Here is a 123,562-nt window from a genome sequence, read left to right on the forward strand (position 1 = left end):
CCAAACTCATGATAACATCACATGACATCACCACCACACAACCATTCAAAAGCAAATCCGAACCCACAACGATAAAGACACACAACCACAAAACAGAAACCTAACTACAGCTGCAACATCAGCCACTTTAAACCCCTCCAAACCACACAATAAGCAAACTGACACCCACTATAAAAACATGGCACCACCACAAACACGAAGCCGAACAAAAGCAGCACAACTCACCAGCTCAGGTCTGGAGCTGACAGCTGAGACCAGCCCATCCACTCAGAACACACCCCCACCCAATCAGAACACCCCACCATTCAAAACACACTCCCACCCAATCAGAACACACTTGGTCCCCTACCCAATCAGAGCACACCTCCACAGAACACACCCCCTCTGGCAGTTTAAAAAGAGGAACAAACAGCCACATGCTTCTCCAGAAGAAGGAACAGAAGCCTGATGATGATGGATGGGATTCCATCGAAACGTTGCGCCTACACCTTTAATTCTACGCGGGGAAAAACCCGAAAAACCAAGGATCCACATACAGGCACCCGCGAAAACCTCAGAAAACATATATATATATATATATATATATGAATATATATGAATATATATATATATATATATATATATATATATATATATATATATATATATGAATATATATATATATATATATATATATATATATATATATATATATACATATATATATATATATGAATATATATATATATATATATATATATATATATATATATATATGAATATATATATATATATATAATATATATATATATATATATGAATATATATATATATATATATATATATATATATATATATATATATATGTATATATATGTATGTATGTATGTGTATATGTATATGTATATGTATATGTACATATATATATATATGGCTTTTTTTCTCATATAACGCTCAGAACAGCGTTCCGGAACCTTTTTTTGCAAAAAAACAAAAAACAAAAAACCAACAACAACCCAGCTCCCTTATTGGTTTTCCTGAGCCTATTGCAGGGCTAGCAATCCTGGCTCTTTTTTATGACTCGTGGACTTCAACTCCCAGAAATCCTGAGCCAGCCATGCTGAGGGGAAAGGGAGAGGTTTCCAAACTGAGCCATGCTGGCTCAGGAATTCTGGGAGTTGAAGTCCTTGAGTCATAAAAGATCCTGCACTAGAGGAGGACATTAAAATTATTTACAGGATTACTTCTTTAGGAATTAAACTTTTAGAATTTAAAACAGCTAATTCAGAAAAGCCAACAGGAAAGAACCTCACATTTTTCATCTGCTTCTGTCTTTTGGAAGGTAAAATTAGGTAACAAAATAATCTATTTCTTATGTTAACATCTCTGCAATGAAATCAAAGGTAACAGAAAAGAAATGAGAAACATTTTTCTCAATGTAATATGTCTAATTTAGCTGATTCTAGAAAAAATAGTATCTTTTGTACACTCTTGAAAACTATTTTGAATCTAAACAATTCTTAAGAATGAAATATTCTTAATTTGGACTTTACTTTTACTGTTTGGACTGTTGTGTGTTTTGAAAAATAGATTATTTAGAATCTAGTTATGTTGCACTTCAGTCTTTAAATAATTAACCTAGTATATACATAACAATATATGATGTTTTCCCTGGTGAGCTTAACATCAATAAAAACATTTATTAAAAAGGCTAAAATAATTTCTAGGGGTATTATCTGTATAGTAAAATTTTGGACAAGCAGTGATCATGTTACATATGTGCATAAGCGTAGTCAGTAGCATATGCCTTTTTAAAAATATCAAACATGCAAAGAAACAAAAATAAGTCCAAAATATTTGTATTACATCCAGAAATGCCAACTTTGCAACCAATATTTCTCATCCATAACTATGGCACCCTAAGGATACCTGCATATATGCAAATGTTTCTCTGGGATCAGTAATGCAACAGGGATTGCTTTTTCATTCCAGTAACATATACCTAAAAGCAGTTTACTGCATTTGGCAATTGTACTAAAAAAATCTCATTCATTTAATTTGAAATCAAGTAAAAATTGATTTAATATTATTTTATTAAAACAAATTAATGGCAATTCTTTTATAAAAAGTTGTCTCAAACAAAATGAGTTTGACATGCCTGCTCTAGCTAGTTGAATGCTCCAAAATAAATTCTAGACCAGGCCTGTACATGCAGCCTCCCAAGCACCCTTAGACAGAGCACAGACTTTTTTTTTAAAGTAATAAAATCACCGCCACTGCCCTGAAAGTCATGTTGCCTAGTGTCTCCATGGCTTACCATGACCACAAGCTCCAACACTGTAGAGGCCCTCTAGTCACCAAATCATTCATTAGCCCACCAGCATTCCTTTGCAGACCACAAAGATTTTTAATTTATCAGTGTGGGCCTTTCCTTTCTACAAGTTAATAATAATAATTAATAATAATAAGTTGGAAGGGAACTTGGAGGTCATCTAGTCCAACCCCCTGCTCAGGCAGGAAACCCTATACCATTTCAGACAAATGGCTGGCCGGTCTCTTCTTCAAAACCTCCAGTGTTGGAGCTTTCACCACTTCTGGAGGCAGGTTGTTCCACTGGTTAGTTGTTCTAACTGTCAGGAAGTTTCTCCTTAGTTCTAGGTTGCTTCTCTCCTTGACTAGTTTCCATCCGTTGCTTCTTGTCCTGCCTCCTGGTGCTTTGGAGAAGAGCTTGACTCCCTCTTCTTTGGGGCAGCCCCTAAGATATTGGAACACTGCTATCATGTCACCCCTCACCTTCTCTTCATTAAAGATTTGGATGAGGGGATAGATGGGGAACTCATCAAATTTGCAGACGACACCAAGCTGGCAGGAATAGCCAATACTCCAGAAGATAGGCTTCAAATACAGGAGGATCTGGACAGACTCGAACACTGGGCGTTATCTAACAAAATGAAATTCAATGGTGAAAAAAGTAAGGTTCTACATTTAGGCAGGAAAAATCAAATGCACACGTATAGTATAGGTGGTACCTTGCTCAATAGTAGTAAATGTGAGAGGGATTTCGGAGTCCTAGTAGACAGTCACTTCAATATGAGCCAGCAGTGTGCTGCAGCTGCCAAAAAAGCCAACACAGTGCTAGGCTGCATTAATAGAGGGATAGAATCAAGATCAAGTGAAGTACTAATACCACTTTACAATGCTTTGGTAAGGCCACGCCTGGAATACTGCATCCAGTTTTGGTCACCACGATGTAAAAAAGATGTCGAGACTCTACAAAGGGTACAGAGAAGAGCAACAAAGATGACTGCGGGACTGGAGGCTAAAACATATCGGGAACGGTTGCTGGAATTGGGTATGTGTAGTTTAATGAAGAGAAGGGTGAGGGGTGACATGATAGCAGTGTTCCAATATCTCAGGGGCTGCCAAAAAGAAGAGGGAGTCAAGCTATTCTCCAAAGCACCTGAAAGCAGGACAAGAAGCAATGGATGGAAACTAGTCAAGGGGAGAAGCAACCTAGAACTAAGGAGAAACTTCCTGACAGTTAGAACAATTAAGCAGTGGAACAACCTGCCTCCAGAGGTGGTGAATGCACCAATACTGGAGGTTTTTAAGAAGAGACAGGACAGCCATTTGCCTGAAATGGTATAGGGTTTCCTGCCTGAACAGGGGGTTGGACTAGATGACCTCCAAGGTCCCTTCCAACTTCTTCTTCTTCTTCTTCTTCTTCTTCTTCTTCTTCTTCTTCTTCTTCTTCTTCTTCTTCTTCTTCTTCTTCTTCTTCTTCTTCTTCTTCTTCTTCTTCTTCTTATTATTATTATTATTATTATTATTATTATTATTATTATTATTAAACTAAAGGTAAAGGTTCCCCTGCACATGCGTGCTAGTCGTTTCCGACTCTAGGGGCTGGTGCTCATCTCCGTTTCAAAGCTGAAGAGCCAGGGCTTGTCCGAGGATGTCTCCGTGGTCATGTGGCCGGCATGACTAGATGCCAAAGGTGCATGGAACGCTGTTACCTTCCCACCGTAGTGGTCCCTATTTTTCTACTTGCATTTTTACGTGCTTTCGAACTGTTAGGTTGGCAGAAGCTGGGACGAGTAACAGGCGCTCACTCTGCTACGCGGCACTTGGGATTCGACCCACCAAACTGCTGACCTTCTAATCGAGAAGCTCAGCGTCCTAACCCACTGAGCCACCGTGACCCTATTATTAAACTACACATAACCAATTCCAGCAACCGTTCCCTATATGTTTTAGCCTCCAGTCCCCCAATCATCTTTGTTGCTCTTCTCTGTACCCTTCTAGAGTCTCGACATCTTTTTTACAATGTGGTGACCAAAACTGGATGCAGTATTCCAGGTGTGGCCTTACCAAGGCATTGTAAAGTGGTATTAGTACTTCACGTGATATTGATTCTATTCCTCTGTTAATGCAGCCTAGCACTGTGTTGGCTTTTTTGGCAGCTGCAGCACACTGCTGCTCATATTGAAATGATTGTCCACTAGGACTCTGAGATCTCTCTCACAGTTACTACTGTTGAACAAGGTACCACCTATACTATACCTGTGCATTTGATTTTTCCTGCCTAAATGTAGAACCTTACTTTTTTCACCATTGAATTTCATTTTGTTAGATAGTGCCCAGTGTTTGAGTCTGTCCAGATCCTCCTGTATTTGAAGCCTATCTTCTGGAGTATTGGCTATTCCTGCCAGCTTGGTGTCGTCTGCAAATATGATGAGTTCCCCATCTATCCTTGGTGGAGCAGTGGGCTAATGCCTCCTTAAGTAACACCAGCTGCCTGCAATTAGTGCAGGTTCGCGTCCCACCAGGCTCAAGGTTGACTCAGCCTTCCATCCTTCTGAGGTAGGTAAAATGAGGACCCAGATTGTTGGGGGCAATTAAGCTGACTTTGTAATAATGCCGCTTAGGGGGTGTGTGAAAGCCCTAATAAGCAGGCATATACATAGAATGAAGGCTACTGCTAAGCTTGTAAGCTGCCCTGAGTCTTCGGAGAAGGGCGGGATATAAATGGAATAAAAATAAAATAAATAAAATAAATAAATATCCCCTCATCCAAATCGTTGATGAAGATGTTGAAGAGCTGCACAGACCTCTTCTAGATTTTCCTCTTGCCTTTCTGAGTTAACTCCTTGGTCTGTCATTGAGTAAGAATTGACTTTGTAGGGAAGCATATTATCATTTGATGTATATTTAACATATGTTCTACCTTTATTTACCAATTATATAATATTTATATGCAATCCACATGGTGAGCTTTGGGGAAACTTACAATAGAAAAAAATATATTTTTAAAATCGTAAGATTAAAACATCGCCTGGCCCGCACCGCCTCCGCTGCCCGCATTGCTCAGCCCCGCCATATAGAGTGGGCTCTCGTGCTCCCACAGCACCAGCCGCGCCGGCTCCAGCCCCAGGGAGGGGAGCCCGTCACCAACACCCTTCGCACCTGTGACTGCAGCAGCGCCGCCCCCCCCCCGCTTCCTGCGCCCGCCAAGATGAGAGTTCCGGCACCTTTTTTTTTTTAGAAAAAAAGATATCTATCTATCTATCTATCTATCTATCTATCTATCTATCTATCTATATACATATATATATATACATACATACATACACATACATACACACACACACACACATATATACATATATATAAGTTCTAGTTGCATTCACATAAATATTGTTAGTTCTAAACATTAATAGTGGCATGGATTAATGGAATTCAAGTACTACATTTACCAAAAGCCATAATTCAAAAATCTTTTAAGCTGAAGAAGGACAAAGGAAATGCACACATTAAATATGCATAGCAACATTGACATGCCTGTTAGAAAATATATCATACAGTATTAATAAAAAAATTTAGATAGCTGCAGAAACGTTGGGATCATTTGCTGTTCTCCTGTGCAAGAGATGAATCAGTACTTTAGTCCAGAACAATATTATTCAAACTTGGCTAAATTTAATGTGTAGACTTAAACTCCCAGAATTCCCCAAAATGCTGGCTGGGAAATTCTGGGAGTTGGAAGTCCACAATCTTAAAACTACCAAGTTTGAAAAACAGTGGTCTAGTAATTTTGTTTAGATAAGGGTGGAATGCTGTAGCTCTGAACAGGCATTTCCTACTTCTCAGCTAACATTACTTAACGTTTAAAGATGAAGAAATTCCAGTTGAAACAAATCTAAAGAAAAGCTATAACTAGGACAGTACCTCCACCAGCAATTTGTTTCTGGAACAATCTGGTCTCCTATTTCTAATGTGCTGACCTCACAATAGGGCACATTAACATTGTGTTGTGGGTTATCCAAAGGTTAGTTTTGATGTAATGTTTGGTTTCATTATGAATTATGGGTGTGTGCCATTTTAGGACAAGATGCAAATTGCTCTAGAGAACAATGCTCAGGTTGATCTGTGTGGACTAAGAAGTTAAACTAAGAACAAAATGTAACAATAATATTTGCTGATTTCCATTACTTTACAGTAGCACATTCAGTAATGCTACTGTACAATACTGTACAGTACTGTACATATTTCATGTTTTGAATAGGGTAGATTAAGGGAATGGGATTGCTCCATAGCCATCTACTAAAAGTTTCTTCTAATTATAGTTGGTATATGTTTAGAATAAATAAATTCTCCTATTTATCTCTCTCACCTATGACTTCTGTGAGAATGGATCTGTACCTATATTATAGCATATATAGCATTTCAGTCTTAGATGTTGACGCATTCAGTTGGAAAGTTTTTGCGCAGTAAAGATGAAAATTTAGTCAAGCTTTAATCACTCTGTCCCCAGAAATAAACAGCAGTAAATTCACACACAGCCTTTTGTTCTTCCTACATATACAGATACTATGAACAGATGTGAAGCACAGAAAGGCATGTCATTACATAACACTCTGCAAGTCAGTACAGCAAAATAGACTATTTAAAAAAACCCAACAGGAACTTGGCATTTAATTGTACATTCCTATATAAAATACTAATAAAGGAGGAAGCAAATTCCATTGGAAGTCTTCATCTTGTAATCTCACTTGATTTTATTCTTTCCCATCCTTTAAATAGCAACTGCTTGAACTTTTAAGAATTGCTTGCATGTGCATGTCACATTAGACACCCACATATACATTGTTTAAAGCTTTTATCACAACTTCTAAAGGTATGCTTATATCCGTTAATGATCAGAAAGATCATAAGTGTTGGAATAAACAGAACAGGTTTTTTTTTTAAAAAAAAACCCAGTGTGACTCATACCTAGCCAATTTTAGTAAAATACACAAAGGAAATATGAAAGTGATGGATTAGGAAGAGCAGGATGAAGTTAGCTTCCTGTATTTTATATCTTCAACAGCCAAATGCATTGCAATTGAATGATTCACCTGTTGAACCCCTTGTTTTGTTGATAAAGTAAAAGAAAAATAGAAGCAGCAAGAAATATAAAAATTCAGGTATTTAACATATTTCTGATATAACAAAGAAAATAGATAAGAATTTGATATAGATTAATGATGGGGTAGAGGCTAGAAAAATGTAATAAATAGATGCAATATGAAACTATGTTTTATATGTATCTCACATAAATATATTGAAATATTTCATCCCTATTTAAACTGTCCTTTTTCATTTCAGTTTTATAATAACATTTATAATGATTTATTGGCAAGATCACCGCAGATGAGGACTGCAGCCAAGAAATTAAAAGACGCTTGCTCTTTGGGAGGAATGCTATGGCAAATTTAGACTACACACTAAAAAACAGAAACATCACCCTGCCAACAAAAGTGCGTATAGTCAATGCCATGGTTTTACCAGTTGCAATGTATGGCAGTGAAAGTTGGACCATAAGAAAAGCTGAGCGCCAAAGAATTGAGGCCTTTGAACTCTGGTGCTGGAGAAGACTCCTGCGAGTTCCTTGGACTGCAAGGCAATCAAACCGGTCAGTCCTAGAGATCATCAACCCTGACTGCTCTTTAGAAAGCCAGATCCTGAAGTTGAAACTCAAATACTTTGGCCACCTAATGAGAAGAAAGGACTCACTGGAGTGGAGCCTAATGCTGGGAAAGATTGAGGGCAAGAGAAGAACGGGATGACAGAGAATGAGATAGCTGGATGGAGTCACTGAAGCAGTAGGCGTAAGCTTAAATGGACTCCAGAAGATGGTAGAGCACAGGAAGGCCTGGAGAAACGTCGTCCATGGGGTCGCGATGGGTCGGACACGACTTCACAACTAACAACAACAACAATTAGCAATCTCCCAGCTGAAAGTTCAGATGATTTCCTTCATGTAGAAATTAAAAATCATGTTGCTATTGGGTTTCCCAACTTTGTGATACAATTCTCTAAAATGATCAATAAATTTAGATGACTTCCCCATAATTAATAGTTAATTGTGATGAAGATTGAGGAATAAATAAATATGCCACTTACTAAAAAAATACATAACTTCCATCACACTTTCTTGATTTAGGTGTACTTTTATTAGCAATATCAGTAGACTAGTCTTCTTTAGCTTCTTTCTTACCATCTAACAAAAATTTCAATTTTGCAAGTTAAAAATGTAAAAAGGATAAAATATATTGAACTTCACTAAAATGTACACTTCTATAAACACTTCAGAGACCATGGATATACTATGAGATATCATAGTATAGATAGGAGTCACCAGCCCTCAGGAAACCAACTGCCAATCAAAAATCTTTTCAGGCTTGCTCAACTGTTTTGTCTGTGTACGCCCAAGCTCAGGCTTTTCCAGGCAAAGGGGAAGTGAGTTTTGACAGCACTCAAGCTTTATCTGTGCAAGTCTAATCAGCTGAAAAAAAGTTTACAATCTCTATTTTGTCCATGATCTCCTGGTAGACTATGAGTCACAATTTGAGAAACCTCAAATTACAGGATAGAACTTTGTGATGTACCTCATAATCCCAGGGCACCATACTTGGAAATCATGTCTTCTAGCTCCTGATAGATAGAAGGATGCAGGTAGCCTTCAACTTATGACCACAGTTCTGCCCAAAATTTCTGTTGCGAAGCAAGGCAGTTGTTATTTAGTTTTGGCCCATTTGCAACCTTTTTTTACCACAATTGTTAAGTGAATCATGCAGTTGTTAAGCAAATCTGGCTTTGCCCATTGACTTTGCTTGTTGGAAGCAGGCTGGGAAGGTTACAAATAAGTGATCACAAGTGGGACATGGCAATTGTCATAAATACACAAATACAATTGCCAAGCGCCCAAATTTTGATATGATCATAGGGATGTTGTAGTGGTCATTAAGTGTGAAAACAAGTCATAAGTCACTTTTTTCAATACCGTTGTAACTCCGAACAGTCATTAAATGAATGGTTATAAGATGAGGACTACCTGTATTTTAGCCATATACCAAATGTTACTGAGAATGAGTTGTAACTTTGAACCATTTTCCCAAGCTCAAAGGCTTTAAAGAAGTTGTTAGTGAATCTGAGTTTGTTACTGATGGTATGCAACATACTATCTATTTGTTGTTGTTGTTAACTGTGAAGTCGTGTCCGACCCATTGTGACCCATGGACAATGTTCCTCCAGACCTTCCTGTCCTCTACATACTATCTATACATACATGCATATATACGCATAAACACATTCTCAAGGCATCACATATCTCTACATAATCAGTGTGTTGGTTATGGCTTCATAAATCATCTTCTAGTTAGCTATTTTCTGTTTGTACTTCAAGTACTAGTTGAAATTCTAAACTAAGTTATCAGGAGAGAGGTGCTTCATATATTTCAGTGGTGTCAAACTCGCAACGTCACGCGACGTGTTGTGATGTATCGCGACTTTCCCATTGCTGGCAATGGGGGGGGGTGCCATTTCGGCATGATGCATCTGGCCCATGGGCCAGCAGTTTGATACCCCTCGTATATTTCATTCTCATGTTGATATTTTTAAAGCATATATCTAAAGATAATTTGATACATAAACAAAACACACAGTCATTAGAATGATAGCCTCAGGGACAAATGTTTGCTGCATGGTTGATTCAAATCCAGAGATAACTTTTTTCAGTATTAAAAAAAAGAAGCAACTGACCTGTATAAATATGAGCTCAATTGTTTCTGTATTATCCATAATAGCCCTATGAGCCCATCTGCTAAAATTCTACATAGAATTTATAAAATTCAATGGGATTTAGATAAACGTATAAAGCACCTAATAGGATCAAGAAGAACTATAATAGAGGTCTAACTTTAATAATTAATATAATAAATTATAGGTACTGAAAATGATACATGTGATCACCTATGAGGAGTTGTGTATGGAGACATAACAATCCACTGGAACTATTTAATTATATAGTGACAACAAGAACAATGTGTAGTAGCAGTATTTGTTATGAATACAAGAGTCATTATAATGTAGTGGCTGAGTTAACAGAATTGAATCAAGGTGTTCCTGACTATAGGAGCTACTGTCACTTCAAATGGATCATACCGTGTCTGAAAATAATGAAGTTTCAGCAAACAAACGAACAAGGATACAGTAGATGAAAATGTGTTACACATTACATTAGAGGTATGGAGTATCTTGATGTGGGAATGGACCAAATCCAACCTCCTCAGGACTATGCGTCTTGGGCAGCAGTTTGGCAATTTATGAAAGTAAATTCTTTGAACTGAAGCAATGAGCCAAACACTGCCCAAGAATGATGTCGTCCGAAGGAATTTTGGCATGTTTCCGAGGGAATAGAATGGTACACAATGCACTGGAACAATACGTTCCTAGACTGATGAACTTTGAAAATCTTTACATCACATCTATTTTTCTGACAAACAAAGCAAATTACATTTTGCAATTTGCAATACTTTCTGTTTTGAATAATAGAACTGATTTTCTGGCTCTGGAATAAGATATGCTGGAATCTGCTGGATCTCAAGAGGAAGGGGGTATTTCAGAGGGTAGGGGCTGCCACGGAAAAGCTTTGGTTTAAGGTGTTTTCAGGCACTTCTAGTATTTAAGGTCTGAAACAGAATGTAAATCAACAACATTGGTTTTAGTGGTAACATTTAAAATGGAGATAGCACACTAACAAAACTTCTCTTTATGGAGTGCTTATTATAATCTACAATATTTTAAGAATTGAAATCTCTTTAATTTCTTCAAATTAGTACAGCAACTAATTTTTCCCCAGCTTTGTTGTTATAAAATCTATTTAATTCCTTTCTAATTATGTTTTCCATCTATCAGGAAAATTGTGTGTTTCACATAGGGGGTCAGAAGAGTTTATGTAATTTCTGGATATCATGTTCTTCTTATTGGGACAACCACTCTTTGCTTATTTATTCCAGCTGTCCTAAGGGCAGACAAAGTACACCTCTCCAATAGGTAACTGGAATATTTCTCCTTTAGCGTTTCATCCCAACACTGTGACTAGTTGAAGATTACATGCAGTGCTTTTTTTGTAAAAGAAAAAGGTGCCGGAACTCACACATGTCATATAACCCACCTTGCCCTCCCTACAAGGTTCCATCCAAAAAAGGTGCCGGAACTCCGTTCTGAGCGTTCTATGAGAAAAAAAGCCCTGATTACATGAATTCAGGATTAACTTCCTTCTTCAAATGCCTCCTAATGAGTTCTGAACTTGTACCTTGCATTCTCTTATTATTTTATACATTGATCTAGCAAAGTACTACCCTAATATAGAACTGAAGAGGATGGAGGTGGGGGAAATTAAAGGGAAGTTTATTGTAAAGAAGCACCAGACTCTAACAAAGAACAGCTGCATACAACACCTTCTTAGAAGACTATTTCGCTCAGTGTTCCAGCAACAACAAAGCATTCAGTGTACTGAAATATGGTAATTTTAGCTCTCTATCTTGGGAGAGAATATGTTGTGATGAGTTTTGCTATCATGAGACAGCAGCTCACAAGATCAGATGCTGGGTTCCCAAATCACATGACTGCCAGGACAACAGTGTAACAGGCATCCTATAGGCCTTTTCATCATTTAGTGATCACAAGCGATAATACATCTTTGTTTTAAACAGGAAAGCTGTTCCTTTACTAGTGGAATACTTATCTTCTGCAAAATGCTGGCCATGCAAGGTAGTAAGAATTGTGATGGGAGAAATATGTTTTCTGTGATATTTTCCTGTGGTCTGGATCTAAGAAATTTTAGTCCCTGGATTTCATACACCTATAGAACTCCCTTTCTGAATTGTGAGCTACTTCTGTTACGAAGCATGCAATCAGCATGTGATCCACTATTCCATATTTTATGGTTTATAATTGGTCCTCCTAACTGGAGTGAGGCAATTTGTTTGCCAGAAAGAGAGGGGAAAAAACACATTGGGCTTTTCTAAAATATCCTAAATTCACTTAAATCAAATTGCATAATGGCTACTTTTATTGAGTTTTATAAGCAGATTATTATAGTAGAAGACTATGGTAAGCTTTTAAATAAAACAATATAATAAACTTGCACATGCTACTGTAGTTGCTCCAACTATAAAGAGACAAAACAACAGAATAGCAGAGTTGGAAGGGACTTGGGTAGTTTTCTAGTCCAAACCCCTGCTCAAATAGGAGACCTTGTATTTTTCCAAATGGTTGTCTAATCTCTTCTAAAAAACTTCCAGTGATGGAGCACCCACAATTTCTGCAGGCAAGTTGTTCCACTGATTGTTTTCACTGTCAGAAATTTCTCCTTGGTTCTAGACTGGATCTCTCCTTCCATCCATTCCTTCTTGTCCTGCCTTCTGGAGCTCTGGAAAATAGGTTGATCCTCTCTTCCTTGTGATAGCACCTCAAATGTTGGAAGGCTGTTATCATGTCATCCCAAGTCCTTTTCTTTATTAAGACTAGACATCCCCTGTTCCTGCAACTGTTCTTCATATTTTAGCCTCTAGATCCCATCATCTTTGGTACTCTTCTCTGCACTTTTTTCCCCCTAAAAGTGTTTCCAAACATAATAAGGAATGAATTCTGCAATAAGTAGCCTCAGCCCTAAGTGCTATTGGCACATCCATACCTGCCAAAGTGCTGTTTCTGAGTCTGGTTTCTATCACTGCCATAATTGGATGCTTCCTAGGCAGTCATGATCATTTGATGTTTCTCTCATGATTAAATCCGAGTGACGACATAACCTCTAAATTGGGGTGGGTGGGTGGGTGGAGTAAACTAACAACAGATACCTCTATTGTGGATTATTTCATTTATCCTTCTCTTATATAATCCAAATTGTATGGATTAAACTGTTGTGCTATGAAACTAAATACATATTGCACCAAAGAGATCTAATGAATCAGTGTCCAAAATGGTTTTGGACTCATTTTGTATGCAAGCATTTTGACTAATTATTGCAATGACAAACATTCCTCTTTACTTTTATTTTTACCAAATGAGAACCAGATGAAATGGATATGACATACTTAAATAGCCAACCACATTTTAACCTACTGTGATCTATAAACCAAGCCCATTTTGCCAGTTTATTCCTTAATGTGTCATATGAACCCAGAAAAAGTGGTGAATCAAATAAAGCCATGGTTTAACTAAGTACAAATAAATTTGAATTGAGAACACAACCAATAAAATAGATTTTATTAAAGGCTTGAGAAAAAGGAAGCAGAAGTAGCAAGAATTAAAATTAATCACCATCTAGATTCTGGAAACACTGCAAAAAAATATTAAGTTATCACACCTCTTTGAATAGTGTGGAGCCAGGCATACAAACATTTTCCCTAAGACGTATTTTCTATGGTATTACTTCTGAGCTGTATTTACTCAGAATATATGATTACAAATATGTAAATTCACTTCAATTAATAGTCCTATTTCCTTTTCCTCACAACCGATATCACAAGAAATCATTAGCACTCAAAGACTGTAGCAATCCACGTTTTCTGACTTGTATTATGAGTCCCTTCATATAGCCAATCTATGTGTTCCCTAGGAGTTGGAAATAACTTAATAGCTCTTAATCATTCATGAGCCCTTATCTGTTACTACTGATCTACAGCAAAATCTTGCTTTGACTACACCAATTGTTCTCCTTGTCTGCATGATGGTGCCCTCTTAGTTCAACCCATGAGTGAAATAGCCTTGCAAATTATCATTAGCTCTATTGGTATAAAAATAACATTTCTCCATTTATCTTTGCACTGCCCAATTCATATCTAAGATGAATAAAACCGGATATACTTTGTGACCAATTATCTTGCAGGCAAAGTCAGCTGAGCTGTTGTGGGTATAACTGGAGAGGAGTTGGGAGTGTTGATGAGTGTTGGGAATCTTAAGAATGCCCTTTTCTATCTGGTCACTTGCTAGCTTCCCCAGTTGGCCTTCCCCTCTCACCATCTGCTGTCTCCATTTACATGTCATCAAAATAACAAAGGAGAGCAGAGCAGATTTCAGTTGCAGTAATTCATTCAGGGAAGAAGAGACTATGTTTTGCATTTTCATAACAGTTAATATAATAACAATTTATTAAATCTACATGGTCCCCCACTCTGTGAATCTAGGTAATTACAATTGTTAAAACATTAAAAAAGAATAATTCAACATAATGCAATCAGCACAAGATGAAGGAATACCAATGGCAAATAAGCCCAGAGGGGAACACAAAGAAGGCACATCTGTCAATTAAAAATTAATCTTTTACCTTAAACCCTGCTTTTCCAGAAATTGAGGGATGTTGACCTGTCCTAGGCCTTTCTTGAACACATGCTGCTCTCCCTATGTGATCAGTTCCAATTACTCCTTGTTCCCATGAAGAATAGTCTGAGTTCTTTTCCCTATAAGCCTACCTAGTTACACAGTCATAATGGGGTCTATCTTTCTTCTCTCTGAGGCAATTTCTTTCTTGGTTCCATATATTATTTCAACTTTAAGGATGCTGCAATGGAGTGCAAGAGGATGAACAGGCAGATTAGCTTAATTAAGACAATGAAATGAGATCCACCCCATTTCTGCCACTGTGCCTGATTGATGGATATTTTATTACTGGCTAGTGAGAGCTGAAAAATAATAGCAAAGCTAGAGATGAAAATCATTAATTTTGCCTAAAAATAGAAGTATACTTTCAAATATTCTAATAGAAAAACCAGTACTTTAGAACAGATACAATAAGAGTAAGGTAGGGTCTAACAATGGAGACAAAAACATGGTAGCATTGTTTTGTCAGTCCAAGGATGATTAATTAATGAAAAGTGTGGATTCTTCTTTAACTTATTTACTTCTGCTTATGTCCAAATAACATTTTCCTTGCAGAAGAATCTATTTATTCATATATATGACCTTATCAAAGCAAGGTAATTTCTCTGAACAAGCTATCAAAATTATGTCCAAACATGTTACCCATCATTTACCACCTCCTGGACGAATCACAATTTTGTATCCAATAATCACACTGGCCAAAGTGAACCAAGTCGATAGGAGTAATTAAATTTAAAATCTCCCGAAGTCATGAAGCTCATGAAATAAACTGGGCCAAACACAAAGGAAATTTGTGCATTACAGTATGACACAATGTGGTTTGGTTTATGTACTAAGAGTGGTGCATGAATTCAGTCACTGTAGTTTTTAACCCTTTGTTAACATGGTTTAACTCATATCACTACCTCACAGAGAAGAGTGGAGAATCATGTAAGCTATCTTTAGTATGTACTAGACAATTTGTGACCCACAGGGTCATTGTTTCAGAGAAGCAGAATGATTGCATGTGGGCAAATAGCAGGAGTGGGAGGAACTTGACTTCCTGCTGGCTTCACCACTTCCTCGTGGAAAGCTAGAGGGAACATGAGAAATCTTCCTTCCCCTTCCCTTTCCTAGTAAGCAGCTAGGTGGTTGCTGCATTTGGGGGGAGGAAACATGTGAATGGCTGACAGTGTGAGTTCAGAGCGACTATCAGACAATGCACCATTTTTCTATTTACTTTCTCCCTATGGGATTCCCACAACCAAACACTTTGCTAGTGTGAAGGTGGCAAGGAGCATCAACAATCATATCAGTACCTTCTGGTTACCCATGGACTTGTGGAAAGCTGTCAAGGAATATTGAAAATGAGGATAACGTAACCATGGCTGGTGGGTGGCACCATACAGCAAGTACTGAAGCAGCGAAGTGGCAAAAAAAAAACAGCCCAAAATCCCCAGACTTCATTCCCTTGGGAATAGTGGATCCCAGGGTTTTGTAATCCATTCATTCTCAATTTAGTAGCCATTTGAGGTACTTTTCTTAACAAAATTTTGCCCTTTAATGCATTTCTCCCAACAGGTTACAAAGTATCAAACAGTCACAAGAGATTTAGTTATATATAGCTTATTACTGGACAAAAATAAATCCTAAACAGAAATAGTTATTGAAATTGTTATATAGATTAATGCCAAACCTCTTTACATTAGAATAGATTGCACACTGATGTTAGGAGAGGCAAACATCAGAACTGTGTTTGAAAATGGCATGATAAAGATGGTAGTTAACAGATAATTGAAGTTCTTGTGTATTAAGAGGCACAGAATGAAGAAGAGTCTGAGGAGTAACTCAAAAAAGTGAAGACAAACATGGAACCCATTAGAAAAATTCCATAGTCTGTTTAGGAGAATCCAAGGATACAAAATAATATTCAAGCCTTTAAGTCTCCCACCCATCCCACAAAAGTTTATTGTGCAAGATGATAAACAAAACAAAACAAATGAAAAATTGGCACTTCATCATAGTCTTGAAATGAGAGAGGAGGTAGCAAATATGCAGACCTTCCAATCAACAGAATCTGAAATTTATATGCTCCACTGGCTTAAAAAGGCATCACCTAGTAATTAGAAGGGATGTGGTCACAAAGAATAAAACCTCATCTTCAATACTGATCTTTTAATGTAGGACTGGTTATAGTATGGTAATTAAAAAAACAAACCAAAGTTTTATTTTAAAAAAGTTCTCAGAATGGTATTCAATATTATAAACAACTTTTTTTCATGAAGAGTTTTGGAGAATTAAGAACGTTGCATCTTATACCTTGGTTGGTTTACTGGCTGAGCCATCATTGTTTTTAATAAATAACAATTTAGTGGGTTCAATAAATTGTCATGATTCCTGGTTTGCAGACCAGTGGCTGATTATGTATTAACAATAACAAATAAAATGTTTTGTTATGTGAGAACCTAAGTTCTGAGTTAATTATACTAATGGTTTGGGTGTTAACAGGGATTTTGGAATTTCAGAGGTTTAAGTAGAATTAGAGGAAAATATTATATATGTGGTCCCCAGTTTTTTGACAAATGTAGTATCTTAAGATATAAACATCACCACTTATATAAGTCTACTGGAAAGGGAAGCCACAGAAGTAAAGACTGTGACCCCAAATTAACAGGTATAGATATCAAATTTCAAAGATGACACTACAGAGGATAGGCCTTAACATCTATATTTCATATAAACTTTAATCAATTATATAGAAATTTGACTAAATATGAAAGCAGCAAGTACAACAGTGTAAAGCAAGATTAAAATAATAAAAACAAAAAGGAGCCCAAGTTTTAATAAGTCAACTTAACACCAATTTTTATCTAAATAAAAGGCTTGTTATTTTAAAAGTAACAACGATGTTAAATCTGGTAAAATTTAGTAGGCATTTCTCCAAACTGGGAGCTATTTCTCATAAGGATCACTGCCAAGCTCAGTCTTTTACCAGCTACAAATTTAAGGCATGCTTTGTAATTATACTCCATTGAGTACACAGGTATATCATTTTGTATGGGATCGAATTCAATGTCTACGTTAATTCAGTGGCTTTGTTCGTAGAACACTCTGAGTCATGAAGTTGCCAGTTACATCTCAACGTAGGGGTTAGTTGCGCAACCTCAAAAATGACTAAGTAAACAATAAACATGGTTTTAGCTGGTCGTGGGAACACAGCCAATGCAACCTACTCCCTCCTTTCCGTCCCTCCCTCCCTCCCTCCCTCCACCCACCACAACCCCAAAAGCTACGCGATTTCTTCTCGGCGGAATCGGTTCAGTCCTTCCTCCGCTACAGCTCGAAGCGAAGGACCCAGAACCCCGCTTTCCCCTCCGCAGCCCCTGCGGCGCGGAGGCATCTGGCTTGCGGCGGATCGAACCTACCAAGAGGAACTCTCACTCCTCGCGGGTAACAGATCTTGAGAATGCCAGAAGAAAACGAAAGTAGGGGTTGCGGAGCCTGACTTCTTTCACGAGCTCCCCCGAGATTGGCTGAGACAAATGAGAAGGCGGAGAGAGCGAGAGCGAGAAGGGGCTGGTGGGAAGCTGTTTCCTAGGTAATGTTCGCCAGCGGCGCCACCATTGCTTACCCCCCCACCACCACCCTCCGCGTGTGCCTGCATCAGAGGAGTAAAAGGCTTCGCTTCCTTAGCTGGACAGCCTCTGTCGCAGCCTGAAGGCTACTTGCAGCCCAGCAGGTAGTACGTGTTACTGGCGACGGGGCTGAACAGGAAAAGCCGCCGCCGCCGCGGATTCAAGGAACAGGAAGCGAGTTCGACTGCCGCCTCCATCCGCGCTTGAGCAGGTAAGTGTCTGAAACCAGATGCGGTTGACCGGAAAGTGAAATCACCCGAGCTGTTGGACGAGAAGGCAGCCCCGGCGCCTTTTCCTGCCGTAGTGCCCATTGCCGTCCAACTGGGTTCGTAAGTGGGGAGGGAGCACCACGGGGAAGGCAACTCGGGGCGGAGAAGCTGTGCGGAACACATTCGCGGTTGAAAAAAAAGTCTGCCTCCTGAACTGCCCTTGGGAATCTCTATCCAGACCACTGACGTATATTTTACTACTCGGCTGTAGGTCCAGCAAAACCGTCTAGACTAGAGAGATGCGATGTAAGCAAAACAAAGAAAGGAAATCCCCCGCCACAAGGCTGGTTTTATTTAATTGAAGATTCTGTTCTTTCGTAGATTGCATTCAGCTTAAAAAGATTGTGGCGCCATCGGAGGTGTGTTAACGTACGTGGGTGTATGCATTCCTGCTCTCCTCCTTTCTCTCCTCCCCAAATAATATTTAACTCCCTCGTAAGCATAGTAAGAAGGCAAAAATGTGTGTCTTGACATCTTCATTAAAAAATTGCAAGAGTAGTTTGCTTAATAAGCACAGAGGCAGACGCCTGCTGCCTTCTTTTTCAAATGGTCATGTGAAGTTTAGTCACCTCACAATCAGTTGGGATGAACAAGAAGGCTAGAAAGAGCTGTGCTATGCTTAGCAGAACTGCTAATGTTAAAAACCTTGGGCTTTGTAGAAAAGATGTTATCAGTTTTTGGGCATGCCATGTTCTGTAGAGTGCTAATCTTCTTTGATTGCACCATAGCCCTGGAAGGTGAGAGTCAACTACTTCCATTTTAATGATTACAATGAGTTAAAGATTAGTAGCATTTATTGTTTTTATTTAGATAATATTTGAGAGGATATAGCTTTCGTGTTGTGATGTTTGGAACTCTTCTTACAAAAAGCTATTCTCCAGCTGTTTCCACTTTTTCGCTTTCCAGGAAGAGGCAACAATAGTATGTAATAAAAATACACGGAAATATAGTCCAAAAATCTGGGTGTTGGGTAAAAATGGCTGAATTCTCACTATTTTCTGAAATTAGATGAGGATTTATAGTGTTATTTAATTAAGATAAAGATTATTGCTGTGTCAACCGTATAACAGACCCAAACCCGGCCCTTCCTGTTGACAGTTGGTATCTTTCTGGGTAATCCTTTGAAATTCGTAAATGAGGAAGGGGAAGTTGCTTGGGTCAATTATGTTCTCTCTTTCCAAATCCTAAGAGCTCATTGTGATACTTCTTATTACAGTCTCAGAGCCTTGAGTAAATTAGTCATTTTTCTCAGTTTGCACATGCTCACTGAATTTGAGATTTCATTGAAATACAAGCCTTGCAGTTATGTGTATTGCTTCATTAAAATAGTTTTTGATAGTTGTTGGCAACTTTCTTATAGTATATTTATGCATTTGTATACTTTTTGGGTGGCATTTTAATTAATAGAAAATAGGTGACCTATGTAAATCCAGATGTGGATTCGTTGAGGGTAATTTTTCGAAAAGATGTTTTTTGGTAGTGGTAGAACCAGAGTCCATATTGAGAGTTCTTGTGTTTCTCCTCCTGCCAGCCAATTTATTTTCCTTTCTTCCTCTGCTAAGATGGCTATCTGATGATTACTGTAGATCACTGTTATAGGCAGTCTAGGCTGATGGTTTACAGGGGCATTTTTTTCATTTTGGTTGTGGGTTTCAGGTTGAGAAAAACCACTCATTAAACATGATTATATTGCAAGTACTTAAGTGCTGTGAAGAATATTAATTTTATCTTGAATACACTAGAAGAAATGCATTTTGTGGCTTGATGAGCTTTTCATGGAGATAATTAGAGAATAGTTTTAATAATACCAGCTATGGTGCCTGCAAAATAGGGAGATGATTGTCATAAAGAATAATGTTAGGTTTTCAGATACGCATTCCAGTCTTGCTAGAAAATTCAGGGATGTTTGTGCAGATTCAGAAAACCTTGCTTTTATTAACTTGATTTTGTAAGCCTATTCAAGCATTATGTAAATTGGGAATTTTCATGTTTGACTATTTAAATAGTCTTTCCTGACCAATATATTTAAATGTTGTTTGCTTCTATGGTTGGTTTTTGTGGGAAGTTAATGTAATTTGTGAAAACCAGGCCCCTCTCTTGGTAATTAATTCTCCCTTTGAACTGCTCTGTTAAGAGGAAAATAAAATTATTTCTGTGATTTAGAATTGTGTTTCTGTTGGTGTAACTTAGAAATTACATTTGCCTTTTTTGTAGACATAACACACAGTGCCTTATAGTGAATAGGCAATGAGATGCTATTCCGATACTTTTTTTCTCATCTAGTAATTATGCATTTGGTCTGTTTCTAGAAAAAATAAATTATAGTTAAACGTTTACGCATTTTAGTCACCATATTACTTTCAGCTTATTTCTGTAACTGCTCAAAATCCTTTTGAATTTTACGGCTTCTAGAATATTTGTGTCATCAGCAAAATTGACACACCTAGTTATTCAAGTAAAAAAATAACTTTAAAATGGAAAACTGATTTTTGTAGCATTTCACTTGATGCCCCTGCTCAATTTTATGATGTACCACTAGTGAGCACTTTGAGTATTAATTTTCATACGATGAGGCCCTCAAGCTTGCTAATCAATGTCCCATCTGCTGTAATGTACTTTGATACAGTTAAAATGTATTTATTTGAAGCATTTATACGCCTGCCCAATTAAGACACCCTGATTCTAAGTGGTATAGAAGCAAGGAAAGAAAAAAAAAAGAACAAAATACAACAGTTACCATTAAAATGTCCTAAATAATAAAATAGTGGCTGGAACTGAAATATACTGTAAATCTTCAAATTGAGAACTCCTGGCCCAAATGTCTAGGAAAGAACTAGCTTTAACTGTATTGATAAATGCATGCTAACTTCTGATTATTGTATTGTGCATTGATCTCTATGATCCATTATAGAGTCTTCCTAAATACAAGTGTCATTCCGAAATGTAGTTTGCTGGATCTTCAAATTTCCATTTGTTCAAAATAGGAACATCTGGTACTTCACCAGTAATTGAGGGTTTCTGAAGATAACGTACAAGGATTCTGTGATACCATCAATATCGTACAGTGCAATTCTTCTGGTCTTAAGCATTTAAGCTTAAAATAATTTTTCCCACCAATCTGGGGCTTTATTCCTGTCCTTCCCCATTTCCTGGTAGAAGATACACTTTTTTTGTTGGACGACACTGAACTAAACCAAAAGTTTGTGGCAGTGCCTTTTCTTTATTACCTGTTAGGTAACTCATTATGTAACCTTTGTTACTTATTCTTTAGAATCTGTTCATTATTCTAAACAGTCCCAAACTGTGGTTGAATTAATTGAAAATATTATAATAATTCCAGTTAAAATAATAAATAATATACAATATAAAATGTTAAAATGATAAATCCCTTAGGCAACTATAGTAGGGTTTCTGAGTCCCAAGAAAAGAAGCCTGTAGGGACTTTCCAGGAAATGTTAGAAGCACTGGGACTACAAAGTGGAAAACATGCAGGATTCTACATGAAGGTACACACATTCACCTACCTTCTCTCTCAGTTGTATTATATCATACTAAAATATTTCCTGAGCTTTTCAATCTTGCAGTCCAATAATTTTGGAGAAAACTGTAGGCCTGCCACATTTTCACATGCATGTTTTGTTCCTCCACTCTACAATTTGTCAGTAGCAACAAAAAGATGAGGAACCTGAGCATGGCATCAATTACTTAGTGTGAGAATAGTAAGAAAACTATGCTCAGATGATATTGTTTGTCTCCATATGTATGAGTGAGATGGGCTGTTAAGTTTGATAAGTAAATAAATAATCATAGTACAGAACTATCCTGGAGAAGTATAAAAGAGCTTATTTGAATTTGCATTCTGCGCTTCTCTTTTCTTCCTGAACATTGAGTTATATTTTGCATTAAGTAATTTTTTGTTTGATATATGCTAATGGTGTATATTTTATATTAAATTTAGTCAATTGCTAAGCAAGTAAACCGAATAATTCATACAACCTATCTTATTTAACTATTTATGGGGTTTATTTTAAGCTACAAATAAATAGTTGCCTTTATTTATTTAGCTATAGAAATCAAATCAAATCAAATTATAAATAAAGAAATAAACAATAGAACATCAGTAGCATAACCATAACAGCCACAAGGCCATAATGTGTCACCCCTTGGAAAGCAAAATATTCAGGCATTCCAAATACTTCTCTGAAAAGGTATAAATATCATGAATCTTTGAAGAATATAATAGGGTTTGAGTATCTGAGTTAAAAGGCAGAGTGTCATCACTAAGAAAGTTCAAGCACAGAGTTCTGTAGACATCTCTCTAGGTTTGGGATTTTCCACAAATCCTTTCTACTACATCTCACTGTGTGGGCAAGATCATTTCTGAGAAGATTGTCATGAAGATATCCAAGACTAAGCCACAGAGGTTTTAAAGATAATAACTGTCAACTAAACTAACGAGTTTCTAAATAGTTTTCAAGAGCAGCTCCGTGTAGCATAAATTACAATCATCTGATGCAAGGTGATGAGGCCATTTGTACAGAAAGCAAAGCTTCCTGTTCCAAAAATGGCTACAATAGGTCAATTTGCTCCTCCAGTCCACAGGCTCTGCTTGCTGTTCAAGAATAAGCCGTGATGCAGGAGAACTCCAAGATTACAAAGCCAGAGCCATTTGTGAGAAGTGCAGCCAAACCAAGTTGAGGAGTCTCTTTGCCAGCACTATTCTAACCACTATCTTTCTGGTATTCAGTCTAAGCTTCAATCAGGAATTCAGCAAAAGGAACTAAGTCTTCATTTATACCCTTAAACAATTTAGTATAATAATGGTTAAAGGTGAGCAAAAAGTGTGTCAGTTTTTCACTTGTTTTTTCTTTCTTTCAAGTTTTTAATAACAGAACAACATCAGAGAAATCTTAAGGCAGAAAATATAAAGAAATGGACTGGAGTCTTGTAAATTTTCTGTGTTTTAATTTGGATTGTCGTAAGCAGGTAACAATTAGGAGTATTTGATTCAACAGAACCATGGATCAGGTGGAGACGGATAATTTGGAGCAAATTCTCATTTATCTGTAACATGGCCAGGCTTGAGTTTTCTCTGGTCTGATCCAGATTTTTTTAGCAAGCCTTGATTCGGTCTGTCTCTCTGCAGCCAAAGCATGCTGCAAAAGGCAGTACTTGCAGCAGCCAATTAATTACCCATTCTAGCAAAAAAAGAAAATACTTTTGAAATTGACATAATATTCTATTGTAGGGAAGGAGTGGGATGTAGAATATTCATTGACTAATGGGCAGTCCTGTTCCCCAATTCAGTGATGGCGAATCTTTTGGGCCTGGCATATCAAAAATTTGGAAAATGTCAAACCTGATTCTGCTGACATGTCATCCCCATCCCCCAACAAAAGAGAAACAATTCTCTATCTCCCCACCATCTAGGCCACTCTGAACAGTGGCCCTTGACTTCAGCTGTAGCACCATTGTTGCCACTCTAAAAGGCCACCTCACACTGTTCCCCAAGGCACACAAGCCTTCTCACCTGACTTCTCGAGTCTATGGGGGGGAGGGGAGGCACACCCCATTCTTTCATGGCTTCTGCAGCTTCCCAACATCATGAAAGAATGGATGTGTTTCCAAAAATAGTTGTTGGGTGCCTGGTGAGTACTGGTGTCTCATCTTTGACATGCTAATCATAGGTTTGCCATCACCATCCCAGTTAGTTTCATTATAGAGTACAGACCACTATTGGTTGCTTCTTGGTTGCTCCTGCTTCTTTGTCTATCAACAGGTCCCCATTTATAAATGATCAAATTTAGCAAATTCCCATCATAAAAGGGGACCCTAAAGAACTGATAGTTGTACAGGACTTTGGCTTCTGGGGGTTATTTTTATAGGTCCATTGTTTTTTGTTTTATTAGAGATACTAAGAATTACCTACAAGACATGTAATATGTGTTTAAGTGGAAGACAGTGAAAGATGTTTTGATATTACAGAAATATTGCTTGGGCAGGTTGTTATTTCTAACATTTAAAATTTGTAACAATAAAATAGATATTCTTTGCTTGAATCATCCTAAACTGCCTTGTAATTAAGCTACTTCTTGGAGTTCACTTCTATTCCATTGTGCTATCTGAAGCAAGAACGGGAGAAATCAGACAGGATTTTTGAAGGTAACAGTTATCCTTATTATGCTTTTAAATAATGTTTTTAATAGGTTTAAGCTAAAGATGGTGACTTTGAAAGTTGGACAACTAGTTGGCTGGTTGTTTTACATTTCTCCTACCTTGTCTATTTAAAAAATATTTTTATTATTGTATTTTAATTATAAACTCCTTCACTATTGATTGCAAGTAATGGATATATAAATACTGAATGTCTATGACTTCTAGAAGGTAGAAGAAGACAATGAATAAGAGTCTTGCAAAACTATGAGTTGACCTTGGTTTGGCTTTTGTTTTATATGAGTTTTTTTCCTGCTTGAATGAACTTCTGCTACTGCAGGTGTGCATGTAATTATTGAATGGACTTGTACTAAATATTGTAAGTTTATAAGAGAGCAGGATGTGTTTAGATCAGGCAGATAATGTTATTTTACATACTGTCATGGAAACAGACATGACAATCACAATGGGTAGAAGTGACAAACTGAAAAGCTAATGATCATAGACTAATTTGAAAAGGTGCTTCATGAATCTTATGGGAAAATAGAGTGCAATTTTTATAACTTATTTAAGTGATATTTACAAGGTTTCATAGACATTACATATATTTTACATCTACAGTAAATATACAAATTGTCATATAACCCAGTTATATTTGAGTGTTTGTATTAAATGTTATTAATTACCAGTGATGAAAAATGCCCACAGCAAAAAAAAAGTTTCTAATGAGCTGAGAGCATCGGTAGATTAAAAGGGGAAAAATAAAATATTTCAGATAATCGGTCCAAATATGTTTATAGCATTAAAATGTTTAGGACCATCTTGAATATGACTTGTTCTTTTCCCCCTCCCTAATTTGTTATTTTTGCAAGTACAATATAGAACAAAAACATTAAAAAATGAGATTTGTGAATATTATAAAATTAGTTTAAAATATAGAAACATTATAAATCTGCATATTGGAAGTATCTTATATGAATTTTAAGTTTTTTGTCAGTACTAAATAAGTTAATATCTGGGATTATGCAATAATTCATAACTATAACTGGTAATTCAAATTATGAATTCTAGACCAAGATTAAAAAAATGCAATTAAAAAGTTAGATGTTGAAATTCAGGCCACCAGTCCATGAGCTTGTTCTGTACCAGCCTGCTACCGGCCCTGCAGAAAAGGCAACCCCTTTACAAACAGCAAGAGGCTGGAATAACGTCTGCCAAATTTATTACAACAAAAGCAAACAAGACACGAACCAAGATACAGGAGCTTTGAAACACTATCTGAGCAGTTGCTTTCAGCAAACCAGCCCTCCCCACACATTCCCTTTATAAAGAGTTCAGGGCGTGGCTTCTCTATGCCTCCTTCCGAGAAGCCCCATTGCCTTCCTCTGTTTACTCCTACTTGACTGCCTCCTGCGTCGGGCGTCCTTGAACAGGGCCAGCTGTGGGTCATCTTCATCCACACTGTCAGGCTCACACAGCTGGGTCTCCATGGTGACCAAGTGGGAGGGGCCTGCCTGAGGGCTATCATCAGCAAGATCTTCAACCCCCTCAGCAAGGTCTTCAACACCCCCCTCCTCCTCTGAGTCGTCCAACCCAACTGCCGAACCCACAGGCTGACCCTGAATCACAACAGAGCTAGCAGAAAAATGCCAACATAAAGTTTATTATAATAGCTGTTAAGGTTTAGTCTGCCACAGTAACATGACCTGTTTCAGGTGTTGTCCCTGCAGTTTTAATTCATGGCAAGTTAAAGCAGTTGCTGGATTCTGTTGACTTCATTTGTTCTTTAAATGAGTATGATCTCCTAGAGCAAGGGGTGTCAAACTGCTGGCCCATGGGCCGGATGCGTCACATGGAAGCCATGCCCACCCCAGCTCTGGCAATGGAAAAAAAGTCACGATACATGTCACATGACACAGCAAGTTTGACACCCCTGTCCTAGAGCAAAAAACAAAAAAAATCACTCTCTTAGAACTAGATTGGGATGGGAGGTGAGTTTTCACAAATCTGTTGATTGATGGTTTTATCCATCTGTTGTTGTTGTTGTTGTTGTTATTATTATTATTATTATTATTATTATTATTATTATTATTATTAATTTATTCAATTTGTATACCGCCCTTCTCCCGAAAGACTCAGGGCGGTTAACAGGGCATATATAAATAACAGTACAAAAATTAAAAAGAAATTAAACAATGCCCAATTAAAATACAATAACAATAAAAACAGTAAAAAACCCATTAAAAAACCCTAATATTCCCCATCAGGCCAGACCAGCTAGTTCAAATAGGTGGGTCTTCAGCCCGCGCCGGAAGGAGCGAAGGTCCGATGCCATCCGGAGCTCAACCGGCAGTTGATTCCATAACGCCGGAGTAAAAGTACTTGATGATTAGATGGTCCTTGAAATGGAATAAAATAATAAATGAGAGAGCCTTCTGCTTTATTCATACAATGCTGTGTTATTGTACATATGTTGGGGGGAAATGCTGCACACATGGAAGAGAAATAATGTGTATTTTATATAATGTCGATTGGCGGCCCCCAGGGGGAGGGCGTTCTCTGTGGGCGTGCCAGACCTGTGGAACCGCTTGCCGGTTGAGCTCCGGATGGCCCCTGACCTTCACTCCTTCCAGTGCGATCTAAAAACGTATTTATTTGAGCAATCTGACCTGGTTTGATGGGTTAGGGTTGGGGTTTTAATATGTTTTTAATTACTGTTTTAAACTTGGGCATTATATTTAATCGTTTTTTAACTTTTGTATTCTGTTTTTATATTTATTGCCCTGTACACCGCCCTGAGTCCTTCGGGAGAAGGGCGGTATAAAAATATAATAAATAAATAATAAAAATAATAATCTGACATAAACTGGTACATAAGCAAAGAAATTATAGCTTATTTGGTAGTTTCTGATTCCCCCCCTCCTAGTTTTTATCTGCTGTTGCATAATTCCTCCGTAGATCAGTAAGAAGCTTAGGGAGGCATAAAAACAAACAATATGTAAGCCAGAAAATTGAAAAGAAACAATGATGCCTTGTTCATGCTGAACTGCAACCAGTAAGCTACAACAAATCCATATCCCATAGTCTCCTGCCCTAAAAACATGTTTTATTAATTGACTTTCATTAATATACTGCCCTCAGACCAAACCAAATATACTATGGCTTAGTACAAATTTGTGAATTGAGATACTTCTTTTTTATATAGTTGTTACGCATTATAACTAAAAGAATTCAAATGTAGAGAACTACAGTCCTCTTAATTCTGTCTTTCCATTTTCAGTGTGACATAAAAAAGCCAGTGTACATGTGGTACTTACTATAGCCTTCAGCATCCTTACACAAAAAATCATATCCCTGGTTTATGGTTATGATGTCCAATTTATAATATTTCAGCCAGAAGTAATCTGCATTATACAGGATAATGCACTTGGTTTGCCTCAAGTCTTTATGAGTAAGCATGTTTTGCTTAACTGGGCTTTATGCCAATACCATGTAATAGAAAACTCTTTTTTGTAAAACTTTTTTTTAAGAAAATGGATGAGGAAGGATATAAGTACAGTGTGCTTTGTTGGCTGGGTAAATCATTATTGTCTGAACCAGACTACTATGAAAATGATGACATATAAACATTTGTAAATTTGGAATTACTGCTTCACCATTGGGATTATATTTGCATTTACTATTTTTACATTGTTCTTTTTTGAGATTAACTATTAACTATGTTTATCAAAAAAAATGTTCAAAATACTTTGATTAAACATGGCAATGGAATACTTCAGGTTTTCTGTAAGTGCAATTTTATTTTAAAAAAACGTTTGGAAGTGATTGTACTGTACTGTTCAAACAGGAATCTACTGCTACTGAACTTTGGCGGGGACAGCAGCAATAACAGCAAAAATACTTAGTTGCTATGGTCCACTAGGCAGTAGCAGTTGCACTCATCTCTGATAAATCAAGGAAATTAAGGACAGGAATTCCTTCAGTTTAATTTCAGGCTAGTTTCATAATTTGTATAATAGCTAGTTTCTTAAATCCTTAATTCATTGTAAAGCAAGAGTAAATTCATATATTTTTTTATTAAATCACTTTTCCTTTTCCAGCTCACATGATGCAGTGGTTTGATCAGGTGAAAAAGAAAATTGGACTTTGGCCCACTGATTGCTTGACCAAGGGCCATAGCACTTTTATTCCCATTGTGTATTCAGGCTGACATGTGCAAATTCACTATGCTTGCACATATCTCAGTCTTTACCTTATACAGTTAACAACTCTTCAAAATTACAGTGGCTTTGGAAAGAGTTCTTTACGACCCATAAAGTACTTCTGCTATTGTAAAATGACCCCTCCTCACCATGTAACTGCATTTTGAGCACTTGGCAAACCAGCACACATTTACAACTGATTGTATCATCCCATTGTCATGTGACCACAATTTCCAACACTGTTTGTCATTTTCTGGAAACAGAAAAAATGGCCATTGAGTGTGCTGGATTGACTTAACTACGTGGTTTGCTTAATAACCACAAGGAAAATAGTATTAAATGTCAGCTAATCATTCCAATATAGATAAGATACTTTGTATTCAACTTCCCAAATGTAGGACTACTCTACATCTCCTTAAAGTAGCTGTGCCTTTAAGGAGTTTTAGACAGTTATTAACATTTACACTCTGAATCATCTTTGGAGATTAAATCTGAAGTGTTGCAGAACCATAATACCATATTCTTGATAATAACATATTTTCAGTTAATGATGGTTATCTGAGTAAACATCAGTGCTATTCTGTTTTTATATTGCTATCCCTGTATTTGAAGCTGTTGAAATAATTAAAAATTCTGAAATTGCATCAATAAAAACAAATTGAAACAATGCAAAAGATATTAGTATACTTGTATGACCGTATGATTCTCAACATAAAAAAGAAGTTAAAGCTATTCCAAATCTGTTAGTATCTTACTTAAAGGCATGTTTTAACTAGTGCAGGAAAGGAATGGGGAACTAAAGAAATTAGGTTACCCACAGACTATTTCAAAATGTTAACAGAAACAAAGAATCAGGAAATTAAGGCTGTATGAAATTTCTTGCAAATAATCGAAACTTGTTACATTTTGAAAATGTGGTTAACAGTAAATTTTGCTAAGCTGTGGGTTAAGATCATCAAGTAGTACCAAGCTCATTTAAATAGGTTAGATTTTTATCCTGCCTGCAACACCTGTGGCATACAGTATGGAGCCACACGTTCCTAAACTTCATCATGTTGTAGTGCACTCTCTTCAGAAAGATCCTACATCCTGAATACCTGTGACTCTGTGTTGAATATGTTGTCCTGTGTGACTATGTTGTCCTGTGTCTGCATTCCTGCATAAAATCAGTCAGTTTGCCCCTGGTATTACTATTGTTCTGTAAAGCTGTTCCAGAGTGCTCTCTGATCTCTGCATCATTTACAAGGCTGCTTGTTCACATTTATCAATCTTGGTTTTTTATATTACTTTTGTATGTTTGTCCTCTGTAATGCTTAATATTTCCATCAGTGGTGATCAGAACCGATCACCAGTAACAGCAGATAAACCAAATATTCCATCCATGTATTTTTTGCTAATTATTTTGTAATTTAGCCTTTAGTTTTTATTGCTATATATTTACATACATTAACATATATACCATTTTAAATGATTTTTTATATAATACAAAACATCAAAAACATTTCCTGTGCTGATATTTGACTGCTACATAATTCAGCATGGGCTATTTTCAAGACAGATATATCTTTGAATGTAGCCAACTTCTTCAGTGAAGACATACATTAGAAGCTCTGTGACTGTTGACAGCATTGAGGAATCTGGTGTGGAAATATCTCTGAAAGGATGACCCAAAGGGTTGTAGGGTATCTAATTGTGTTATAAAATGCTTTATGATAATTTTATGTCATAAAATATTTCATAAAATTTGCCAGATTTCAGTTTTTCAGCAGCATGGGTCCTGGATTTTGTACACATTCTGTAAGTTAGCCCATTTGAAGAGCCTAGAGTCTAAAATTGTTGTCCTATGATGCACCATTTTGCCCAGTTAGAGGTTATGGAAGGTAGAATTTTAGAATATTTAGATTACATTTATGTCCTTATTAAATGTATCTCTTAAGATATTTTAATTACATAGTTTTAAGATTCTTGGAGTTTTCAATTTTAATTAGACATCAGATTGTTTCATAAGCTGCATTAAACATTGCTATAGCATGTGGTGAAAACCAGTGATGCAACTTTGAGTATTTAGTTGTCTATTTCCCATTTGTCTATTAGATTTATTTTCATAACATTGTTTTGTAAGGGAGAATAGAGACTGCATTGCTTATACTTTGGCAGAGCTGTTGCCTGTGAATTTATCTATTCTGTTGGATTATAGCAAAAACTATTTGTAAAAGTTTCACTCTACTAATCTGAAGGGAATTTTATCGGCTTTTTGGCCCCATGAATGGTGTTGGAAATACACTGTTAAGTTATAGCAAACTTTGTATGTTATCCTTCAGAGCAATTGTCACAATAACATCATAGTTGATTAAGGCTTTACCTACACTTCTGTTTTGCCTTTGAGAAGGTATATGGTAATAAAACAAAAAACATTTATAAATGTAGAGGTGATTCTTTTGTACTTGAAATATGTTTGCTTATGTTTAATTAGCTTATACAGAGAAAAATATTTCAATACTAAACCAAGCATAATTATGCAAATACAAACATACAAGTACATAGTAATAGATAATACAATAGCAACAAAAATTTCCAAATTAACATAAAGAATAAAATATTTGCAAGGCATTTATTGACGGTTCTCACTCATAGCTCCTGTGTTGAACATATGATTCAGAAGAGTTAAAATATTACTTATTTTAATAGTTGCAATTAAAAGTATAATTTAAGTGTTCCAGACTGTTTTCTGCAGCCTTTAGTTAATCAGTAAACGTCTGTTGTTAGGTTGCATCCATGAGGTTTCTTTTGAATAAACAACCTATTTGATCTATACAATAATCTAGATGTTAGCGAAACTGATTAATTATTATTGGCAAATAGCTTCAAGTAATACAAAATAGGCTTTGTAATAAGTTATCTGCTGTTTACCATTGTTAATATTAGGCTTGCTGATAATGCAGTAAACCCAGAGCATGACAGAATTACAGCATAACTAGCAATGAATGTACAAATTCTTGTATACTGCCCCTAATAGAGTAGAGACATAGCGGTTCTTCCTCAATAAGTTTGTTCTATGATTGGCAGCCAGTAAAAGTGCTAGCCTCTGTTATTTTGTATATGATCCATATTGACCTAGTAAAATGTTAGTTGGACTGGTCGCAGTTGCCTTTAATCCAAAGCAAATGCATTAAGGCAAATTACAGTTCCCTCCTAAGATTGTGAAGGCTTTGCCAAGATACAATAATTGTATTAATACCTTCTAAGAGAAGGAACAACATCTTCATCTTTTGGTATATTCTATGTTCTATGTATATTCTACATTCTATGTTCTTGCAGGCAATGGTAGGTGAATGAAAGAATTAAAGAAGTACCACTGGAGAAGCACAGCACCTGAATCTTGCATTGGTGCCTCAGAGCTTTTAACGCTATAGACACAATTTTTGGATTGGTGATTGACACCCATTCATTTTCAGATGCATAGCCTGCCAGATCCATAATTCAGGGGTTTTGATAAAACAAAATATAGGTAGTCCTTGACTTATAGCAGTTCATTTAGTAACCAAAGTTACAGCGGCACTGCAAAAAGTGACATGACCGTTTTCCACACTTATGACCATTGCAGCATCCCCATGGTCACATGATCATACTTCGGATGCTTGGAGACTGATTCATATTTATGACAGTTGCAATGTCTTGGGATAATGTGATCAGCTTTTGTGACCTTCTGACAAGCAGAGTCAATGGGAAAGCCAGTTTCACTTAACTATCATGGCACTTAACTGCAGTGGATTCACTTAAGAACCATGGCATAACTCAAGGACTACCTGTAACTTTAAAAAAAAATTTAGAACACTGTTTACCAGTTTAGACATTCTTGAGATATTTGCATGTGGAGATATAGAATTTCCAGCAAAATGGGTATTGCTTAGAATTCTGGAAGTTGAAATATCAAATATCTGGAAAACAGTTTAATTTGGGAAGGTTTATTCCAAAGCAAACCCAGTTTTGTTATTGTTTATTTAGCACAATATTTATTTTGTGACAAGTTGAGTGTTTCAGAATTCACGTTGTTAGCATTTTTAAACCTAACAAGAAGATTCAATATGGCTTCAGTCCTCTATCTGTCACAACAAATTATCTTCCAGGATGGTGCTCAAAGTGCTAAATTTACCAGTGCTGGAGATTTTGCTGGCTTTACTGCAACATATTAGAAGATAACGAAGTAGGGACATTTATTTATTTATTAGATTTATGTTCTGCTTGACCTTCAGGGGCTTGAGGTAGTGTCGCTAGCCTTCCATCCTCCCATCTTTCCCAAACAAAACCTTGTGGATTGGTTGGACTGAATGAATTGTGTTACTTACCAGAAGTCAACTTCTTTGGCTGAGGGTAAACTAGAACATGGATGTCATGACCTACTTGATGATTCAGATTTTGAAGTGGAGGAGCAGGGCCTTCACAAGTTCTGAACTTGAACTCTCAGGTACCAGTTGGCTCTCTAGAATCTAGCAGAGTACCTGACCTGCCACCTTAGCCCTCATATACAAGGAATGATCAAGTGAATAGACCAGAGGCATTTAGTGAAGCTCCTCAAAATGACTCACTAAAAATGGGCCTCCCCTGTGTCATTCCTGTGTTACTGTGAGATTTATAGCTGCTATAAAGAATACTGATTTAAGTTCTTGCCTTCTATTGCTGGTACAGGACTGCAAGTTTCCCTTAGCCATTATACTATATTGGCTGTCATTTCTGGATGGATGTCAGATTGGGGAACACAGCAGTACAGCTGTTTTGGCATAGTAGTAATGACCTGGCATTTCATGTCTTTCACGGTGGATAGTTGGCAAATACAAGTGTTGCTTTCCTTCTCTTGTCCTTTTCAGTTTTTTTAAGTTATCTCTTATGCTTCCAAGGAAATAAAGAAACCAAATAGAAAGCTGAAAAAAATAGAGATGAAGATGATTCCTTTTAATTCCATGTTTATGTTTGTGTTTCTTTAAAAGGAAGAAACATAAATCTCACAATTCTTTCCTATATTGTTTCAAGGAGTTAAAAAGTTGGATAGAAAAATCACCAACATCCATTTAAAACAGATTAAGTTCAGGGCTTTCAATTGCAAAGTGGTCTAATATTGATTTTTTTTCAGGGAATATTTTTGGAATATTGGAATTATTATGTACTAGAGATGTGAGCTCATATGGTATCATGATATGAAGTATACATTGTGTACATTTCAATTTGCAATTAATTGGAAATGAGCATAGAGCTAATATATTTGAGATTCAAATACCGTACCTTCTCTTCAAATATGCCATTTTATTTTATTTTTTATTTTTTGGAACAGCTCTGGCATCCAGTGCATCTTTCCAAGAAAACCAAGAGAAAAGATGGTTTGCACAAATAAGCTTACATGGCCAGAATTACTTTGAATGAATTCTGAACAGAAAAGCAACAATGTAAGTTATTTCTGTTAAAATTACAATTTCATAAGCATATGTCCAAAGGAGAGAATTTTGATTGGTTTTTTCAGCATTTTTAAGATATTTTTTATTTCACCTTTATTATTTTTATAAGTAATTCAAGGTGGCAAACATACTTAAATACTCTTTCCTCCACCTATTTTCCACACAACAACAATCCTGGGACTTGAATTACGCTAAGTGTGAATGACTGGCCCAAAGTCACCCAGCTGGCTTGCATGCCTAAGGCAGAACTAGAACTCCCAATTTCCTGGTTTCTAGCCTAGTTCCTTAAACACAAGACTAAACTACATTGCAATACATAATGAGGTGAAAATGAGAATGATTCCCCTCATATCATATTTTCAATCAACTGGGCATCTATGTAACTGAAGTGAAAAGGTGGAAAAGACTGTCCAAACTTGTTTTAAGAAGTAAAGTGTGGAGTTCTTTCATGATGGCTTTACTAGTCAAAGTGAGTAGTAAATGATTGTAATTATGTGGAGAAATAAATACCAGTTAATAAAAGAGCTCATTCCAAGGATTATTTTCCTAATTTATATATATAAAACACTTCTATTTAAATTAAAGTTAAGGAACTGGAGGCATTAGGATTCATCCAAACCTTCTACTTATTATATGAGATACATTAATATATCAAATACATTAAAATATAATTAGGTATATATTAGAACACATATAAACAGTTTTTAATTGCTTTCAAAAGCTAGATGTTGCATTAATCAGTACTGAAATGTTTGTATGATAATTCTTTTATTTTTCAATTATTTGAAAGGGCAGGAAAGCTTGTATAAGAATATAAGACATACCTACTAAATAGGCTATTATTGTCTCTAATGAAGATTAGATTACTGCAAGTTTAGACCTGGGAAAGAGCTGAAATTTTCTTTGTTAATGTAACTATAACAATTAAGCAATATCTTATCTTATATGGGCCCACAAAATTCACTAATATCCTTGTTCACAAATCTACTTCCAACTCTACAAACTGGAGATGCTACGTTCATATGTGCCAGACCAATACATAATTTGTTTTGGCTCAGTGAGTATATGAATCCAGTAGCATTAGATACAAATTATGCAGGAATTAGTAATTCAGCTATATCTAAAAATTATGGATTTTCCAAATTTAATATAAATGATAACAAAAGTAGCTTATATTTTTCAGCATGATTCTGTTTCAAAATTTATCTCACCTGTTTACTACAAGGATGAAATGTGAATGCACACTGACATCTTTGCAAGGCAGAAGTACAATGTAAATATGAGGTAAACATAAGTCACTTTCAATCATCTGGACAACCACTGTCACTGATTTTAAAATCAGCTGAATGCTGATTTTAAAAATATATTCCAGTGTGTTGGCAAAGAAAGGTGAGATGCCAGTTTGCCTTCTAGGTCTGTATGTGACAGTGGCAAATCTCATATAATATATTTTTCAAACCAATATAAATCTTTTTTTTATATTTTTGAAATCTCATCTTGAGGAATATCATTTAAAACAGCATTTGTCAAGAAATCCACAGGCCTATGTAAAAAATTAAAAATGTTACTCATGTCTACTGCAGAACTTTGCTTAAAATTACTTATAAAAATCACTGTAGCATAGATTGGAAAACTGTTTTGCTAGTCTTATAGGAACAAAGCTATTCAGAGGGTGAAAGCCAACGTCATATAGTAACTAATACACAAGACTTGGATATTAATAATGAATGAAATATTTGTGGCTCTTTCTATCACATGGAAATCAAGAGTTCTTGGCTGATAATAATTGGTTTATTGTTGAAGTGCTGCATTTTTGCACACTGCACCTAATTTTTATGTAAATAAAATTGGCAAACAAATTCAAATAAGGGTTTAAATCCACCTACTGAATGTAACTAGATGGTGGCCACATACAGTTTAACAATGATCCTTTATTTGATGAAAACTTCCGTGAGTAGGGAGACAGTTTTGATAGAATTATATTGTCACTAACGTTGAAACTATCCACTCAAAAAAAAAGGATTAAGCACTCCCCGCACTTCTGTTTTCAGTCAAAACATCTTCATACAGCGACATTTCTTTCTAATTCAATGGGAGGCCTTACCATGGAAAAATCAGTTTATCCCTTTGCTTTTACTAGATTTGGGGAAAGCTCTGATATATTAATGCTTATTAAGTGTGATTAATAGTAAGTATGTATTCCCCAATTATTCTACCCCTCTCATTGTGGTGGGGATGGTCTTTCTGGGAGGAATGAGCAAAGAATACTAATAGTGTATGCATAATACATAATCAATAGCTAAGGCATCACACTTGCTCACCTAAACCAAACAGGCACATACAGTATAATGGACAACAGCAATACAATACAAGAAGATGCTTCAAGTAACTGATCTCGTAGACAACAGAAAAGGCATAATTTCCATACAATAAGGGAGAAGCAATGGTAATCCACTACTGTATTTTAACCAAAAAAACCCTCTCCTTGGATAGATGTGGCTAGATTAAAACTTTCATGGCATCTGGTTGCTGACCTTATCATACAGGAAAAGAAAATCTGAAGCCCCAAAGAGAATTACAATTGACACATGGAACATAAGAAGCATGTACATGAAAAAGCTCAACACAATGAAAGATGAAACAAATTGGTTAAACTTTGGCATCTCAGGCATTAGTGGACTGAAATGGACTGGAACTGTGCACTTTCAGAAGATCATACTGTTTACTATTAGGACATGAAAAGTTAGGAAAAAGTGGCGTTGCTTCCATAGGTAGGAAAAATATAGCAGATAGTACTTGCTGGAATGCAGTCACTGCATACACTCATTGTAACTGCAAGAGAAGGAAGGCCAACTTAAAAGCAGTGCCAACCCTACCATCAATAGGTTCGCCTGGTGCGCCAGTTGCGACCCTATCTGGACCGAGATGCCCTACGCACAGTCACTCATGCGCTTGTGACCTCCCGTTTAGACTACTGCAACGCTCTCTACATGGGGCTGCCCTTGAGGACCACTCGGAGGCTTCAGCTGGTGCAGAATGCGGCCGCGCGAGTTGTGATGGGGGTTTCCCGATACTCCCATGTAACACCTCTACTCCGCGAGCTGCATTGGCTCCCGGTTGCCCTCCGGGTGAGATTCAAGGTGCTGGTGATGACCTATAAAGCCCTAAATGGCTTGGGTCCGGGATATCTGAGGGAACACCTGCTGCCGGCATCAAGCTCCCTTCGTCCAGTGCGCTCCCACAGGGAGGGTCTTCTCAGGGTGCCACCGGTAAGAGATTGCCAGCGGACGACACCCAGGGATAGGGCCTTCTCAATGGGTGCACCTGCCCTTTGGAACCAGCTACCAGTGGAGCTGAGGACTGCCCCCGACCTCCGTTCATTCCGCCGGGACCTGAAGACCTGGCTCTTCGAGCTCTCTGGCCCAGGCTGAGAATTCTAATTTTAGCTTTAATCTTAATTTTAACTGGGGTTTTACTTATGCAGGGACGAATATAATTTTTTTTAATCTGTTTTTAACTTTTGTATCTTTGTTTTTTAATCACCCTGTAAACCGCCCTGAGTCCTTCGGGAAAGGGCGGTATATAAATGTAATTAATTAAATAAATAAATAAATAAATAAATAAATAAATAAATAAATAAATAAATAAAGGAAAAATAGTGAAGACTGAAGGAATCAAGATGCCCTATGGAAGTAACTTCAGGAACCTGGATGAGGAAGATCATTATAAATATCTGGCGATCCTTCAGACTTAAAGCATCAAGCACACTGAAGTCAAGGTTAGTGAATACATTATGAAAATGAAGATTTTAAAATACAAACTCAGTGCAGCAAAGACCATCAAGGTAATTCCAGACATTAGACACAGCTGGAATAGCAGACTGGACTCAAGCAGAACTAGAAACCTTGGATAGGCAGACAAGAAAAATAATGAGAATGAATCATAGCTTTCATCTATGAGCAAAATTGAAAGACACTTACCATGGAAAATAGGTGGCTGTCGAATGTTGCAAGTACACCAGAGTGCTGAAGACAAAGGAAACTGGAAGAATATATATCTGATGAACAGTAAAGAAGAATCATTGAAGTTAGTATACCATGAAGGCATAGTAAATCCCATAAAGTCCCATAAATTAATAAATAAATAAATACGGACAAGGCCTACCAAAAAAGAACAAATGAAAAATAGAAAAAAGACATGGCAATGGCTATTACATTGCCAATATACACACACCAAACAACTAGCAGGCAAAGCAGATAACAATGAGATCTGGCAAAGACCAAGAGCAGGAAAGTTAAAGAAACAGAGAGAGAGAGATTAATTCTGGCTGCACAACACTAAGCCTAAAGAGCAGATGTATACAAAGCCAGAACTGAGAAGACAGCAACAGCAAAAAAAACATCACCTCTGCAAAGAAGCTGAAGAAACAGGGACCACCTAGTTAGTTGCTGCAAAATGTTTGCACACATTAACTACAAACAAACGTGGTATGACAAGTAATAAAAAGGGTGCGTTAGAATGTCTGCAAAAAATATCATTTACTTGCAAGCAAGAATGGTTGGATCACCACATACTATAGATAAAAGTAATACAAAATGAAGAAGCTAAAGTGCTCTGGGACTTTGTAATTCAATCAGATCAGCACCTGCTCCAAAACCCCAGACTTAACCATTATTGATCAAGAAGACAAAAAAAGTTTGGATAGAGGACATAGTAGTGCCTGGAAATAGCAGAAGAAAAAGAACTGGATAAAAAAAAAACGCAAAATGCAAACACCTGCGAAAAGAAGTAGAATGACTGCGGCGAAAGAAGGCAAAAATAGTACCAATAGGAATCGGCACCTTGGATGAAATCTCAAAACATACGTGGTACCACTTGAACTTGGCATTAACAAAATCCCCACCAGCCAATTGCAAAAGGCAGCTTTATGTCAGTTTGCATCCTGCACCATTCAAAATGTGCCTATTCCAGATTTTTTATCCACCTCAGCAGGTGGATAAAAATGCAATCTACATTCTTTCAGGTTTTGAAAAATGTAGGAGTTGCACAATGTGGTCTGGATTATAGATAGTCCTCGACTTACAACAGTTTGTTTAGTGACCAAAGTTAAACAGTACTGAAAAAAGTGACATGACCTTTTTTCATACTTAACCAACTTTGCAGGATCCCCATGATCATTTGGATGCTCGACAACTGATTCATGGTGGTCATAGTGTCCCCAGGGCCATGTCATGTCCTTTTGCAACCTTCTGACAAGTGAAGTCAACGTGGAAGCCAGATTCACTTAACAACCATGACGCTACTTTAACAACTGCAGTGATTCACTTAAGAACTGTGGCAAGAAAGGTCATAAAATAGGGCAAATTTCACCTAACAAATGTCTTGCTTAACAACTGCAATTGTGATTGTAAGTCGAGGACTACCTGTATATGATAGATGGAATAAGATAGTGAAATCCAACTTTGTAATATTTACATATAATATGATCATCTGCTTCATCCCTGATCATACAGATCAGCTCTTTGAGGTTCATCTTTTTTTTCCTTTTTTTGTGCCCAGGGATATGCAAAACTCACATCAATACGGTCATCCTCATAAATAACCTGCATTTGGTGGTGAATTTCAGTTGGGGAGTCTTCTTTGGCTGTGACAATTCAGTGGCAGCATCTTTCTTAAATCACACCAAGTTATCACAGGCTTCTATTTTACAAAGAATAGCAACACAAACAAAGAACAGATGCTAAAGAACATGTCACAGCTTCTGGAATATCAGTAGTGACATCTGTTGATGGGATGTAGCATTGGAGACACTAATGTTCATTCAACCCTCATGTCTGTGGAGATTCTCAGTCATCCAGGTCATGGTTGCTCCAAAGGTGCTTTTTCAGGAGGCAGATGGACTTTCTTTAGCTATGCCTTTTGGGATTAACACCCTTTGAATGGTGAGGGAGTATGAAACAGATTTCCAGAAAACATTGCAGAGTATAGGAACCATTTGTGTTTCAGTTTGAGATATAGACAACACAAACTCATCCCCAACAGTTTGTGCCTGTCCTCAGCAGTGAAGGGACAGAAAACATCCTGCAGCCAAGAAGGCACCACACACATCTGCACCACTTGGGTGACCCTGAGGACATAGGTAAATGTCCAAATGGTCTCAGTGACTCTAAAATAATGCAAATGACCAGCTATCTGCAAGGAACATAAATCCTTCCATTCCCCACCATCCAGTCAGAGCTGAAGAAGCTTCTTGGATGAGAAATGAAACATCTTCAAAGAAAAACAAGAAGTCCAGTTGCCTCCTGAAAAGCACCTTTGGGACATTCAACCCTCATATTGTGATAGCAGCCTGCATTGTGAACTACAGTTCATTGGCGACTTGAGCATAATAATAAATAATGCTTTCCTGTTCCTCTAACCCAGACATGTCAAACACAAGGCCCGGGGGCCAGATCTGGCCTGCGAAGTGGTTTCATGTGGCCCGTGAAGCCATCCTGGAAACAGTGAGGGAACAGACCCCACTGCCTTGGCCCTGGTCCAGAGACCCTCCTTCTGCCAGAGACCCTCAGATCTGTCCCACTCCTGCCCAGGCCCCCATAGGCCCCCTTGATGCAAATGATGTAGAGCTGGCCACGCCCACCCAGTAGGCCATATGCACTCTAGCCACGCCCACCCAGTAGGCCATGCCCACCCTGGCCATATCCACCCGGCCCCCTGAGGGCAACCGCAATGCTGATGCGGCCCTCAATGAAATTGAGTTTGACACCCCTGCTCTAACCAGTGCTCATGTTAGCTATTCTAAAGGCCTTATATCATTGTTTTTTTACAGCTAGTGAGCTATATTTAATGCTTACTGTTAATAGGATGATTGAAAAGCTAATCAAGGACTGTTTAAAGGGGAAAAGAGAACAATGGCAAAAGCTTCCAATTTTTATTTATTTATTAATCAAATTTATATGGCTGCCTACTGCACTGAAGGCAACCCTCAGTGGCACATTAAAATGGATTACAATCATTGACAAAAATAGCTTCGTAAAATGGAATGCTAATGTTATATATAATATTAAAATTTGATAAGATTTTTCTGGTATATTTATATCTATATTTACACTAAATACTTAATTTGTCTTGGTAGCTGGATTCCTTGGACACAGTGGCTGCATATGGACATAATATTAAGCTAGTGGTAATGCCTGGCTGACTTTATCAAGATTTAAAGGTAAGCAGAGGCAGGCTTGGTTGGTGTTTGAATGGAAAACCTCCAAGGAATACCAAGGAATAGGCTAAACTGGAAAGTCAAAAAGCTTCTCATAGTAGTAGAAGATAGTAGTAGACCACTTCTGTACCTGTACATTTCTGTGAAGTCGCCAGCAGCTGACCTTGGCTTAAAAGGAGACATTAGTGCAGCCTCTTCTAGCATATCTAAAGGGTACCAGACTGGGAAAAGTGCTTCTGTGTGAATAAGTCTTGAATCCTTTCTCCTGTTTCTTCTTTTAATTAAGCCATGAGGAAGAGAGTAAAAGAATGGTTTTCCTTTTGAACTAAGTAGAGTTTGCCATATAATTCTATCTGTGACAAATGGTGATTTAACTAAGTTGAGTTTAAGGAGCTCATTTCAGTTACTTGCTTGAATAATTTCATCTAGGTAGCTTGTTTGAGCCACTGTAAAGCTACCTATAGTTTGGATAGTTAAAAATGGAAGTCAGTGGTTGCAGACAACTATCTACATTGGAAGAGAGTGAGTGAGTATTTGAAAAATTAGAATTGGAGGATAATTCTCAAGCAGCAGTAATGTTTGTATTTCCGAATTGTAGGCATTCATTTTATTTTATTTTAAAAGATATCTAGAATTTCTTGTAAAATAAATACTTAAATGTAAATATTACAAATAATGTTCAGGTGAACATGAGTCCCAAACAGCTTTACTTAAATAGTAAGGCTAGTTCCTTTATGATCCTGAATTTGTTCTTCATTTACAAATTCTAGATTACTTGAAATTACAGGGACAAAGTACTAAGTAAAGCATGTTAGATTCTTCAGCAGCTTACCTTATCAAGAGAAGACAAGTATATCAACTGTCTTTTGCACACCTGGCCAAACAGGACCAGGCGTTGTAAGTTGTTAAATGGAAAACCATCAAGGAGTAGTAGACTAAAAGCTAAACGGCAAAGTTGAAAAATATCCAAGACAATGACAAGCAATTTCTGTGTTACTGCCAAGAAAGGTTTGTGGTTGTGTACTCAATAGTAGTTGAGAACATCTTAAGGGTACCCTTACATGTTCATAGAATTCATTCATTATGAGGCTGCTTCTACTAGGATTTGATTTATAATTCTGTAAATTTTTGTTCCATTTTTTTCAAGCTGATCATCCCGGGATATTCAGAACATCCCATCTCTTTCCATGGGGGGTGAACTATTACCCCCCGTAGATAGGGCTCGCAACTTGGGAGTCCTTCTAGATTCACGGCTCACTCTGGAAGACCATATAGTAGCTGTGACTAGGGGGGCCTTCTCCCAGGTTCGCCTGGTGCGCCAGTTGCGGCCCTATCTAGACTGGGATGCTTTATGTACGGTCACTCACGCGCTCGTGACCTCTCGTCTGGACTACTGCAATGCTCTCTACATGGGGCTGCCCTTGAGGGCCACTCGGAGGCTCCAACTGGTACAGAATGCAGCCGCGAGAGTTGTGTTGGGAGTCTCCCGATACTCCCATGTTACACCTCTGCTCCGTGAGCTACATTGGTTACCAGTTGTCTTCCGGGTGAGATTCAAGGTACTGGTAATGGTGTTTAAGGCCCTACATGGCATGGGTCCGGAGTACCTTAGGGAGCACCTGCTGCCGGCATCAACTTCCCTCCGCCCTGTGCGCTCCCATAGAGAGGGCCTCCTCAGGGTGCCACCAATCAGAGAATGTCGATTGGTGGCCCCCAGGGGGAGGTCCTTCTCTGTGGGCGCCCCGGAGCTATGGAATCGGTTGCCGGTTGAGCTCCGGATGGTGCCCGACCTTCGCTCCTTCCGTCGCGATCTGAAGACATTCTTATTTGAACAAGCCGGCCTGGCCTGAAGGGGGATGGGTTGGGTTTTTATCTCATTTTAATATTTGTATTTATTGTTTTTAGCTGGGCATATGTTTAATTTTCTTCTAACTTTTGTATTTTTGTATTTTTTATATATCTGCCCTGTTCACCACCCTGAGTCCTTTGGGAGAAGGGCGGTATATAAATAAAATTATTATTATTATTGTTATTATTATTATTATTATTATTATTATTATTATTATTATTATTATTATTATTATTATCTGAGGGATGAAAAAAATTCAGCTTGCTCCATCTTTGTTTTTCTTTTTAGGTCCATGTGGTTATGATATTTAAAATCTATAATGCCTCCTGCCATGGCAGATATCCTGGACATCTGGGCAGTAGATTCACACATAGCAGCTGATAGCTCAATCTCTGTGGATTGCCTGCTTCCCACTGGAATTTACATCAGTCTAGATGTTCCTCGTGATGCCACTATTTGTCATATCAAACAGGTAAAATGCTGCTTAGTTATTTATATAATTTTAATTGAAACATATTTTCTGAATATTTTTACTTAGTATTTTTACTAGGTAACATTCTTAATATGAGTTATTAAGACATTTTTAAGAGCAGATACCTTTTTTCCCCCTGTTAGGGCATAATTCAATTATTTTCATGTAAGTATTGAATATAATAAATGAATATTTTGAACAGAAAACAATCCCAATGTACTCCTTAGAAAAGAATCAAGAGTTGCTGTGCTGAACCCCCTGTATCTTTAGGACCATGCCTGCTTAGCCAACTCTGTCTTCCATTACCTAAATGATAAATGTACATCTCTGTTTGGTACTGAAAATGGCTGGGCACATTTATTCTATTTGTATGGAAATAAGTCTAATGATTGATTAATAGAGATTATACATTTGGCTTGGAATTGATTTTTGCTTTAATAGTTAGCCAACCCAGCTTAATAGTTTGAAAAACTTATCATAGAGATCACAAAAGAACCAACTTGGAGAAAAAAGGTCTTCCTTAGAACTTTCTGGATGAATATAAATGATATATCTTTTTTGTTCCTGAAAGGCTGTTCTAGAATACTTATTGTAGTAGAATGAACTAGTTTTCTCTTAAGCTCAATATACCAACACACTGAAATTTAATGCATTTGTTGTTCTTTGAGGGCTTGAATCAGCTGGATTTGATTTAAGGATGTTTGTTTATGATAGAGTTTGTGCTTGCAAGAATAGGAAATGAACTGATGCTGAATTTAAATTGAAAAAAAATACTTTTCAATGAATCAATTGGAGCATTCTGTTACCACAATTTGGTCTTATTTGCAGCTACTATGGAAACAAGCACACAGCTATCCTCTATTTCATCTTCTTCTGGAGATTGATTCATATATGTTCTCCTGTGTGAACCAAACAGCAGTACGTGAGGAACTGGAGGATGAAACCCGAAGACTCTGTGATATTAGACCATTTCTTCCTGTTCTCCAGTTAATTACAAGAAGCTGTGATCCAGGAGAAAAGTTAGACTCTAAAATAGGTGTTCTCATAGGAAAAGGTAAATGTCCATGTTCTTGTTTTAGGGATAAGGCACTAGAGGCACATTAACATGAGGTGAATTGAAGAAAGATAATGATATTTTTATTTTACACTAGATAATCCATGACCTTTTGGGTCATCCTTTCAGGGATATTTTCTTACCTAAACAGAGAAATAGAATGACCACTGGTGGGCATAAAAACAGTGGGAGCAAGAGTGCCTTCCAACTTCCTGTGGGCTTCCCCACTGCTTTTGCTGGAAAGCTGGCAAAGACTATAGAAAACAACTTCTACTTCTCCTTGGCTGGATTGCAGAACTGCATGTCACTTTGCTGAGGGGATAAATGGAGTCATGGACCATGAGAAAAATGGTACTCCGCTCCCTGTCCCAGTGTGTTCCAAGAGTTCCCTCCCTCCAAGGAGGAAGAGGGCTTAGCCATAGATCACCAGGACTCTTCAGACAGCCCTACCCCACTGGCAGGCATCCGAGTTGCTCCCTCACCATCCATCACCATTAAGAGATTTCAGATTTCAACTTCAGTTTCAAAGCAACCAATTGGTTTCTCAGTCTTTGCCATTAGCTATTGGGTATAGGGAGGCAGAGGGAGGGCGAAGATATGACTCACCCATCTTTCCTTGCATAATGCAATCTATCGATTTCTGGAAAGTATACATTGTGGCACTGAAGTGGCCACAACTTTCCAAAATTCCATTCCCACAGGAGTCATGGTTCCACCATTCTGTAAGTAAATAAATTGTAACTTCAAAAATTTACATAATGTCTCTAAATAAATATTAAATTGTAGTCTTAAATAAATATACAAATAGCTTTGTCAGTATTTTCCAGAATGATCAACATAGGAATTTGTAGATCAGCATGTATGAAATCCATTTCAATTTTGCATATATGCAGCCATAAATTTGTTGTCAGATTTTGAAATCATACTATTATTTGTTTGGGTTTTTAAAGATATATCTTATTTATTTATTGCTAAGAGCTGCATTAAGCCTAGAAAATTTGGAGAGCAGACATGTTCTAACTTGCATAAGAGTTTGAAAATTCTGAACTGGGTCAGTTTAAACAATATTGTTCAACTTCTTTAGCTCTCTTTTTCCTCCATCCTGTTGCACTTTATACACAAATATAAGAGCCAAGAGCCTTGGTGGAGCAGTGGGCTAATGCCTCCTTAAGTAACACCAGCTGCCTGCAATTAGTGCAGGTTCGCATCCCACCAGGCTCAAGGTTGAGTCAGCCTTCCATCCTTCCGAGGTAGGTTAAATGAGGACCCAGATTGTTGGGGGCAATTAAGCTGACTTTGTAATAATGCCGCTTGGGTGTGTGTGTGAAAGCCCTAATAAGCAGGCATATACATAGAATGAAGGCTACTGCTAAGCTTGTAAGCCGCCCTGAGTCTTCGGAGAAGGGCGGGATATAAATGGAATTTAAAAAATATATATCCTCTTCTCATTTAGCGACTGCAATTCATTTCCTAAATTGGATGTAAAATGGTCACCAGGCGAACAGAGGAAGATGCGTGAAGATCTCTGGTTTCTGCTGTCCCATTTCAATAAACTTCTCTTGTACAGCTGTGCCAGCATTACTCTCACTCTACATGCATTGTAGTCAGGTCCATGAAATTAGTTATTAGTGCATGCGTTAGTATTACCAAATACAATTACCATTGTATTTGCAAACTGTAATTAACCAAGGTAGCTGCTAAGCGAGTTGTTATAGACAGAACTGTAAAATGTACATATTGTATATTAAAAAAATTACCGTATATACTTGAGTATAAGCCGAATTTTTCAGCCCACTTTTTGGGCTGAAAAAATCCACTTCGGCTTATACTCCAGTCAACAAAAAAAAAGAACTTACCGAGGACTTGCGCGCGGCCGAGCTACTTTGCCTGACGCTGCTGGGGTCGCCCGGGCACCTCTGCTCGCCCTCAGCAGCAACTGGCCCGGAATCACATGGGAAACAAGCCCGGCAGAGGAGCCGGAGCGGCGAGCAGAGGCGCCCGGCCCAGATCCTGCAAGGCCCGGCCGAGACACGCCCCCAGCAGCGGAGCTGCTCCGGCTCCTCTGCTGGGCTTGTTTTGCATGTGAGCTACTTTGCCTGACGCTGAGAAGACCCGCTTGGGCACTCGGGTTGGTGTCAGTCTCCGCAGGCCCTTCTCGTTTCCAGGAACGTCAAACGCGCTTGGCTCCCCACCCCCACGGCAGGGCAGGGCAGGGCAGAGACTTGCTCGCCCTTCTGACGGCCCTGAAGAGAAACGAAGGGCTTGCAAACTCCCCGCGAGAAGCTGGGCGAAGCGCGCGGCTGGGCGAGTGTGTGCCTGCGCACGTATTTACGAAAGAAACGCTCCGAGAGTTCTTCTTTCTCCGCCCCCTTGGGGGGAACTCTAGCGACTGCTGTAGCCGCGCTTCTCTTCTCGGCTCCGAAAATAGGGATTTCTACTCTCTCTCTCTCTCTCTCTCCCCTCCCCACCCCGCATTCTCCTGCCTCTTCGATTGCGACAATAAAAGGGCGAAGGGTGCGCTGGTTTCTTCCTCCTTCCTCCCCCCCTCCCCTCCCCTCCCTGATTGTCAGGTGAGGCAGCTGGAGGTCTGGCCGGGAGATTGTAGCCATTTTGAAACGCCGCGTCTTGAAACGCCCGATCAGCTGATTTTCGGGTGCAAGAGCCGCGGCTTGAATCTGTTTGCATCTGCCTGAATTTGACCAAAACGGCCTGAATTTGACCAGAGTTGCTTTGTAATGGCTGGAGGAACTGCAGAGGAGGTCTTGCTGGGAGATTGTGGCCGTTTTGAAACGCCACGGCTTGAAACGCCCGATCAGCTGATTTTCGGGGCGGAAAGAGCCACGGCTTGAATCTGCTTGTATTTGTTTGAACTTAACCAGAAACGGCTCGTAATGGCTGGAGGAACTGCGGAGGGAGTGAATGCTCTTCTTTCTCCGCCCCCTTGGGGGGAACTCTAGCGACTGCTGTAGCCGCGCTTCTCTTCTCGGCTCCGAAAATAGGGATTTCTACTCTCTCTCTCTCTCCCCTCTCCACCCCGCATTCTCCTGCCTCTTCGATTGCGACAATAAAAGGGCGAAGGGTGCGCTGGTTTCTTCCTCCTTCCTCCCCCCCTCCCCTCCCCTCCCCGATTGTCAGGTGAGGCAGCTGGAGGTCTGGCCGGGAGATTGTAGCCGTTTTGAAACGCCGCGGCTTGAAACGCCCGATCAGCTGATTTTCGGGGCGGAAAGAGCCACGGCTTGAATCTGCTTGTATTTGTTTGAACTTAACCAGAAACGGCTTGTAATGGCTGGAGGAACTGCGGAGGGAGTGAATGCTCCAGCCTGGAATATTTGGAAAGGCTGGGGGAACCGGATGAACTGCAGCTTAAGCGACTGTTGCCGGAGGAGCCATGGCTTGAAACGCCCCAGTTTTGGGGCAGCGTTTGCTTGTTCCGGGTAGAAAAAAGCTGTCGACCCCGGCATCTTTTGCGGGGATTTCCCATTTCCCGTTGCGAAACCAGCCGAGCCCAAGTCCACCCTTTCTTTTTTTTCCACGGCACGCTCGGTGCCTTTCCCACGATCGTGTCTCCTTCAGATCTTATGCAAGCTCCCTCAATTTCCTGGTGTGTGTGTGTGTGTGTGTGTGTGTGTGTGTGTGTGTGTTTCTTTCTTATTCCTCCCTTCTCTGGTGGTTGGAAAGGTGTGTGACGTGCTTCGACAACAACTCTGCTGGCTCTCTCGGTGGGAACCTCCCATCCTCTATATATCCCCATTTCGGCTGCTTCGCAAACTGCTTCCTCCACCCCACCCCACCCCACCTCACCCCTCCCCGCAAAAGATGCCGGGGTCGACAGCGTTTTTTCTACCCGGAACAAGCAAACACACAGACAACCCTGCACTATTCAGCTCAGTGAAGTCACGCTTGGTTAAAAAACAGATTTAATAATAATAATAAGAAGAAGAAGAAGTTGGGCTGATCAAATGTTTCAATAATGACTGAAGGAGAGCTGCTTGTACCTTGGTCTTTGTGCTGGTGTCTTGACATGCCAGTGTTTTTATTTATTCCATTTATTCCATTTGATCAGCCCAAAGTAAAAAAAAACAAAAACCCAAAGACAAGGTCTAGTTTCACGGCGATGAGCGACCGGAGTGCCAATCAATTAGTTAACAGACTTCATCAGTTCCAAAATCAAGATCACACCGGCAAGCTTTGTCAGTTGTCACTCGCGGCAGTACAAATACACTAGTACGGAAAGCTGCCGTTCACTTTCGGGTGGAGGAAAAAAAAACAACAACACCGCATGCTTTCCGCCCCGAAAATCAGCTGATCGGGCATTTCAAGCCGTTTCAAGCGTGACTTCACTGAGCTGAATAGTGCAGGGTTGCCTGCGTGTTTGCTTGTTCCGGGTAGAAAAAACGCTGTCGACCCTGGCATCTTTTGCGGGGAGGGGTGAGGTGGGGTGGGGTGGGGTGGGGTGGAGGAAGCAGTTTGCGAAGCAGCCGAAATGGGGGTGTCAAGCCCTACGGGGACCAGGGGAGCACTTCCAACAATGCCTGCGCAGCACCGAAGGCCCATTGGCACCCGCACCCCCCAACTGTTCGGCGGGCGAACGCCAGACCCGCTGCCGCACTTACAGCTGATCGGCGGCCGGAGGAGATTGCGAGCGGCTGCGGAGGTTCCGCGGCCGCATCAACAGCTGATCGGCGGCCGGAGGAGATTGTGGACGGGCGCAGAGGGTCCGCTTCAGCACAGACAGCTGATCGGCATAACCGCCAGGTTATAACCGCCAGGTCTGCGAAGCAGCCACCCACACTCTCCAAGCCGCCATCGGACCCGAAAAGGCCCGTGAGGCCCGTGCGACCGTCGGCGGCTGTTTCTAGCTGCCGCTCAGTTGATCGCGCTGCGTGACCACCGGTAGACGTCCCCGGCTGCCCCTTAGCTGTTTGTGCCAGCGCGGAACCTCCGCAGCCGCTCGCAGTCTCCTTCAGCCGCCGATCAGCTGTCTGTGCTGACGCGGACCCTCTGCGCCCATCCACAATCTCCTCCGGCCGCCGATCAGCTGTTGATGCGGCCGCGGAACCTCTGCAGCCGCTCGCAGTCTCCTTCAGCCGCCGATCAGCTGTCTGTGCTGACACGGTCCCTCTGCGCCCGTCCACAATCTCCTCCGGCCGCCGATCAGCTGTTGATGCGGCCGCGGAACCTCCGCAGCCGCTCGCAATCTCCTCCGGCCGCCGATCAGCTGTAAGTGCGGCAGCGGGTCTGGCGTTCGCCCGCCGAACAGTTGGGGGGTGCAGGCGCCAATGGGCCTTCGGTGCTGTGTGGGCATTGTTGGAAGTGCTGCCCTGGTCCCCGTAGGGCTTGACACGCCCATTTCGGCTGCTTCGCAAACTGCTTCCTCCACCCCACCCCACCCCACCTCACCCCTCCCCGCAAAAGATGCCGGGTCGACAGCGTTTTTTCTACCCGGAACAAGCAAACGCTGCCCCAAAACTGGGGCGTTTCAAGCCATGGCTCCTCCGGCAACAGTCGCTTAAGCTGCAGTTCATCCGGTTCCCCCAGCCTTTCCAAATATTCCAGGCTGGAGCATTCACTCCCTCCGCAGTTCCTCCAGCCATTACGAGCCGTTTCTGGTTAAGTTCAAACAAATACAAGCAGATTCAAGCCGTGGCTCTTTCCGCCCCGAAAATCAGCTGATCGGGCGTTTCAAGCCGCGGCGTTTCAAAACGGCCACAATCTCCCAGCAAGACCTCCTCTGCAGTTCCTCCAGCCATTACAAAGCAACTCTGGTCAAATTCAGGCCGTTTTGGTCTAATTCAGGCAGATGCAAACAGATTCAAGCCGCGGCTCTTCCACCCAAAAATCAGCTGATCGGGCGTTTCAAGACGCGGCGTTTCAAAACGGCTACAATCTCCCGGCCAGACCTCCAGCTGCCTCACCTGACAATCGGGGAGGGGAGGGGAGGGGGGGAGGAAGGAGGAAGAAACCAGCGCACCCTTCGCCCTTTTATTGTCGCAATCGAAGAGGCAGGAGAATGCGGGGTGGGGAGGGGAGAGAGAGAGAGAGTAGAAATCCCTATTTTCGGAGCTGAGAAGAGAAGCGCGGCTACAGCAGTCGCTAGAGTTCCCCCCAAGGGGGCGGAGAAAGAAGAACTCTCAGAGCGTTTATTTCGTAAATACGTGCGCAGGCACACACTCGCCCAGCCGCGCGCTTCGCCCAGTTTCTCGCGGGGAGTTTGCAAGCCCTTCGTTTCTCTTCAGGGCCGTCAGAAGGGCGAGCAAGTCTCTGCCCTGCCCTGCCCTGCCGTGGGGGTGGGGAGCCAAGCGCTCTTGACGTTCCTGGAAACGAGAAGGGCCTGCGGAGACTGACACCAACCCGAGTGCCCAAGCGGGTCTTCTCAGCGTCAGGCAAAGTAGCTCACATGCAAAACAAGCCCGGCAGAGGAGCCAGAGCAGCTTCGCTGCTGGGGGCGTGTCTCGGCCGGGCCTTGCAGGATCTGGGCCGGGCGCCTCTGCTCGCCGCTCTGGCTCCTCTGCCGGGCTTGTTTCGCGTGCGAGCTACTTTGCCGGCCGCTGCTGAGGGAAGATCTCTGGAGAGGAGCATAAGGTGAGCTGCTGCATTTCCCAGCCTCGGCTTATACTCGAGTCACCAACTTTTCCCATTTTTGGGGGGTAAAATTAGGGGTCTCGGCTTATATTCGAGTTGGCTTATACTCAAGTATATACACCCTACAAATGATTAAATATGCATTATAATCAACCTTTGAGTAGGTATAAAGAAAATAATGTAATTTTATAGTGATGAAAAGCTTTAATCTTCAAGCTTCATGGATTGTAAAAGGTCCTTAGTATGTGATTTCATAAATGTTCATATATTAAATGGCCTTTAATGATTATAATAATCAGTAAGTATGTACAGTAAAATACATCTAGCTTTAATGCTGCTGGTTTTTTTTAACAAAAAAAAAATTCCAGGCCTCCATGAATTTGATGCCCTACAGGACCCAGAAATCAAAGAATTCCGGATTAAGATGCGACAAATTAGTGAAGAGAAAATGCAATCACTGATGGGATTATCTTTGATGAATTGGTTAAAGCACACATATCCACCAGAATTAGAACCAGCAATCCAGGACAACTTCCAGGATAAACTTTATGGTGGCAATATTGTTGTGGCTGTTCATTATGAGAACTCTCAGGTAGGGTTCTAAATCTAATTTGCAGTTTTTTCTATCCTTTAAATAATTTTCACTAAATGTGAACGATTTAATGAGCATACTTTGTGTTTCTGAAAGAGTGGTCCCTTTATTGTATTATTCTTTAGAGGCAGCTATTATTTTAGAACCAAAAACAGTTTTAAGATCTAATATGATACGGCATTGCAGTTGATTGAGAACAAACATGATAATTCTATGAGTGAATTTGTGTATTTTACATTTTGTTAAGTCCAGAATCTTTGTTAAGTTGGATGACATCAATACCCAATAAATTAAATTACATGGATGATTTTGTATCCTACTCCTTTCATCTCCTTTTTTAAAAAAAATAAATACCATTGTCTGGTACCATCTGAATTAACTGTTCTCCAGCATGATAGATGGAGAATCCATGAATGGGTTAACTCTGTCTTCTTGCCCAATTAGACTAAGTCAGTCAAACTTGCCATGCCTCTCCTGGGCCAGGATACCTCCCAGTCATGACTTAGTCTGTGCCCAGAATAGACGTGGTGATTTTGGCTCCCAGAAATCTTGCTGAATCATCTCTTCTGAGTAATTGAGCAGGTCATATATGTATAAAGGTAAAGGTTCCCCCGTACATGCATGCTAGTCGTTTCTAACTCTAGGGGCCGGTGCTCATCTCCGTTTCAAAGCCAAAGAGCCAGCGCGTGTCCGAGGACGTCTCCGTGGTCATGTGGCCAGCATGACTAGACGCCAAAGGCGCACAGAACGCTGTTACCTTCCCATCGTAGTGGTCCCTATTTTTCTACTTGCATTTTTACGTGCTTTCGAACTGCTAGGTTGGCAGAAGCTGGGACGAGTAACAGGCGCTCACTCTGTTATGTGGCACTCGGGATTCGACCTGCCAAACTGCCGAACTTCTGATTGACAAGTTCAGCGTCTTAACCCACTGAGCCACCGCATCCCGTGTATGTATATTTGCTAGTTGCAGCCGCCATTTTGAATTCTGGCTTACGAGCAGCCTCTTCATCAGAAAGCCTCTGCTGCCTTTTTCAGCGTGCATCAGCGTGCATCAGAGGCATGCGAAGACTCTCAGAACTGCCTGCCTTCTCTCCTGAATTAAGGGGAAAGGACAGGTTGCTTCTCTTTTTTCACTACCAGCAGTAGCGGTCACTATTTTGGGTGCCACGGTCACATTGTTTTTACTCTGAAAAGACTTGTGCAGCCTTCTTTGCTAGCTTCTGAGAAGGGGGGTAGATTTCAGCCCCCCCAAAATAACCACTACAGAGTTCAAAGGTGTTGGTCCCTGAGCCTCTAGTCAGTTCACAGGGGTCCTTTTTCAGGCTCCTCCTCTCACAATCATTGCAGAGGGTTCTGAGTTCAGATCCCTTCTGACTGTAGCACAATCATTGTTTGCCTTGCCCAAAACCTTTCAAAGTGGATGATCAAGTACAGGAGGCTTCAGCTGTAGCTCTAGGCCTCAACCTAGCTGTCTCATTGTCAATTCAAACAGAAGACGTGTGCTGGCCGTGCCATTCTTGGCCTTGCCGCCACCAACTAGGACCAGTGAGCTGGCTGTTTATCACTGAGGTGATCTGTCACCACTAGGTTTCTACATGTGAGCTGGCTGTTATCACTGAGGTGAGCCGTCGCCACAGTAGACTTGGCCTGTGCTCCAAAGGTGATTCAACTAGTCTTAAGGCCATCAGGAGCTTTGCAGGTGTGCCAGTTATCCATTAAGTTGGGCCTGCAGCCACCATTGCCAAAGAGTACTTATTGATCCCTGGGATGCCATTCCCAGGTCCCTTATGGCCGAGGCACAACGGTTGGGCTCTTGGGCAGAGACCAACCTCTCATCACTCAGGGCCAAGCACATCTCAGGGGAGGCAAATCAGCAGGCGGGCTTTTTCAGCAGGTTGACAGTGGATCATTCCGAATGGTGCCTGCATCCCGGTCTCTTCGAGGAAATATCGGAGATGTTTGGTCGGCCGGTACTGGATCTGTTCGCTTCTCCAGCGAATTCCCAGCTTCTGAGGTTTTTCTCCTGGTTCCCCTCTCCGGGGGCAGAGGGAACAGATGCCCTCCACAGCCCTTGGCCTGGGGGCTTGCTGTATGCCTTTCCACCTCTCCCTCTGATCCCGGCAGTCATCCGCAAGTTACTGCAAGAGCAGGCAAAGGTGATACTTGTTGCACCACACTGGCCAAGACGGCCGTGCTTTGCTGACCTCATGAGTCTGTCAATCTCTCCCCTGTGGAGGATTCCTCCAGATCGCATTTCACTCAGCCAGGGAGCTCTGCATCATCCAGAACCCCAGTGGCTCCAGTTGACCGCCTGGCACTTGAGCAGCAGCTCCTGGCTCATGAGTCTTATTCATCGGAGGTAATTATGGTGACTCAGGCATCCAGACGGCCTACAACAAACAGGATCTATGACTCCACTTGGAAGAGTTTCTGTAGTTGGTGTGCAAATAACCAATTAGATCTTTCGGCTGTTACTATCCTGACGATCTTGGACTATTTATTGTAGGGGGTCAACAAGGGCTTGGCACCCAATACCATCCACCAACAAGTAGCAGTTCTCTCCACCGTATTTATATGGGACAATTCAGAGGCATTGGCTCAACATCCTATGGTACGCTCATTTCTCAAGGGAGCGACCAACACCAAGCCTCCAGTGGTTCACCGATATCCCACTTGGGATTAGTCACGGGTCTTGCAGGCCCTTACCTCTCCTTCATTAGAACCTATCAGGACCTGTACTCTGCGGTTCTTGACAATTAAGGTGGCCTTGATAGCCGTCACGTCAGCTAGATGCATTTCTGAATTGGCAGCTCGCTCTGTCAGACAGAACATGCGTTTTTCATGCTGACAGGGTGGTCCTTTGATTGGATCTCTCCTTTATTCCTAAGGTCAATACCTTGTTTCATAGAGTGCAGGAAGTCATTTTGCCAAATTTTTGTCCTCATCCATCTCATGCCTTGGAACAGCAATGGCACACTCTGGACGTCCGCAGGACTTTATGCCACTATATTAAGTGGACAGCGTCTTTTTGCAAGTCGGAAGCCCTCTTTGTTTCCTTTCAACCCTCTACTATGGGGCGGAAGGTCTCTGCCTCCACTATAGACATGTGGATCAGGGCTTGTATTGCAGGGGCATACCAATCTCATTCCCTGTCAATTCCCAGGCATATCACTGCTCATTCCACTCGTAGTGCTGCAAGTTCTGTGGCTTAGGCGACACAGGCGTCCATTGAGGACATTTGTAGGGTGACGACATGGTCCTCGCCTTCCCCTTTCGTGAGGCATTATAACCTGGATAAGTTTGCCTCCACAGACGCCTTCAACAGGTAGTGCCACAGAGTGGGACACAGGCCCAGACTGATTCCCTCCCATAGGGACAGGCAGCTTTGGTATGTTCCATTTGTGGATTCTCCATCTATCATGCTGGAGAAGGGACGTTGTCTTACCTGAACACCTTTTCTCAGCATGATGATGGAGAATCCACACCCACTCCTTAGTGTCCATCAGGTCCTGTGTCAGGGGTATGGGAGCCAACACGTGAGACTGTCGTCATTTGCTTCACCTTCGTCATGACTGGGAGGTATCCTGGCTCAGGAGAGGTGTGGCAAGTTTGATTGACTTAGTCTAATTGGGCAGGAAGACAGTTAACCCGTTCGTGGATTCTCCATCATCATGCTGAGAAAAGGTGTTCAGGTAAGACAGCGCCCTTTAAATTTTACATATTAAGGTTGGATGTGCTTTAAGCATTGCAACTTGAATTGTGAAATTACAATATAAATCTATTTTTTTCTGAATTTCTGTGAATCAAGTATGGCATTTTAAAAAGTAACTAAAGTAGGTGGCATAGGAGGATCTAATTTCATTCTCAAAAAATCAATGTACTTATATCTGATTGTTGATCTTCTGTTGAAGATTGTTTCTTTCAATTCCAGACTTGCCCATTCATATTAAGATAGCTGCAGTTGATGTCCTTTCCAGTTAAAACAGCAATTTCAAAATGAAAGATAGTATAGATGTATGAGTTAAATAATTACTAACAAAAATTGTTTTGTTTCTATATGCATAAAAATAAAAACATACTATAGTGATCTGAAAGTAAAATTGTATTATTTAATTCTTAAGATTAATCAATATGTTGTTTATAAACCTGCTTGACTCAATTCCTATTGTCATTTTCTTTACAAACAAAAAGCTGGCACATAAAGAAACTAAGGGCATATTTTTCTTACCATGTTTTCTGGCTCAAAATTTCCATTTCAGCTGATATTTTTAGGAATTGTAATTTAAGAGGAATTTATCAACTGGAAAAATAGCTTTTTTAGAAAGGTTAATTTCAGTCTCATCTCTCCTAGCAAACAGGTGACTCCTCTGAAATATTCACTATAAAAAATTGCTATTTGAGTTTGAGTCCTGGGCTGTGGCAGAAACTTCAGAAAACACAACAGTTTTGAGACAAATACACTTTGAAACTAAGAAAACATTAAATTGATTTTGACAGCCTACTTCATTATAGCTATGATACTCCATCATGAGGTTTGGCTGATTACCAAAAAGCTGATACATAAATAAGTTGCCAGGCAAAAAAAAATATTAAAACCAAATGAAATGAAAACTGAGCTATGATTTACATTTGTCAATAATTGCTTTTGAATCCTTACATTTTTCTGAAATGAAAGTTCCATATGTCTTTATAAAAGCATTTTGTGGATGTAGAATAGACACTGGTAGGAGGTTTCTTAAGAGGGAAAACATTTTTCATGCTTTTTTTCAGATGTATGATGTTGGTATATATCTGGCTAATTTTGAAATGTCTAGAAGAATCAGCATTTGAACTCTGAAATACCTTTCAGAAAATTTAAAAATTACTTTTCATAGAATGTTTTAAAATACTAAAACATAAAGCTTTTGTTTAATTTCATTTTTTTCTGTAAAATCAGTCTTTTATTCTTATTTGCCATGTAATAACCCTATATTAATTATTGTATAAGGTTTAAATATAATAATGCTATGGTATGCATAGAGACTAGAATATAATATTTTCACACATTGCTGTGTTTAATTAGTAACTTTTTCCCCGTTTTAAAGCAGTTTCTTTAAATTTTATTGGCTTATTTTTAAACTTTTGGAGTCATTTGTTATAAAAATGTGAGACGTATTCCTTGCTGCAATAGCACATCATCAGTGCAAGCATTTATATATAAATCATTTTGTTTTAATTCTCTGAGTGGTCTTTATTAGTGGATAAATATCTATAAATCAACTTAATATGTTTTAAAAGAAAAGAACTTAGTGATGTTTATAATTGGGAAGATTCTAGAGAAGGTTATAAAAAGGTTGATCTGAAAGCACCATAGAAACAAAGGATACAATGCAGTATTTAACTGAAATTCTCATTTATTTATTTTTTCCAGAACAACCTTTATTTTATAATTTTATTTGCTAATTTCCTTAGCAGATTGTGGGAGTGCAGTAGACATATTTTGAATTTAGCCAAGTAGTTAATGACAGTGTTGTTAAAGACATACTTAATTGGATATATAGATGATTGCAATCCATCTATATTCAAAGAGAGAACTCAAAGACGTTCTTTATCAAACTGGAATGAATACCAAATAGAGAGCTATAAGATTCATTTCTTGGCCCTCTACTCTTCAGTACTTCCCCTAATGATTTTGAAGAACAAAGGGAGAGGAGCCTATAATATAATGCAACAATGAGTGAAATAGCTAATATCTTAGAAGATAAAAATAAAATTCAGATTAATTTTGGGTTTGGGAAATGGGCTGAAAATAATAGTAAAATTTAACATGGGCAAATGAAGAGTTCTTTACTTAGGAAACAAAAATTAAATACATAGGTACAACAGAGCAAAGAACTGGCTTAGTCAAAAGATATTGAAGTGATAATTGAGTTTGTAATGTAGTCAGCAGTATAAAACAGCTTCTATAAATGTAAGTTTAGTTTATTTCACCAAATCAAGTAAAAAAATACAGCATATTGAAATACATAAATATTCAGTGAAATAATAAGATCATTACCTTGGCAGTTGACCCCAATCTAATCTAGATGGGAAATCAGATGGCTTTAGCTATCAGTTTTGCCGTTTTTCTTATAATTTCATAAACAAATTCCTTTTAATGCTTGATAATAATAAATGCTGTTTCTTCTTAATAGGATGTATTTAGTTTTCAAGTGTCTCCTAATATTAACCCTATTAAGTTGAATGAGTTGGCAATTCGGAAATGGTTGACTATCCATGGAAAAGAAGATGAAGTTGAACCTTATGATTATGTATTACAAGTTAATGGAAGACTGGAATATGTTTTTGGGGATCATCCATTAATTCAATTCCAGGTATGGTTCTTGCAAAAGAGCATGCCAATTTGGGACTTGGAAAAACAAATCATATTGATTTAAACTGTGAATAATATTCTTGAATTTTTCTTTTTTAATATTAACTTATGTGGTAATACTAGTACACATGGACTTACAGAAAGAATTTTATATAAAGTTTTGTTGTCGTATTAATAAGAAATATATAGTTTTATACATATCCCAATCAACATTTTTTAAAACTTAAATCAGAGGAGTTGGGAGCAAACTTTGGATGTGTTGCTTAATTGGTAATTAATAAAAATATAATAAATCTTTTTCCAATTTACTCTTATTTTCTGAGGTTCTTCGACCCTAATTATATTTTAATATATGGGAGTGCATATTGTGTTTTTTGACTGTATACCTGTCACTGCATTTCAAAATCTGAGCAAAATAAAAGTATATATAACTGGAATGAGCTAACATTAATAATTCATTAAATGTATATGCCTTTAATATGTTTAAAAATAATAATGATTATCAATATACTGGATGCTATAACAAAAAAAACCTTAAATGGCACTTAGAAAATTAGTGCAGAGACAAAATTTCCATCTGTCAATTGAAATAGGCCACGCTGTTTGGATCCACACAATAGCATGCCTATACATTATGACATCCTAGGATCTTGGGAAGAACTTGATATATATATAAAGGCCAACACAAGCTAAAGAACTGGCAACTGTAGCTTCATACTGTTGTGAACAGATAATAATTTATTAACCGCATGTAAAAATAATTAAAAATTATTAAATTTATATGCCACCTAGCTCCCAGCAACTCTGGGCAGCTAAATGTGATTTTAATTTATTTAAAATACAATGTTTATAGTTCACATATAAATTAACATTTTCTTAAGGTTAGGTTAAAGTTAACTAAGTGCAGTTAATTAAATTCAGTCATCTACATTTAATAATTCCGTGCTTCCATTACAACTTTTACAGTAGCTGCAGGGCTCACATTCTGTGCTCTGGAAGGAGCACAAACTCCCTTGGGGACTCTGCACATTCCTATTTGAAATGCTCTATGTAATTTTGAACTTCCAAATAATCATATGATTTTCTTTTTCAGTATATCCATCGTTGTGTAATAAACAGAGCTCTTCCTCAGCTGACACTTATTGAATGCAGCACAATTAAAACAATGTATGAACAGGAAATGATCGCTATAGAAACAGCAGTAAATCGAAAGTCAAATAATCTTCCTCTTCCTCTACCACCCAAAAAATCACGTGTGAGTTTCATGTATATATGTGAACAGGATGTTACTATTTGGGGGGGCGCAGCGGCGTGGGGGCTATTATTGCTTTAGACCTAAGGGGAAAAATCAGTCAGAAAAAAGCTGGCTGCTATCCAGAGATTTTCAAACTATAATACTAGAGTGCCTTAAAATAAAATATATTTGAGTCTTTCTTGAATAAAACTAAATCAAAAATAATAAGTGACCACGACTACAAAACTGCTTCAGCTGTCATAGTTTTGATGGCTACACCCATGACTTAGTCAAGGCTCAGACGTTGTTCAGGATTTTGCTCTCTGCTTTGCTTGTACAAGCTCCTTTTAGGCTTGTTCAGGGAGTCTTGACAGCAATCCCAGTTTGCCTGAACAAGCCTGATCATTTTTTTTAAAAAAAATTGAAATATCCCCAACCCACAATGTGAGAACTTTTGCAGTAAACAGAACTTATGACTTCAGTTTAATGTTTCTGTTCTAATCTACTGAAATGTTATTTACAAAACAGAAATGATTCTGAAAAGAATCCTAGCAGGTATTTTTGCATTTTCTCCTGTTCCTGAATTGGAGGGATGAATTACTGCATTAATGCCAGACTTCTTCCTGGGCTTATTGGCTGTAGATTTTCTGCAGTCACTCAGGGCTTCCGGAGTGGATCTTTCTTTTCTCAACACTTGGAACTTCTGTCCAGTGTTGGACAGGCACTTACTTCCGTTCTATCCAAAACCATTCCTATCAGATGCTCTGCAAATTAAAATTGTATTATTAGTGTACAGATTTTGAACTGTGTATATGCATTGCTGGTGATAACCTATAAAGCCCTAAATGGCATGGGTCCGGATTACTTACGGGAGCACCTGCTGCCGGCGTCATCTTCCCTTCGTCCTGTGCGCTCCCACAGAGAGGGCCTCCTCAGGGTGCCATTGGTCAGGGATTGCCGGCTGGCGGCCCCCAGGGGGAGAGCATTCTCTGTGGGCGTGCCAGCCCTTTGGAATCAATTACCGGTTGAGCTCCGGATAGCTCCCGACCTTCGCTCTTTCCACCGTGATCTGAAAACCTATTTATTTGAACAGGCCGGCCTGGTTTAAGGGTTTGGGGTATTTTTAATTATTTATTGTTAGGGCTTAATTAATTTAATCTTATTTTCAACTTTTGTATGTAATGCTTTTATTGCCCTGTACACCGCCCTGAGTCCTTTGGGAGAAGGGCGGTATAGAAATTCAATAAATAAATAAATAAATAAATTGCTTAAAAAGAATGAAAATCACACAGTGCTGTTTTCTTTCTACCACAGGTGACTCAAAGTGTCTGGGAGATTGGCCAGCCTTTTAAAATTTTGCTAGTAAATGGTAGTAAATTGGATACAGAAGAAACTGCCAAAGTAAGTAACTGTTTTCCAGTACAAGAGATACATTGCCTGTTCATCCCAGTACGTTTTGTATATTATGATCATACTTGAGTTATTATTTAATTTATGAGCATAATTATCAGATAAAATTTGATATAACTTATCAGTGTGTTATTTGATATTTAATGTTCCATGTTACTCAGTTTACAAACTATGGACAATTCAAATTCAGTCATACATAAACATTTTTTCTGTGGTGAGTATAAAAGGAAATGAACCATCATTTCCTGTGAAAAAAACCAATCCTTTTAAAATTATTTATTTATTTATTTATTTATTTATTTATTTATTTATTTATTTATTTATTTATTTATTTGAATTTCTATACCGCCCTTCTCCCGAAGGACTCAGGGCGGTGTACAGGGCAATAAAAACATTACATACAAAAGTTAAAAGTAAAATTAAATTAATTAAGCCCTAACAATAAATATTTAAAATACCCCAAACCCTTAAACCAGGCCGGCCTGTTCAAATAAATAGGTTTTCAGATCACGGCGGAAAGAGCGAAGTTCGGGAGCCATCCGGAGCTGTGTTAAATGCCATTACACTAATGTTCAGTAGTTTAGAGATGAATTGTTTTGAATAATTTAAATAGAGTGATGCCCAAGTACAACATATAAATGTGATATTTAACTACCATAGAGCCATATAGGGTGTATTTTATTGCATGCTTATTGATTTTTTTTAACTGCTCAATTTGTATGAGTAGATTTACAAAGCAGTTACTTTTTAATTCACTCTTGTGCTCCTTGGTCTCTCAATAGCTTTCAGTAGTGTTCACCATGGTATCTTTCTGAGATAGTTCTGCAGGCAAGGTATTGGGGACACCATTCCAGGGTGATTCTCTTCCTTTCTCCAGGACTGGTTCCAGTAAGTGCTGGTTGGGGAGAGGGATGTTCTCTCGGCTCCACCTTTGTGGAATGCCTTAGGGTTCTACTCTTTCTCCCCCTCCTTTCTACATGAAAGCAGTAGATGATGTGAACCCAGTTATATCTTTTGACACCCCCCCAGGCCAGCAAATGAGGCTGTTGAGGTTCTGTCTCAGTGTCTCTAGGCTGTCTGGGTTTGGCTAGGGAAGCACCATCTCCAGCTCATCCCATCAAGACCAAATGGCTGTGACCTTGTGGGTCACTAAGAAGTAGAGATATTTAATTTCTGACCTTGGATGGGGTTGCTTTTCCCAATTCAAGAGTGGTGTGCAGTCTGTGCATCTTGCTGGACTCACAGCTCCTGCCTCATTAGCATAAATGCCACAGAGAGTTCAAGGATATCTAAGAAGGATGTATTGTCTTCATCACAACCCCAACAGTGGTCATCAACAAATGCAGTCATGCTACCTAAGGTCTATAACAAGCCCTGAATCCTGACTAGAAAGGATTCAGATAATCTGTTTCTTTCAGCCCCTTCTGGAGCTGTAAGCTTTTCTCAACAACCCTCCCTAAATAGAGTTTCCCTCATCTCATGCAGAGAAGCATTCACCACTGCCTTTACCCAATCCCTAATACTTCCCAGGACAGTTTAATCAACTAGGAGATAAGGGAATTTAAACCACAGATAGGTGAATTCACGGTACTGAAGACTCTTGTCTATTTCATCAGGGCCAACAGGCTCAAACATTTCCCAGATAACTGGACTAGATTGTGCTTCAGATAGCACTAACAGACACTGATTGGATTTTCATTTCTATTCATATGTCAATATTTAATACAGTGTGTTCATTCTTCCTATTCAAGTCTTGTACAGTTATGCTCGCAACTTACAAAGATTTGTCACCACTAAGAGGGTATATACAGGCAATCCTTGATTTACTACCATTTGTTTAGTGACCATTCAAAGTTACAATGGAACTGAAAAAAATGACATAAAAATTTTTTACACTTACATTCCTGTAGTCACCTGATCAAAATTCAGATGTTTGGCGATTGTCATGTATTTATGACAGTTGCAGTGTCCTGGGATCATGTGGTCGGTCACCTTTTGCGACCTTCTGACAAAGTCAATGGATAAGTCAAATTTACTTAACAATGTAAATGTAAATTTGCATTTGTAAATGTACAAATGTAAATCCCACGTTACTAACTGAATAACTGTGGCAAAAAGGTCATAAAATGGGACAAAACTCACTTAACAACTATCTTACTTAGCAATGGAAATTTAGGGTCAATTGTGGTCAAGGGCTATCTGTATGTCTGATTAAATTCCATTTCATTAAAATCTTATAACTATTCTGCTTATGTTAGTGTTTTATCTAAAGTACCACACTTCAGTTTGTTTACATATCCTGCTTTGATTATTTTTATAAACTACTCACATGGGCAAAGCTACCTAATACTCTTCCTCCTATTTAAGTATAATCTATATTGGTTCATTTCCTGGCTGTGATAATGCCGACAGAGATGGAGAGTTTATTTTAAACCATTCTTGTTCTAAAAATGTAAATTAACAATTGCATAAAATAAATTTGTCTCCTTACAGTAGAATTGTTTAAACTTTATTTGCATACAGCATACAGTAATATCATTAAGAGCAATTGCACAAAAGCCACTTTTTCATGTTTTTTTCAAGTACATACTTATATTTTAATAATCCTTGGTATTATTTGTGTAGTTGGTACAATATTTTAAAGTACTTTTCTATCATGTATCTTGTAGGTTCATATCAGGGCTGGCCTCTTCCATGGCAATGAACTCCTTTGTAAACCTATTGTAAGCTCAGAAATAGCAGGGAGAAATGACCATGTTTGGAATGAACCCTTGGAATTTGACATCAATGTCTGTGACTTGCCGAGAATGGCCAGATTGTGCTTTGTGGTTTATGCTGTTATGGATAAAATGAAAAATAAAAAATCAGCCAAGGCCCTGAATCCATCCAAATACCAGACCATGAGGAAAGCTGGGAAAGTGGTAATGATTGCATTTAATTTCTTCTTCACATTCTGGTTCTCAGCAGGGGATGCTACTTCATGTATATCTGTGTGGCTGTAGATATTGCAGGTTTCTATCTCCCTCTGTATATGCAAAGATATTTAAACTCCTGAAAAGCTGTTTCAAATCAGCCATTGTTTCTTGCAGCCTGGTCTACCTCACAGGGTGGTTACTGTGAAGATAAAACAAAGGGAGAATCTTCCCATGTGCTGTGATGGAAACTGTCAAAGGCAGAATATGCAGGTTGTCCTTGACCTATGACCATTTATTTGGTCAGCAATGGTTCCAGGTTAGAATGATTCTGAACAAATTATAGTTATGACTTGTCCATGGAGTTCCAATTCATCCCAGCACCCTCACAGTCACAACTAGGGTGCTTAGCAACCCCTTCACCCAATCAGTTGCCAAGCATCCCACAATCATGCGATTGCAACCTTTTCCAACATTCTGCATATTGTCAGTGGGGAAGCCATCAGGGAAGATTGCAAGTTGCTGGGGAAAGTTTTCCCCACCCATACACTCTCCCCCACCTGGTAGCAGCCACTTAGCTGCCCGAGGAACTGGGAATTGCAGCTTCCTGCCAGCTTCCTCATTGGCTTTGGTTGTGGGTAGTAATCAGGGAATTCCCTTGCACAACAGCCATAGTATTCAGTTAACAATGGCAAACAGGACTACAGGAACTGCTGCCACTAAGTGACGTAGTCACATTTTATGACCACATTGCTTAGTGATGGAAATTCTGGTTCCAGTTCCAGTTCGAGGACTACTTTGGAACTGAAATAAGAATACGGTGTTTGAGGTTTCAGGTTATTTCAACACTTCACATTTTGTTTAGAATTCCCTAGAGCTTCCCTAATGTGTTCTGTAATAAACATTAATCTTAACAGTTTTGTTTGTTTTATGCACTAAACTGTTTTTATAGTCTGAAAAGACAAAGGCATTTCATCCTGCAAAGATAAATTATTGGGCTGATTAAATTTAAAACAAATGTTAAACTGTTCTAGCATGTTAATGAAGTATAAAATTTAACTATAATCAACTTGAATATGTTTATTAATTATTGGAATCATTCATCTTTAAGTTCACTCCAGCTGATAGTTCTGTATATTTTGTTGTAAATGTTTATGTATTTATTTACACTTGCATCTTTTCTGTCAGGGAGTGTTTATGCTCATCAGCTTTTTAGCCTCATAACCGTTTACAGTAGGTAACATTGGGAGAATAGGGCTGGTCAACGAGTGGGAAAATAAGTTTGCTTTAGTTTGTGCCTGATGTCCTTCCCCAATATGGTTCAAGCTATATTGCTCTTGAATATCTTCCAAGATCCTCTCACCATCAGCAACAATTAGTAGCATTTTTTTTCCTATTGATTGTACCTTTGGATTTGTTTGTCTCAGTGTCACTGTACCCTGTTGGTTTTAATTTTCAAATTATTTGCTTTTATCTTTGCAGCATTATCCTGTGGCATGGGTCAATACTATGGTATTTGATTTTAAAGGACAGTTGAAAACTGGAGACCTTCTCTTGCACAGCTGGTCATCATTTCCTGGTGAGACTGAAGTTGCTATATGGGCTTCATAACCTCCCTTGATTTCAGAGTGGCTGATTTGCTGGGACTGCCTACAACAGCTACTCTGGAATGAAAGGCATGCAGTATGGATTACGATTAAGGCAATATTAGAGAACAAGATGGAGATCCATAATGTATAGTTATAAAAAAAGAGACTGTTGATAATGAAATACTGACAGGAAAGATGAATGAATGAATCCCAAATAGAGACCTCTTTTCCTTAAGGTGTAATCTTTCCCATCTACTTGGCTACCAGTAGTAGAAACTTTCTCTGTTAAGAGATGGATATTTTATGGTGGCTATGTTAATACTTAACCTTTGCAAGCGAAGGGGTGTAGCTGCTGTGTCATTCTCAAGAAAAGATGTATCAGGTTTAAAAGTTGATCCACATATGTGCTGCATTTACTGTAGTTCACATTCTGAACTACTTTTTAGTAGTTCTACTTGCCCTAATAAACCTCTTAAAGATTCCATCCTCAGTTTAGAACTTGTTTCTTTGTCATTATATTTTGTTTAAGAGTAAGATAAAGAATGGAGAAATATGAATATGTATGGAATAAATATACTACCTGTGTTTATTTTAATACAGGCATACAAAAGATTTTAAGGCAGATAACATTCCAATTTTGAAACATCCCATTCTGATTGTAACACAAGTGACTCAGCCTCAAAAAACAAAACAAAACCCACCCTGTGAAATAGAGGAGTAACTATTTTGACTTTGGACCACTTACCGTAATGTCATATAGAATATTTTGACGTTGGAACATTTCCAGTGAAGTCAGAATAAGATATTTTATGGTCAGAATGTTTCATCCTTCTATTCACCTGTGTTCAGATTATTTACATTTCCATATAACCTCCAATTACTTTAAAATGTCCATTAGTTTATGTGGAAATATATTGGGTTTCTGTTTCTTTGAAGGTTGTTCAATGATCTTCTGGCCCTCATAGAAGCAACTCAGTTAAAGTAAGCTACCTCTGATTATAAAGTATATTTAGCCATGAAGATATATTTATATTTAGTCATGAAGATCTTGAAATATGTTTCTGTATTTACAGATGTAATGCCCTTAAATTAAACAAAATGTGTAGTTAAACAAAATATGTATTATTCTGGTTATCTAGATGAACTTGAAGAAATGTTGAATCCAATGGGAACGGTACAGACTAACCCATACACTGAAAATGCAACAACTTTGCAAATCAGATTTCAAGAATATTCAAAATGTCCTATTTATTACCCCCCTTTTGATAAGGTAAGGTGTCATTTAATTTTTGCCTACGCTTTCACTTCCACACCAGTGCCCCAAAATACACAAGCCCAACATACCTCTTGTCCAATTGTATTGTTACCAGGAAACTTACCACATAGCTAAAGAACTCACAAAAAAGCTTGGACATTTCACAGAGGTGAGCAAATATTCTATCAACTCCCCACTACAATGACTCCAGAAAATCAAAGACCTAATATAGAAGGTAAGATGGTGGTTTCATTTGATGTCACAACACTCCTTACAATCCATAGATTCAGAACTAGGGGGGGCAGTGGAATCCTGACAGCACTACTATACAACACACCCCAAATAACCAAGTACGCTAAGATTAACATGCCCAGAACCATAGACCTGGTCAACCTCTACCTCACTACCTATTTTCAGTACAGTTGAAATTATATATCAATAAATCACAGGAACACTCATGATACCATGTGGCTCTTTAAGGACTCAAACCAAAACACTCCCATGCATTCAACCAAAAGTATGAATCTGATATGTGGACAACAGTTTTGTCATAATAAAAAAGAAAAACTAAGGAAGACATAAAGCAATCTACAACATCTTCAAAGAAATAAAATTCGTATGGAAAAAAGATAACAATGCAGGGCCCTTTATGGATGACCTCGTTAGCAGAAGATGGTGGCAAATTAGAAAAATAACTTTAAGGGAGAAACCACCCACACTTATTTAGTGATCTACTACCAAAGTAACAACTCAACCTCCCATGAGCGCAAAAGCACGGCAGCAACCCAGAACACCAGAAAAAGGAAACAGATCATCTAAAAAATATCTTCTAACAAAAAGGATACCTACACAACTTTATCAAAAAGTACCTGACTACTCAACCCACTACAGCACAACCACCACAAGCTATGAGAAAGATAATGCTACTATACATCAAAAACTTATAAAAAATAATTAACAGGCTATTGCAACCACACAGCATCACTAGCACACAAACAAACTAAATTCCTCTACAACATCTTCGGTAAAACAAAAGACCCAATAGCCCAAGGAAAAGAAAAGATAGGAGTCATCTGCAACATACAGAATAAAATCTGTACCAGCCACTATGCAAGAAAGACAGAAGAATAGCAGAGCGTACCCATGAACATCAACTAGCAGTCAGAACACACAATGAAAAATCCTTAATTTCACAGCACACCAACAGATTTAATCATAGTTTCAGCTGGGAAACTGAGCATCTTAGACCAAACTAAATCCAAAACTGATAGGGAATTCCTGGAAGCTTGCCACTCAAATCAGCCATCAACAAGCACATATACAACATTTATACAACATTCAAGGTACAATAAAAAAAAATCTTTAAAAAAAGACCAAAACATCACCTAACCAGCAATCAATATTCAGATAAACAGAAATTAACACAAGGATTAATACCAGACAATCAAGCAGTAAAACAACAGCCTAATCAAAGAAATACCAAGAAAAAAACAACACCCCCATCAACTCTGCCAGGGCAAGCCACTGTATATAAACAGAGCAAACTCCACTTTCTTCTAGCACTGAAGATCTTACCTAACAAAATGATCTGCAAGAAAACAACCAAGCTCAGAGATCACATGGACTCAATAGTCACTTCAGTTTTAAATCTGTGAGATGGTCTTCAAAACGTAGGTTGAATACAAGTTCTTTCTGTGTATATAGGTGAGCATATCCTGCAGATATTCTACTGTGTGGCTGCAGAATCTCTATGTTTCATTATGTGAGGGAAATCATGTAAATCCACTGTTACTGAAAACATGTAAGATGTGGTGCAGATCATTTGAATCTACAGTATCTTTGGACAGAAAGTATATTTTGTTCCTCCCACATGTTGGGGGATATAAACATATATTTGAAATTGTCCGTGGAAGTAGCTGAAAAATTAAATAATGCTATAGGTTCAACTTAGAAACTTTAAATTGACAAGTTGCATAAATAGTTGCCTAAAGCAGCAGTCCCCAATCTTTCCAGCGTGGTAGCCTGGCCGGGAGGGGGGTGCGTGGAGAGAGGATGTTCTGTGTGAGTGGTCGGCATGTGCACAGCTCCATTTCCATAAGCACAAATGGAACATTGCTTGGATATAAGTATGGAATTTGCACACTCTGGATTGGGTATTAGTATGGAATTTGGGCCAGTTTGATGCCTATTTTCATTCTTCATTCTTTCACTCTTTCTGTTACCAACTACTGCTAGCAATACTGAACTGAGAGTTTGAAATCATGAGGAATTTGAGATTAAAATTCTTTTTGTCATAAACCTGTCCCCAGTAGAACCTTGCATTTCACATATCTCAAGTTGAATCTTTGGCATCCCTAGATAGATCTGGGTAAAAATTCCTGGATGTAAGGTAGAGGGTTTTTTTGCAAAGATATTGAGCTGGAAGGGCTAATGGGCAAACCCAGTATAAGCTTCCTTCTCCTTTAATTAAAAATGACCGCATGATTCCAGCTAGCATAGATCTGAAATATTCACTAATGTGCAACTTCAAGGTCTGAATTCTTCTTTTAGTATTTAAGTTTTGTTACAGAGCTGTGTTTATTGTTGGTACAGTGAATTTTCTTACAATGAAACAATGGAACCTGATTCATGTTAAAATAGGATGGTATAAAATGTAGCTTTTGTACCTGAACAAGGACAGAAAGAGCAATGTAAATAACATTTGTTTCCTTGCATGCACTTGCCATTTATCAGGCTACATAGAAAACCAGTTCTTTACTCTTTAATTCTAATATTGTCTGGTCTAGTTCAGTTGTATGTGTGTGTGTCTGTGGGCAGTAAATTTTAAAGTTAAACTTAAATTTCTTAACATGAGTTACGTTTTCTACAGATACTTGAAAAAGCAGCTGAGATTGCAAGGAACAGTGATTGCTCTGGCATGGCAGTAAGTATCAAAGATGAAATAATTGCCATTCCCCATTTAAAACAGAACGTATTTATTTTATGTATTTGCTTTACCATGTGATAAATACTAGTATTCAGAAATAATTTAGTTAAATCATGATATTCTTTCAAAATTATATTTCTTGTAAAATGCATAAAAACACTGCTCATTAGCAGCCCACTAAATATTGTGAAGTGTACGAGAAATTGTGAACATATCTGAAAATGAGAGTAAATTAATTCTTTAAAGTATGAATAGTTTTATCGTGATTTTCTATAGATTTAATATTTAGAATTATTAAAGCTTTTAATAGTGTAAGATAACATTTATTGTCTCAGTAGAATGTTTTGACTTAAATATTTATTCTATACTAACTGTTCTGAAAGCACTATGTTTTGATTGTTGCAGCTTTATTACTAGACAATAGTCTATGTGTTTTATATGGAGTAGTCAGAAAAGAAATGATTTTAAATCAATCAGATTTGAACATAGCACTGCACTTTAATTTCCTGATATGTGAATGAGTTATTGTCTTTTGCAAGGACATTTACATTCCTTGCTCCTTTCTTCCCCTCTTATTTTTATTACCCTTAAATTTTTATTTAGCTTTTTATTATCCATAGCTTTCTAAGTCAGTTGAGCCAGGAATTGGAATTGGCTGAGATTTGGATATCATGTTTTGAAGTTGGTTTATTTAAATAAACATAACTTGAATACAAGACAACATGGCAAATTGTGGGTAAATAAGAGCCTAAGTGGATGCATCTACATTCCTTTTTACCACATTAGATAGGCCACAAAAGCTCAAGAGAAGACTTAGTGCACTAGGCATAATTCCAGATTAAAGCTACAACAAAAAATCACAATTTATTACAGGTTCACGGCAGTAAGAATAAATTTAACACAGCATTGGAAAGTAGATAAAATTATCAAAGGTATCAGACCGGGAATTTAAACTTGGGAGAATATGCAGTAATGGCAAAATGCAGCAAAGCAACTATAAATATCAATAAATAGCAATACTGGATGGGGAATTATGGGAGTTGTTGAAGTCCACACAACCTAAAGTTGTTAAAGTTGAGAAATACTAACCTAGACCAGCGTTTCCCAACCTTAGGAACTTGAAGATGCGTGGACTTCAACTCCCAGAATTCCCCAGCCAGCTGGCTGGGGAATTCTGGGAGTTGAAGTCCACGCATCTTCAAGTTCCTAAGGTTGGGAAACACTGACCTAGACTACAGTTTTTAAAGGGGAAAAAACTAAAGCATTAAGATCAAAGATAAACACAAAAAAATCAAATGTCTATAAATATTCTACATTAGTCTACATATGATAAAAGGCAAGTTAGAAACATGTTTTAAAACTTTCAGTTTTTTTTACTCTTTACTGGGTTTAATTGTTTATATTGTATGTTTGAATATTGTACTGTGGGAAAAATAATCTCTAAAATGTTTCTATTTTTAAAACAGTGCTCAAATGTAAATATCAAAAGTTCTGTTGGATGTTGACTTCATATAGCAATCTTCACTCTCCTTTAATCTGTACATTTACCTTTAAATAATATAATGTTTTGCTTTTCTCTATTTTTTGAATTTTAAATTCAAATTCATTTCAGCAGAAATATTACCCAAATGAAATAGTAAAATAGCAATACTGCCCCTTAGTGGTCTTCCTTGAGAGGTGCATATTTCATGAACTACAATTTTGGCATTTGTGATGTATATGAAACTTGTAAAAAGAATGTGATTTGATAAACAATTACACTAAAATAAGAATGTGTTATGGCCTCATGGCATTTGCAGCAGTACATTGCTTGTTTTGATACATATGTAAAATTTACAGAATGTATGCTTGAACATTTATCAACATGCAACCTTCTAGGGTCGTGGTGGCAAAAAGTTCTTCATTGAGCTAAAGGAGATCATGGAAAGGGATCCCTTATCCCAGCTGTGTGAAAATGAAATGGATCTCATTTGGACATTACGATTTGACTGTCGTGAAAATTTTCCACAATCCCTGCCAAAACTGTTGCTATCTGTGAAATGGAACAAGCTTGAAGATGTTGCTCAGGTAAGATATACAGTAAGCTATGTAGAGCAATAGTAATACCAGGGGCAAACTGACTGATTTTATGCAGGAATGCAGATTATAATTTTTTTAAAAATCCCATTTATATCCCGTCCTTCTCCGAAGACTCAGGGCAGCTTACAATCTAAAGCACAAATCAATGTGCTTAGCAGTAGCCTTCATTCTATGTATATGCCTGCTTATTAGGGCTTTCGCCCCCCCCCCAAGCGGCATTATTACAAAGTCAGCTTAATTGCCCCCAGCAATCTGGGTCCTCATTTTACCTACCTCGGAAGGATGGAAGGCTGAGTCAACCTTGAGCCTGGTGGGATGCGAACCTGCACTAATTGCAGGCAGCTGGTGTTACTTAAGGAGGCATTAGCCCACTGCTCCACCAATTATAATTTAAATGAGATACTGTTAATTGGAAGAATGTAGACATGCCAATGATTTTTTTTTACAAAGCTGACATGCTACAAAGTAAAGGCCTAACTCAAGCATCTTACAGCCCTGCAAAAAGTCTTCTGGTAAGGTGGAGAGCGCCCTGGGAAGCTGATTCATCTTGTGGTAGACAGGGTTTTGTGATTTGCTGTGGCTACCATGGCAGCCAGTCAGTGACCAGACAAGTCAGCCATAATTACCACCAGAGGTCCTCTTTGAAGGAGATGAGTGGTTTAGAAATATTAAATATAAGTAAAACAAAAAAATTGCTGTTTAGTCTGTGCTATCAAAATTCAAAAAGACACAATTGTTTATCCCTAAGGGTGCCATCTTGATTCTGTATTTTACTTACTAGTGTTTTTTATATGAGCCTACTCTTTGAGATAATGTCCAACTAAATCTATATCTTGTTTTGGTAAAATTGTTAATTTTTGGAAAGATTACTCATACTTCTTTTTTTAAGCAAGAGTGTATTTTATGATCAGCAGCTATCAGGCATTCTTATAGAAAGGTGTTATTACAAGAAGACATAGTAGTGTACAAATCATTAGCCCTGTTTCTGAATTCCAAATGGGATCAACATATTTTCAATAGTAAACTAGGTGACAAACAAGCAATCTCAATTACTTTCTGTATAATTACTATCACTAAATAATGCATTTATACTTTGGCTGATACAGTGACAGTTCTCATAATCTTAGCTTTATAGAAAAATGACCTAATTTAATTTTTATCAATTCAATTCAAAGTGAAATTGTCATTGTAAGCTGCTTTATCAGTATTTTTTCATTTGTAAATTCTGTCCATTTTCCCAATTTTTGCATTGTTTTAAAATCAGGTATTTGGGGGGTGGGGAAGGGTACATCATTGTCACCACACAAACATGGCTAATGTTTCCTCTTCCAAATCAGTCTTGAGAAATTGTTGTTGTTAGCTGCGAAGTCGTGTCTGACCCATCGCGACCCCGTGTACAACATTCTTCCAGGCCTTCCTGTCCTCTACCATTTTCTGGAGTCTATTTAAGCTCACGCCTACTGCTTCAGTGACTCCATCCAGCCACCTCATTCTCTGTCGTCCCATTCTTCTATTGCACTCAATCTTCCCAGCATTAGGCTCTTCTCCAGTGAGTCCTTCCTTCTCATTAGGTGGCCAAAGTATTTGAGTTTCAACTTCAGGATCTGGCCTTCTAAAGAGCAGTCAGGGTTGATCTCCTCTAGGACTGACCAGTTTGATCGCCTTGCAGTCCAGGGGACTCGCAGGAGTCTTCTCCATCACCATAGTTCAAAGGCCTCAATTCTTTGCCACTCAGCCTTTCTTATGGTCCAACTTTCACAGCCATACATTGCAACTGGGAAGATCATAGCCTTGACTATACGCACTTTTGTTGACAGGATGATGTCTCTGCTTTTTTAGTGTGCTGTCTAGATTTGCCATGGCTTTCCTCCCCAGGAGCAAGCATCTTTTAATTTCTTGGCTGCAGTCCCCATCTGCGGTGATCTTGGAGCCCAGGGAAAAAAAATCTGTCACTACCTCCATTTCTTCCCCATCTATTTGCCAGGAATTGAGAGGGCTGGATGCCATGATCTTGGTTTTCTTAATGTTAAGTTTCAACCCAGGTTTTGCACTCTCCTTCTTCACCCGCAACAAGAGGCTCTTTAGTTCTTCTTCACTTTCTGCCATTCGAGTGGTATCATCTGCATATCTTAGGTTGTTGATATTTCTCCTGGCAATCTTAATTCCAACTTTTGATTCATCTAGCCCTGCCTTTCTCATGATGTGCTCTGCATATAAGTTAAATAGGCAGTGCAACAGTATACAGCCTTGCTGGACTCCTTTCCCAATTTTGAACCAATCAGTGGTTCTGTGTCCAATTCTCACTGTTGCTTCTTGACCCGCATATAGGTTTCTCAAGAGACAAATAAGATGGTCTGGTACTCCCATCTCTTTAAGAATCTGCCACAGTTTGTTGTGATCCACACAATCAAAGGCTTTAGTATACTCAATGAAGCAGAAGTAGATGTTTTTCTGGAACTCCCTAGCTTTCTCCATGATCCAGCGTATGTTGGCAATTTGATCTCTAGTTCCTCTGCCTCTTCGAAATCCTGCCTGTACTTCTGGTAGTTCTCGATCCACATACTGCTGGAGTCTAGCTTGTAGAATTTGAAGCATAACTTTACTAGCATGAGAAATGAGTGCAATGGTGCGATAGTTTGAACATTCTTTGGCACTGCCTTTCTTTGGAATTGGAATGTAAACTGATCTTTTCCAATCCTGTGGCCATTGCTGAGTTTTCCAAATTTGCTGGCAAATTGAGTGTAGCACTTTTACTGCATCGTCTTTTAAGATTTTGAATAGCTCAGCTGGAACACTCACCTCCATTAGCTTTGCTGTTCCTCAGCTTTTCTAAGGCCCACTTCACTTCACATTCTAGGATGCTTGGCTCGACGTCAGTGACCACCTCATCGTGGTTATCAGGGACATTAAGCTCGTTCTTGCATAGTTCTTCTGTGTAATTTTGCCACCTCTTCTTAATCTCTTCTGCCTCTGTTAGGTCCCTGCCATTTTGGTCCTTTATCATGCCCATTTTTACCATGAAACGTTCCCTTCATCTCTCCAATTTTCTTGAAGAGATATCTGGTCCTCCCTAATCTATTGTTTTCTTCTATTTCTTTGCACTGTTCATTTAAGAAGGCATTCTTTTTTTTTTATTGAAAAGTTTTAATATACATTTTATCTTTAACAGTCCCCCCTCCCCCTCCCTTCTCCCTCCCTCCCTACCCCTCCCCCCTCCCCCCCCCCCGACTTCCCAGAGCTAAGTACAAGGTATAAAAACAAAAAAAAACAATCATAAACATCCATATGCTAACAACCATGAACTCTAAAATCTATCACTCTCTGGCTCATATAGGATAATACAAACACTATTAATATTAAATATATATAAAAAAAGGGAAAAAAGAAAAAGAAAAGGAAGACTTATTCAAATGCTACATGAAACTTTTTAGTCCTATATTTGTTCTGGATATACTCAGTCCATTTTCTCCATTCCATAATATAACGTTCTTGCGAGTGATCTTTCAAATAAGCCGAAATCTTTGCCATCTCTGCCAGGTCAGAAACCTTTAAAGTCCATTCTTCTAAGGTCGGCAGTTCCTCCTTCTTCCAATACTGACCTATTAAGAGTCTTGCTGCCGTAATTAAATTCAACATCAGCTTAGTGTCCACAACCGTAACATCTGTAATTATTCCCAACAAAAAGAGTTGCGGACAAAAACTTTATCCTTTGCTTGAAAATCTTCTGCATATTCCACCAAATTTTTATCCAAAAGGCCTTAACCTTTTTGCAAGTCCACCATATGTGAAAATATGTTGCATCTTCATCGCCACACCTCCAGCATTTTGGCTGATAATTCGGGTACATACTTGCAAGCTTTTTAGGATCTAAATGCCATCTATAAAACATTTTATAAAAATTCTCTCTTAAATTTTGAGCTTGTGTAAATTTTACGTTCCTCACCCAAATCTTTTCCCACGTGTCCATTGTAATAACTTCTTGGATGTTTTGGGCCCATTTTATCATACAGTCCTTAACAAGTTCTGTTTCTGAATCAATCTCTATCAATGCAAGATATATCTGTTTAATATGTGCTGGTCCCTGATTTCTAATTTGCTTTATCAGATTTTCATCAGTCAGTGTAAAACCAGTTTTCTGATCTTCTTTCCACCTGGCCCGTAGCTGAATATATTGAAACCAAGTTTGAACAATCTTCTCATCTCGCAAGAGGCTGTATGGTTTCAGACACCAGACATTTCTTTCCAAGCTTAAAATCTCCTTATACGTAGTCACATCATGTTTAAAACCAACATTTATATTTTCTATTGCGTGTTTTGGAATTGCCCATAAAGGTATCTTACAGTCTAACTTATGTCTATACTTCTTCCAAACTCTCAGCAATGCCTGTCTTAAAATATGCACTCTAAACACATTATCTACCTTCTTATCATACAACAAATATGCATGCCAGCCAAACAGCAAATCGTGGCCCTCAAGATTTAATAATCTCTCTTGTGTCAAATTAATCCAATCACTTATACCTGCTAACGCAGCAGCTTCATAATATAATTTAAGATTAGGCATTTTAAGACCACCTCTTTCACGAGTATCCTGCATAATCTTAAGTTTAACTCGTGGCCTTTTCCCTGCCCAGACAAATTTATTGATACCTCGCTGCCATTCCTCCAAATTAGAATCTTTCTTAAGAACCGGTATCATTTGAAATAAAAATAAAAATTTAGGCAGGACATTCATTTTCACTGCTGCGATTCGCCCCAACAAGGACAATTGCAGTTTTTCCCAACTTCCATTTCTTTTTGAATTTTTCCCCATAATTTTTCATAATTATTTTTATATAATTTTGTATTAGAGGGCGACAAAAGCACCCCCAAATATTTGACCCTTTTAACAATCTCAAATCCAGTTAACCCTTCTAAAAGGGCCTTTTGCGATGCTGTCATGTTTTTAGCCAAAATTTTAGTTTTTTGTACATTAACTTTAAATCCAGAAACCTTCCCATATTGCATTATTATCTCCATCAGGTCCACAACAGAGCTCTCCGGCTGTGTCACTGTAACAACCAGATCGTCTGCGAACGCTCTCAATCTATAATCCTGATCTCTAATTTGTATACCCTTAATTCTTTCCGAGTTCCGTATTTTAACCAATAATATCTCCAATGTTAACACAAATAACAAAGGCGATAGCAGGCACCCTTGCCTTGTACCCTTCTCAATATTACATGCTTCTGTCAAACTATTATTAACTATTATTCGGGCTGTTTGTTTTTGATATAATGCCCTAATTGGTTGCAGAAATTTATCCCCAAAATTCATTTTATCTAAAACTTTCATCAAAAATTGCCAGTTCAATTGATCAAAGGCTTTTTCAGCATCTAAAAAAATTAGCGCCGCAGGGATCTGGTTGTTCCTTTCCAAAAATTCCAACACATCAACTATATGCCTCACGTTATTTTTCATTTGCCTACCACTAATAAACCCAGTTTGATCCCCATGAATCACCTGTTGCAGAACCCTCATCAATCTATTAGCTATTGTATTTAAAAGTGATATCGGTCTGTAGTTTTTTACTTGAATAACATCTTGGTCTTCCTTCGGAATCAAAGAAATAAAAGCAGTTCTCCAAGACGGAGGCACCTTTCCCCCTCTCTGGATTATCTGGAACAGTTCCTTCAACGGTTTTATCAACTCTAATTGTAAATTTTTGTAGTAAGCCGCAGTCAGACCATCCGTACCTGGCGCTTTATCCACCTTCAACTCCTTAATTGCTGTAAGAATTTCTTCTTCTGTAATCAATTGATTAATCTCCTCTTTTTGTACTTGCGTAAGAACCGGGATGCTAGCATTCTCCAAATATACATCAATGTCTTTTTCATTAATCTTCTCCTTAGCATATAATTTAGAATAAAAATCCACAAAGGCTTCCTTAATAAGATCCTGTTAAAACACAACCTTTCCCTTATGTTCAATTTTGTCTATATTAGAAGCCCTTTGCTTTTTCCTTAATCTGTAAGCTAGCCATCTACCTGGCTTATTAGCATTGCAAAAAGTATTATGCCTGGCAAACCGCAAATTGGTTGCCACCTGGTCAGCCATTAATTTATCAAATTGTCCTCTTAATAGCTTAATAACCTCCTTAGTCTTCACATCCAATGGATTCAGAATCAAGGCCTTCTCTTTTTCCTTAATTTCATTCTCCAATTCTTTCCTTCTAGCTTCCAAAGTACGTCTGTGTTTATTATTCATATATATCAACACCCCTCTCATATAGGCCTTGCTAGCATCCCAAACCATATCCATAGAAGTATCCTTATTCATGTTAATTTCAAAAAAATCCTTCATCCGCTGTTTACATTCTTCCACATTTTTCTCATTCCTAAACAAGTTCTCATTTACGCGCCACGAGCGCCTATCTCTATTGTCCTTATTGATCTCTAACCATACTGGACTATGGTCAGAAATAGCTCTTGCACAGATCTTTACCTTCTTAATCCTAGAAAAAAAATCGTTAGTCAACAAAATGAAGTCAATCCTGGAAAAAGATTGATGTCTATCAGAAAAAAAAGTATAATCCTTTTCCTGCGGGTGTGTGTCACGCCAAATGTCTCGCAGTTCCAAATCATCCTTCATTTCAAAAAAAGATTTAGACAATCTGGCATGACACGGAACACGCTTAAAAAAACCAGCCTTATCCATCTGTACATCCAAAACACCATTCCAGTCCCCCATAAAAATAAACGATTTGTAATCCAACTGAGTAAGCTTTGTATGAAGTAAACTAAAAAAGTCAGCTTGTTGTTGTTGTTGATTAGGAGCATACAGTCCAACTAAAAGCGTTTTTTTGCCTTCTAGCAACAAATCTATCATAACGTATCTATCATAACGTATAAGAAGGCATTCTTATCTCTTCTAGCTATTCTCTGGAATTCTGCATTCAATTGGGCGTATCTTTCTTTTTCTCCTTTGCCTTTCGCTTCCCTCCTTTCCTCAGCTATTTGCAAAGCTTCCTCAGACAGACATTTTGCTTTCTTGCATTTCTTTTTCTTTGGGATGGTTTTAGTTGCTACCTCTTGTACAATGTTGCGAACCTCTGTCCATAGTTCTTCAGGCACTCTTGTCTATCAGATCTAATTCCTTAAATCTATTTGTCACCTCTACTGTATATTCAACAGGGATATGATTTAATTCATACATGAGTGGCCTAGCGCTTTTCCCTACTTTCTTCAGTTTAAGCCTAAAATTTGCAATGAGAAACTCATGGTCTGAGCCACAGTCAGCTCCTGGTCTTGTTTTTACTGACTGTATAGACCTTCTCCATCTTTGGCTGCAGAGCACATAATCAATCTGATTTCTGTGTTGACCATCTGGTGATGTCCATGTGTAGAGCCATTTCTTGGTTTGTTGGAAAAGAGTGTTTGCTATGACCATCGTATTCTCTTGACAAAATTCTATCAGCCTGTGCCCTGCTTCATTTTTTACTCCAAGGCCAAACTTGCCTGCTATTCCGCTTATCTTTTGGCTTCCTACTTTAGTATTCCAATCCCCCATGATTATAAGGACATCATTTTTGGTGTTAGTTCTATAAGGTGCTGTAGGGTTTCGTAGAACCGGTCAATTTTATCCTCTTCAGTACCGGTGGTTGGGGCATAAACTTGGACTACTATGATATTGAATGGTTTGCCTTGGATTCAAACTGAGATCATTCTGTCATTTTGGGGATTGTATCCCAGTATTGCTTTTCCTACTCTTTTATTAACTATGAAGGCTACTCCATTTCTTCTGAGGGATTCTTGCCCACAGTAGTATACCTGATGGTCATCTGAATTAAATTCACCCATTCCTGTCCATTTTAGTTCGCTGATTCCTAAGATGTCGATGTTCAGTCTTGTCATCTCTTGTTTGACCACGTCCAGCTTTCCTTGATTCATGGATCTTACATTCCAGGTTCCTATGTAAAAAAAACTTTTTACAGCATCGGACTTTCCGTTCACCACCAGGTACATCCACAGCTGAGCATCCTTTCGGCTTTGGCCCAGTCGTTTCATTCTTTCTGGTGCTACTAGTACTAGCCCTCTGCTCTTCCCCAGTAGCATATTGGACACCTTCTGACCTGAGGGACTCATCTTCCAGCATCATATCATTTTGCCTTTTGGTACTGTCCATAGGGTTTTCATGGCAAAGATACTGGAGTGGGTTGCCATTTCCTTCTCCAATGGATCACGTTTTGTCAGAACTCTCTGCTATGACCTGTCCGTCTTGGGTGGCCCTGCATGGCATAGCTCATAGCTTCATTGAATTACACAAGTCCCTTCACCACAACAAGGCAGTAATCCATGAAGGGGTTGAGAAATTGTAGCATAATAAAATGTAGATATGTCAGAACAATTCCTAAATGTAGTTTATTTATGCTTCATCACATGCAACAAAATACAGTAGCAACAGTAGTCAAATCTGAATATTGTGATATAGTGGCATTGTGTTCCTTTTTGTTATCCCTTTTGTCCTAACTTTTAATTTATTAACACTCTTAGTACTTGAATAGTGTTTACCCCAGTGTTCATACTAAGATTTTTAGATACTGTTCTTTGGACCAGTTGCAGAAATCTGATTGATTGATTGATGTCCCCTCAAGTTGTTTTCAACTTCTGGTGGCTGTATAGCTATACTTTCTCCATGATGATTTATCCCAAAAATGTTTCAGATTTGTTAAAATGTGGGTAGAAGATGGTAAAAAGATAGCTAAAAGTGGCATAGTTCGTTAATTTATGAAATAAGGAGAAAGATTCCAAGATGCTGTAATTTTTCCATTATAATGGAATGTTACATGTGTGTGTGTGTGTGTGTGTGTGTACTTTTGCTCTGAATCAATATCATTGACTGTTCTGCAGAAGTATTGTTTTTTTGGGTTTTGGTTTAAGAAAAGAAAGGAAAGCTTTGAGCAGATGTGATAAGTCCCCTTGTTGGCCTCTGACCAACACTCTTAGATCAGCCAGTACCCACCTGGGATGTTGATCTAGCTGGTCAGCATTTCCCTCCTTATTCAAGCCCAGAGAAAGAATGTAAACAAGAATTGGCTGTATTTTTGGAATCTTATTGGCTCCTTCTCAGGTCATTGAGCTCTTGTTTCCTCTAAGGGTCATATCACTTAACTTTTTCTAGTTCAATAACCTCTGCCTCTAATGTTAAGTTTTTTAAGCAGTCATAATCCTAGTGGCAACAGAACAATATTCCATATGTTGCACACATTTTTGAATGCTTGGATTCTGTTATCTGATATTGTAGAGATGAAGCCAAATATACACAATATTAAATTCCATGTTTCCTGCAATGAAGGGCTCAAGTTAGAGCTCTTTGGTGCTCTGCACGTTGAGTTCAAGTGTGAATTCAGGGCTACATCACTTCTCAAAGGATGGTGTCATTTGCACTTTTAAGATGGGGCAGCTAATTTTAATGCTAGCTTTTAATCTATTTTTTATTCCTATTTCCATATTTTAGCAATTGTCAATTGCTTTAGCATTCAGTTGAATGGATAGGTAGGGAACCAGATAAGATACAATAGATCATAGGTTGATAATATACAACTGTTAATTTTACAAAAATAACCAGTCATTGTTAAATTAATTGCCAAATAGCATTTGCATCTGTTTCTAGAATCTGCAAATAAACAGAACTGAGCTCATTTGTGTCCAGAGATTGAGATTATATAAATATAACTGACACAAATCTTTCTAGCTTATTCTTTTAAGTATCCTGGATGTCTTCTCTAATATCTCTTTTGAATTTGATTTGATTTATATCAACAACTACTACCCCTTTGTTACTCCGCAGATCTCCCTGATTCTTCTACCTTGTGCCACAGGAGATAGAGAAATAATGAAAAGCCTTAAAATCTCCCCTTTTACAGTATTAGAAGGAGAAAAACAAATGAAATTATTGACATTTTCACCAATTAGCTAGAAATAGGAATATTAAAGAGTCAGTAGTTTGTGCTACCATCCTCCTCATTAGTTTGAACTACAGTATATTGCAAGCAGAGAAATGGAATCTTAACTGGTCTCCCACTATATTACAGTGAGGGGGAAAAATATTTGACTCCCTGCTGATTTTGTATGTTTGCCCCCTGAAGCTTTGCACCGACTCACCACAGGGCTGTGTGCTTAGCCCCTACCTGTACTCTTTATACACATATGACTGTGTATCATCTGACCCATCCACTGTAATAATTAAGTTTGCAGATGATACAACTGTGGTGGGTCTCATTACAGGTGGGGATGAGACAGCATACAGGGCGGAGGTACAAAAACTATCCATATGATGTAGTAACAACAACTTGCACCTGAACATCAGTAAGACGAAAGAGATGGTGCTAGACTTCCGGAGAAAAAAGGAGGAACCTGCCCCACTTTACATCGGGGACGACTGTGTGGAGAGAGTTTCCTCCTTTAAATTTCTGGGAGTCTACCTCTGTGAAGATCTGACCTGGAAAGTTAATACAACCCAGGTGGCTAGAAAGGCCCAACAGAGGCTTCACTTTCTCAGGGTCCTGCGGAAGAACAGGGTAGAACAACGGCTAATGACCCTCTTTTACCGGTCTACTATAGAGAGCATCCTCTCGTATGGTATTGTGGTTTGGTATGCTGGTCTGACAGCCGCGGATAGGGAAGTATTACAGAGGGTGGTAAGTACAGCACAAGACATTGTAGGATGTCCCCTGACATCACTGGATGACATCGCCAGGGCTCGCTGCCTTGGAAGAGTGAGGAAAATTCTCAGGGATGACTCACACCCTGGATGGTATCTCTTTACTCTCCTACCATTGGGTAGGAGATATAAGAGTATAGCCAGCTGCACCAACAGGCTGAAAAACAGCTTTTATCCGTGGGCTGTTAGGCTTTTGAATGAGAAATAACTTTTGTGAATTTTATGCAGAATTGACGTGGGAGGCTGGTGTGTGATGTAGTTGGTTCACATGGTGTTGTAAGATGGAGGGTTTGTTGTCACTGTGTGTTGGGGGGTGGGAGCACAAAGGGAGGCTCAGCTAATCTCAATGTACACATAGTTGTACTTTGACAATAAAGGTTCATTTCATTTCATTTCAAATGATCAGTCTATAATTTTAATGGTAGGTTTATTTTAACAGTGAGAGACAAAATAACAAAAAAGAATACAGAAAAATGCATTTCAAAAAAAGTTATAAATTGATTTGTATTTTAATGAAATAAGTATTTGAACCCTTCTCAAAACATGACTTAGTACTTGATGGCAAAACCCTTGTTGGCAATCACGGAGGTCAGATGTTTCTTGCAGTTGGTCACCAGGTTTGCACACACATCTCAGGAGGGATTTTGTCCCACTCCTCTTTCCAGATCCTCTGCAAGTCATTAAGGTTTTGAGGCTGATGTTTGACAGCTCAAACCTTCAGCTCCCTCCACAGATTTTGTATGGGATTAAGGTCTGAAGACTGACTAGGCTACTCCAGGACCTTCTTCTTGAGCTACTCCTTTGTTGCCTTGGCCATGTGTTTTGGGTCATTGCCATGCTGGAATACTCATCCACAACCCATTTTCAATGCCTTGGCTGAGAGAAGGAGGTTCTCACCCAAGATTTGACAGTACATGGCCCCATCCATCATCCCTTTGATGCAGTGAAGTTGTCCTGTCCCCTTAGCAGAAAAGTACCCCCCAAAGCATAATGTTTCCACCACCATGTTTGACGGTGGAGATGGTGTTCTTGAGATCATAGGGAGCATTCCTCCTCCTCCAAACACGGCGAGTTGAGTTGATGCCAAAGAGCTCAATTTTGGTCTCAGCTGACCACAATACTTTCACCCGGTTTGCCTCAGAATCATTCAGATGTTCATTGGCAAACTTTAGACAGGCCTAGACAGGTGCTTTCTTGAGCAGGGGGACCTTGCGGGCACTGCAGGGTTTCAGTCCTTCATGGAGTAGTGTGTTACCAATTGTTTTCTTGGTGACTATGGTCCCAGCTGCCTTGAGATCATTGACAAGATCCTCCCATGTAGCTCTGGGCTAATCCCTCACCATTCTCATGATCATTGAAATTCCTCAAAGTGAGATCTTGCATGGAGCCCCAGACCAAGGGAGATTGACAGTTATTTTGTGTTTCTTCCATTTCTGAATAATTGCACCAACTGTTACCACCTTCTCACCAAGCTGCTAGGTGATAGTCTTGCAGCCCATTCTAGCCTTGTATAGGTCTACAGTCTTGTCCCTGACATACCTGGATAGCTCTTTGGTCTTGGCCATGGTGAAGTTTGGAATCTGATTGATTGATTGATTGGTTCTGTGAACAGGTGTCTTTTATGCAGGTAACAAGTTGAGATTAGGAGCACTCCGACCCTCTGGTTCTTCCCTGAGGTGCCGGGAGCGAGGATGTGCAGCCTCCTGAGCTCCGGCTGGTGTACCTGAATGCTAGATCCGTGGTTAATAAAGCTCCCCTCTGTCGGGCCTCGGCAGCCCGACACACGAGGGGGGGCCCCTCCACCCCCCCGGCACACCCGGCTTCCCTCCCACCGTTCCCACCTGGTACCAACACGGCCCGGAGGGTCCAGAGGCCCGCGACGCTCCTCTCGCCGCCTCCGGCCGCGCCGCGGCTGCTTCCGACCGCACCTGCTTCCAGCATGGCCCAGAGAGTCGAAAGGCCCGCGACGCTCCTCTCGCCGCTTCCGGACGCGCCGCGGCTGTTTCCTGCGCCCGGCGGCGCGGCATCCAGGGGCTCCCCGGCGTGGAAGGCTCCGAGTCCCGAGCCTTCTCTTCTGGCGCTTCCGGGTGCGCCGCAGCTGCAGCCCTCGCCTGGCGACGCGACGACGCGCGGTTCCCCGGCTCGTGAGCAACGGACCCCGGCCTGCAGCCTGCCCGGTGGAGGCCTGAGCCGGCGCAATGACTCTGCGGCCTGGGGGGACTCCGACACCATGGCTGCGCGGGACTGTGTGGCGACGCTGATAGGGGCTGGGTCCCTCCCCCCTATGGTGTCCGGGTGGCTGGGTGACAGGGGCCTTCGGGGGTGGGTGCAGCAGGGGGTGGGTGAGGAAAAAGGGCACGGTGATGGTGACACGTTGGGGGGGCCTTACCTGCCTGAGCGTCGGGCGAAAGGCCTTGTAGGGGAGGGGTGGAGAAGTTATAGGGAATGGGAGGGCGGAGGCTTGTTTGGGTGGAGTTTGGGTGGGGTTTTTGGATGTGTATATAGCAGCGTTGGGTGCAGATAGCAGCCAACGCTGGCTTTGTTTCTCGTTGCGGTTGTTGCTCTGAAGAATAAAGTGCTTCCAGACTGCAGCAGAAGTCTCTCGTTCCTGTGTTCGGCATCTACCCTGCTTGTTGCAGGACGAGTTTTGACAGAAAGCCAGCGTTTGCACTAGCATTGCGGCCCTACTGCCTTTCAGCTGTGTTCCGTTTGTGTGCCATGGCGGAGGGTGTGCAAGGGGCCGCGTTGGAGACTGCTTCGGAGGAGGCTGGTGTGGCTGGGGCGGAGGTGACAACCCCTGTGGAGAGGGACGTGGAGGACGTCCAACCTGTTGTGAGGCCCAAAGTGCGGGACGTGCAACCAACAGGCCCTGCGGTGGAGTCCCAGGGCGTTAGTAGCCAAACCCAGGGGGGAGAGTGGTGGCTGAGCTCCATCCTGGGGCGCACGGGGCTCGAGCAGGGACGAACGGCCCGACCCGGTGGGGCTCCACTGGGTTGGAGGGAGCGTCGGCTTACCGATGATGACGGCGAGGACTACAGCTATTCAACCGCACCCGGGAGCCAAACTATGGATGTGCTGCGCGAAAGGTTCGGAGAAGTCGGGGCACGTGACGGCGGTTCCTGGGGAGCCTTGGCCCCTGAAGAAGACACGGGACAGTGGTCCCTTGGGGGGGCACCTACTCAGTCAGCAACGTCCCGTTTTCGACTGGCTAGCCCAAAGTTCAAGGTGCCTGGGGAGGGAGGCGTTCGGGCCCCATCCACACGAGCACAAGGGGGGCGTGAGGCTTGGCCGACGCCTGACCGGGGCCCTGGACGTCCCGCACCCAGGTCGGTGGGGGTGTCCCAGGCTCAGACCCGTCCACCTGTTGGGCATTGGGGACCGGGCGTGGTGTGGGGACCCCCACCGCTCACTACAACCTATGATGGGCATCCCGACCGCCTGGCCATGTTCCTAGGGCAGGTGATTAACCATCTGGACGGGTACGCCCATACCTATCCATCACAGTGGGCGATGGTGGTGGCGGTCACCGCGTGCCTTCAGGGCGAGGCTGCAACCTGGGCAGCGGACCTCTACAGTGACCACGCCCGCGAGCTCGGAGACGTGGGGCTGTTTTTGGAAGCCCTACGCGTCCGCTTCGAGGACGTATCCCGCTTACATCGCGCGGAAGCCGAAGTGTTAGCCATCAGGCAGCGAGGACGGCCGGCAGAGGAGTACGTGCTTGAGTTCCGCAGGGTTGCGGGCAGGCTACGCTCGTGGCCCGAGCGCTTGCTGGTGCACCACTTCTGGGCCGGTCTTGATGGAGCTCTCCGGCGGGCATGTGTGGTGCGGGGGGTTCCTGCACGGCTTCAGGACTGGTTCCGGGTGGCGGTGGAGCTAGACATCGGGTTGCAGGATACCCGGGGCAGACCAGTAGTGGCCCCTGGAGCCTGGAGGACCCCGGAGGGGCCGAAGACAGAGAACCGGAAGCCCGCGGCGGTGGCGACACAACCCGGGCCCCCACCGGCGCCCCGTCCAACAATCCGCTGCTTCCGCTGCGACCAACCGGGGCATCGGGCGGTGGATTGCCCGTTACCTCCGCTGCGACCGGGGCCCAACCCTCCGGAGGCGCGGGTCTCGACCCCCAGAAGAGCTGCAGACCGCTCCAGAACAGCGTACCAGGTGGCCGACAAGACACCCCGAACATCGACACCGATACGTCCAGTGGGCCCGGCGGATGGACGAACGGACACGTCCGATGGCTCTGAGGATCACGAGTACGAGGAGGACCCGATGGTAAGCGCTCCGGTGTGTCCTTTTGTGCTGCCCGTGGTGTTGATAAGCCCACGAACGGGTGAGAGGAGGGAGTGTAAGGCTCTGATTGATACAGGCAGCACACGCTGCCTTATTAGCCTGATGATGGCAAGGGAGGCCGGTATTCCCCTTCAGCGGCTCCCCAAACCTATCCGGTTTCAGCAGGTAGACGGGTCTCTTTTGGGTGGGGCACCCATTACGCATGTAACGGCACCGGTGAGAATGGAATTGGGTACACATTGGGAGACTCTCCGGTTTGTTGTGGTGCCGTCTATGACGGAGGCAGTCATCCTGGGGCTTACGTGGTTGGACAGGTGGGGCCCCACAGTTTGGTGGGAGGGGGGATGCCGACACCTCCGCCTCGGGACAGGGCCCCAGCCTCCTGAAAAGCATTCCTTCCTGGGTCCGGAGGGGATCGGTGGGCCAGAGGGGGCCGCAGGGGTGGGCACCGGGTTTGAGACACAGGTACCACGGGAGTACAGCGATCTCGCAGATGTCTTTGATGAGAAGGAGTGTGACGCCTTGCCACCCCACCGCCCCACGGACTGCGCCATTGAACTGGAGCCAGGGGCAAAATTGCCGAAACCCCGCATGTACGCAATGGCACCCCGGGAGATGCAGGAGCTCCGTCAATACATAGACAAGAACCTGCGGAGGGGGTTCATCCAGCCCGCTCGGTCCAGGATGGCGGCCCCTGTCTTGTTCAGAGAGAAGAAAGACGGGACCCTAAGACTGTGCGTTGATTATCGGGGAGTCAACGCGGTATGTGTGGAGCACTTGTACCCCCTCCCTTTGGTGAAGGACCTTTTAGCTCATCTGGCTACGGGCCGGGTGTTCACCAAGTTAGACCTAAGGGAGGCGTACTACCGTGTCCGGATAAAAGCCGGTGATGAATGGAAGACGGCTTTCAACTGCCCGTTGGGGAGCTTCCAGTTTAGGGTAATGCCGTTTGGCCTGCAGGGAGCCCCCGCGGTATTTATGCAGTTGATCAACCAAGTCCTGCACGACCATTTGTACCGGGGGGTCCTTGTCTATCTTGATGACATCCTTATATATACGTCTACGCTAGAGGAGCATGTCGCTTTAGTGCGGAGTGTGCTGACCAAGTTGAGGGATGCCAGGTTATATGTGAAGCTTTCTAAATGTGAGTTTCACAAGCCCCGGCTGGACTACTTGGGTTATCGGGTGTCCTCCAGCGGGGTGGAGATGGACCCGGGGAAAGTGGAGGCTATCCAACAGTGGCAAGCCCCACGGACCCGGAAACAGTTGCAGAGTTTTCTTGGCTTCGCTAACTTTTATCGGCAATTTATTCCACATTTCGCTTCCATCGCCCTGCCGCTCACGGACCTACTGCGGACTAAACAAATGGCAACGTCGCCGTGGCCAGGGCAGAAGCTTGCGTGGACCACTACATGCCAGCGGGCTTTCGAGGCGCTCAAGGCGCAGTTTGCCAGGGAGCCCGTTCTGCAACACCCGAACCCTGACCTGCCCTATGTCGTACAGGCTGATGCAAGCGACGTGGCTGTTGGAGCTGTTCTTCTGCAACGGCATGCAAAGGGAGGTTTGCGGCCCTGCGCGTACGCCTCCAAGAAGTTAACGACCGCGGAGAGGGCTTGGGCTATCTGGGAGAAAGAGGCCTTTGCGGTCCGCTGGGCTCTGGGGACTTGGAGACACCTTCTGGAGGGGGCTAGCCAGGAGTTCGAGGTTTGGACGGACCATAAAAACCTGGAAGCCCTGCAAACACCCCGCCGACTGTCCCCGAAACACGTACGGTGGGCCCAGTACTTCCAACGCTTCCGGTTTCGCCTCAAGTACGTGCCTGGGGGTAAGAATTTCCTGGCGGACGCCTTGTCTCGGCTACCGCAGTACGATTGCCGGAAGGAGGAGGTAGTGCAGGCACTGGTACCGCCGCCCCGCCCGGTGGAGGAGACGGAGCATAGAGCCAACACCGTGACAGACGATATCCTGTGGACATGTAAGGGGGCGTTGGCGACTGACGACTGGATGCGGGCGCACCCCGACACCCTCTCGTTGCGAGATGGGTTAGCTTGGCACGGGGCCAGGTTGTATGTGCCTGCAGCGGCACGAGAGCAGGCACTTTACCAATGCCATGACGCTAGGCAGGCAGGTCATTACGGGTTCGTGAAAACCCTGCATTTGGCCCGCCGCCAGTTCTGGTGGCCAACCATGAGACGGGACATTGAAAGCTATGTGCAGAAGTGCCGCATTTGCGCAACCACTAAGCCCTCTACCAAGAAACCGGCAGGCCTCCTGCAACAGGTGGCTGACCCCGTACGACCTTGGCAGGACATTGCAATGGACTTTGTGGTTGAGCTACCGGAAAGCAGGGGATATAACGCGTTGTGGACAGTAGTAGACCTGTTCTCGAAACAAGCCCACTTCATCCCCTGTAAGGGATTGCCCTCGGCCCGTCGGTTGGCCTGGCTGTTTGTTCAACATATCTATCGTCTCCACGGGGTGCCACGACGTATCATCTCCGACCGTGGGGTACAGTTCACGGCCCGGTTCTGGAGGGAGTTCGTGCGTTATATTGGAGCAACACAAGGTCTGAGCTCGGCGTACCACCCAAGCACGAATGGAGCCGCGGAACGTGCGAACGCGGCGGTGGAGCGATACCTGCGCTGTTATGTGTCATACCAACAGTCCGAATGGGTGGACTTGTTGTCCTTCGCGGAAGTTGCCTACAACAACGCAGTGCATAGCAGCACTGGGTTCTCCCCCTTTAAAGTGGTATCTGGTTACGAGTTCGTTCCTATCGCAGGGTGCGAACAGGGGGCCCCGGCATCCTGCACACCTGGGGCGTGGATGCACCGGTTGGAGGAGGTGTGGGGGGTAGCTAAGAAGGCGTTAGAGCAAGCAGCAGAGTCTTACAAAGAGCAGGCGGACAGGAAAAGACGGCCGTTTGCACCTCCCAAAGTAGGTGATCTCGTCTACCTCTCTACAAAATACCTGCGGCTGCAGGTGCCATGTAGAAAGCTAGGACCCAAATACCTCGGACCCTTTCGAGTGATACAGGTAGTCAATCCCGTCACCGTCAGACTCCGGCTGCCTCCCCTACTTGGAAAGATACACCCCGTGTTCCACAGCAGCCTGCTGAAGCCTGCTACGTCCGCCTCTGCAGCGGCAGGGGAGGGTGGCCCGGGACCTGTACAGGGCAGTCACTATGAGGTACAGGAGATCCTGGACTCCCGGAAACGTAGAGGGCGGGTGCAATACTTGGTGCTCTGGAAGGGGTACCCCATGGAGGAGGCCACCTGGGTACGGGATGAGGATGTGTGTGCACCACGCCTTCTCCGTGCCTTCCACCGGAAACACCCGGGGAAGCCGGGGGAGGCCCCGGGGGGGACGGTTGACCGTGTTACGGATTGCTCACCTTTCTCTCCTTGCATTCCAGGTGGGCCCCTGGTAGAGGGGGCAGCATGTCGGGCCTCGGCAGCCCGACACACGAGGGGGGGCCCCTCCACCCCCCCGGCACACCCGGCTTCCCTCCCACCGTTCCCACCTGGTACCAACACGGCCCGGAGGGTCCAGAGGCCCGCGACGCTCCTCTCGCCGCCTCCGGCCGCGCCGCGGCTGCTTCCGACCCCACCTGCTTCCAGCATGGCCCAGAGAGTCGAAAGGCCCGCGACGCTCCTCTCGCCGCTTCCGGACGCGCCGCGGCTGTTTCCTGCGCCCGGCGGCGCGGCATCCAGGGGCTCCCCGGCGTGGAAGGCTCCGAGTCCCGAGCCTTCTCTTCTGGCGCTTCCGGGTGCGCCGCAGCTGCAGCCCTCGCCTGGCGACGCGACGACGCGCGGTTCCCCGGCTCGTGAGCAACGGACCCCGGCCTGCAGCCTGCCCGGTGGAGGCCTGAGCCGGCGCAATGACTCTGCGGCCTGGGGGGACTCCGACACCATGGCTGCGCGGGACTGTGTGGTGACGCTGATAGGGGCTGGGTCCCTCCCCCCTATGGTGTCCGGGTGGCTGGGTGACAGGGGCCTTCGGGGGTGGGTGCAGCAGGGGGTGGGTGAGGAAAAAGGGCACGGTGATGGTGACACGTTGGGGGGGCCTTACCTGCCTGAGCGTCGGGCGAAAGGCCTTGTAGGGGAGGGGTGGAGAAGTTATAGGGAATGGGAGGGCGGAGGCTTGTTTGGGTGGAGTTTGGGTGGGGTTTTTGGATGTGTATATAGCAGCGTTGGGTGCAGATAGCAGCCAACGCTGGCTTTGTTTCTCGTTGCGGTTGTTGCTCTGAAGAATAAAGTGCTTCCAGACTGCAGCAGAAGTCTCTCGTTCCTGTGTTCGGCATCTACCCTGCTTGTTGCAGGACGAGTTTTGACACCCTCGTTAGGGATTTAGTTGAGGGTGAGCATGCGGACCTGGCCTGCATCACGGAGACTTGGTTGGGCCCTGAGGGTGGGGTCCCTTTGGTTGACCTCTGCCCACCAGGCTTCCGGGTGCTACACCGACCGCGAGCTCATGGCAGGGGTGGGGGAGTGGCGGTTACCATTAGGGAGACCTTATGTCCGCGGGAGACCACCGTTTCTCAGATAGTCGGGTGTGAGTCTCTCTCTATGAGATTTGGTCCTGGGGCGCAGTTGGGCTTGCTGCTGGTGTACATTTCGCCTAATCGCACAGCGGCAGCCCTGCCCGAGCTGCTCGATATCCTCTCGGGTTTGGTGGTTGAGTTTCCCAAATTTATAGTTTTGGGAGACTTCAATCTACCATCCCTGGGAGGTTCATCTGAGCTAGCTCGGGAGTTCATGGCTTCCATGGCGGCCATGGACCTGACGCAATTAATTTCAGAGCCAACTCATGAGGGAGGCCACACCCTTGACCTGATTTTTTTATCTAGACGGTGGTTGGATGATCTAGGTGGGGGCTCTCCATTTATTATGCCCCTGTCATGGACCGATCATCATCTCCTGCGGCTGGTCTTCCGTTTTGCCACCCCCCGCCGTGGGGGTACGGAGCCAATTAGATGGTACCGCCCCAGACGCTTAATGGATCCTGATAGATTCCAAGCGGCGCTGGGGTCCCCACCTGCCTCCACTGCTCACAGCTCGGCGGATGCCTTAGTGGAAGCCTGGGAAAGGGCAGCCACTGAGGCACTTGACCGGGTTGTACCCTTGCAGCCCCTGACCCGGCGCAGATCCCAGCGAGCTCCATGGTTTTCCGCGGAGCTCCGGGAGATGAAGCGTCGGAAACGGGGCCTAGAGAGCTGCTGGAGGTCTAGCCGATCCGAACCCGACCGGTTGCGGTTAAGAACTTATATTAGGTCTTATCTCGCAGCGATGAGGGTGGCGAGGTGCAATTACTTCTCCACCCTCATCGCGTCCGCAGATAATCGCCTGGCCGCCTTGTTTAGGGTGACTCGCTCACTTCTTAATCAGGAGGTGAGGGAGGATCCCTTGCAGGGTCGTGCCGAGGAATTTAGTCAACATCTGTCGGATAAAATCGCTCGGATTCGGACCAGTTTGGACTCCAGCTGGGCAGAGTCAGGCGATCAGGACACGGGCGGTCTTGTCAATGTTATCTGGGAAGAGTTTGATTCTGTGACCCCTGATGAAGTGGACAGGATTATGGGGAGGCTGAGCTCCTCCACATGTTTGTTGGACCCGTGCCCTTCCTGGCTGGTTTATGCAGCTAGGGAGAGGACACGAGGCTGGCTCCAGGCAGTTATATCTGCTTCTTTGAGTGAGGGTTATTTCCCCACCGTCTTGAAGGAGGCGGTGGTGAGACCTCTCCTCAAGAAGCCTGCCTTGGACCCAGCTGTTTTGAACAACTTTCGTCCAGTCTCCAACCTTCGCTTTCTTGCGAAGGTTGTCGAGAGTGTGGTGGCGCATCAGCTCCCTCTGGTCCTGGATGAAGCGGATTATCTGGACCCCTACCAATCGGGTTTCAGGCCCGGGTACAGCACGGAGACGGCATTGGTCGCTCTGGTGAATGATCTCTGGAGGGCTCGGGATAGGGGATATTCCTCTGTCCTAGTCCTATTAGACCTCTCGGCGGCTTTCGATACCATCGACCATGGTATCTTGCTGCGGCGTCTCAGGGGATTGGGAGTGGGAGGCACAGTTCTTCAGTGGTTCTCCTCCTATCTCCTGGGACGCACGCAGTCGGTGTTGGCAGGGGGGCAGAGATCTGCCCCTAGGTCTCTCGTTTGTGGAGTTCCTCAGGGGTCGGTTCTCTCGCCTCTCCTGTTCAACATCTATATGAAACCGCTGGGTGAGATCATTCGTGGTTTTGGAGTTGGGTATCATCAGTATGCCGATGATACCCAACTTTTCTTTTCGACCCCAAACCACCCCAGTGATGCCCTCGCTGTGATGTCCCGTTGCCTGGAGGCGGTTCGGGTCTGGATGGGGAGGAACAGACTTCAACTCAACCCTGACAAGACTGAGTGGCTGTACATTCCGGCATCCCGGGACATTCAAAATGTTCCATCTCTTTCTATGGGGGGTGAGCTCTTACCCCCCGTGGATAGGGCTCGCAACTTGGGAGTCCTCCTAGATTCACGACTTACCCTGGAAGATCATATAGTGGCCGTGACTAGGGGGGCTTTTGCCCAGGTTCGCCTGGTGCGCCAGTTGCGGCCCTATCTGAACCGGGATGCCCTGTGTACGGTCACTCATGCGCTCGTGACCTCTCGCCTTGACTACTGTAATGCTCTCTACATGGGGCTTCCCTTGAAGACCACTCGGAGGCTCCAACTGGTACAGAATGCGGCCGCGAGAGTTGTCTTGGGAGTTTCCCGGTACTCCCATGTTACACCTTTGCTCCGCGAGCTGCATTGGTTACGTTGTCTTTCGGGTGAGGTTCAAGGTTTTGGTAACGATCTTTAAGTCCCTACATGGCATGGGTCCGGGATACCTCAGGGATCACCTGCTGCCGGCGTCAACTCCCCTCCGCCCTGTGCGTTCCCACAGAGAGGGCCTCCTCAGGGTGCCGCCAGTCAGGGAATGCCGACTGGTGACCCCCAGGGGGAGAGCCTTCTCTGTGGGCGCTCCGGCATTATGGAACCAACTGCCGGTGGAGCTCCGGATGGCACCAGACCTCCGAACTTTCCGTCGTGACCTGAAGACCCACCTATTCGAAATAGCTGGTCTGGCCTGACGGGGATGGGTTTTAATAGTTGTTTTAGACTTGTTCACTGTTTTTAACTGGGCACGGGTTTAATCTTTTTTTAATTTTTGTATTGTCTTTTTTATATATGCCCTGTGAACCGCCCTGAGTCCCCACCAAGGAGAAGGGCGGTATATAAATTAAATAAAACTAAACTAAACTAAACACTCCCTTTAAGAGAGTGTGCCTAATCTCAGCTCATTACCTGTATAAAAGACACCTGGAAGCCATAAATCTTGGTGATTAATAGGGAATCAAATACTTATTTCACTCATTAAAATGCAAATCAATTTATAACTTTTTTGAAATGTATTTTTCTGGATTTTTGTTGTTATTCTGTCTCTCACTGTTAAAATAAACCTACCATTACAATTATAGACTGATCATTTCTTTGTCAGTGGGCAAATGTACAAAATCAGCAGGGAATCAAATACTTTTCTCTCACACTGTATGTATTACATCTCTGTTGAATATGTTTCGTTTTGTGTGTGTGAAGGGGCAATACTTATTTATTAACTGACTAAACCTTGTTTTTTGTATTTATATTCTGCCTGTCCTCCAAGAATTCAAGGCAGCTCAAATGGGATTTCACTTTATTTTATCCCCCCAAAAAACCCCTGTGAAGTAGATTGAACCAATTCATTTTCTCTCTTTCTGTCCAAAGTCATTCAATGGCTAAGATGCAGAAACTTGGGTCCAGTAGTCCAACTCTGTTCATGAATAAATTCTGTTCATAAATATTTAAGTTATTGAATTCTACATGTATTATGTTTATTTTCTGAACAGCTTCAGGCTCTTCTTCAGATATGGTCAAAACTGCCACCTAGAGAAGCATTAGAATTATTAGATTTCAATTATCCTGATCAATATGTAAGAGAATATGCTGTGGGCTGTTTACGACAAATGAGGTAAGTAGTATGGTTACTTTATCCTACTATTTGTCTCACAAGTTGTATCTCAACAAGAAATCCTGTGACTTTTACCCTGAGTGAAATAAATTCTCTAACTCAGGAAACAATTCCAGCTGTGGGCCAGGCTAAAATCCCAGTTTACTGATGATATCAGCAAGATCAGGCTGGGTGGTCCTTTGGGAAGTGGTATCTAGTCAAGAGAGGACAAGTCTCCCTTTTCTCACTGGGGCAAATGCTATAGCATTGGAAAGACACAGATGTTTTCAAAATGCCAATTTAGAAAGCATCCAACTAATGTCCTATGGAGGTGAATCTTCGCAAATTTAGGATTATGTCATGTGAAGCATACAGGAATTTTCACTTGAGCAGATGTGCAACAGATTTGGTATGTGCGTTTATATAATAGGTTTTCCAAGAACCTTTTCATTTGTTTAATTTTGGTTAAAGCATAGATTTATGTATTCAATCAAGATTTTTTTCAGAAAAATCTTAACTATTATCAGTGCTGGATGTTGTTGGATTTTGTGGCCTTGACTTTTCTGTACAGTGCTGTATAAGATTAATAGCATTTCTTCTTTATTTCCAAGGCTAAATTGTTAACAGAATATTTTGAGATCCTCAGAATGTAAACAAGGTGTTTTTTTTCTATAAAACTTGTCAAAGTTTGATATAGTATATAGTAATTCCAGAGGATTGTTTCTACTGAGCATTTGGCATATTGTAAATTATTTTCTCCAGTATTATCTTCTCTGGAGAAGGAAATGGCAACCCACTCCAGTATCTTTGCCATGAAAACCCTATGGACAGTACCAAAAGGCAAAACGATATGACGCTGGAAGATGAGCCTCTCAGGTCGGAAGGCGTCCAATATGCTACTGGGGAAGAGCAGAGGGCTAGTACTAGTAGCGCCAGAAATAATGAAGCGACTGGGCCAAAGCCGAAAGGACGCTCAGCTGTGGATATGTCTGGTGGTGAAAGGAAAGGAACAAAGGAACAAAGTGCCGTTGACCCAAAGGAACAAAGAAGACCTCCAATGTCTCTTCCAACTCTGCTATTCTGTATTTTGTATTCTGTCCTTGTGGATCTATGGCTGTTGCTGGCAGGCTATAAACCTAGGAGTTTTTCAGTTGATCCTCTAGCTGTACTCAAATCTAAAAAAGGAGGGTCTTGCAACAGTTATTCATGCCCTTATCATGTACCTTCACTGACTGAACTACTGCAATGTGTTCCGCGGGAAGTGGCTTTAATTAGTCTAAAATGCAGTGCCATGCTCAACATGAACACCTGTGACTCAACTCTGCAGTGACTTCCTATTGTGTGTATAATTCAATATGTTGATTTCAAAACCAAGGTATCTCCAGAACTATCTGCTCCATTCAGTTTTGATCTGTCCAGTGCAAACTTCCTGGAAGAATCTATTAGTAGCCTTCTATTTATGTAACATGGGGGGAGGGGTACAAAAGAATGCCTCCAATCTCCAGTCTTTGTAGGTGGTCCAAAAGAATACCATGCAAATATATTTATTTAAACACTTTACAGCAGTGATTTTGGAAAGTTCACAAAAATTAAAACCATCATAACAGTATAAATGCATGATGCCTCAGTTAAACAATAACCACTAAAACAAAACCACACCACCAACAGAGCTTACCTAATTGCTTAACCCAAAGGCCTGGAGAACAGCCAGGTCTTCAGAGCCTTAGAAAGGGATAACAGGACTAACAAAGAGATCTGGTAAAGCAATTCTGTTCCATATCATTCACAAGAACAACCAATTTTTGTCCCATGCTCTGGCCTGATTCCATTAAAGAAGATAATCTGTCTCATCCAAGATCCTCTGTCGCTGAAACCTAATCACCTTCTTAACAATCTTACCAAGAAATGTCAAGTTGGAGACTTGCTGATAATTAAGCAGTGGTGGGATTCAGATATGTGAACAACCGGTTCTCTGTGTGGATGCCACTTCCAGAAGTCCATTCTGGACCTGGGCAACAAAAAATTAGCTACTGGTTCTGCTGAAGTGGTGCAAACTGGTTGAATCCCACCACTGCATGTAAGAGACATCTAATGACTTAACCCTAACCAGAAGGATTGGGTGTAGGTTTTGGTGTCCCCTGGATCTGTAGAGTAGCACTCCCCCAATCAGCGTTTGTAATACGGGGATCTTCTTGAATTTGCATCAGCTATGCTCAGTAAGGAGATAACAACTGGCTAAGGAGCCAGTTATATATATGCAGATCCATCTTATATATCATGTATCTTGGACTGGGAGGTCCTGCCCATGGTCACTCAGCTTTTGAAAAAGGAGGAGTTGTATTCAGTCGCTTCAACCTGACCTTTTTGCATTCCTTTCATTATTTCAGGTTTCTCCTACTTTATTTCATCTTCTATTATGTACCTTAAAGATTGCCCTTCTACAACATTTCCCATATATTCTACCTAGACCAGACATGTCAAACACAAGGCCCGGGGGCCGGATGCGGCCCGCGAAGTGGTTTCATGTGGCCCGTGAAGCCATCCTGGAAACAGTGAGGGAACGGCCCCCACTGCTTTGGCCCTGGCCCAGAGACCCTCCTCCTGCCAGAGACCTTCAGATCTGTCCCACTCCTGCCTGGGCCCCCATAGGCACCCTTGATGCGAACGATGTAGAGCTGGCCATGCCCACCCATTAGGCCATATGCACTCTAGCCACGCCCACCCAGTAGGCCACGACCACCCAGTCCATATCCACCCGGCCCCCTGAGGGCAACCGCAATGCTGATGCGGCTCTCAATGAAATTGAGTTTGACACCCCTGACCTAGACTATTATGCAGTCCTTGCTGAGGAATCCCCTCTGTAGAAGATGTACAGCAGCATAAGAGAACCCAACAGCAACCATTTTCTGTAGCTGGCCATCTCCTCTGGGATAGTTTGGCCTCTGAAGCATAAATGGCTCTCACAACCATGGCATTAGGGAAATTGATAAAAACATGCCACTTTTTGACCTGTCTTTTGACCACTTCTTAATTTTCAAAATGTTTACTTTTGTGTTTTGTTCTTAATTTAAGTTTTGGATTTTTATCTTATTTTAACATTTAATTTTTAAAAAGATAGCTATATTTTTTTGGTTTTAGGCAGCTAAATACATCTTACAAATCAGTAAATATATAAATACATTCTGTTTTATTGTTGGTTTTAATTTAGTTTATTATATTCTGTATTGGGAACATTTTATAGAAGACAATATAGAAATAGTATAAAATTGAGAATGCATTTATCCAGAATCCTATTAGTTTATCTACTTTTTTTAACCTCTTTTTAGTGATGAAGAACTTGCTCAGTATCTCCTGCAGCTTGTGCAAGTCCTGAAATACGAAGCTTTTCTTGACTGTGCCCTCTCCAGATTCCTATTAGAGAAAGCCCTGGCAAACAGAAGGATAGGACAAATGTTGTTTTGGCATTTGAGGTAAGACTTATAATCGCTTGTTATACAAAACACCTGTAGCAAATAAGTATGGAGAGCAGTTTCTGTTCATTCTGAGTTATATTTGATTATTCTGTTTTATATCATATGTGTATAATTTATGTTTTCACTATCCAATTGAATTGGTTAAAAGTAGATAACAATTAAAAATGCTTTCATTGTGATTTCTTTTCAAACAGAGAAAAGGGTTTATTTTTACCGCAAACCAGTAATACGTCTATAGTAAATAAGTGAATTCCAAATAGTTATACAATATACAATTCTTTAATACAAGCAAATAAATAAGAATCAATAAAATGCATATAAATATAAATGCATAAACATAGTCAGCTGGATAAATCAACTACAATTGAATGATCAACCAAACTTGGGAAGAAATAGCTAAGAGTTGCTTAAAGGAAGATATCCGTATTCTGTGAAGCAATTTTTTGTGACATTGATCTCATAAGAGCTGGAGATAAAGGGAGTGAAAGTGCTTGATCACAAGTGATAACAATTCTTGCTGAATGTCAGCATAAAGCAGGTAGTGCAGTATGATCCAGTGTTTCAATATGATCTCATTTGAATAGAGACACTGTAGGACTGTTAACCTAGATATCTAGCATGCTGGATAAATGAGAGTAAATCAAAAACATGTTTCTAGGCAAAACTGATAAGTCTATTTGTATCTTTGTGTCCTTGGCATATTGTCTAAGGTTGGTGAATGTGCTTTCATAGCCCATCTGGGTAATTGTGGCTCATGAAAATTGAAGTGGATAGCCAAGATTAGCGAAGACAGAATGGCTGGAAGAAAAAGTAGCTTAAATTAGTAAGAAAACGTATGAATCCAAGTATATATTTCAATTTTTAAGTAACTGGCTTCATGGTGCAGCATTGGATTAGGAATGTAGTAGGAAAATTGGAAAATGGAACTTCAAAATAGGCTTTGTATCAAGGGGAAGGGAATGACTTGTAGAGACAACTAAATTCTAAAAAGGAGCTGAATGTGAATCTCAGCCAAGAAGAGTTTAGACACTGCAGGTACAAACAGAGCTCCTTTGGAGCTTATCAAACTAATTTTACTCTTTTCATATCTTACATCCCACAATGAATTCATCAAGGGAGTTTATAAGGCTTGTGAGAGATGGTGCCCATGAAGGGGAAGCTGCTGTGACAGACTACAGTGAGAATAGTAAGGGTTTAGTCTGCAAGTAACTTGCACTATATAGAAGATGGCATAAATATTATTTTGATAATAGTCAAGTTCTATCTGTATGGTTTTTCCATATATTTAATTTTTTTCCAAGTATATGTTTAGAAGCAGAACCACATCGTTTCTTTAGGCAGTTTCTTTATAATTTATCAAGCATTTCATTAAAGATATTATATATCTTCCTTGTCCCTTTTAAGGTTGACTCAGTTCTGTTCTTCAAAAGCAGCAAGGTAACTTGGGAAAAGTTTTGCTTACTACTTGGAATTAAGTGAACATTTTATTTACTATTTGAAATGAGGACCAGTCTTGGATTTATTTATTTTATACATTTGTGATAGAATGTATCAGAGGATTCTTTGTTCCTCATAAAAACCACAATTATACAAGACTGTTTTACATCCTAAGGCACGGGTGTCAAACTCGCCGCGTCACATGACATGTGACGTATCGTGATTTTTTTTGCATTGCTGGAGCTGTGGTGGGCGCGGCCTCTGTATGATGCAACCGGCCCACGGACCAGCAGTTTGGCACCCCTGTCCTAAGGCCTTATTCATTAATCTTTAGATCCATGTTTTTGTCTCCATTGAATCAGCATCTCAAAAACCATTGATCCAGCTGAAGGATCCTTCAGATTGTTCTTCAAATATTCCTGCCCACAATTAATAAGTCAAAACAGTAATAATCAGGCTTTTAAACTGCAGCAAATTGGTGCCTTCAAAATGCCTTCTTCGCCATTACCTTTTGATTTCTAAAGCTGCAGTTTCAAAAGTCATGTTTCCACTCCTTTTGATACTTCCATAGTCTGGAGCTCTGAAGCTATGTTGGACTTTCACTCCTGTAATCAGCCATGTGTAGTGAGATTACAGTATCTGAAGCCCAATTCATAAAGTGCTTATCATTCGAAAAGCTGCTATAATCAATAGGTTCATACCTCTCAAGAAAAGGTTCTTCTAATAGCCATCTTCTGATTTTGGCAGAGCTCTCCTCAAGCTGACCTTTTATTTAAGCTTTAAGAACATCAGAAACTTGCACATAAGACCAAATTTCTTTTCTCACATTGTTTCCTGAATTTTGCAACAAGAAATTTTGACTCATCTCTGTGCATGTTCCTTTTTAGAAGATGGGGAATTAAAAAGACACAGGATTTAACTTGGGGGGTTAGATTGACTTCTACTGCAAAGAGATTGAGTATTGTATTTTACTTGGTATATATTTCCATGTGCAAGGGCGTACTTGGCTTGGCATCTGTTTATTTGTAGAGCAATGACAACATAATTTTAAGGGCTGCACATTTAACTATTTATACCTTCTGGATATATATTATAAATATGTCTTTAAAATACATTGTTATACATTTATACACATATGTCTTGTAGATCAGAAATGCATATATCTGCAGTCTCCTTGCAGTTTGGCGTGATATTGGAAGCTTATTGTCGTGGAAGCATCAGTCACATGAAAGTTCTTTCCAAACAGGTACTATTTATTTTAAATCCTTCCCCTGAGTTTATTTGCACGAAGACAACATGATGTAAGATGCTTTTATAGGCCACAGTAGCCTTGTTACCTGTAGTAGAAATAACCAGTAATTGTTGCTTAACCAGTTGTGAAATGCTGTTCACAATATTCATTGGGAAACTGGCAAAATAATACTTTTAGAGGGGTTTTTTCCAATTTATCTCCTGCAATCAGTGCATGAATCTGTACCTTACAAAATAATTACCTACTGCTGTATAATCTTAATTATAAGTTAATGTTCTTGAATAAATCATTAAAAATTAATAGCTGTTTTAAATTTATTCAGTTTAGTCTTTTGTGGGCTGTGACATTTTCTGTGCTCTTTAGAGGAAGTGTATGTCAGTGCAATCAAAGAAGGGGCAAGAAATTCCCAACTGTGCAAACAAGGAAGAAATTGAACCTAGAAATACTTCAAAAAGTTCCTGTTTGTGCAGCACAGGTTGAATTTGTTCCCTCATATAATGTTTGTACAGCTCCTAGAATTGTAGAAAAGGAGGACTCTTGGTTTTCACAGATGGCTGACCTGACAAGTCTTTCATTTTCTATAACCGAACTCTGTACACCTTCCACAGCATCCTGCTTGGAATGACTTGGCCTTCTGTAAGAAAGTTTGAGCCTTTAAAACATAATTTACACTAAAATTATTTTTTCCTTACAGAACCTTCTGAAAATTTAAAAGTGTATACTAATTATTAACAATATATATTTCCCAAGTTTATTAACACTAGTTTAAGTTTCAGATTTATAAAGAAGCCATGATTGTTCTAGAATAATGGCTTGTTTTAGTAGTAAAACTATCAGCACACTGGATATTAAGAAATTCATGGTCTCAGTCATATTCATTGATTCAGCATTATCTTTCTAAAATTCTAAAACCAAGGAGGTAGTAATTTAGCAAAATTGGGAGAAACAACAAAGAAAAAATATTTGTTAGTGGATCCATATTAATAGTCAACATTTGCTAAAAGTAAGGTTGGATTCTGTATCTTTTCTCCAAGATTTAAGGACACACAGACTGGGAAACTGACGGAGAATGTAAACTAATTATGTTGAGGACCCAGATTGTTGGGGGCAATATGCTGACTCTGTAAACCGCTTAGAGAGGGCTGTAAAGCACTGTGAAGCGGTATATAAATCTAAGTGCTATTGCTATTGAAGCAGGCAGACATAAATCTAGTAAATTGACTTTTTTTTATTTTGCTCACCACAGTCTTCACATTTGTTACATTTTAACTATGTTTTTGAACCCTGATAGATACAGAGAGCAGACATGTTCGCATCCTGTAGAAGTAAATGTACCAACATGAAAATTTGTCTTCTGATAATTTTATTCCCTAATTGCTATGTTATCTGTAAAAAACTGTATTACGGATGATATCAAGGTCATTCTGATCCATTCAGATTAGACTGTTGAAGATGCTCCTGTTATTAAAGGCCTTTTTATTGACCGGATGGGAGAAAGACTTCCTACTTCATGCTAAAACTTGCTGGTCACCCACTTGAAACCATATTTGGGTATCATTTTTTTTTTTGCTCCTGGTTCAACAGTTGACAAATGTTGTCAGCTAAATCTTCAAATGTAAATGACTTTAATATTTTAATATGTTTATGTGTTTTAGTTGCCAATAAAATAAATAAATAGCCTTTTGGTGAATTCTCTGTGAATTAGAAGAGCAGAAATTTATTGTCAACTTCTTTTGACACAGTGCTATCTAATATGCAAATTAAATTGATAAGCAAAGGGGTTATGGAGGTAGAAAATTTATAAATGTTAACACTTACCTATGATTGCCCCAAACAAACAAACATTACATTTCACTTCTGTGACTCTCTTAAAAGTTGCTGCTTTATATAATATGTCAAAGGCTAGAATTGGTTTTGCTGCGGCTAGGGACAAGTGCTTTTAAATTTGCCATATATGTAGCACTTTGTCTTTTATATAGTGAGGATACGTATGAGGGGAAAAACAAAATAAAATCCTTGATTATTTTTTTAAAGGACTTTTTAAAATATTCTTTCAATATGCTGAGTGTTAAAAGGAGTTTGCCTACTACTCTAGTTGTGTTAATTTTAGAAATTATTGCCTGTACTTTGGATTATTTATTGACACGTGCATACATCTTAATAATTTATGATTTGATTAAGTGATATTTGCTAAATAAGCCACAGTAGCCAGAACTAAACAAAGCACACATTAGCTTAATATGTGAACCCCTTCATTCTAAAAAAGTAGTATTTTCAAATATCTATTCCAGGTTGAAGCACTGAATAAGATGAAGACTTTGAATAGCTTAATCAAGCTGAATGCCATGAAGCAAAGTAAAGCCAAAGGGAAGGATGCGATGCATACCTGTTTAAAACAAAGAGCATACAGAGAGGCCCTTTCCCATCTCCAGTCCCCTCTGAATCCGTCTGTTTTACTTTCAGAACTTTGGTAAGATGACCTGCTTTCATTTATCCATATACTGTACTCTGTACCATAAGTGGTAGTATTAAAAAAACCAGAAGGCTCCAAGTCCTTCACTTCTCTGCTTTTCATTGCTCAGTAGACCCGACCATGCATAAGGTAGCACTTCTACATGTGGCTGGCATTCTTTTTCTCCCTCTTAGCCATGTAAGCCAATCTCTGTTATAACAAGGTTAAGATGTCCATTCTTGGAGTGAAGATTGGATTAATCTTTAAACTGTTAAATGTTTAGCATTTCCAATAATAATGGCTTAAATTAAGAATTTTATCACTAATTGTGTTATCAAAATGTGCACAATAATAGCTTACGTGACAACTTTTTAAACACAAAACCCAGTAAAATTTGGATGAGAGAGAGAGAGAGAGAGAGAGATTTTCAAAGTGTATATGCATCTCTAGTTCAGGTGTTGTATTAGATAGGGATCCAAGAATTATTTAAGTAATGTTTCAATTTGCAAGTGTTAACTGATATTGAAGCAACAAAATGAAAGTTTTGAAAAGCGTTTGACCAGTTTCTAAAATTCCATTACGGAATAATCTTCCATCAGACTTATTTCTTCCCAATACATTTTTGTGGCTCATTAATCTTTTAACTGAACTCACCAAAAATGTTATTACCTTTCTTCTAGTATAGAGAAATGTAAATATATGGACTCAAAAATGAAGCCTTTATGGATAGTGTACAGTAACAAAGCGTTCGGTGGTGACTTGGTGGGAATCATTTTTAAAAATGGAGATGGTAAGTACACAGAAAATTTCATTTTCTGTTGTTGGCATTTTAATGTTAGATTTACTATCATAGTATTCTGACCCTGAAGGTGTGGTGGAATATTGCCATTATTTCAGGCAATTTATGTTGAAATTCAGTCTGAGAAATATTTTTTTACAAATCCAAATATGCTTTATAGATGTTTAAAAAATTTCTATGTACACGTAGTCCTCAACGTACGACCACAATTGAGCCCAAAAACTCTGTTGTTGAGAGAGACAGTTGTTAAGTGAATTTTGCCCATTTTACAATTTTTCTTTCCACATTTGTTAAATGAATCACTGTGGTTGTTAAGTTAGTAACACGGCTATTAAGTGAATCTGGCTTTCCCATTGACTGTGCTTGCCAGAAGGTTGCAAAATGTGATCACATGATTCTTGGACACTGCAACCGTCATAAATATGATCTGTTGTTAAGCATCCGGATTTTAATTATGGGACCATGGGGATCCTACAAGTCGTAAGTGTGCAAAACGGTCATAAGCAACCTACAACCAGTCTACAAACCTCTCAGAATCTAAATCAACTACACAGCCAACAAGAGACAGCACCAACTCTCAACCAACCCATGCAAATCCCCACCATCAGCAGTTCACTTCCCAATGACCCGGACCTGATGTAGCCTCCCCATTACAAGACCCATCACAAGACTCACTGATGACTCACACCTAACCCATCACAAGACCTCACTTGACACACCCACACCTGAAGCCCTTCTGAACAGAAGAACACTGACATTGACATCCCCTAAACTCCGCTGAAGATGTTACCTAGCCTGGTAATGAAACGTTCAGAAACCAATCCACAAGCTCAGAGAAGGAACCTTCCACACTCAAGCTACAGATACTCACCACTATTGCATAAGTCACTTTTTTCAGTGTAGTTGTAACTTTGAATGGTCACTAAACAAACTGTTGTAAGTCAAAGACTCTATTGCACATTTTTCAATTATTTTAAACGGTCTATCAATTTTTGTTACAGATCTACGACAAGACATGTTGACTCTTCAGATGTTACGTTTAATGGATTTACTTTGGAAAGAGGCTGGGCTAGACCTTCGGTAAGAGGGCCTCTAAGTGGATTTTCTTCTAGTGTTGTTTAGATTGTTACTGTTACTATTATCTTTAGTACTTATTTGAAGACATACAAAATGATTCAAAGTTATCTGTGCAACTTCAGTTAATTTTTAAAACATACTTGCTTATACTTAGCAAGGAATAGAAGCATATATTACCATTTTTAAAGAACAAATCCTATGTAAGTGTGCTAGTTTAATTTGGTAAATAAGGATTTTCAACAATACCAAAAATGTTGCATCCTCGATTAATTGCTGCCCTATAGAGCAGGGGTCCTCAAACATGGCAAAGCTGGCTGAGGAATTCTGGGAGTTGAAGACCACAGGGCTTAAAGTTGCCAAGGTTGGAGACCTCTGCTATAGAGGATAATAAAAAGAAGCCATTAACCAAGATACTTTAGTTTTTAATAAAATGTCTGATACAAGGATATTTCATTATCTACCATAGTATACTGTTCTCTTTTTTAGCCTGGCTCTATAGGGCAGCAATTAATCGAGGATGCAACATTTTTGAAATTTTATTTATTTATTTTCCAGTCTGAGGCTTGGATTAGAATTCTTTCAAAGTCCCTTCTAACTCTGTTTCTGTTTTTTTATTTTTTTTATTTTTGTTGTTACTTAAAAACTACCTAAAAGTCCCCCAGCTTTAATTTGCAACATACAAGAATATTGATATTCTTGATAAATTTGCTATTAAAAATATTTTAAATGTAAGAATTTCAGTTTATTTTCCTAATTGGATATGTACATTATTTTGTTTCATTATAGAATTAAATAGAAAAATCTCTATTGATATGATTCCCTACAGTCATCTGAACAAATAAAGTTTGGTGATTATGTGCTGTTAATTAGGAATAAAAGGTCAATACTCTAATTTCATTCTGTCTTCAATGACAAAATTCCCTTGCCCATAAATCATCACAGTAACAATTTATCAAACATTTTAGATGTTAGATGTTAGATCTAGTACAAGGTGCTTAGTTGGGGAAGACTGAATTAATTTAACCATTAGCAAGGAAAAAGAATAAAAGGCCTATTTATTGATGCCTTTACTAGTGATATAAAAATGGTACTGATTGCAATATTCATATATCCTTCAGCATGACCACACTGACTCATGCTCGTGTTGTTACCCAGATTGATTTCTAAATGCTAGTCTCTAAGGAATTTCTGTGCTTTCCCTGCAGCCTGTGTTTTTCTACTTGGGCCCCTTACTCTCTCTCAGCCCAACCCAGCTTTCACTGGGTGGTTGTTGTGAAGAAAATAGGAGGAGGTATTAGGGATGTTCACCACCTTGAGGTTCATATATAAGAAAGGCAGAATTAACAACAGCAGTAACAACTTCATAAGATTATTTTTTCCCCTTTGTTAATGCTTAATGTATTTACTTAGTCCTTGTTTAAATGGGCAGTTGGACAACATTTGAAATGCTAATTTGCCTTTTCTCAACAGTGGATGTAAAAGAAACAGAAAATCATTTTTTTTAATAATAGAAATTATATTCCTAACACACCAGATAGTAATCTGGAGCTCAACTCTTAAATATTTTTAGTTTAGCAAACAGAAAGAACTTCAGGCATATGGTAATCACTCACACAGATAAGAACAATATATTTCAACAAGTAACCCAGCAAAAAATAAACTATTCATGAGAAAATGTTCTACAATTATGCCTCTGATAGCAGAATAAATTAAATACAAAAGATTCATTTAGGAACTATAATACTCAGAAAAAACATGTGCATATGTGTTCAGAAGTCAGTTACTGATTTACCATCATTTTGGAAACCAAAAAAAAATCTCTCCTGATTTTATAAATAAGCACTGTAATTCTTACCAATCTCTTAGGAAGTGTTGGGCCAGAGTGGGAAAAAGGATTAAAATGAATTATAGCAGAAGACTTTATGCATGCTTTTAAATACATTTTTGACAGTGCTAAAAGCTACAAAGGAAATTTAAGCCAATATTGATGTTATTGAATTGCAGAATGGATGAGAACTTAAAAGATCTTAACAGCTAAGTTCATGCCGTAGATTTCCTCAGTGTTTTCCTTAAAATCCTCAAATAAGAATTTTCACTTTTTCATTTTTTAAAATTCTCATTAATTTATTTATTTATTTTATTTATTTATTTGTTTTTATAGACCGCCCTTCCAATTTCCATAGAGTAGAGGTGAAGAGCACAGCATGCATGTTCATCAGAATACTCAATAGACTCTCATTCTTCAAGAAGAACTTTAAACATATGTATTTAGTTAAAACATTCTTGAAATTGCTCAGAATTTGATGTTATGCAAGATCTTGTGTTAGAAGATTGCCTGATTTTGGAAATCTGATATGGCAATTTCTGCTGAAATCTTATGAGATTTCTGTAGAAGAGGACAGAAAGTTGCCAATCCTTGCCATAGATAAGCAGAATACAATGTGATTAAAAATGTGATAGTTTATGTTAGAAAAAAAGATTATGCCAAGAATCTTGCCTAGGAATTTATAAGAAGTACATGTTTGGCTACTCCACTCAGACAAATAAGATCCAAAACCTATAGTTGTTAGGATCAACCAAAAAAAAAACTACTAAAGGATACATAAATGAGTTTTCTAGAACTTTTCATCACCCTAGGTAGATGATGGATTGAAAAGAACCAGAAAAATTAAAAATGTGGGCCAAATATTTAATTAGTAACTGCAAACGATCAGATCTCTACATAAATGTATTTTTCTGGAAACCTCATGCATTCTTCCTTTTTTTAAAAATTGCATTTGGCCAACATTCAATTGTAGTACTTTGAAATAAGGGAGATAGCACCATCTGTTGTTTGAGTACTAGAAATTCAGAACAATGCTTTTCTCTCTCTCTTTTTTTTAATTAAATACTGATTTTGGACAACATATTGATTTAAACTCTCTTTGAAGAAGATAAAAGGAGATAAAAATAATTTAAATAAATAAAAATATTTTGACTTAATTATAAACTCATATTTTTTCCAGACTGTTGCCTTATGGCTGCTTAGCAACTGGAGATTATTCTGGTTTAATTGAGGTGGTTTCAGCTTCTGAAACAATTGCAGACATTCAACTCAATAGTAGTAATGTTGCTGCAGCTGCTGCATTCAACAAAGATGCTCTGTTAAATTGGCTTAAAGAATACAATACTGGGTATGTAGAAAATTCTTAATTACTTTGTTTTTTTAGCATCCTTTCAGTTTGTTTATCAGATTAGTGACATTTGAGAAAGTCACTAATAAAGGAGTTGTGACAAACTAGTTGGTCTTCAGTGGTGCCTCTGCCCAGGGACTTAAACAACAAATCTCTTGTAATTTTGCAATCACTCTTGCTACCTTTCCATTTGTGTAGGGGAACAGAATGTTGTTAAAGCGTCTTACTGTCAGGTACTCACACAGGTTTCACAAATACATTAAACGTTGCACAGTACTCCATAAGCAAATACATCTATATTTTCATGTAATAACCTCTACACCTGCAGAATATGTGTGTGTGTGTGTGTGTGTGTGTGTGTGTGTGTGTGTGTGTGTGAGAGAGAGAGAGAGAGAGAGATAGAGAGAGAGAGAGAATAAATTGTAATTTCTAATGTGAAACAATTCTAGCAGCTGTTATCATGTACAAGGCCAATTCAGTATACTTTATAAAAATTACTAAATATTTAGGAATATTTAATTTTAAAAATAGGCTGGAAGGAAACGTTCATACTGTTATAAATCATCTTCCAGAATTGTTTGCAACATTGCTGCTATGTAGGAAAGAAAAATCCAACATGATTATTGCATTTTCAGCTATTGTTTTAGTGAAAGAATTTGCTACAACCATATCATTTTTAACATTCTCACCACACTTATGATTTCCTATAATATTAGATTTTTTTAATTTTAGCATTTTTAAATGTTAATTTTCCTTTCAACTGCATTCTTTGATATGCATGTAACCCTTGCTTAATTTCAATTTATTCAGTGACCATTCAAAGTTACAACAGCACTGAATGAAGGAACAGCTGGCCATGACCACTTCCCTCGCAGTCACCTGAACAAAATTTATGGCCATTTTTTGGTTGTCCACCTACCCACTACAATCAACTGCTCCCTCTATCTGGCCTTCCCTGCCATTGCACTGTGAACCACTTCTGCACCACCCAGAACCATCTTTTGCAGCTTGAGCCTTCTCTCATGTGCTCAGTGAGGGCTTTCATGATAAAATGGCAGGATGCAAAAGAAGGCCCCCGCTGCACCAACACCTGCTATTTTTTTAATGTGTGAACTTTATTGCAGCACTCTTCAGTATTCTTGCAGAAAAGCAGATCTGTAGGCAATTCAGGTGATACAAGTTTTAGGGCGTAACAATACACGTTTTCTTGCTAGTAGCTTACAGTGTAGAGTCATACAATCGTGTCAAATAACCGTAAAAAAATAGAGCTTAAATCACTTCAGTGATAGTTGCATGATGTGAGGATGTAATTAATGAGGAATTGGTGGGAAGTAATTCCAAAAGTTCCTTCTGCATTTGCCATTTCATTTTGCAAGATGTTTTCTTAATAATGCTCTTGGAATTATTTTGGTAAATAAACTAAATGAGATTCAGCTCTGTAATTTAAGCAGCTCTTAAAAAATATACTATAATTTTTAAAATATCTGGTTTAAGTCTATTTATAAACACCATTATCTTTCTAATTCAGAGAAGATTTGGATCAAGCCATTGAGGCATTCACTTTGTCTTGTGCTGGCTACTGTGTAGCTACTTATGTCCTGGGCATTGGAGACAGACACAGTGACAATATCATGGTTAGGAAGAATGGTCAGGTAAGAGTCAAGATATTAATGGGGAAATGTTTGTTTGGAATATTCCAGTAGAAACATTCACTCCCAGCTCAGAATGATGATTCCTATGCTCCTCATTGCCATGTGGCTTTCCAGCCCGTAATGGTTCTAATGGTGATTTTGTTGGGGAAAAGTTTTTTCACATTATACTGTTACCTTCATCATTCCCATAAAATGTATATCATTCTAAAAATATTTAAACCTTTCTTATGTAACATTTTCTAACAAACATAACATTTATACATATTAGGAAAATGAAGTCATAACTTTAAAAAAAATTAAATAGGCTTTTGGGTATGTTTGTGCCTTAGGAGCACAGAACTTCCTTTGCTTTGCAAATCTTCTTTGATACGTGACAATAGCTTCAACCTTGGATATGTGTGAAGTATTGTCTATTGACCTAATAAAAGAGTCGTTGCAGTGGAGTGAGACCTACCCTTTTCTGCTCAGGCCATTTTTCTCCTCTTGCCTTCCTTGCACTAGATGCCATTCACAAGTAATCCCAAGTTGTCTTCCTGATGCAAGCAATTTTCTCTCTGTGAGTAAACTGCTAGCACATGTTTTGATTTTTTCCCCATCCTACTTAGCAAATATTAAATTAATTCAAGATTTAACTCAAAATTGTTAGTGGGATTATCTTTTTTCAGCCAGTTATAAAGTAGCAAGCAAACCTTTGCCAAACATATATCTGAGAATACCTGCCTAACTATAGATCCTTTTCTGGGTGAATATTTCTGACTTCCATATGAACATTAAGAACTGAAGATTAAATATCTCACTAGCCCAGAAACTCACCTTGTCCCAATTCTCTTTTTTCTTTCCATCAACTGACCCAATTGCCATTTCCTGCCAAGGAGAAGGAATTTAATCATTTAGGTGGTTTAATTAAAAAGATACAAATTATTAGTTGAAAAGTTGCCATTATTCATCATAATTGAAGAGAGACAGTTGTATTTCATTGCAGAAGAATTTAAAAATAAGATGATAGTGTTTTGTTATGAATAATATGAATATTTTGCCAGATGTAATGTTCTGTTTTCCAGCTGTTTCATATAGATTTTGGTCATATTCTTGGAAACTTCAAATCCAAATTTGGAATTAAAAGAGAACGAGTCCCTTTCATCCTTACATATGATTTTATTCATGTCATCCAGCAGGGAAAAACTGGAAACACTGAAAAATTTGGCCGGTAAGTACTAAACCTGTTAGAATAATTTAGTTCTGGTTTAGTCTTAGATCCCTATGTGACAGAATCAAATTGATGCTATACTAATTTAGATACGTGTCCAGCGGGTGGGAGATGGGAGATTAAGCAGGGTTAGACCTGGTTAGTATATAGGAAACCTCCACACTGTAGGATAGGAGTGGAAAATCTAGAAAGGCAATAAAAAAACTCTTGCTGCCAAAAAACCCCAACAACCTGTAAAAGGACATATTCAGGTCATCATAAACCGTCAAGCTTAACTTGGGAAAGTATATTTTACATAATGTCTAGCTTCATATATGAAAGAAAACAAATAATATGATAGACATTATAGGAAAAGTAGGCACTTGTTAGGCATTCTTCTGTACATAGTTCTATTTTGCTTGTCATTCGTCTAATAATATATCAGATTATCAGAATTTGTACTACTATTGAATTTTAAGAGAATTCTTGAAGAGTGTGTGTGTCTATATATCTGTATGTGTATGGACACATGTGCATACATACAATCTACTATTTTCCCATATAAAAAGCCATATATTTGAATACTTTGGAAATAAATAAAGTCTCCTTTTAAAAAAAAGGAAAACGGTTTTCATTTACTTATTAGAAAACATGCAGAAGTATTCCCATGAATACCTTAAGAACATAAATAAAAGTTGTTTTTGGAATTCAGTGTTAAATGTAATAAGATAAATTTGAGAACCACTTTTTAAACAATGTCCAGTTGTTTCAGTGGGGGAATAATGCCCTTAAATTTATATAGAATAGTCAATAGTGGTAATACTAGAAAACATTATTCCTTCTCTTGGGGAATAGTTTAGAAAAAACTGAATAACTGATATCCAGGGTTGCATGAATTCATTCCTGACATCAGACACTGATGTAATTGTATTTCTGATCCTGAGAACTTTTATCTATGGTTTACTCACTTGTTCCATGTCTGTATGAATATTTGTCACTCTAATTTGGATTATAATACACAACCTCATTCTGTCTCATAACTAGAATTATCATGTCTTATACATGCTGTTGCTAAGTAAAAAATAAAGGTAAAAGTAAAGGTTCCCCCGCACATGCGTGCTAGCCGTTTCAAACTCTAGGGGCCGGTCCTCATCTCTGTTTCAAAGCCGAAGAGCCAGCACTTGTCCGAGGATGTGTCCGTGGTCATGTGGCCAGCATGACTAGATGCCAAAGGCGCACAGAACGCTGTTACCTTCCCACCGTAGTGGTCCCTATCTTTCCACTTGCATTTTTACGTGCTTTCAAACTGCTAGGTTGGCAGAAGCTGGGACGAGTAACAGGCACTCACTCTGTTATGCGGCACTTGGGATTCGACCCACCAAACTGTCGACCTTCTGATCAACAAGCTCAGCGTCCTAACCCACTGAGCCACCGCGTCCCTTAAGTAAAAAATAAAGCAAACTATTTGCAAATAAACACTTTTCAGAATAAATAACCTGTACATCTTTTTTTCCAAACAGTTGCAAAATAAGAACAAGTGACGGTATAAACATCAGCTCTCAGTGATGAATCTATTTTGTTCATCAGTTTCTTAAACCAGACCAGACCTCCTGTCCAGTCTATCTATTTCTATTGTCCTGATTTACAGTGTCTGTTTTTTGAATGCTAATGTTAAGGTTCCGCCAATACTGTGAAGAAGCATATTTGATTCTGCGAAGACATGGCAACCTATTTATCACCTTGTTTGCACTAATGTTAACAGCTGGGCTTCCAGAGCTAACGTCTGTTAAAGACATTCAATATCTAAAGGTACATCTCTAATAATTTAGTGAAATGGGGAAAACATGTTCAACTCCTTACTTGTTGATGAAACGCACTTGTTAGTTTTCAGTCAGATCTTACGTTTTCCAAGAAAACTGGATATAGATTAAATAAATAATTGACAGTTTTGTCAGATAGTATTGTACATTTTTTTCTAAATTCTCTCCAAACTTTTTCTGAGTAATTAATATATTTTTACTATTTCTCATACAAGATGCACTTCTGCATCTACCTAGGCAACAGTATTAATTCCAACTAGTACCATCTTCCTAAAATCTCAGGCAGAGACCTTTAACAGCCCTGCCACAATATCCACATCAACTGCCTAACCTAACCCAAGTTACTATATTATTGCAAGGCTGTTCCTATCATGCTTTTTCATTGATCGTGAAGGCTAGACCAGACAGGAGTTTGGATTCAGCAGTATCTGGAAAACATCATGTTGCCCATTATTTCTCTTTAGAGACTCTTTATCTTATTTCTTGGACAATATGTGTTACAACCAGTGCTTTTTTTGTAACAGAAAAAGGTGCCAGAACTCACACATGTCATACAACCCGCCTTGCCTACCCTACAAGGTTCCATCCAAAAAAGGTGCCGGAACTCCGTTCTGAGCGTTCTATGACAAAATAAGCCCTGGTTACAACATAGATACACTATATGCACTTTTCTGATAGCTTCTACTGAGCAAATACACAAGTATATGTAATATAATTTTGCTTGTTTTTTTCCATCTGAACCCTGAATAATTAATAAACAGTGCAAAAATAATTTTCCAAAAATTGAACATCACTTTTAACACACTCATATAAAAAAGGTGAAGTAAATAGATTTTCTAGCTTAAATCACATGCTTTAGAAAGGGGTCTATATTTGGAGCTTTTCAACTTCGTTTTTACAGAACTGATTCTTTCATGAAGGAAAATTGTTCATTTTCATTTATAAATAAATATGCAATTGATGTTTGCTCAGAGCAGCATCTTCAAACTCAACATTATCTTGGTATTATGTAAAAATTACTATGTAATAATTTTTAGGAATTTTTTTTGCACCATAAAATTTCTATCCATTTGTCTCTGAATCCTGTATTCTGCTTAATCTTCAGATTTATGGGGTAAAGTGAACAAGCCCCTTGATATAATTTTTTGGTAAGATCATAATATAGTGAGTTTCAAATGGTGGGAGGTCCTTGTGCATTTTGTAAAATGTCTTCTTACCATTTCATTCATAATTCAAGCACAAGTTAATAGAATTTTCCCAGAGATGAGTTTAGGAAGAAATCTTTGAATCTTTGAAGTACTTAGGGATTATACTTTGTAAATTAATAGCTTTTGATTGTAAGAGAATCGAAATGCCAGTATAATTCCTGAACTGCTATGATTATCATCATAGCTTTCTGTTGAACTGTTTGTTGTAACACAAATTCCTTTCATCTAAAGTAAAAAATGCTAGCACTATCTCATACTCTTGTTGAGTTCTGCAAACCATAGGAATTAACTGCAGAACAACAGATTTGGTCAACAGTCTGCAAAATGATCTGAAAACATAGAGCATAAAAGTCAAATAACATGTTTTTGTTACTTTTCTTAGGACTCTCTTGCCTTGGGAAAGAGTGATGACGAAGCAATAAAACAGTTTAAACAGAAATTTGATGAAGCACTCAGAGAAAGTTGGACTACAAAAGTAAACTGGATGGCACACACAGTTCGGAAGGATTACAGATCCTAAATGGTGGATGAAATTGCACTAACCTTAGAAGTTATCCTGACAATAAAGCATTAAAGGAGAAAAAAAAAGCCCAGACTATTTAAAAAGATACCCAAGAACTTGCCTAAAGATTCCTGATTGTTTTGCACTCTGCTTTGGGAATGCTTCAGCAAGATTTTGCAGAATCAGTAATCACTTCTGCTTACTTTGCACACTGGAAGTGACTAGTAAACTTTTATATTGTTTTGATACAGTGTATATATTTGGGACTTTTTCTTGCTTAGACTCAAACTCTGATGAGATGATTAGAGATTTTTTGACAAACTGGTACTAAACTCCACTAGAGGTTTTGACATCACCTTTAATTTTGCTTCAAGTGAACTTTAAATGCATCAATATATCTATATTTTTACTTGCTTAAAGATTCATTCTGCTGCACATAACAGCATCCATAATATTGCACAACAAATAGCTGCTTATTGGTTTCTACTGCTGCCAGAAAACTCTATATACTTAATAATGGGAAAATGTAAAAAGATTATGCCTTTTATTATAATGTTGTATAATGTGTTCAATGTAATGTTTTAAATTTTATGTGGAGGAATTATGTTTAAAAGAATTTTCTGTTGTTGGAAAATTCTACAAAATCTACTGCTAAACCTCTTTTAAAAACCACAGCATCTGAAATGTTAGACAAATGTCAATAAAAGAAGTTACCTTTCAGTTTTCCAGTGATATCTGTTAACAGTCCACCCCCATGTAATATACTGAAGTGTAAAAACATGAATAAATATGAATCAAAATCTCCTTACAAGGTTTATATCTCTCCCAAAAGACAAATTTCAAAATGAAGACAAATCCACCCAATGCTGTACTCAGTGACAAAACATTAAAAAGGAAAAACAGATGTATTAAAACATAAAAAATGTATGAATGATTCTGATTCTTTTTCACCTTGCTTTGGAGAGCTTCAGCAAGGTTTTGTAAAATTAGTATTCTAATTCTTATTAGAATTCTGATTATAATTATTATAATTATCTGATTCTGCATGTTGTGATACTCTTTGTCATAAAACGATTTTCCCAGGATGTTTGTATTCAGCCTTAAAATGACTGGTTGAAAAACTGGACATACTTTAATTTATGAAACGAGGTACCATGCTTTGAGGTGCTTAAAAGAACAGTTCAGATTAAAAGTGCAATAGAATTTTTTTGGTTTAAAGATGTAACATGAAATATTTTGAAAAAATGGCAAAATGTATTTGTAACAGGCTCTTGCTCGCCAAAGAACATAGTAGCTGTTAATTTCTTTGGTGGTTGAGTGAACATATAATCAAAATAGTGATTTTAAGTAGGAATTGCATTAAAAACTATTATATTTTGTCAAATGTTTCTGTTTCTCTAAACAACATTGTGAATAATGAATGTAGTTCATTTAAAATCTTGTTAAAATGTTAAGTGTCAAATACTGATAATATAAGTGTGAAGCTAAATTACAAAATGTAGTAACAAGCTTTCATTATGAAGTGATTGTTACAGATGTTTCCCATTCATTTTCATTATTGAAACGTCAATTTTTTTTTGTTTCCGTTTTCAGTTCATTGCTTTAAACCAGGGGTGTCAAACTCGTGACGTCGCGCGATGTATCGGAGCTTTTTCCCCATTGCCGGCAATGGGGTGGGCGCGGTTTTGTTGTGACGCGTCTGGCCCGTGGGCCGGCAGTTTGACACGCCTGCTTTAAATGATCTTATTTCTATTAATTTTAAAATGCATATTTTGCTACCTATGACTATGGAATGTTTTAAATCATATGAGCTTTTAATATACTAGTGTTTTCCATCTATTTCACCCCCATCCCCAGCTTTGTGCCTGCTGAATTTCAGACCCAAATAAAGTCAGTTTTATAAGCCATTTATATATATTTTGCCTTGGGTATCAATGGGAAACTGTCTGCTCTTCTCTCATTTGTAACCCCTTTACAATATATCATCTGGTGTGAAATATTAAAGGCTTAGGTAAAGGTAAAGGTAAAGATATTTTCACAGCCCTCTACAACATCTACAACATCTTGAATCTCCAAGGACTATAAAAGGGTCCTTTTTGTAGACTTCAGCTCGGCATTCAATACCAACATTCCAAATGTCTAGTTTATTTATTTATTTTAATCCCATTTATATCCCGCCCTTCTAGTTGTTACTTTCCTGAAAGTAAGCCCTACCCTGAAAATAAGCCCTAGTTTTTGTGCAAAGTACACACCAAAAAAATGAAGCCACGGCAGGGGTGAGAGGGTGGAGCTACCCCACACCCATTTACCTTGCAGCCAGACCTCACTGGCCCACTTCTGCGGCATCCCCTGCAGTCAGTGGCCCTTCCAGAAGGCCACTGCAGCTGAGAACCAAGCTATGGATTTAATCCATAGCTTGGTTCTTGGTTGCAGTGGCCTTCTGGAAAGGCTTTGACTGCAAAATGTAGGCCAGAGCTCCATTCTCAGCTGCAGAATGAAGCTGCTCCTTTGTCCCCAGAAGTGGGCCAGCTGGGCAGGGCTATCGATACCGGACCTGAGTGGAAAAGACATACCCCCAAAATAAGACCTGGTGCCTCTTTTGGAGGCAAAAAAAAGACCCGGTCTTATTTTCAGGGAAACACAGTAACAGCATCATCTGCCAAGCTACTAGCTTGGTAGGCAAATTACAAGCACTCTAACAGCAGATCCGTAATGGTTTTCAGGTGGTCCAGCACTAACCTTTCAAAGGTTTTCAAAACTACGGATGTCAGAGCAGCCAGTCTGTAGTTGTTCAGCTTCTTGATGGAGGGTTTCTTCAGCACCGGGATGATAGTAGAGCATTTGAAGCAAGAAGGAACATAACACATCTCTAGTGATTTATTAAAGATGTGGGTGAAGATGGGGACCAGTTTGTAAGCACAAGCTTTCAAGCAAGAAGGAGTTATCTTGTCTGGACCTGGTGTTTTTCAAGGCTTTTGTCTGTGAAATAGATCTCCCACATCTTTTTCTGTGATCACCCAAGGTGGGAGTCCCAAAGGGATAGGGTCAGTTGTAGGAGGCTTGGCTGTTGTTGGTGAATCTGAGATGGAGATGGTGATGATGATAGTTGACGTGGTTTCCTCTCAAACCTACAGTAAAACACATTCAGATCATCTGCCAGTTGTCAATTCTCTTCAGGATGGAGAGGAGGTTTGCTGTAACCAGTGATACTTTTAAGAGTTTTCCACAGATTTGCTGGTTCATTTGTTAAGAGCTGATTCCTCAGCTTTTCAAAGTAGCTTCTTTTTACTTCTCTGATCTCCCTTGTTAATACAATTCTGGCCTGATTGTGCAGCATTCTATCTCCATTCCTGTAGGTTTCCTCTTTTCCTACTTGATTTTTTAGAAAATTTTCCACTAGTTTAACCTCCTTAGTCTTTTAAGACAAGTCATGCGATGATTCTCATTATACCATATGAAGCAGAACACATAAAAGACAATACTGTGATTCCCACAAAAATGTTTCATAATTTAATAAAATGTATGCATGCAACAAACTGATTAGGACTACCAGTTTCATTGATCCAAGAAACATTATACATCTGACAATTTACATCAAGAAAGAATGAATATTAAAGAAATATTCCTCAGTAGTCATTCCAGAATGCTGAAGCTTTGAATTTATATAAACAGGATGAATAATCCAAAAGCATAAAATATATACATTTAGGATAAAGTTGCTGAGAGTTGGGAAGGGGGGGTGTGTATAAATGTAATAAATTATTAATCAATCTTTTAATAATATTTTAAGAGTATCTTCATGTCCACTATTTTCTAATTATTATCTGTATAATTTTTCTGAAAAGATCCACAAACATGAGCCAGCAGGAATTCATGACCTTACTGTTTTGTTTTATTTCCTTTAGTATGGATTAATTCTACCACAATGCAGGAAATATATAAACTCATGAAGGGTATTGTTTCAGAGGCAACTGGATTTAAAGAATGATGTTGTAGGGCACAAGTGGGCAAACTTTTGACCACTAAGAGCATTTAAAATGGGTGAAGATTTTCATGTTTGTTTTTTTAGTTTGAAGGATAGTATGAAAACTCAGTCCAGGTTTACACTATGTTTTTATGACTTCCTTTATTATATGAAATAGATAGTAACTCCCCATAGAGATGCTTGTAATAAAAAAGGCCATATGCTCCTGCTGTGTGTTCTGTCCCTTGGTGCCTGTTCACCATTCTCTCAGCATGCTACTTCCTGCTCTTTCCCTGCCTACAGACTTTAATGCTCCTGTGTTCAATTAGCTGATATTCCCAGATGCAGATTAAGTGCCATTTTTTGTGGTAAGCTTAGAAAAGCTATATTGAAGTTTGCACTATAAACGGAATCAGAAGTTCATGGTTGCTTGCATATATAGCTATAGCTTCCTTAACTTATAACCATATATTTATGAGAATTACTAATGCATCCATGTGGGTCACTGGAGCTCCATCAGCCCTAGGAAGCAAAAGCAATGTCAAACTGCTGGCCCGTGGGCTGGATGCATCATAGTGAAACTGCGCCCAGCCCATTGCCAGCAATGCCAAAAAAGTCACGATACGTCGCAACACGTCACATGATGTTGCAAGTTTGACACCCCTGCAGTACAAGATTCTAAATGGCAAAAGCTATAAGTAACTGCCTCTATGTATAATCAAGATCCTATATAGCATATACTTAGCTTTTAACTAAACACACTAGTAGTCAGCATAATTAGGCCTACTCAACTGATCTGTTTTTCTATATTTGTTTTCTTTTCCCCATTCCCTACACAAAAAGAATCAGAAGATCAGAATTTAACAAAAATCCATTTATTCAGAACCAGATTTAGACCAGGTACGACCTTAAGATATGGGAAGGGTTTCTGGCAAGTATTAACAGAGAACAAAGTTATGTAACAACTGAAGTAGGTAAGAATGTTGCCAGGATATAAAATAAACCCTTCAAAGGTATTAAAAGGGCCAGAAATGAAAAGAAATATGAAAAAATGCATGAAGAAACAATGCATACCTTAATGTGTGTCATGTGAGCTATAAGAAAAGCTTAATTTATGAAAAATTCATATTTGAAAACTAATTAATGAGAAAAATTCTAATTATGAAGTGCAGAGCTATAGCCTGCTTAGCTCTGCATTTACTGTTGTGTAACCATATTTAAGCTGCACATATCAACAAAGTTTTATCATTTAGAGACTATTTACCCCCTTTTAATTCAAAAGTGTCTAAGAACAGTTTAGATTAGATATTAGCTGCTACATACAGAGGTAAAATATAAAAGGCTTGAAACTAATAACAAGAAATAGAATTAAAGAAGAAAATTCACATTCCAATTTGTCACAATGCATGATTAACTAGAATGGAATCAACAGGAATTGAGCAAAGTAGTTTTGGTGTCTCAGTAAAATAAAGTGGCTGTTATTTGGCGCCATTTTAAAGGTAAGACCAGTACTGATAGATTTCAAATAAAGCTAAGAAAACAGCTACCAATCTCTCCTCTGCTATTACAACCTGATATACAAGATATGTAGAAGAACAGTAATATTAAATATAATTATATTTCAGTCTTATTTTTATTACTGCTATGATTACACATAGAATATTTGCATCTATGCATTGGTGATGTTGTTATGTACATATAAGGTTCTGGGTATGAGAGAGGCAGTCATATGAAAGAGGTATGCAAGTTTTCTGGTTGGGAAATTCCAGGGTCTTGTGGATCTTCTTCAGTTTTACATAGGATTCACTTGAAAGCAATGTCAAATCATATTATAGAATGAACCATTATGATTCACAGTTACAATATTTTCTGATGTAAAAATATCAGTCCCAAGAGTCTGATCCAATACATTTCATAGTATACATGAAACTCATCTGAAACTATTATAAAAACACGGAACACATTTTTTTAAAAATGACACATAATTGTAAATGTCATGCTTTTTCAGCTTTTCTAAATATAATAAGATTCCATGTGGATCCATTTTTTACACCCTTATGATTTTGTAACTAAAAAAGGATCTATCTGAGAAGAGTCTGTATCTTTTCAATTGTCATTAAATAGTGAAAGACAAAAAAGAAGAAACTTGATCAAGTTATGAAAATAAAGGTCTTTTAAATGTGCCTTCCTATCTTGTGGTTGTTTTATAAGTTTTGGTTCCAGGGTGGCAGAAATGTGTGCAGGAAGAACTTTAAGAAGTGCGATGTCCTTAATTATTTGATAAAGATACCACTGATGAGAGTATGCTAATACATCTACAATGCATAATACATCCATAATGCATAATACATCCCCCAATATGATGCATTATACTAACTTTGCAGGCAGGAATTGAAGAGGTACATGATATATTCCTTCATGGTCTCAAAGAGATCCTGCTATGTAAGTTCAATGCAGAATACAAGACTGAACATTATAATAGGATTTCATATGGCACAGAATATATACCTTGCTCTTGTATCCCAATATTAGGGTTTTTAAAAACACAGAAATCAGACTAATATTTTGCAGTTATCTTAAACTGAAATTTGGTTTCCTTGTTAAATATATGCTACTTCAACACCACAGTCCTGGACACAGTAATCAGAGTGGTTCCTCACTGAATTTGATAAGACTCTTGTCTCTTAGTAACCACCTATGAAACAAAGAATTTAATTTTTATCTAGGCATAAACAGTTGGATACAGAAAGCAGAGAAATGGAAATGCTGCAATGATTTCAATCTGCTTGATAGGAATGAAATTTAGAGAAACACCTTTCTCTTTTTGCATACTTAACAAACCTGTGCTTTATTTGAGGCAGATAAAATGTGTGACACTTCACATTAGAAAGCAGGTGCTATATCCCTTGATGTGTCTGGAAGTGCTGTCCTTGTCTGAAAATGGTATTTTTGTTCTTAATGACCGAGTTCAGTTCTTTAACAACACTCCATTCTTAGGGGAATTGGTCCTTGCTGTACTGTATAGGTAATCCTCACAACAATTCATTTAGTGATCATTTAAAGTTACAATGGCACTGAAAAGAGTGACTTATGACCATTTAAGTTTAAGTTTTAAGTTTAAGTTTAAGTTTTATTAAATTTTTATACCGCCCTTCTCCCGAAGGACTCAGGGCGGTGAACAGGGCATATAATAAAAATACAAAAATACAAAAGTTAAAATAGAATTAAATTAATGCCCAAAATAAAACAATAAAAATATACAAATAATTAAAACCCTAAATTAACTACCCATCAGGCCAGGCCAGCTTGTTCGAATAAGTGGGTCTTTAACCCGCGCCGGAAGGAGCGGAGATCCGGTGATACCACAGAGCCGGGGCACCCACAGAGAAGGCCCTCCCCCTGGGGGCCACCAGCCGGCATTCTCTGACCGGAGGCACCCTGAGGAGGCCCTCTCTGTGGGAACGCACAGGGCGGAGGGGAGTTGACGCCGGCAGCAGGTGATCCCCGAGGTATTCCGGGCCCATGCCATGTAAGGACTTAAAAACCATCACTAAGACCTTGAACCTCACCCAGAAGACAACTGGTAACCAATGCAGCTCGCGGAGCAAAGGTGTAACATGGGAGTACCGGGAAACTCCCAAGACAACTCTCATGGCCGCATTCTGTACCAGTTGGAGCCTCCGAGTGGTCTTCAAGGGAAGCCCCATGTAGAGAGCATTGCAATAGTCAAGACGCGAGGTCACGAGCGCATGAGTGACCGTACACAGGGCATCCTGGTCTAGATAGGGCCGCAACTGACGCACCAGGCGAACCTGAGCGAAAGCCCCCCTAGTCACGGCTACTATATGATCTTCTAAGGTAAGCCGTGAATCTAGGAGGACTCCCAAGTTGCGCGCCCTATCCATTTATCACAGTTACAACCTTTGTAGCATCCCCATGATCATGTGATCAAAATTCAGATGCTTGGCAACTAACTCATACTTGTGACCATTGCTGTGTCCCAAGGTCATGTGATCATCTTTTGCAACCTTTAGACAAGCAGTCAATGGGGAAGCCAGATTCACTTAACAACTGTGTTACTAACTTATCAACTGTGGTGATTCACTTAACAGCTGTGGCAAGAAAGGTCATAAAATGGGGCAAAACTCACTTAACAAATGTCTCACTTAACAACAGAAATTTTGGGCTCAATTGTGGTCATAAGTCAAGGACTACCTGTACTCTCCAGTCATGAAAATGTCATGATGGTAAAAATCTCTATTGCTTTAAATGATCTGATATTTGCAGATTGGTATTAAAATAGTTTGTTGGATTCCGAAATCAGGCAAAATCTTTTAATATTTCCTGGCATCCGTATTGCAAATTGCTCTTTAAAAGTTACTTCTGAACAGATTGTTTATAATTGCACTGACATTTCCCCACAGGCAGGAAGACTTATTCACAAATCAGTACCACCAGAGTGTTTGCGTGTCAGGTATTTTAGACTAACATCTGCTGAAATTAGCACAGCTGCTTAAGATTATATGCCATTCTCAACTATTTCAAGAGAAATGAATTCTATGTATCTGGGATGCTGCCCCGTCCCCTTGATCAAGTTAAATCCCAATATTTCAATTTTTTTACATTTGCCTTTCCCTTTAAAATGTGATGCCTTTTTCAAATTTTGAATAAGAGTACA

The 123,562-nt window shown here is 39.7% G+C and overlaps 1 protein-coding gene across 5 annotated transcripts; it reads left to right on the plus strand.

The window, feature by feature from the left end:
* Positions 1–18,257: 18,257 nt before the first annotated feature.
* On the plus strand, positions 18,258–116,831 carry PIK3CB (phosphatidylinositol-4,5-bisphosphate 3-kinase catalytic subunit beta). Of its 5 annotated transcripts, none has more exons than XM_083363611.1 (25): positions 18,258–18,510; positions 34,250–34,361; positions 41,506–41,589; positions 43,724–43,907; positions 44,736–44,961; positions 51,912–52,135; positions 58,309–58,488; positions 59,581–59,742; positions 61,036–61,122; positions 63,801–64,052; positions 65,526–65,622; positions 66,772–66,902; positions 69,757–69,810; positions 71,692–71,880; positions 94,789–94,910; positions 98,216–98,359; positions 100,946–101,045; positions 103,343–103,521; positions 104,184–104,293; positions 105,304–105,382; positions 108,385–108,552; positions 110,081–110,204; positions 111,266–111,411; positions 113,067–113,199; positions 114,801–116,831. In XM_083363611.1, the coding sequence occupies exons 4-25, from the start codon at positions 43,755–43,757 to the stop codon at positions 114,936–114,938; spliced, it is 3,198 nt and encodes a 1,065-aa protein (XP_083219737.1). In that variant the 5' UTR covers positions 18,258–18,510; positions 34,250–34,361; positions 41,506–41,589; positions 43,724–43,754; the 3' UTR covers positions 114,939–116,831. The 5 variants fall into 5 exon arrangements, with proteins under 5 accessions (XP_083219737.1, XP_083219741.1, XP_083219739.1 ...); XM_083363613.1 differs by lacking the exon at positions 18,258–18,510 and adding an exon at positions 18,553–18,624; XM_083363612.1 differs by lacking the exon at positions 18,258–18,510 and adding an exon at positions 18,640–18,814.
* Positions 116,832–123,562: the final 6,731 nt, after the last annotated feature.

This window comes from Vipera ursinii (genome assembly GCF_947247035.1).
Source record: "Vipera ursinii genome assembly, chromosome: 5".
Classification (NCBI taxonomy): domain Eukaryota; kingdom Metazoa; phylum Chordata; class Lepidosauria; order Squamata; family Viperidae; genus Vipera; species Vipera ursinii.

Coding starts and splice junctions, on each gene's coding strand:
- PIK3CB (XM_083363611.1), top strand. CDS start 43,755: ATGCCTCCTGCCATGGCAGATATCCTGGACATCTGGGCAGTAGATTCA. Junction 66,903..69,756: donor ATTACCCCCCTTTTGATAAG/GTAAGGTGTCAT, acceptor CGTTTTCTACAG/ATACTTGAAAAAGCAGCTGA. Junction 103,522..104,183: donor GTTTTACTTTCAGAACTTTG/GTAAGATGACCT, acceptor CCTTTCTTCTAG/TATAGAGAAATGTAAATATA.